Here is a 144,179-nt window from a genome sequence, read left to right on the forward strand (position 1 = left end):
AGGAGATAAACTAAAAGAAGAATTGCTAAATGTGAGAAGCCATTATTTGATGGTTTTGAAAATCTTCACCATCTCTAGATGGCAAACAAACCTAAAATAAAGTCATGGCTTCCCAGCAAAAATCAAATTCAGGGCACTGATGGAAAGATATGTTCCAGAGATGAAGATGAGAGTGTGGCTGTACAATATTTTGTTTACAATCTCAGAAAGATGTAAGATGGTGCCTCTGAGAACCACTCAGTGAAACAACAGAGCTTTGAACAAGCTTAAGGGTATTGTCTTTCCACAGTTCAGCAGAAGCCCAAAGTAGAGAAGAACTTTCCTTGAAAATGTTTTGGGGTATGACTTTTGTCTAATGAAGTGAGCTTGAATAAGGTTCGTAGGGGATTCAGCAAGTTTCTAAAAATAATGATATTGACAGAAATACCATCAGCTTAGACTGAAGGGAACAGAGATAAGGCACAATGAAAGGAGGCATTTGAAATTCCAAAGTTTTCCTGAGAAAACTGCACAGCTCCAAAACAGTCTACCTTTCAAGGGGAAGGACAGATTAATCAGAGGAGGGAACCAGTAAACCAAAGGGTACAGCCAAGAGCCATGGAGAACCATTCCTGGGAAGTTCCTTGAGTTAGAATCAAGAAACATTGAACATGTGCCTGGGTGGATTTCAGAATTGCTATGGACCAGTGATTGCTTTAGGCTTCCCACTTTTCCACTCTTTGAATAGGATTGTCTACAGTTATCTTACGCATGTTGAATGAGTATGTGGGTAACTTGTCTCTTAAACCCACAGGACTTGAGTTAAAAGGAACTGTACTCAAGGAGCTGCACTTAAAAAACAACACTAGAGAAGCCGCATTCACATTTAGGTCTGATTAAGATGGCAAATTTCTAGACTTTTAGCTGATGCTGTAAAAGATTAAGACTTGGCTCTGGGAGTTGGTATGGAAGAGGGTGAATATATTTTCCATATATGAAGAATGTAAATAACTTGTAGCCAGAGGACAAAGAGGAATAGTTTTAAAATATGTCCACAGATTATTCAACACCTCTGCCCCCAAAAACCGAAGCCTAATTTGCCACCTCTTGAGCTTAGACTGGATTTGGGGATTTAGTGCTAATTAATAGAATGTTGTAGAAATGATATTGTGTGACTTCTGAGACTAGGTCATAAACGGTATTGCAGCTTTATTTATTTTTAATTAGTTTTTAAACTACAAATAAAAATTATATATATTTACCGTGTGCAATGTTTTTAAATATGTATATATTGTAGAATGACTAAATTAAGCTAATTAACATATGCATTACCTCACATACTTATTATTTTTTTGTGGTGGCAGCATATATCTTTCTCTCTCTTACATAACTTTCTCTGCAAGAAGTCAGTTGCCATGGCATAAGGATGCTCAGTTAGCCCTATGGAGAGGTCCATGTTGTAAGGGACTAAGGTCCTCTGCCAACAGACATGTGAGTGTAAATATAGGAATATACTATTCTGTTGCACTCCTCCTTCCCTTTTATGTGATTACAAACAACACTGCAGCAAACCTCTCTCTCTCTCTCCCTAAAGAGAAAACATATCATTATGTTTTCTGTAAGATATTATTTCCCATGATATTATTTCTGTAAGATAAATTCTTTTTTTTTTTTTTTTTTTTGAGATGGAGTCTCGCTCTGTCGCCCAGGCTGGAGTGCAGTGGCCGGATCTCAGCTCACTGCAAGCTCCGCCTCCTGGGTTCACGCCATTCTCCTGCCTCAGCCTCCCAAGTAGCTGGGACTACAGGCGCCCGCCACCTCGCCCGGCTAATTTTTTGTATTTTTTAGTAGAGACGGGGTTTCACCGTGTTAGCCAGCATGGTCTCGATCTCCTGACCTCGTGATCCGCCCATCTCGGCCTCCCAAAGTGCTGGGATTACAGGCTTGAGCCACCGCGCCCGGCCTAGATAAATTCTTAGAATTGCTGGCTATGCACATTTTAAATTTAGATAAATATTTTCAAATTACTCAAATATTGCCAAAAATAATGTAATAATTTACATACCTCCAAACAGTAGATGACAGTATGCCTATATCTTTGCCAATTTTAAATGTTACTAGTCTTTCTAATTTTTTGCAATCCTATGAGAGAAAGTATCTTATAATTTTATTAATTTATATTTTTTAACTATTGTTGACAGTGAACATCTTTTGGTATGTTCTTGGTTTGGAAAAAGTACTATAATTATTTAGATGGAATTCTCTTTGCATGCTCCTAACCCTTGATCTTTCTTCTTCCACAATGCCCAGAATATGGTTAATGTTACATAAATATGCAGTTTTGAATAAATGAATGAGTGAATATATAAATTTCAGACATGCCGAAAGTCTTCACTTAATCCCCTAGTTTTGACTTTCATTTGGGCAAAAATACTTTAGCAAGCAATTAATGTAATTATCTTTTCACTTCCCCTTTATCACTGTTCAATATATACCAGTCAAGTGTCTTCTGGGTAAGCTCTTTATCGTTACAACTTGTTCTGGCTAATTTGTTTCTAAAAGCATCCATATACTTTTTCTCTCTGAATATTTTTTAAAGCAACATAATAGTTATATAATAAATAATAGCAATAACAATAATGATGCTACATGATAGGTGTGTTATATACATAACTGACCTAATTTAATCTTTACTACAGTCCTATAAGTATTGCTATTCCCCACTATAGAAACGAGGGAACTAATTTTTGATTAGGGCAAGTAAGCTAGCCATAGTCATTTAGCTAGTAAAAGGCAGATTTGGGATTCAAATTCTTGTTGTCTGAAGGCAAAGTCCATATTCTTTCTACAATGCTCAGCTGGATTTCTTAGAAATAAATCATTTGTAGAGTTGTTTTCTCATATTGTATGTTCAAAAAAAAGGAAGATTCAAGAAAATAAGAAAATTCACAATTTTAAAAGATGTACAATGAAATTAAATATTTTTCCTGCCTGGAGGGCTTACTGCTATTGATTCTTTTTTCAATCACTACTGGAATGAAAAAGATTAACTAAGATGAAAGAACATTTTCCTTTCCTTCATGGTTTACAAACTTAATTCAGCTATCAACAGGCAAATGACTGATACCCACTTAAAATGAGAAAATGCAATTGAAACATTTAATCATGAAAAGAGAAAAAAAGGAAATGTGGTTTCTTCTCACAATGATTAGTCTCTATCATCTGAGGATTTATGTCAAGGTGAGGAATTTCTCCCAGTCAGTTCAGAAATAGGACTGCATAGTGGATTTTAACACCACACTGTGATAATGAGACTGATGCCTTCTTTACAAAGCAATTTACACACTTTCAGAGATAATCTGAGTTTCTGGGTGTTGAGGTCGCCGCAGTCTGAAGATAGGTATACTTTTCAGGTGACATTCTGAAATGTTCCAAAAGAATGATGTAAATTTACTCTTTAGAGAAGATAACTCCCCTAAATTATCAAAAGTTGTTTTCTAACAAGGCTTATATAAAATCATTGCACGTCAAAGTGCAACCATATGGGGAATAAATGGTACTGTATGTGAGGACATTATGAACTAGGTTTCATGTGTAAGCAACTGAGACATGTCTAAGAGTTTTATAATCTTAGTCTGGGAAAAGGAAAAGAGAAAATTGTTGTTGTTATTTTCTACTGTATGTGGCAAGCTCATGTTCCTCAGATGTGTCCTAAAATAATGTTTTATAATAGGTATTACCACATATATTCAACAGCAGCAGCAACAATGCTAACATGCTTTATACCACAAACAAAAACAAAAAAGGCATAATGGTGGCAACATGATGAGTGGTCTTACAGCACAAACCTAAGTAATGAGGATACTGAGAGTCATTTTTCTTCAGTCTGCATGTTGTTCCACCTGATCACTGAAGGCTGACACTAAAATGGATGAAACATTGGTATCTCTCTAAAACAGGTGCCACAGTCTCAAGATAATGACAGAATGTTTATTTATTAATATTTGTTTAAAGTATTTGCTTATGTATTTCTAGCTCAGTTTTATTCAGCCAACTGCATATTAACATTGTTTATAGGGTAACCAGAAAACATGACACTCAGAGATATACAGAAAGTAATTCTCAATTCATGGAAGTCATTACAGTAAAATTAAATAATAACAACAAAAATAACAGTTGAATTTCCTAATACAAAATTCTTATTCTAAATGTATTTTAAAGACATGTTCTCTTATTTTTATAAGTGGCTATGTTGTATTCTTTAACTTTTCTCTAATATCACTATTTATAACAAATGGAATCGGATCTTGAATCATTATTTAACCCATTCATAATTTTCCCCTTTTTGTTTCCAAAAATAAAGAGCTGAGGAAACTTAAAAGATGTTTATAGATAATGAAATTTTTTTTTTAATTAAATAATGTAAAAAGGACTTCCATTTCTGGTAGCATGTTTGATTAGATACTCGGAAAAATCTAACTGAAACAAGTAAAACATTATAAAAATGTAAATATCTTACTGAGTTGGAGTGAAATAATAGAATCAATAGATTTCATAACCTAAGTTATGTGAGAAGTAAGAAGAACCCCCACAAGGGAGTGAATGCTAAAAGAAACTTCTGCTCTGAGTGTTTCTGCTTACACTGTGGTGGCTACATGCAGAAGGATAATAATAGGACAGGGCCCAAGACCAGCCCAGGTGAGGATTCCAACAAACTTCTGCATAAAACTGGGATTCCAAAAGGTTACCTTCACTATAAAAGTAAATAAGATCAGGCACAGTGGCTCACACCTGTAATCCCAAATCTTTGGGAGGCTGAGGCAGAATGATTCACTTGAACTCAGGAGTTCAAGACCAGCGTGGTCATCACAGAGAGACCTGTCTCAACAGAAGAGAAACAAAATCAGCTGAGCATGGTGGCATATGCCTGTGGTCTCAGCTACTCAGGAGGCTGAGGTGGGAGGATTGCCTGAGCCCAGGAGGTCAAGACTGCAGTGAGCTGAGATCATGCCACTGTACTCCAGCCTGGGCAATAGACCAAGACCCTGTCTCAAAAAAAAGTGAATGAGGCACAAATAGTGAACCTTAGTGTATGCAAATTTAAAAAAATATTCAGGAGGCCAGGAGATCCCAAAAGAGAATGGAGAATGTGACAAAACATCCTAACTGTGTTACAGATTTGTAAAGCAACCTCACTAAACGAGGAAGATGGAGAAGGTACTGATTTAAGTAACTTTGGAAATGAGTCAAATCTATTGAGGCTAAAGGCAGCATTTACTATATATATGCACTGTACTTTAATTGATAATGTCCTTTTCCATATGGTACAGGTTAACAATTCTGATACTGTTATACACCTATACTGCATTTGTGCAGTTAAGTAAATGGATGGCGGATGATGGGAAGCCACTTTTTTAGCATTGGAGCAGGAATTTACAGGTAAGTAAGGGGAAGAAGCTAGAATGATCTGTGTAACAGAGTTGGAGATAACAGTGTGAACTCATGTTTAGCTTAGATAAACTCACGGTTGTTTAGATATAAATGGCTACATATAGAAATACTTAGAGTTATTTATATATACAAGGGTCAGTATTACATAAATATATTTCCTTGTTCTGTCAGCTGAGAGGGTTTAGGAACAAGAACAATCAAGCAGCAAGGAGCATTCCTAGTGCCCAGATACTGGTTTCTAATTCATTGTTAATAAGTGCTCCCTGAAGAAAGAGCTGATTGCCGGAGCAGGATATACAAGATGACACTGGGACATCTTATAATGATAGAAAGTAATGAAGTTCTCAAAAACAAAAATTCCACAGTGATGAGAGTATGTCAAAGGAACATAGGAGCCAACTGGAAGGGCTCCCAATGACCACAGCTGGAATAATTTGAGAAACTCAATTTTTTTATTTTCTCAAGCAAAGTAACTTTGGATTATAATTCAAAGTATACAATAAATATCCATGAGTCCATACTGATATAAATAAATGGGGGAGATAGACAGATCTTCCATGCAGAATTCCAAATGGTTGATATATGTACTTTACCCTTTGGAAGGCAGAGCATAACTCCCTACTCCTGAAGTGTGTGCTGCACACAATGACTTCCATTCAAAAAGGAAGTGAGGGAAACAGTAACTTTACAGTGGAGAGAACTGACAAACACCATCTCAACCTGATGATCAAGGTCAACATCAACAGTCATAATAAATCAAGTTGATAGTATGTGCCCTTGATACAATGTGATGAAAATGGCAGTTAATTTCTGTGAGTTTCCTTCCAATCTAATCATGAGAAAAACTGCAGACAAATTTCAATTAAGGGACATTCCATAAAATATCTAACCAGCACTCTTCAAAACTGCCAAGATCATTAAAAAAAACTCTTGAAAACTGTCACAGCCAAAATGTGCCTAAGGAGACATGACCACTATTTAGTGTGGTGTCCTGCAACTGAAAGGACATTAGGTAAAATCCAAGAAAATCTGAATAAAGTATGGATTCTGGTTAATCTTATCAGTATCAGTTTATTAATTGTAACAAATAGGCCAGACTAATGTAAGATGTTAATAATAGAGGCTACTGGATGTGGGGTAGATGGGAGCCCTCTGTACTATGCTAATAATTTTATATAAATCTAAAACTGTTCTAAAATAAAAACCTGATTTTTTAAAAAAAAGGCAGAAATATTGAACAGTAGAAAACATGCCTATTTTGACTTTGGCACTGGGTGAAGAAAAACTAAGAAAAGGAAAAACAAGTTTTGGAAATTTGTATCATAAGCTGATTCTAACACTAATTTTTCATTCATCATATTACCTGTTTTGTCTAGAAAACCTCCTGTAAAAAAATTAATGTAAAGCAGTTTGGAGTTTGTCATGACCCCAGACAATTCTCAAAAGAAAATTCAAAATCAAAAGATTCAGCCTCCATCCTGGCCTCAAAGATGTCCCAGAAATAAAGCTCCCCCTCAAAAGTATCTCATAGTCAAAAATTATAAACCCACACAAGAAAACAAGGCAACATGGGTAAGAGCTAGCAGTAATCGATCCAAAATATTTTAGAGACTGGGATCATAACGTGCAAAATAAAATAGAAAATTATTATTAATATGCTTTAAAAGTTGAAACAAAAAATAAAATAGAAGCTTGAACATTTTGGCAAATAAATGGAAATTATATAAGATGACAGAGATTACCTGCGAAATCAACAAATTAATTTTTTAAAATTTCAAATTCAACAAATACTTTTTGAGTTCTCCCTATGTGCCAGGGCATATATTAAATACTTGCACATATATTATCCATTTTTACTTTCATAACAACAAATAATTTTGTTAATAAGTATCAAAGTTATAAAAACCTTCATACTAAAATATTTTATTATTTTTATTTTCTCTACAATCTGGATACTTTCTTCTGTTTTCCAGTTCACAAGTTATCCCATCACCTGTACCAAATCTATCATTATTCATATCTGTTGTGTTCTTATTTTTGGTTATTAGTAATTATTTTCTAGTTTTGGAATTTCTATTTTTTCTTTTTGTTCTGGCCTTTGTATTTGAGAAGTTATTTTTAGGAAAATTTCTGCTTGCTTCTTCCAGGTATCTTAATCTACCAGTCTAGTACCACCCTATTCTGAGTTCAAAGATGGAGGTTGTCCCAAATTACAGATGATTGCAAGCTGGCTGCAAGTCAGTAGGAGTACTGATTTATTTCTGCTTCACCATTTTCATGAGGGCAAAGTCCTCTGAAGCCCCAGCTTAAAGACAGGGGGTGTTTATTTATTTATTGAGCCCAGGCTTTGCCTTCTGCCCCTTTTTTTCACAAAACTATCAAACAGCTGCTCAGTTTTGCACCTGTTCCTTCCAGAGCAACAAATGCCTTCAAAAGCAGCCTTAAGTGCTGGGCTCACTTCTCTAGGTTCATGTCTTTTCCTTGATTTTGACCTAGTAATTTCTCACTATCATATTAGCTAGTGACCTGAAAGGTTTCTGCTTTCAGGTCTGAGTTGAGCTCAGAGAAGAAGTTGACCCAAGTGAAAAGAGGCCATTAAGCAGGCAGGCCCAACTTTCCTCTCTGGTTACAAATTTGTTTTTCCCATTAGGACCCTTTCACTTCAACATTGTCCTAGCCATGACTGGCTCCAGGAAGTAAGTACTACATCTTTAAAACTTTAGCTCACGACTATACAAAAATCTTTCTCCTTTAGTTCCCCTTAACATCCGAAAGAGGATGACATTTTCAAAACCACAGTGTCGAAACACTAAAGTCCATAAAAAGTAAAAGTAGAGAATTTTAAAAATCATGATAGCCATTTTTCAAAGAATTTGGCTTTGTTTTCTGATCCTGAAGTGAAAGCTGGTGCTTCTAAATTCCCATCAGGAGGAGAAGCAGCCCTGATAGTGATGATTGACAGGCCTAGCAGGCATGACACAATGAAAGGCCTCATGCTGCCTGGTTAAGGGCTCAAATTTATGCCTTTCTCTTCAGATGTCTAATGCCTATCCCAGCCCAGAGCAGGTTGGTAAGGGTGCTGAGGCAGGACACTTTCAAAATCTCTCTCAAATCACACCCAAATAATTAAGAATCTCTCTCTTTGCATGGCCCTTCACACTTTAATGAAGGGCTTTAGGACATTGACCAAGCACCCATATTCTCCAGCTTCCCTGTCCAGCATAATAGCCACCAGTCATGTGTGACTATGAAACACCTACATGTGGCTAGAATGAACTGATTGAGCTTTAAGTAAAAACTATGCATCAGATTTTGAAGACTTAGTATGAAAAAATATATAAAATATCTCAATAATTTTTATATTGACTAGGTGTTAAAATGATATTTTAGTATTTTAGATATATTAGATGAAATATATTTCATCTGTTTTTTACTTTTTAAAATTTGACTACTAGAATATTTAAAATTATACAAGTGACTTGCATTACATTTCCATCGGACAGTGCTGCTCTAGGTGATCTTAGTTCTAAATAGTGAATCTCTTCCTGCTGAATGGTTATTTTCTCAACTAGAATGTGTATTAAGCATCTCCAGAAAATTCCTTTGAAAATGTTTGCCATTAACTACCAATGAAACTAATCAAATAATTATAACTCTTTGGATCTGAGTTTCTTCACATCCAAAATGAAGAGGTTAGACCAGCAGTCTCCAACCATTTTGGCACCAGAGGGTATGGTTTCAGGATGACACTGTTCCATGCCAGATCATCAGGCATTAGATTTTCATAAGGAGTGCACAACCTAGATCCCTGGCATGTGCAGTTCACAATAGGATTCATGCTTCTATGAGAATCTAATGCCGCCACTGATCCAACAGGAGGTGAAGCTCAGGCCGTAATGCTTGCCCGCTGCTTGCCCACTCCTGCTGTGTGGCCAAGTTCCTAACAGGCCACTGACCAGTACCAGTATGCAGCCCACGGGTTGGGGACCCCTGGGTTAGACTGTATCTCCTCTATAGTTTCTTCAGTTCTATGATTATTTCATTATAATTGTTTTAAAAAAATTTTTTAAGTATGCTCTATGCATAAGGATATACTTAGTTTTTAAAATTATAATGTATATATGTAATTTTAAAACTTTTTTAAAACATAAAAATAATATTTCCTTGTTGATATAAAGACAGACATGAAGTTATTTTATATAGCCACGCATATGTTAAAGTTGCACATTCATTTACTATATTGCTATTATAAATTTTCCCATGAAATGATTTTGTTATGAAGGTTTTTATTTTTTAAAGGTTTAGCCTATTGCTTCATTATTTATTCCCTATAATTGGTCCTTTAGCTTTTCTTCCATAGGTCATCCTTATTCTTCATCTATTTATGCCCCCTATATTCTCCTTTGACCATTTCTGGTTACATTTTATCTTATCCTTACTTTGCCATGTCCTCCGATTTTCTTTCATGACTAAGCTCTCTTGTCACTTCTCACTAACCCTGTTTAGGAAGATTTCCACCCTGGCCACACGCTTCCTATCCTTTAGACTGGGGCCTTCCTGGTCTCATCCCTTTCAAAACAAACTTACCTGAAAATATCTAATAATAAGGACATTTCAAGGTGAATTCAGGTCTTTACTGTTACTTCTTCCTAGCAGGGTAGGGGACAGGTATTTGCATTTTAAATCTTAACTCTCATCCTGAAATGAAAACCTTTATTTGTATTAAATTGAATGGGATGTTCCTATTCTATATTTAAATTTTCCTAAAATCCACTATAGTATGTGTCTTCTCACATGTTTTTGCAAGCATTCCCCTGCACCTATTCTTCCATGTGAAAACATGAAACCTACAGTTTGCTAAGGAAGATCCTGACTGCTAAAGAAACCAACTCAAGCTTAATGTTTGGAGAACACTGGATTTGGAGTAAGATGATCTAGGTTTATATCTTGAGGTATCATCCATTTCAAGTGCAAATAGATGGACAAATCCATGGACACATCCTTCATTCTCTCTAAGCCTGGGTTTCCTAATCTTCTGAAAGGAGCTATAAATAACACCTGATACACTTGCTGAGTGTATTTCTGAGCCTCTAAAGAAATAATGAGCATGGAAGTACTTACCAATGTTACATAGCCTTAGTGATCTTGGGCATTCTGAGATTTCATTAAATTTCGTTGCTAGTGCCATTTTCCGTTCCTTGGGTTAGAAAAAAAATACATTGACCCATTCAATTCAGACAAGAATAACTAAGAGTTTTCAGAATAATGAAAAGTTTCAAGTTAAGATAACACAGTCACCCTCTTCATGCAAACATGAGAGCTATGAAACACTTATTAGAACTAATATCCCAGGTGACTATATACAATTCATCTATGAAGCTCAATTTGTCAAGAAACAGCATAATGGTTTTATAAAATTCAGTTGGAACCTGGACGGAGGGATGTAGATGCGCATTAAATTCATGGAATATTGAAGTAGCAAATTAGCGTTAAAGTGATGAAAGTAAAGTGCAAATAAAAGACTTTAAGAATTAAGTAGTCGCCTCCATGTATTAGGAAGGAATTCTTTGGTTAAAATAAATCAAACACAAAATTCAAGTGCTTAAAACAAATCACTCGAGATGTCAGTTGGAAAATATATATTCTTTCCTATTATTTCCTCTATGAAATGAAGAGAGACAGAAATTCTGTCATCAATGACTCTTGGAATTTGGTGGAAAAAGGAAAGAATCCGGAGTCAGTCCCATTGAGTTTCGTTCCAGCTTCTTTTAGAAGCTCTTCCCTTCTCCCTGAAGGGAGGCAACACTGTCCGCTCGCCTGACTAGCAGTTTTTTAAGGACCCATCGCGCTTGGAAAGCCAGGTACAAGCAGATGCTGTTAGAGCTTGAAATCCAGCTCCTCCCATCTGGAAGACACTAGGGTGCACAGAGAGAAAAGCAGTTCTTTTTACCCCAAGTTTATTTCTTTCTCATACCACTTCAAATTTGAGTAAGAGGAAAGAGGGCCAAGGGGATTTAAAGAACCTGGATGATGAACTCCCAGCTGTTTACAGTTCCTTCGTGATCTCTTTGGTTCATTCATTCAACCAGTATTTCCGGGCTGCAGCTTGAGTGCCGGGCCCTGAGGTAGGGCAGTGGGACTACAAAGAGGAAAGGACCCAGAATAGAGGGGGCACTGGACGCATAACTGCGGGATAGCGAGGTCGCGCTCGCGCAGGGCGAGGTTGAAGGCAGCCGAGGAACCCCCACAGGGCAGCGCCTACCGCCGCCGCGCCCATCCCCCACTCCGACGGCCACCAGTTCGGGCCGCGACGTCCCCATGGCAACAAGCGGCGGCGCTGAGCGCTGGGAGGGAGAGGCCCAACTGCCTGGTTGGTCGCGCGGCAGGAGGGCCCAGGCGGCGGGAGCGCAGAGGCGGGTGGCGAGGCCCCTTGGGGCGGGCCTGGCCAGGTGGGAGGTGACCTACGCGGTCCTGCGCCCCCGGCCTCAGACCTCTCGGGCGAGCGCCGCGCAGCGCAGGTAATGGCTCTTGGCCTTCCCGGCCCCGCCTGGCCCCTGACTCTCACCCAAAGGCCAGGCTGTCCCCCGGGCTGGCGCGGGTCCTTGAGCGGGACAGGGGGATCCCAAAGGTGCGGCCGCTCTGCGGGAAGCTGGGCTTGAACCGAGCGCGGGTCCTGGAGGGGCGCGTGGCGCGGGGACAGAGGCTGGGAGGGGAGGCCCACCCATGCATATCCAGAGCAGAGCTGCGCCCTAAGTTAGAAGGCCTGGGCTTTAGTCGTGTGGCCTTGGGCAAGCCACTTAGCTTGTCTGTGCCTCAGTTTCCCTGACGTTTAAGTGAGAGATTTGAGAATCTACAAAACCATTTATAGGTCTGCGCGTTCTGGTCACGTTTTCCTTCACCATCCCTTGCTCCTCTCTGCTCTGTCCCACACACAGTTCCAGGGTCTCTCCTAAACTCTTCGGTTTGGAAGTGATGTGAGCTCGAATCTTCCTCCTCTTTCTACCTCCTTGAATGCTCTTTAATTGACTTTTATTCAGTGATTCGGAGGAGTTGAAGTCCTTCTCAATACTTTCTCCAGTTATCGTCATAGATTATTTTTTAACTATAATTTTGTTACTGAGAAAAACATTTTTTTTTTTACTTTAGGCAAATACTAACGTCCCTATTTTGTCAAGAGGTGAGCCAGTGCCCATAGAGCCATTGAAGAATTTCAAGATTTCTTTTTAAAGGCATTCGTAGCCTTTTTGTCTTAAATCTCATAGTTATATTCATCCTAACAAAACCCAGAGAGGGCCAAAGAAAGAATGTACTCAAATAAAAGCACACCTTTATTGGATCCACAAGAATAGAAAGTTTGAGAACATCTGGCTAGAATTTCTCTTTTAATGGGAATTCTGTTTTACTCATTCTCATGTACTGAGTCCTTTGCAGACAATATAGTACCAAGCTATTATTCAATAAGTAGTAAATGGATGCTCATTTTAGTCAGTACCACATATTTCAATTCATCACTAAGTCAATATCATAAATGCATAGGGGTCGCTAAACAAAAAAACTCAAGTTTGGGAGGCCAAGGTGGGCAGATCACGAGGTCAGGAGTCTGAGACCAGCCTGATCAATATGCTGAAACCCCATCCCTACTAAAAATACAAAACTTAGCCGGGCGTGGTGGCAATTGCCTGTCCCAGCTACTCAGGAGGCTGAGGCAGGAGAATCGCTAGAACCCGGGAGGCAGAGGTTGCAGTGAGCTGAGAGCGTACCACTGCACTCCAGCCTGGGCGACAGAGCGAGACTCCGTCTCAAAAAACAAACAAAAAACCAAAACAGAAAACTCAAGTTTCTATATTTTGTAGGATCAAGAGCTACTACACAGAAAAACTCATACTAAGTGGGTTTTGCCAGTAGCTAAATTTTCCTGTTTTATAGGTTAATGAATGTAAACATTTTAGGAATTTGGATCATTTTCCCCCTAACAGATTAAAAATCAAGAAATATAAACCAGATGTAGCAGTTTCTTGACATGGAGAACCAAGCCCATAATACAATGGGGTAAGTGCTGAGAAATTTCTGTTTTATAAGTATGTACTTAACTATGCCAAAAACTTCCTGAGAACGCATGAATTTTGAAATTTACTATTAAGAGAAGGATATGCCAATTATTTTTGGTGAGGCAGATGAGAGGAAATATCAAGTGACTGTAATTAAGAATTATAATATGAGAGTTTCTGATTTTGACACTACAGATCTGCACTCAAAAAATCACTGTTTTCCAACTCTTAGTGACTGTCCAATATCTAAGGGTGATGGATGCTGAGGCAGGCCTCATGTGCTCTTCTATTACCACAATGCAACCTCTCTTCGACAGCTTGCTCCTTTTTTGCTGCATTATCTCAAGCTTCCCTCTACTCTTGCCCCTTAAGGCTGAACTCAACACTTAAACATAGGCTGAGAATAGATCCAACTCCGTAAAAATATCATCAAGAACTAGATATTTTACCAAAAGTTTCATGAAGAGATAAAAATAAAATTTGTATAGCATTTGTCATTGTAGAAATCAAATTCCTGTTTACAAATATCTGTCCTAACTCTTTACCTGCTACCAGCATCACAGAGTTTTGTCTTCCAATCACTAGCCAACTGACCACTGGCTGAACACAGTGTTTGGGGAATGAGGGGGTAAAGGGGTGGTTGTATAGTGCCTAATCTTGATTGCAGCTGACTTTGGCACTAGTCACACCACTTCAGTTGTCTCACTTTCAGAAATTCTGCCCAGACCATAACTTTAATGTCAGGCTGAAAGAAAGCTGCACAAGTTTGAATAATAATCATAGCTATCACTTTTTAGCTGCTACTGCATACTCCTTCTTACAACAGCCCTGCTAGGTATTATTCTCGTTTTACAACTAAGAAAAGTAAATATATTACAGTACAGTCTAAGCTCTTATAACAAAGAGACTCCAAAAACAGCAGCTTAAGTAAGATTGAAGATTATTTCTGTTTCATATACTTGTCACAGGTGCTATGCTCGCCCAATATGCGCAGACCAGGATTGGTTTGGCAACTCTGCCATCTTCACTAACGATTTCTATCTCTAGGACCAAAGTGGTTGTTTCAGCTCCTACCATCATAAGTGTGCTCTGTCATCATGACTGTGCTCCTTCCATAGGGAAGGAGAAGGGCAAGAGGAGAGAGTGAGACATTTTCTTTTAGGAGTATAACATGGAAATGGCAGGTCTCACTTCTGTTCATTTTCCATTGGCCAGAACTTAATCCCAGAGTTACAACTAACAGCAAGAAAGGCTGGGAAATATGGTCTGTAACTAGGCAACCGTATGATCAGATGAAGCTTAGAAGTTCTAGAACAAAGGAGGAAGAATGGATATTGGTGAAAAACTAGCATCCTCTACCACATTCAGCCTCAGAAAGGTAGAAAGACCAAAAAAAGCAGGAGCTCATCCTAGAATATACACCAGGTTAGTAAAGAAAGTAGCATTTGAATTCAGGTATGCCTGGCTCCAATCCCTGTGTTCCTTTCTGCGTTGGAAATGGGTGGCAATGAGATGCAGGGAGCAGCCTGCCTGGTATCCATAGTAGAGCCAAGTTAGGATTCTGGGTTGAGTATGTGTTGGGTCCGTGGTGTGATGATAGCACTAAGAGTTAAGATGCAGATTGAAGATGTTGAACCTAAGGTTGGGTACCAGCTATCACTTCACTCCTGCAAATCCAAGGCTATGGAGTCATTTAAGAAAGAGACCTTGTCCTTAAAGAACTTAGAATTTAGTAAGGAACAGTAGAATTTGTTTGGGTATGGTGTAATTACAACCCCCCAAGTTAATGAGAGTTATTAGAGGTTTTCCTGAGGTATTGTTCCACTGATCACAGTAGACATGGGGCCAGACACTGCCTACCATGGTGTCCAAACCATGGAGACGCCAGGTTGGCACTGCCTCAGTCCCACATGCTATTGAGAAGTATGTATGAATCCAGATCATGAATACAATAAAACTTCATCATCAGGGGCTTGTTATGTAGCTTATTAAACCATGTCACCTACCTATACAGTAATGTTTTGTGGAACAGCCTACATTTAACAGATACTTATTTAGAGTCTACTGTCAGCTACTTACTGGTCTAGGCACCAGGAAGGTAGCAGTGAACAAAATAGACAACTGTTTCTCAAGGGGCTTATACCATAGTGGAAGAGACAGATAATAAACATAAAATTTGTATCATATGGTGATATGAAGAAAAATAAAGCAGTCTAAGGGTGGGAAAAGTAGAGAGTGTGAATGGAGTGGTCAAAGATGCTATGGTAAGGCAGCATTTGGGCAGAGAATATATCTGGGGGAAAAGATTACACAGAGCAGGAGCAGAAAGTGGCAAGGCCTACAGTGGGAGCTTTCCCACAGAACATTTTCAGTGTGAGTGAATCAATATTCTCGGATATCATGGTTATAACCCGGTTTGATGTTAATTTATCCATGATTTCTCCCAATTATAGGTGTTTGTATTTGTGCCATAATAATCTAAACTGCTTGTAATTGAAACTCAATTTTATGTTTGTTCTTTTTGTTTTTAAAGTGCGTTTCCAGAACATAATTATGGAATGAATAAGTGATCCCTTTTATTGGCCTTTTTAAGAAAACCTTCTCTAGATTTTGCTTTGTTTTTGTTTTGTTATTCATGAATTTCTACTTACCAGTTTGCCCTTTTATGGTTTATTTTATTTTGTTCCCATGGGTTGAAAAATTTGCTTCAGTTATTTTCATGATTTCTGAATTTCATTATTTCTTTAAATAATAAAAAGCATGTAACTTTCCTCCTGAGCACAACTTTGCTGCCTGCCATAGGATTAGTGTTCTCACCATCATTTTCTAAATAATCTGTCATTTCAAATTTGATATCTTCTTTGACTCAAGAGATATTTAGAAAATGTAATTTCAAGGGGCATTTAGTTATCTTTTTATTACTACTTTTTAATCTTTCTACTACTATAGTCATAGGATATGGACTGTATGATTTTGGCTCTGTCAGTTTCACTAAGATTATTCTTGTAGTCTGTTGCAGGATCAACTTTTATTAATGTCCTTTGGGTATTTGAAAACACATGTACGTTCTCTTTTGGTTGAGTAAAAAGGCTAAAAAAGTTATATAATCAAACATTTTAATTGTTGTTATGTTTAACTTGTGCTTTTTAAGTACAGTTACATTAATTTTTGGTTATTTGATCTGTCAAATTCTAAGGAAGATCTTCATTATAATTGTAGTTTGTTTAATCCTTCTGGTATTACTAACAATTTTTGCTGTACATACTTCAGTGTTCTGTTGCTTAATGTGTCAAGATTTATGGGTATATCTTCTCAGCATATTATGTGATTAACATCATAAAATATAGCACAAGTATAAACTGATGTTTTCTATTTTAATCCTACTTTGCCTGATATTAATATTACCATCCCTGCTTTCTTTTTAATATACTTTAATCAATAATATCTTTGTTCATCACCTTGTTTTCAACCTTTTTTTATGTCATATCAAGTTTATCTCCACATATAAATAGAATATGGTTAGATTAACAAATAGAGGCCAGGCGCAGTGGCTCACGCCTATAATCCCAGCACTTTGGGAAGCCAAGGCAAGCAGATCACCTGAGGTTGGGAGCTCAAGACCAGCCTGACGAACATGGAGAAACCCCATCTCTACTAAAAATACAAAATTAGCCTGGTGTGGTGGTGCATGCCTATAATACCAGCTACTGAGGAGGCTGAGGCAGAAGAATCATTTGAACCCGGGAGGCAGAAATTGCGGGGAGCCGAGATTGTGCCATTACACTCCAGCCTGGGCAACGAGAGCAAAACTCCATCTCAAACAAAAACAAAAACAAAAACAAAACCCAAAAAACAAATAGACAGGAAGCATGGCTGGGGAGACCTCAGGAAACTTACAATCATGGCAGAAGGCAAAGAGGAAGGAGGCACATTTTGTGTGGCCAGAGCAGGAGGGAGAGAGGGGGAGTTGCATCTCCTGAGAACTCACTATCACAAGAACAACAAGGGGGAAGTTTGCTCTCATGATTCAGTCACCTCTCACCAGGTCCCTCCTCCAACACTGGGGATTACAAGTCGATAAGAGATTTGGTTAGGGACACAGAGCCAAACCATGTCAGTGGGCTTATTGACAGTGGTCTTTACTCCATAGTCATCAGGCTAGGGAGTTTCCTTGCAGGACCCCAGGTCCCTCTCTTTCAGCCTTTGTCTCAGGCTAATCAGATTCCAGAGAATTCTAATTTCTTACCTGGAGAGTATACCAGCATTCTGGGAGCTGAAAAGGAGGAGGGAACTGAATTCAGACTTACATTGTTGACCTTAACCCCCCAGTTTCTAGTACGGTGGTCCTGGCATCTACTGTACCTGGTGTTTCCCAACCCCAGTCCAAAGCCTGTCTGTTTTAGCTTCTCCAGAGAATATGCCTGGATTCTAATGCCAGTGAGGAGATCTAGGAGTCAACCCCTTCTTAGCTATTCCTCCTGTTTTCAGGCTGACACTCACTTGCTACTTCCAGATGCATCTAGTTGGTTTGCTGCTTGGCTTTGTCTGCTGCTAGTTCCTGTTATTTTTATCCTTGTAGGTTTGACCTTCTAGGTTAAAAATATCCCTTTACTTTGTGTTAGTAGGATTTGGGGAGGGAATAAAACGTGTGCATACATCTTCAATCAAATTCTCATTTTTCTCTACTGAATCTTTTACTGTACTTTTTATTCTGTGACTTTTATCTTAGCCATTGATCTCATTCATAGAATCTTGTCAAATGCTTCCTAAACATCTAGGCACTGCTATGTGACCCACCAGATTCTTCTTATCTGCTATGGAAGTCATTATTTTCAAAGAACCAAGTCATTATTTTCAAAGAACCAAGGTAGATGAATATTAAATCATAACTTCTTGCATCTGATTCAAAAGGTCCTTTAAAACTATGCTTTTCTACGTGTGCATCTTTCTTACCCCTTAAAGTGTTATTTCCTTCTGAGATATATTAATCATCTTTACTTTACTTACCAGGTTCTCAACTTTATGAGTCATAACTTCACTTACCAGGTTCTTGATGAGTTAAACACAGTTTTAATCACAGTTTGTAAAATAAAATTTGATTTTTCTGATGTAAGTCAACATATTGGTACCTTAATAAATTATAGTAACATATTATTTTTGCACATTGAAAATTCTTTTTAAATTTGGTTAATTCCCTTCCTTTCTGGTTAGCCCAGACTATACCCCCTTACTCTCCCTCTCTTCATACTTTATTCACCTTCCTCCCATATACACATATATTCCTCCCCAGAGTAATCAAACTGGACAAGTTCTTCTAGTTTCTTGTATCTCTGAAGAAGAAACAAAGTACATCGGGTTTAAAATCCTGATATGTCAAACTTGAGGGTAGACTCTGAAATGTTAGCAATGCTAAGTGACTGTAGGAATTAAATGCATGATTTTGAAAGGAAGGAAAGTTATTAGGAAGGAGAGAGAGGGAGGAAGGAAGGAAATAAGGAAAGAAAGGGAAGATTTCTACAAGAGACCTAATCAAGCTGCTAGTAAGTTTAAGGAAAGATGAAAAAGTACCACAGTGTAGGATAAATTTACACATACTTTTTACAGGAAAATGTTTACAAAAGATTAGTTACAACTGGGGGTGGAGCAAGATGGCCAAATAGGAATAGCTCCAGTCTCCAGCTCCCAGTGCGAGTGACACAGAAGATGGATGATTTCTGCATTTTCAACTGAGGTACTGGGTTCATCTCACTAAGGAATGCCGGACAATTGGTGCTGGTCAGCTGCTGCAGCCCGAATGGAGAGCTGAAACAGGGCGACGCATCGCCTTACCTGGGAAGCACAAGGGCGAAGGGGATCCCTTTTCCTAGCCAGGGAAACTGAGACACACAACACCTGGAAAATCGGGTAACTCCCACCCCAATACTGCGCTTTACCAAGGGTCTTAGCAAATGGCACACCAGGAGATTATATCCCACACCTGGCCGGGAGGGTCCCACATGCACAGAGCCTCCCTCATTACTAGCACAGCAATCTGCGATCTAAGGGCAAGGCAGCAGCAAGGCTGGGGGAGAGGCACCCGCCATTGCTGAGGCTTAAGTAGGTAAACAAAGCCTCTGGGAAGCTTAAACTGGGTGGAGCCCACAGCAGCTCAAGGAGGCCTGCCTGTCTCTGTAGACTCCACCTCTGGGGACAGGGAACAGCTAAACAAAACAAAACAAAAAAAGCAGCAGAAACCTCTGCAGACACAAGACCCTGTCTAACAGCTTTGAAGAGAGCAGTGGATCTCCCAACACGGAGTTTGAGATCTGAGAACAGACAGACTGCCTGCTCAAGTGGGTCCCTGATCCCTGAGTAGCCTAACTGGGAGACATCCCCCACTAGGGGCAGACCGACACCCCACACCTCACATGGCAGGGTACACCCCTGAGACGAAGCTTCCAAAGCAAGAATCAGACAGGTACACTCGCTGTTCAGCAATATTCTATCTTCTGCAGCCTCTGCTGCTGATACCCAGGCAAACAGCGTCTGGAGTGGACCTCAAGCAATCTCCAACAGATATACAGCTGAGGGTCCTGACTGTTAGAAGGAAAACTAACAAACAGGAAGGACACCCACACCAAAACCCCATCAGAACGTCACTATCATCAAAGACCAACAGCAGATAAAACCACAAAGATGGGGAAAAAGCAGGGCAGAAAAGCTGGAAATTCAAAAAATAAGAGCGCATCTCCCCCTCCAAAGGAACACAGCTCATCGCCAGCAACAGATCAAAGCTGGATGGAGAATAACTTTGACGAGTTAAGAGAAGAAGGCTTCAGTCCATCAAACTTCTCAGAGCTAAAGGAGGAATTACATACCCAGTGCAAAGAAAATTAAAAATCTTGAAAAAAGAATGGAAGAGTGGATAACTAGAATAATCAATGCAGAGAAGGCCATAAACGAACTGACAGACATAAAAACCATGACACGAGAAATACGTGACAAATGCACAAGCTTCAGTAACCAACTCGATCAACTGGAAGAAAGAGTATCAGCGATTGAAGATCAAATGAATGAAATGAAGCGAGAAGAGAAGTCTAAAGAAAAAAGAGGAAAAAGAAATGAACAAAGCCTTCAAGAAGTATGGGATTATGTGAAAAGACCAAATCTACGTCTTATTGGGCTGCCTGAAAGTGAGGGGGAAAATGGACCCAAGTTGGAAAACACTCTTCAGGATATCATCCAGGAGAACTTCCCCAACCTAGTAAGGCAGGCCAACATTCAAATTCAGGAAATACAGAGAACACCACAAAGATACTCCTCGAGAAGAGCAACTCCAAGACACATAATTATCAGATTCACCAAAGTTGAAATGAAGGAAAAACTGTTAAGGGCAGCCAGAGAGAAAGGTCGGGTTACCCACAAAGGGAAGCCCATCAGACTAACAGCAGATCCCTCGGCAGAAACTCTACAAGCCAGAAGAGAGTGGGGGCCGATATTCAACATTCTTAAAGAAAAGAATTTTCAACCCAGAATTTCATATCCAGCCAAACTAAGTTTCATAAGTGAAGGAGAAATAAAATCATTTACAGATAAGCAAATGCTTAGAGATTTTGTCACCACCAGGCCTGCCTTACAAGAGACCCTGAAGGAAGCACTAAACATGGATAGGAACAACCGGTACCAGCCATTGCAAAAACATGCCAAAATATAAAGACCATCAATGCTACAAAAAAAACTGCATCAACTAACGAACAAAATAACCAGGTAATATCATAATGACAGGATCAAGTTCACACATAACAATATTAACCTTAAATGTAAATGGACTAAATGCTCCAATTAAAAGACACAGACTGGCAAATTGGATAAAGAGTCAAGACCCATCAGTTTGCTGTATTCAGGAGACCCATCTCACATGCAGAGACACACATAGGCTCGAAATAAAGGGATGGAGGAAGATCTACCAAGCAAATGGAGAACCAAAAAAAGCAGGAGTTGCAATCCTAGTCTCTGATAAAACAGACTTTAAACCATCAAAGATCAAAAGAGACAAAGAAGGCCATTACATAATGGTAAAGGGATCAATTCAACAGGAAGAGCTAACTATCCTAAATATATATGCACCCAATACAGGATCACCCAGATTCATAAGGCAAGTCCTTAGAGACTTACAAAGAGACTTAGACTCCCATACAATAATAATGGGAGACTTCAACACCCCACTGTCAATATTAGACAGATCAATGAGACAGAAAGTTAACAAGGATATCCAGGAATTGAACTCATCTCTGCACCAAGCAGACCTAATAGACATCTACAAAACTCTCCACCCCAGATCAACAGAATATACATTCTTCTCAGCACCACATCACAGTTATTCCAAAATTGACCACATAATTGGAAGTAAAGCACTCCTCAGCAAATGTACAAGAACAGAAATTATAACAAACTGTCTCTCAGACCACAGTGCAATCAAACTAGAACTCAGGACTAAGAAACTCAATCAAAACCGCTCAACTACATGGAAACTGAACAACCTGCTCCTGAATGACTACTGGGTACATAACGAAATGAAGGCAGAAATAAACATGTTCTTTGAAACCAATGAGAACAAACATACGACATACCAGAATCTCTGGGACACATTTAAAGCAGTGTGTAGAGGGAAATTTATAACACTAAATGCCCACAAGAGAAAGCTAGAAAGATCTAAAACTGACACTCTAACATCACAATTAAAAGAACTAGAGAAGCAAGAGCAGAAGCTAGCAGAAGGCAAGAAATAACTAAGATCAGAGCAGAACTGAAGGAGATAGAGACACAAAAATCCCTCCAAAAAAATCAATGAATCCAGGAGTTGGTTTTTTGAAAAGATCAATAAAATTAATAGACGGCTAGCAAGACTAATAAAGAAGAAAAGAGAGAAGAATCAAATAGACTCAATAAAAAATGATAAAGGGGATATCACCACCGACCCCACAGAAATACAAACTACCATCAGAGAATACTATAAACACCTCTATGCAAATAAACTAGAAGACCTAGAAGAAATGGATAATTTCCTGGACACTTACACTCTCCCAAGACTAAATCAGGAAGAAGTTGAATCTCTGAATAGACCAATAGCAGGCTCTGAAATTGAGGCAATAATTAATAGCCTACCAACCAAAAAAAGTCCAGGACCAGATGGATTCACAGCTGAATTCTCCAGAGGTACAAGGAGGAGCTGGTACCATTCCTTCTGAAACTATTCCAATCAATAGAAAAAGAGGGAATCCTTCCTAACTCATTTTATGAGGCCAACATCATCCTGATACTAAAGCCTGGCAGAGACACAACAAAAAAAGAGAATTTTACACCAATATCCCTGATGAACATCAGTACAAAAATCCTCAATAAAATATTGGCAAACCAAATCCAGCAGCACATCAAAAAGCTCATCCACCATGATCAAGTGGGCTTCATCCCTGGGATGCAAGGCTGGTTCAACATACACAAATCAATAAACGTAATCCAGCATATGAACAGAACCAAAGACAAAAACCACATGATTATATCAATAGATGCAGAAAAGGCCTTTGACAAAATTCAACAACCCTTCATGCTAAAAACTCTCAATACATTCGGTATTGATGGAATGTATTTCAAAATAATAAGAGTATTTATGGCAAACCCACAGCCCATATCATAATGAATGGGCAAAAACTGGAAAAATTCCCTTTGAAAACTGTCACAAGACAGGGATGCCCTCTCTCACCACTCCTATTCAACATAGTGTTGGAAGTTCTGGCCAGGGCAATCAGGCAAGAGAAAGAAATAAAGGGTATTCAATTAGGAAAAGAAGAAGTCAAATTGTCCCTCTTTGCAGATGATATGATTCTATATTTAGAAAACCCCATCATCTCAGCCCAAAATCTCCTTAAGCTGATAAGCAACTTCAGCAAAGTCTCAGGATACAAAATTAATGTGCAAAAATCACAAGCATTCTTATACACCAGTAACAGACAAACAGAGAGCCAAATCATGAATGAACTTCCATTCACAATTGCTTCAAAGAGAATAAAATACCTAGGAATCCAACTTACAAGGGATGTAAAGGACCTCTTCAAGGAGATCTACAAACCACTGCTCAGTGAAATAAAAGAGGACACAAACAAATGGAAGAATATTCCATGCTCATGGATAGGAAGAATCAATATCGTGAAAATGGCCATACTGCCCAAGGTAATTTATAGATTCAATGCCATCCCCATCAAGCTACCAATGAGTTTCTTCACAGAATTGGAAAAAACTGCTTTAAAGTTCCAAAAGAGCGCACATTGCCAAGACAATCCTAAGTTAAAAGAACAAAGCTGGCGGCATCACGCTGACTTCAAACTATACTACAAGGCTACAGTAACCAAAACAGCATGGTACTGGTACCAAAACAGAGATATAGACCAATGGAACAGAACAGAGTCCTCAGAAATAATACCACATATCTACAGCCAGCTGATCTTTGACAAACCTGAGAAAAACAAGAAATGGGGAAAAGATTCCCTATTTAATAAATGGTGCTGGGAAAATTGGCTAGCCATAAGTAGAAAGCTGAAACTGGATCCTTTCCTTACTCCTTATACGAAAATTAATTCAAGATGGATTAGAGACTTAAATATTAGACCTAATACCATAAAAACCCTAGAAGAAAACCTAGGTAATACCATTCAGGACATAGGCATGGGCAAGGACTTCATGTCTAAAACACCAAAAGCAACGGCAGCAAAAGCCAAAATTGACAAATGGGATCTAATTAAACTAAAGAGCTTCTGCACAGCAAAAGAAACTACCATCAGAGTGAACAGGCAACCTACAGAATGGGAGAAAATTTTTGCAATCTACTAATCTGACAAAGGGCTAATATCCAGAAACTACAAAGAACTCAAACAAATTTACAAGAAAAAAACAAACAACCCCATCAAAAAGTGGGCAAGGGATATGAACAGACATTTCTCAAAGGAAGACATGCATACAGCCAACAGACACATGAAAAAATGCTCGTTATTACTGGCCATCAGAGAAATGCAAATCAAAACCACAATGAGATACGATCTCACACCAGTTAGAATGGCAATCATTAAAAAGTCAGGAAACAACAGGTGCTGGAGAGGATGTGGAGAAATAGGAACATTTTTACACTGTTGGTGGGATTGTAAACTAGTTCAACTGTTATGGAAAACAGTATGGCGATTCCTCAAGGATCTAGAACTAGAAGTACCATATGACCCAGCCATCCCATCACTGGGTATATACCCAAAGAATTATAAATCATGCTGCTATAAAGACACATGCATACATATGTTCATTGCGGCACTATTCACAATAGCAAAGACTTGGAATCAACCCAAATGTCCATCAGTGACAGACTGGATTAAGAAAATGTGGCACATATACACCGTGGAATACTATGCTGCCATAAAAAAGGATGAGTTCGTGTCCTTTTTAGGGACACGGATGCAGCTGGAAACCATCATTCTCAGCAAACTATCACAAGAACAGAAAACCAAACACCGCATGTTCTCACTCATAGGTGGGAACTGAACAATGAGATCACTTGGACTTGGGAAGGGGAACATCACACACCAGGGCCTATTATGGGGAGCAGGGAGCGGGGAGGGATTGCATTGGGAGTTATACCTGATGTAAATGAGGAGTTGATGGGTGCTGACGAGTTGATGGGTACAGCACACCAACATGGCACAAGTATACATATGTAACAAACCTGTACATTATGCACATGTACCCTAGAACTTAAAGTATTAAAAAAAAAAAAAAAGATTAGTTACAACTTACATTTTCTTAAAAATCTGATATGTGTGAATGTAGATATGTACATCAGGTGCATACCCACCTAACCTTATCTGGTGGTCTGTAGTGCTTAGTTGTATGGCACCTTGGAACCACCTGGAACTTTGTGAGCTTCTACTCAGAGAAGTGCTAAAAACCTGAATATTACAGATATGTTATGAGTGCATTGGTTCTCTCCCCAAAAGAAAGAAGCAGTCTCATGGGACAGCAGTTAGTATAAAAGTTGTACACTCCTTGAACTCAAGAAGCAGAAAGAAAAGGAGAAATAGAGACAAAAATAGAAAAGCTGGCAAGAGAAGTAGCAACACAAGTATCAGTGGTAATAAGAACATTAAGAAGTTAGTCCTATAACACTGTAGGCCAGCGTATTCCAGGGGCCCCAGCTCTGTTCAGCAATGTTTTGTCTTCTCTTCTGTCACACCACAGGGACAAGCACAGTGCCTGACATAGGGTAATTATGCAGTCAGCTTTTTTGTTGTTGTTGAGACAAGGTCTAGCTCTGTCACCCAGGCTGGAGTGCAGTGGTGTGATCTTGGCTCCCTGCAATGTCAGACTCCCGGGCTCAAGCAGTCTTCCACCTCGGCCTCCTGAGTAGCTGGGAGGTGCATACCACCACAACTGAGAATTTTTTTGTTTTGTTTTTTGTAGTGATAGGGTCTCACTATGGTGCCTAAGCTGGTTTTGAACTCCTGGACTCAAGCAGTCCTCCCACTTTGGCCTCCCAACATGCTAGAATTACAGGCATGAACCACTGCTCCCAGCTCAGTCAACATTTGTTGAATGAATGAGTGAACCAAAAGAATGACAGCCTATTAAAGGCAATAAACTGTAAAACAACAGGGAAATAAAATATAAATACCAATTTCAAAAGACTAGAGAAGAGTTGAATCAAGAGTTCAGAATTAGGTAGAAATGAGGCTGTATAAAAGCAGGGTGTGAAAAAATGAAGAGAATCCAGGACAATTTTCATAGACACACTTGAGGTATTGAGGACTTGTCTTTTTAATTGGAGAATGTATGGGGAGTAGTTATGTAGGAATGGCTCCAGCCAGAAACAGAACAGACCCATGTGCTTTCATGGACTCTCTGAGGGTAACATACTAAGACTCACAGTTTTCATTCTTAAATGTTATTTAAGTTAGGTTGTGTCTTGAAATCAGAAGATACATTTGGCTATTATTCCCTTTTACCTCTTAAAGCAATTATTAAGTTATTGTTGCTTCTTATAATAGAAAGTGTTATAGAATGACAGAAATATGTTTCACATGTTGCCATTTGAAAGCACAAACACATATGGCATAGCCATTTATGGGGAAATCCACTGGCCAACCCATAGTGCTGTGGAGTAACTACACCTGTAATCTGTACAAATGCTAGAGTACAAGATGAGCAGCACAGAGCTAGGTGCACTATAGAATCCATGCCATGAAATGGTTTCCAAATTTTCTCTAAAAAGGAGAAAGGGGAAAATGCAAATACTTTATGCTAATCTTACAAATCTTCAAGTTATATACTACTAAAAATGGTTCAAGAATAGGGGAAAAAAAAGATGAATCAACAAAGGACAGCTAGTCAAATTACCCATAGAGGCTGTCCATTTATATTAGAAGCAGGTGGCATATGAGGCATAATTGGTGCAATGGCCCAGGGACTCAGGAATATCCAAATCTTGCCTCAAATCACCAACAACCCCAAGGGAGACTTACCATAGCAAAGGAAAGCAAGACACTTTGGTAATGATAACGAGGGAACCCACCTCACACAGTGTTGGAGGAGGTAAGAGTAATGAGGCATCCCTACCCCTTCCAGCCAAGGTAGTATTAGCACAGAACTACTAGGGGCCTGAACTGTCACCCCCACCCAACAGTAATGAGGAGTTCCTCCCTCCCAGTGGCAACAGAGGCTGAGTCAAGAACCTGAACTTCTACCACTGTCTGACAGTAATAAGGTGGCATTCTATTCCCCTGCTGGATTATTGTCAGAAGAGGTCTTCTAAAACACAAAATTGAAATAAAAATCAGAAGCTTGTAATATAATACCCAAGCAAATTAGGGTTCCTATTTTTCAGGAGGTGGGAAGTTTAGAGCTGATACTATGGCTCTGCAATGGTATCAGAGACCTCACTGGAGCTTATAATCAAGTGGAGGGAAACAGATTATAGCAAACAAATAAATCAATATTATGTTGGGGGGTGGTAATAATCACTATGCAGAAAAAGTAAGCAGATTATGAGAATAGAGAGTTACAGAATAAATCTGGTTTGGTGACATTTGAAGAAAGACCTAAAAAACGTGAGAGACATAGATATCTGGATATCTGGGGGAATGGCGTTCCAGGGAGAGGAATCAGCAAAAGCAAAGCTTCTCTTTCTCCGTAATTCCTCCCTCCTTCCCTTCTTTCTCTCCATGATGGCTTTCATATTTGTCTTTTAAACCCCTCTCCCATGCTCCAGACCTATTTCTATTTTAGACATCTCATGTATTCCAAACTGAATTCACTCCTTTGTTTAAATGTAGTATTTAATTACTTATTTTTAGTATAATTTTTCTCATGCTGTGTTTATTTTTCAAATTGTCCAAATTTTTTTATGGCTTAAATATTTTAGAAAATGTGCCCATTGATTTGGGAGCTGATAAAACACTTCTGAAAATTATAATGGCATGTCTTGCCAATGTGAAAATGGACGTAATAAAAATATCCCCAAATCCTATAGTTTTCTTTTTTTAACTTTTTTTTTTAAGTTTAAAGGTGCATGTTGAGGTTTGTTATCTAGGTAAACTTGTGTCATGGGGGTTTGTTTTACAGATTATTTCATCACCCACACACTAAGCCTGGGACCCATTAGTTATTTTTCTTGATGCTTTCCCTCCTCCCATCCTCCATCTTCTGATAGGCCTGAGTGTCTGTTGTTCCCCTCTATGTATCCATGTGTTCTCATCATTCAGCTCCCACTTTTAAGTAAGAACATGTGACATTTGGTTTTCTGTTCCTTTGTTGATCCACTAAGGATAATGGCCTCCAGCTCTATCCATGCTGCTGTGAAGGACATGATCTTGTCCTTTTTATGGCTGCATAGTATTTCATGGTATATATGAACCACATTTTCTTTATTCCATCTACCATTGATGGGCAATTAGGTTGATTCCATGTCTTTGCTATTGTGAATAGTGCTGCAGTGAACATAACATGTGCATGTGTCTTTATGATAGAACAGTTTGTATTCCTTTGGTATATACCCAGCAGTGGGATTGCTGAGTTGAATGGTATTTCTGTTTTTAGGTCTTTGAGGAATCACCACACTGTCTTGCACAATGGTCAAACTAATTTCCACTCCCACAAACAGTGTATAAAATGTTTCTTTTTCTGCACAACCTGGCCAGATTCTGTTATTTTTTGACTTTTTAATAATACCCATTCTGACTGGTGTGAGATGGCATCTCATTATGGTGTTAATTTACATTTCTCTAACAATCAGTAACGTTGAGCCTTTTTTCATATGTTTGTTAGCTGCATGTATGTCTTCTTTTGAGAAGTGTCTGTTCTTTGACCATTTTTTAAATGGGGTTGTTTGCTTTTTTCTTGTAAATTTAAGTTCCTTATAGATGCTGGATATATTAGACCTTTGTCAGATGCATGGTTTGCAAATATTTTCTCCCCTTCTGTAGGTTGTCTGTTTACCTCTGTTGATAGTTTCTTTTGCTGTGAAGAAGCTTTTTAATTAATTAGATCCCATTTGTTAATTTTTGCTTTTGTTGCTATTGCTTTTGGTGTCTTTGTTATGAAATTTTGGCCTATTCCTATGTCTGGAATAGTGTTGCCTAGGTTGTCTTCCAGGGTTTTTACAGTTTGGGGTTGTACATTAAAGTCTTTAATCCAGCTTGAGTTAATTTTTGTATATGGTATAATGAAGGGATCCAGTTTCAGTCTTCTGCATATGGCTAGTCAGTTCTCCCAGCACCATTTATTGAATAAGGAGTTTTTTCCCCATCTCTTGTTTTGTCAGGTTTGTTGAAGATCAGATGGTTGTAGGTGTGTGGCCTTATTTCTGGATTCTCTGTTGTGTTCCATTGGTCTATGTGTCTGTTCTTGTTACCCATACCATGCTGTTTTAATTCTTGCAGCCCTGTAGTATAGTTTGAATTCAGGGCACAATCTCGGCTCACTGCAGCCTCCGCCTCCCAGGCTCGAGTGATCCTCCCACCTCAACCTCCCCAGTAGCTGGGACTACAGGTGCACACAACCATGCCCAGCTAATTTTTTGTATTTTTTTGGTAAAGATGGAGTTTCATCATGTTGCCCAGACTGGTTTCGAACTCCTGAACTCAAGTGATCTGCCCACCTTGGCCTCTCAAAGTATTGGGATTACAGGTATAAGCCACTGCACCTAGATTTTCATAGGAATTTTTAAAGTAGTTTTTTCTGGTTTTTTTCTAGTTCTTTGAGGAATGTCATAGGTAGCTTAATAGAAATAACACTGAATCTATAAATTGTTGTGGGCAGTATGGCCGTTTTAGTGATACTGTTTCTTCCTAACCATGAGCATGGAATATTTTTCCATTTGTTTGTATCATCTCTGGTTTCTTTGAGCAGCGTTTTGTAATTCTCATTGTAGAGATCTTGCAGTTCCCTGGTGAGCTGTATTCCTAAGTATTTTAGTCTTTTTGTGGCAGTTGTGAATGAGATTGCGTTCCTGATTTGGCTCTCGGCTTAACTGTTGTTGGTGTATAGGAATGCTAGTGATTTTTGCACACTGATTTTGTGTCCTGAGATTTTGCTGAAGTTGTTTACCAGCTTAAGGAGTTTTCGGGCCAAGACTATGGGGTTTCTAGATATAGGAACATGTCAAGGATAGTTTGACTTCCTCTCTTCCTATTTGGATGCTCTTTATTTCTTTCCCTTGCCTGATTGGCCTGGCCAGGACTTCCAATACTATGTTGAATAGGAGTGGTGGGAGAGGGCATCCTTGTCTTGTGTCTGTTTTCAAGGGGAATGCTTCCAGCCTTTGCCCATTCAGTATGATGTTGGCTGTGGGTTTGTCATAGATGGCTCTTATTATTTTGATGTATGTTTCTTTGGAACCTAATTTATTGAGAGTTTTTAACATGATGCTGAATTTTATTGAAAGCCTTTTCTTCATCTACTGAGATAATCATGTGGTTTTTGTCTTTAGTTCTGTTTATGTGATGAATCACATTTATTGACTTGCATATGTTGAATCACCCTTGCATCACAGGGACAAAGCCTACTTGTGTATGGTGGATAAACTTTTTGATGTGCTGCTGGATTCCATTTACCAGTATTTTGTTGAGGATTTTTGCATCCATGTTCATCAAGGATATTAGCCTGAGGTTTTCTTTTTTTGTTGTGTCTCTGCCGGGTTTTGGTCAGGATGATGATGGCCTCATAGAAGGAGTTTGGGAACAGTCTGTCCTCCTCAGTTTTTTGGAATAGTTTCAGTAGGAATGGTACCAGCTCTTCTTTGTGCATCTGGTAGAATTCAGCTGTGAATCTTTCTGGTCCTGGGCTGTTTTTGGTTGTTAGGCTATTTATTACTGATTCAATTTCAGAGCCCATTGTTGGTCTGTTCAGAGATCAGTTTTTTTGTTTGTTTTTTTGACAGAGTCTCACTCTGTCTCCCAGGCTGGAGTGCAGTGGCACGATCTCGGCTCACTGCAAGCTCTGCCTCCCAGATTCACACCATTCTCCTGCCTCAGCCTCCCAAGTAGCTGGGACTACAGGTGTGTGCCACCATGCCTGGCTAATATTTTTGTATTTTTAGTAGAGACAGGGTTTCACCGTGTTAGCCAGGATGGTCTCGATCTCATGAACTCGTGATCCGCCCACCTTAGTCTCCCAACGCGCTGGGATTACAGGCATGAGCCACTGCACCCAGTTCAGAAATTCAGTTTTTTCCTGGCTCAGTTTTAGGAGTGTGTGTGTGTCCAGAAATTTATCCATTTCTCCTAGATTTTCTAGTTTATGTGCATAGAGGTATGTATAATATTCTCTAATGATTATTTGTATTTCTGTGGAGTCAGTGGTAATTTCCCCTTTGTCATTTCTAATTGTGTTTATTTGGATCTTCTCTCTTTTCTTCTTTATTTGTCTAGCTAGCTGTCTATCTATTTTATTCATTTTTTTCAAAAAACCAACTCCTGGATTCATTGATCTTTTGAATTATTTTTTATGTCTCTGTCTCCTTCAATTCAGCTCTGATTTTGTTTATTTCTTGTCTTCTGCTAGCTTTGGGGTTGGTTTTCTCTTGATTATCTAGTTATTTTGTTAAGTTGTTAAATTGAGATCTGACTTTTTGATGTGGGCATTTAGTGCTGTAAAATTTTCCTCTTAACACTGCCTTAGCTGTGTCCCAGAGAATATGGCATGTTGTGTCTTTGTTCTCATTAGTTTCAAAGAACTTCTTGACTTCTGCCTTAATTTCATTATTTACCAAAAAGTTATTCAGAAGCAAGTTATTCAGTTTCTATGTAATTATATGGTTTCTAGCAAATTTCTTAGTCTTGATTTCAAATTTGACTTTTTCCCCCACAACTTGTCTCTGCACCTCTGTTTTCCCATTGGTAATGGGTAGGCTAATCCTGAATCCCAGTTTGTCCAGAATAGTAACTGTTTATACCTTGTGTGTGCTGGCATAATTATTATTAGTGCTCCTGTCACTTTCAAAATTGTCCTGGTTTGGCTAACAAGTCATATGATCATTATAGCAATGTATCTGATGAAGGTTGGTCCTTTTTTTCTTTTAAAAAAACTTTTATTAGTTAATGTTCAAGTATTTTTATCCAATTTTTATTTTAGGTTCATGTCTGCCCTTTTAGGAGCTAGCATATAAGGCTGGGCATGGTGGCTCATGCCTATAATCTCAATAATTTGGGAGGCTGAGGTGGAAGGATCACTTGAGGCCAGGAATTCAGGACTAGCCTGGACAACATAGGAAGTCCCTGTCTCTATAAAAAATTTCAAATATTAGCTGAGCATGGTGGTGTACACCTATGGTCCTAGTGACTCATGAGACTGAGGCAGGAGGATCACTTGAGACCAGAGGAGGGAGCTATGATTGTGCCAACTGCACTCCAGCCTGGGTGACAGAGTGAGACTCTGTATCAAAAAAAAAAAAAGAAAAAAGAAAAAAGAAAAAAAGTTGAGAGGAAGAACTAGCACATAAGCCCTATGTTAAAGGGCTTTGGGGTATGAGCCCACTAGCCCAAAATTGCTCTGGGCCACCTTCATATATGTCCATATATCTTACCCTGGCTGTTTTTACTCTGAATGTGACTTTTTCTTCCATTCCCCTGCCCTCTTTAGTATACTTGCCACTATTTAGTTTTCTATTTTGCCCCCTCTTCACCTCCAAACTCGGTATCTTGATACTTTGATTATAGGCTCTAGAAGGGCATGTCACCCTGGAATTCTGTGTGCCCCCTCTCTTCTGCCTTAATGAATTGAAGGATTAATGCAGAAAAATCTGGCCTGACTGCAGGACCTTCCTTTGTGAATTGCTCCCAAGATACACTTTATAGTAAGGAATAGAGTTTTGCATGTCTTAAGTAGTGTATTAGACACAATTCACCTAGTTTCCAAAGCTGGAAGACTCACGGGACTTTTTTTTTCTTTTTTAACCACTCACTCAACTTTTCTAAAATTGGATAATAATACCTATGTTATGGGGATATTGTGAGGATCCATGAAAGGAGGTTCAAGAAGATACTTAGCATAGTGTTAGTTAGCGTTTGACTAAAGGAAGTAATGGAAATATAGTAAAGAATGCCAATGCCCAGCTACATTAAGGAGGCTACACTGAGCCTTTTTAAAAATCGTATTTTAAAGTTCACTAGATTTACGAGTAATTATCTGAAAAGCTGAAGAACAGAAAATATACTAGAAGACTGAACAATTGAATTTCAAAAGGGAATATTAAGTTTGATAAAAAGCTGAGTTTGATGTAAAATTGAGTTTGACTAAATCTTAGGTAAGACTCTGGAAGAGGGATAAGCAGGGTTTGTGGGCCTTAGAAGAGGAAGTAATGGCCACCAGGACTCACCAGGGATACCCCAACTCCTTGCTTACTAGACCAGCCTCGCCTCACAAGGTTAGCCTGCTGGTGCAGCAGAGAAACAGCATAGACTTGTATTTGGGCTCTGGCATGATATTTTTGTGGGAAAGAAAGAAAAAACTGTAAGGCTAATTAAATGGATTACTGTCTGATCATAATTTTTAAAAATAAACAACAGATCACTGTCACCCTGAAGGGCTTGGTAGGGAGTGCTACAAGGGTCTATCTTCCACTTTGTCCTTTATGGCATTTTATACAATGACTTGTGTATATATAAAAACCGCATGTATATATATAAATATGTACGTATGTATTTTTTATATTCTGTATATTATATATGTATAATACACATTTTATATGTACCTGTTTCATTTATATACTGAATACATATAAGCCATATATGTGTGTGTGTGTGTGTACAGGATATGTATACAGGATGAAACGTATATATACACACACACAGCAGGTAATGCTTATCAAGTCTGCAGCTCACACAAAGCTGGGAGATATGGAGAATATATTCTCTGATAGAAATGATCCCAAATATAAGCTCAGATGTTACCTCATTTAGGAAGACCTCTGTGATAACCCACCCTCTGCAAGTCTGTATTCAGCACCCCTCCTTTTTGAGAGCCTGAATATATTCATCAGTCTTTTATTCTGCCTGCCTGCCTTGCAAGTCTCTCTATTCACAGGCAATTGCTCTTGTGTCTCTGTTTTCCCAGTACCTTACACAGTGCTTAATGAATGTTTGCTGAAAGAACTAGTGATGATGACCCACAATGAAAGACTGAAACTATCAAGCAGAAATTTAATAAGGATAAATACACAGCCCTATCATTGGACCCCTCCTCTCAAAAAACTAAACAAGCACAAGATAGTGAATAGGTGGCTTACTCATAGCATGCATAAAAAAGAAATAAGATTTTTAGATAAGAATAAACCCACCTTGAAACAATGTGATATCACTGCTTTACTCTTTCCTCTCCCAAATTCAACTAATGTGATCTCCATCTGGTTAAATAAAAGTATATGGCACGTAAAACAAAGGATCTGTGAGACCCCCTCTGACCTGATTAGACCATGCCTGTCGTATTATCTTAAAGTTCCAAATGGTACATTTCAAGGATGAAATTGACAAAAAAAAAATTGTTCAAAGAAGAGCTAGAATTATGAAGGGTCTGAAAATCTTACCGTAGTCATTCTTTTTTTTTCATTCAGCAAATGTGTACTAAGCATCTAGTATTTTTCAGGCAGTATACTGGATACTGAGTACAGAGTGGTGAAGAAAAAAGTCTCTAGGAGCAATAGAAGGAAATAAAAATATTTGTGGAAATAAATAAAGATCACCCAAATGAAAACAACTGAAGGTATTTATTTATTCAGAGCTTGCTATATCAAGGGAATCACCCACTATCACTTGCATTTGGCAGAGACTCAAAGGGAGGCAGAGGAGTGGGAAAGCTTTAAGGTAAAAAAAAGGGAGAAGGGATCAGGTGTGCCCTCATTGGAGGGAGCTGGCATGTAGAGGCTGGAGACAGAATAACTAAAAGTGGGGATTGTTTTGAGGAGTATATTTGACTTTCTCTGGTTTGATCTGAGTTGGAAGTGGGGACAGAAATTATGGAAGATGGCAGTCAGTGATCAAGCCCTGACCATTATGGGACAAATGCTGCAGATTTTGTGGCTTGGCTTTCTGGACTGGTTGTGTTGTTGCAGAAATTATGGGTCAGAGTCTACTGTCATATGGTCTGATTATTGTCCATTCATATATTCAGTCTCTAATATTGAACACTGACAAAAGAAGACTAGAAGTGCACTCAAAACTGTATTTGACACACTGATGACTGTATTCAAGTACTTTAAAGTCTACTGTGTTGAAAAGGCATTTGTCCTGAATGGTCTCAGTGGAATCACTGAGATCAAATTAGGACCAATGGATGGAAAACTTCTTCAATATAAAAAAGATCTGTCTAAAACACATTGTCTAGCTACAATCTCAGACAGTGGTTACCTCTTAAGGGAAGAATTCAGACCTAGGCTGGGTAACTTCTTAGCAGTGATATTGAAAAACAGGTCACAAACTTTGGAATTCACCAGAATCACTTGATGCTTTTGTAACTGATGCAGAATCTTAGGGTCTGTCCTAGACCTGCTGATTCTGATCAGTAGTGTATGATAGATGATTCAGTTAAGAAATATTTGTAGAGGGGCCAGGTGCGGTGGCTCACGCCTGTAACCCCAGCACTTTGGGAGGCCAAAGCGGGCAGATCACCTGAGGTCAGAAGTTTGAGACCAGCCTGGCCAACATGATGAAACCCTGTCTCTACTAAAAATACAAAAAAAAAAAATCACCCAGATGTGGTGGCACGTGCATGTAGTCCCAGCTACTTGGAAGGCTGAGGCCAGAGAATCGTTTGAACCTGGGAGGCAGAGGTGCTAGTGAGCCAAGATTGTGCCATTGCACTCGAGCCTGGGCAACAGAGCGAGACTGCATCTCAAAAAAAATTATATATAATCATATTTAATAATTTTTAATATAAAATACATATTCTTACATAATATATTTTGCATATTATATATACATATATAAATATATAATATATACATGTATAAATATGTATATATATTTGTAGAGGAATGCAAACACTGGATGGGTAGTTGGGGTAGTTGGACTAGTTGACTTGTAAGAGTTTTTCCATCCTGAGAGTCTAACATTCTAACTTTTGCATAGCATAACCATAACCAGGAAATAAACCATTCACTCAACAATATTGATTGAGTAGATTACATTATGTCCAGACTCTACTGTAGGCCTATATTTTAACTTTCTTAGCATGGTACATTCTTACATGCCAAAAGTTAGCAATTAAAGGAACTCATTCATTCTTCAGAGATTTATTGAGCATCTACTGTGTGCTACAGTAATATACTAGGCTCTGGTGAGATGGTGATGAACCAGACTGATATAGTTCTGTTTTCCTAGAGCTTACATTGACATAGTCCTTTTTCTTCAGAGTGGAAAAAATAGACAAAATCTATTTACAGTACAGGGTGGTACATGTTGTCATGAAAAAGAAAAACGGTGTGAAACCACCAGGCCATAGTTCTATTCTTTTCCTCTATATTATAATTCCAATTAAAATTCAATCTTAAAATTTAATCAAGTTATTTATAGAGGAATTAGTATACATCCTTTTGTCAGATTTATTTTAGGTTTTAAGTAAAAATTGAAAGCCTCTGGGCCTCACATTCCTCCAGGAATGCTAGGAGAAGACTTCAGAATGGCACTTTGTACTTAAAACCTCTCTGATGTCAAAACTGGTAAATATCATATTGAATAAACCAAAGGAACATCTTCTGTTTGGGTTGATTCTGGATATCTTAGAAAATGATTCTGGAAATTCTCAATTCTTTGGATTTTAATACCTGTTTCTAACCTTATTGCAATGGAGCGAATTTGTACTGTATTTTTCAAGCATGTTCTTATTCAAAACACTGTGTCTTTTGCTGTGTGGTATACAGGAAGATACATTAAATGGGAAGCAGCTGCCTAGGATCTAGTTCTGGCTCTTCCATTAATTCGCTGTGTGACCTTGGGCCTCTCTGAGCCTGAGTTTTATCAAAATGCTAAATGATCCTTAATTAGCTCTAAAATTCTGATTTAGTGAAACTAAATGGAGGAAATGCTGTCATGTTGCACCTGCCTGTCCCTCCTGTCTTCCTCCCAGCTACACAAATACATTGGAAGCCTCATTACCACCATTGAAATGGATGCTGAAATAACTCGCTTTTCTAATCTGGACATTTGTATGTTCCTTAGGCTGAAGTGTAAGGCCTCAATACCTACCTGCTAATCCAGTCTGAGTGACTGGACTCATGCCAGCTCCCTGGAGAATGCTTAAGCTTCTTTGAAAAAGAACTCTGTAGTGAGAGCACTTACCAATCTGTCTTCTCAACAACAGTAGCTATAATCCTAGCTGTTATACTAAGCATTTTGTTTGATACTCAATAAACCCTCCTAGACCCCAGATATTACTATGTATATGAGTAATAGTAACCTCACTGTCTAAAGACTTACAGTATCTCTCCAAACCTGCCGGCCTTAGTTTGTTTTCATGCTGCTGATAAAGATGTACCTGAGACTGAGAAGAAAAAGAGATTTAATTGAAATTACAGTTCTATATAGCTGGGGAGGCCTCAGATTCATGGCAAGAGGTGGAAGGCACTTCTTACATGGTGGAGGCAAGAGAAAATGAGGAAGAAGCAAAAGCAGAAACCCCTGATAAACCCATCAGGTTTTGTGAGACTTATTCGCTGTCAGGAGAATGGCATGAGAAAGACTGGCCCCCATGATTCAGTTACCTCCCCCTGGGTCTCTTCCACAACACATGGGAATTCTGGGAGATACAATTCAAGTTGAGAGCCAAACCCTATCATTCCAACCCTGGCCCCTCCAAATCTCATGTCCTCACATTTCAAAACCAATCAAGTTCCCAACAGTCCCCCAAAGATTTAACTCATTTCATCATTAACCCAAAAATCCACAGTCCAAAGTCTCATCTGAGACAAGGCAAGTCCCTTCTACCTATGAGCCTGTAAGATCAAAGGAAGCTAGTTACTTCATAGATATAATGGGGGTACAGGTATTGGGTAAATACAGCCATTCCAAACGGGAGAAACTGGCCAAAACAGGAGTTACAGGCCCCATGCATGTTTGAAATTCAGCAGGGCAGTCAAATCTTAAAGCTCCAAAATGATCTCCTTTGACTTCAGGTCTCACATCCAGGTCATGCTGATGCAAAAGGTGGGTTCCCATGGTCTTGGGGAGCTCTGCCCCCATGGCTTTGTAGGGCACAGCCTCCCACGAGGCTGCTTTCACAGACTGGCATTGAGTGTCTGTGGCTTTTCCAGGTGCACAGTGCAAGTTGTCGTTGGATCTACCATTCTGGGGTTTGGAAGACAGTGGCCCTCTTCTCACAGCTCCAATAGGCAGTGCCTCAGTAGGGACTCTGTGTGGGTGCTCCCATCCCACATTTCCCTTCTGCCCTGCCCTAGCAGAGGTTCTCCATGAGGGCCCCACCCCTGAAGCAAACTTCTGCCTGGGCATCCAGGCATTTCCATATATCTTCTGAAATCTAGGCGGAGGTTCCCAAACCTCAATTCTTGACTTCTGTGCACCTGAAGGTTCAACACCATGTGAAAGCTGCCAATGCTTGGGGCTTCTACCCTCTGAAGCCACAGCCCAAGCTCTACATTGGCCCCTTTCAGCCATGGCTGGAGCAGTTGGGACACAGGACACCAAGTCCCTAGGCGGCACACAGCACAGGAGCCCTGGGCCTGGCCCATGAAACCACTTTTTCCTCCTGGGCCTCTGGGCCTGTGATGGGGGGGTGCTGCTGTGAAGGTTTCTGACAAGTCCTGGGGACATTTTCCCCATGGTTTGGGAGATTAACATCAGGCTCCTTGCTACTTATGCAAATTTCTGCAGCTGATTTGAATTTCTCCTCAAAAAATGGGTTTTTCTTTTCTACTGCATCATCAGGCAGCAAATTTTCTGAACTTTTATGCTCTGTTTCACTTTTAAAACTGAATGCCTTTAACAGCACCCAAGTCACCTCTTGAATGCTGCTTAGAAATTTCTTCTGCCAGATACCCTAAATCATTTCTCTCAAGTTCAAAGTTCCACAAATCTCTAGGTCAGAGGCAAAATGCCTCCAGTCTCTTTGATAAAACATAACAAGAGTCGCCTTCACTCCAGTTCCCAAAAAGCTCCTTATCTCCATCTGGGACCACCTCAGTCTGGACCTTATTGTTCATATCACTATCAGCATTTTTGTCAAAGCCATTCAACAAGTCTCTAGGAGGTTCCAAAATTTCCCACATTTATCTGTCTTCTTCTGAGCCCTCTGAACTGTTCCAACCTCTGCCTGTTACCCAGTTCCAAAGTTGCTTCCACATTTTCAGTTATCTTTTCAGCAACTCCCCACTCTACTGGTATCAATTTACTGCATTAGTCTGTTTTCACACTGCTAATAAAGACATACCCGAGACTGGGAAGAAAAAGAGGTTTAATTGGACTTTCAGTTCCATGTGGCTTGGGAGGCCTCAGAATCATAGTGGGAGCCGAAAAGCACTTCTTACATGATGGAGGCAAGAGAAAATGAGGAAGAAGCAAAAGCAGAAACCCCTGATAAATTCATCAGATCTCATGAGACTTAGTCACTATCACGAGAATAGCACAAGAAAGACCGGCCCCATGATCCAATTACCTTCCCCTGGGTTCCTCCCATAACACATGGGAATTCTGGGAGATACAATTCAAGTTGAGATTTTGGTGGGTAAACAGCCAAACCATATCACTGCCTGATCAAATTCCTTAGAAACAGACACCAGCCATATCATGCCAAATTCCTCTCCTTGAGGAGCCACAATATAGCCCAGTTGGTACCCTTGAATCTGGTCCTACCTAGCCCAGGCTTGCTCTTCTATCCTTAACAGACACGAATGATATCCCAGTCTGCCTCTGTCAAACCTTCTGAAGTTATGACAGATATAGGTACATGTATGCCTATATGGAAGAGCATTGATCCTGAAGCTAAGTCTTATAATTTTTCCTAATTAGCATATTCCTTAGAATTAGCCTACTCTAAAAAATGTTATTTTAAAAAATTAAGTATATATACACTGTTAGCTCTGAAATTCGCTTTATTAATTTTAAAATTTAACCTTCAGCTTTTGAACTTATTCCCATTTAAATAATTGAACAATTTCAGGAAATAATGATCAAGCTATGCAGAGCAATGTAATAATTTTTCTTGCCCTCACATTTTACTACTTTAAAATGTATTTTACTTTCCTACAATTGCCAGAACTTCTCCTTGTGAGGCTGAGCTTCAGGAATTAATGGAACAAATTGACATCATGGTAAGCAACAAAAAAATGGATTGGGAAAGAAAGATGCGAGCTTTGGAGACACGATTAGATCTTCGGGATCAAGAATTGGCAAATGCACAAACTTGTTTGGATCAGAAAGGTCAAGAGGTACTGAATACATATGTTAACAAATTGCTAATTCATCAGATTGTTATACATAGTATTCTATCAGAATATATTTTTATTATACATACTTTTTATCAGGCATCAGCAAGAGCCTTTATTGCTTAAAATTCTGTCAGCAAATTATAGGCTAAATGTATTATATCAAATAAGTGACAATCAGAACCTAAATCCATAGATATTTGCTGATAGAGACAGATATGTAGTGTCAATGCCATCTGTAAAAGTAAGCAAATATTTAACATATATGTAAAATATTGTTTGCAAGTAAAGATGTAAGTACTTTTGCTGCTGCAGAAACAAAGAAGTAGTCATCAAAACTGTGGACAAGGCAGAGTTCAGTAACATTTGCTTCTTTGAATATGCTGGAAAAAATAGAAGTAAGATGTCAAAAATTGATTATAGGACAAAGGAGAAAAGAGTTTGGTAAAGGGGTGTGTGTTTATACCTGGGACATCCACTTAAGAGGAGTTTCCTCAGTCCCTCTAGGCTGCTCACTGCCAAGCTGGTGGTCATAAAAGAATATATGAGTGCTCTCAGGGCTGTGAAGGAGTTCAGGAAAACCATACGCTTTATCTAATGTGGACTTTGTGTCTGTGAATTTTTCTTTTGGAAAAAGAAATGTTTAAGAGAAATGTTTGCTAGTTATATACTGTAACAAAAACATCATTAGTTAACTTGTTCATCAGCCATTTTTCTACCTTTATTGACTTCTCAGTGGAACCTAGTTTTTTGGCATAGTTAACTATATTATTGTTTGGCATAGGTAACTTAGTTACTGGCATCTAGTTTTCCTTCACAGTAGAGGTAGGTCATCAGACATGGCATATGCATTCTTCTTCTTCTAGCTTTTATATATATACTGACACAGATATGTAAGCAAGTGCCTCATCTGCCTTTTAAACAGACAAATTATATAAGCCAAATCCTTAGGAACTGCTCTTAGACAATTTTCTTTTTCTTTTTAACATATTACTTGTTACAAAAATGTAACAATTATTTCATAATACCACTAAAACAGAGATCCTCTTGAAGGTAATGGAGAAAACACAAAAGCTGAATTATATTGGTAGAGGTTTTGCCTGAGTAATGATGACATAGCCTCCCAAAAGGATAATGCAAAGTAAATTCTAACCCTGAATTTTAAATGTGATGATGATAAGAATCTTTTGTTAAACATCCGTACTGTCCTAATGTGTACCTTGTGGAATAGTGCTAGCAATGTTTGTTTTTTGTGAATTTAATTATTGATAGCTATTTTAAGAAGTGCAGTACAAATATTTACTCTTGGTTTGGTAAAGCCATTTTATTTGAATTGTTCTTCTCTTTTGCACATTTTCTGATTTTGTCAGGCAAAATTTAGAAAAAGTAAAATTAAATTTTATTCTTCATGCAGGTAGGGTTGCTTCGACAGAAATTGGACAGTCTGGAAAAATGTAATTTAGCAATGACTCAGAATTATGAAGGACAACTACAAAGCCTAAAGGCTCAAGTAAGAAAACTTATTATAATTTAATATCACACATTTTGATATATTTTTGACCTATAGAGTTGTGTTAATTTTATTTAAACTAATTGTTTTTAGTATAAATAAATGTTCTTGTGTTTTAATTCTAAGCTTAGTCATGTCTTTCCCTGTTTTATATGCATTGATTTTGTCTCTTACTAGATTGTTGGCTTGCTATACCTTCTGTACCTCTGTTAGCACAGTATTTGACAAATGGCTTTCTGTTTCTCAAGAGACTTGTTGATTAATTAAATGACAATTAGCTCACAAAAAAAAATTTTGTGAGCAACAACAAAAAAACAATTATCTTTCGTGGTTATTCCTATCTAATAAAGATGTTCTCAATTCTGTGATAATTTAAAATATGGAAGTTTGCGATTATGAAATAGACAATTGAAAGAATAAAACTGGTCTTTATTACCTTATTACTGGTAGCACTGTTTCTTACATGATAGTGCTTCTTCATATGTATTGAGGATACAGATTTCTTTTTCACTTATCCCTGTATCTTCACACAAAGAAGGCAACCAAAATGCCTTCTTTACCACAGATAGCACATAGGGTAGTAATCATTTGAGTATGTCAAATGTAGTAGATGCTATATCTTTGCTTAACTTAGTGAATGAATCAATGGGAAATATGGTTTGATTATGAAATTTTACTTTACAACCAACTTTTTTTAGAGTACAAATATTTCACATATGATAATTTAGTTAAAGGAGCTTAAAGTAGTTAATGATCCTTTTAAAATACCTTTTAGGGAGGTAATTAAGCCATTAAGATTGGAATATGAAACATTCGATGCCACTTAACAGATGATTTTACAAGACTAGTTCTTAGTCTACCTAGACATTTTGCCTACAGTTCAAGTAACTGCCACTATATGGTAGCTTGAGTTATGAAATTATATATGGTTTTTACTAGCTTAGACTCTGAGCATTTAGCATGTAAGTCAACTCAACCTTTATTTTTCTATGAAGATAAGGCTCTAAAACAACAACATAAACATTAAATCATTACATATTGGTCAATATAAATAAAGAGATCACAATCTGTAGTAGGTTTGAAAACAATACAGAAATCTAGAAATAAGTTAGGTGTCATCTCTAAGTTGTGTTTAACCAGTTCAGTCACTGCTTTCCAAATCTTTCATTTCTGTTTGGGTATGTTTTCCTCTTGTTAAAAAGTTCTTGGCTTTGTTTACAGGTGCCAAGCAGTCATTTAATATATGAATCCTTGCCATTTGATGCTTTGCAGTTCTATTTTATTATTTGGCTGATGGCTGGTTTTCAGTGCTAACCAAAAAATATCTTTATGGTAACTTCATAAAAATTTGTTCTGTGGAAAACACTGTGAGTTTAGGAAATGCTGTTTAAGCTAATGCTGGCCAAGTTAAGACTCCTCCCCTCCTGGAGATTAAGGGTACACATTAGCATATTACAGGCCATAAGAAGTCCTGCCTTAAACAAACTGATTTAGCCTTTCCATTCCATCATGTTCCAAAGATATTGGACAATGGAGCTCTCTTTTATTTATTTATTTAAGCTAAAACCTTCTAATACTACTGTAAACAGGGGTTTCATGGAATACACTAGGAGTGCTACATTATTGTTGAGAGCCACCTGTTTTCACTGCAGTTTTCTGCTTCTCTTTTTCTCTAGTTAAAAGGAGGAAGAAAGGGAAGGAGAGCAAAGGAGAAGGAAGAGGAAAGTAGGGAACAAGAGAGAAAAAGAAAAGTACTATGTACTTGATTTGGTTTGCATAAAGCTAGTAATATGCTGTTTTTCTAAGCAGAAAATGGTATCTTGTGGCTAACACGCTTTTGTTGCTGCCAGCTCACTCTACAGGTTCCTCCTTTGAAATTTCTGTTTTATTTACAATTTCATTTTCCTGAAACATCTTAAGTATACACTTTACCACACTGTGCCTTGAATAACTCAACTCTGTCAAAGCTTCCTTTTAGAAATTGCTTTCCTTTTAAAAAGGAGTTATTTTTTTCCTTCTAACCATTATAAAACTGTAATTTTAAATACATATATTTGAGGCTTTTGCTTCTGGAATAGATATACTCTTCCCTATCCTCCCACTAAATTAGACATCATTTATAAAATAAGATTCTGAGAAGTGGAGAGAAGAGAGAGATTGGCTAAGGACCTTAGGACTCAAAGAATGTCACAATAGTGAGTTCCCTAGGATTTGTTTTTGCCTCATATATCTCAGACTGAGTAACACAAAAGCAGGCAACCCAGTTATGCCAATGGGTGCAAACAAACAAAAAGAGCCCCAAGGAAAGTCTGCTGTCTCCATCCAAAAGTCCAGAAGAGAGACAGCCTAGCAAGATAATACATTTTTAGATAACAACCTCTCTACTCCAGCCTCATAAAACAGAGAAAGAAAGAAAGAAAGAAAGAAAGAAAGAAAGAAAGAAAGAAAGAAAGAAAGAAAGAAAGAAAGAAAGAAAGGAAGGAAGGAAAGAGAGAGAGAGAGAGAGAGAGAGAGAAAACTACAGGCCCACTGCCACCTACAAAGGCTTAGTGAAAAAACTTAGATTTCTGCCTTCACTAAGCTGTAACAAGGTAACCCTGGCCCTCTTTCCTGGGTAGTATCTGGGAAGACTGAATGGAGAACCAGGACTTTCATCCTTACTAGATATTAACAAGGCCCTCATCAACCCGTGGTGATAGTGGAGAGCTTGGACTTCTACACCTACCTGGTGGTAAGGAGGCACCCCTCCCTCTCCAGTCTCAGGTGTTATTATAGGAAGGCTGTTGAGGAGTCACCACTGCTTAGTGGTGACAAGTTCACCCACTCCCACTATAGTATCACTGAAGGCCATGTGAGAATAGTTACAAGGCACCCATGACCCTTCAATCAAAGTGTATCAGTGAAAGACTAGTGGGGAGCCTGAACTCCCACTTCGAATCAGCAGTAATAAGGAGCACCTCCCACTGGATACCAACTGAAGCCAAGTGAAGACCTGGACATCCACTATCCCCTGGCAGTAATGGAGTGGCACTCCATTTTTCCCTTCCAGAAATTGTCAGAGGAGGACTGCTAAAACACAGTATTTGAATAAAATCCAGAGTCTCAAAACACAATACACAAAAATGTCCAAGTATCAATAAAAATCATTCATTATAGAAAGAACCAAGAAGATCTCAACTTGAATAAGAAAAGACACTCAACAGATGCCGAGGCCAAGATGACACACATTAGAATTATCTAATTTTAAAGCAGCTGTTATAAAAATACTTCAATGAATTATTACAAATATGGCTTGAAATAAATGAAAAATTATAAAGCTTTGGCAAATAAATAATATAAATAACCAATTAGAAATTTTATAACTGAAAAGTATAATAACCAAATTTAAAAACTCAATGGATGGACTTAAAAGCAGAATGAAGAGGACAGAAGGAAAAGAATCAGCTCAAAGATAATACAATAGAAACTACCCAATCTGAACAACAGAGAGAAAGAGTAAAAGAAAATGAACCTTGGGAACATGTAGTATGGCAACAAGCAATTTAAAATTTACATCATCAGAGAACCCAGAAGGAGAGGAGAAAGATGAGGAGGGTGAAAAAGCATTCAGAGAAATAATGGTTGAAAAGTTATAAAACTTAGCCCCCCTCCAAAAAAAAAAAAATGTAAACCTACAGATTGAAAAGCTGAGTGAACTTCAAACAGGATAAATCAAAAGACAGCTGTGTTAAGACACATCATAGTCAAAGTTCTGAAAACCAAAAGACAAAACAATCTTGGAAGCAGCAAGAAAGAAATGAAACCTTACCTATAAGGGAAACCAATTCTGATAATGGTGGCCTTCTCTCTGGAAATGATGGAGGCTTTCAAGTGCCGAAAGAACAGAGCTTTCAACCCAGAATTCTAGGTCTGGCAAAAATACCCTTCAGGAATGAAGAGGAAATTAAAACATTCTCAAAGGAAGGAAAACTAAAAGCATTTGTTGCTGGCAGACCTACCCTAAAAGAATGGCTAAAGGAAGGTCTCGTAACAGAAAAGAAATGATAAACAAGGAATCTTAAGACATCAGCGAAGAAGTAAAAACACCAAAAAGAGTAAAAAACATGAGGGGAAATGCAATAGACTCTCCTTATCCTCTTGTATTTTCTAAATTTTTGATAGCAAAAAATTATAACCATGTCTAATATGGTTTTCAGTATACCTATAGGAAACACTAAGATAATGGTGTTATAAATGGAACAGAGTAAAAGAACATAAAGGAAAGTAAGATTTCTACACTTGAACTGGAAAGATGTCAAACACCAATAGACTGTGATTAATTATGTAAATACAGTGTAATGCCTAGAGCAACCACTAAAAAAGATCTACAAAGAGATATACTCAAAAACACTATAGATAAAATGGATTCTAAAATAATGCTTATGTAATTCACAAGAAGACAAGAAAGTGAAAATAGAGAAACCAAAAGCTAGAGAACAAACAGGAAACAAAAAAAGGCTTAAGCCATGACATATCAATAATTACATTAAATAGAAATGGTCTAAATACACCAACTGAAAGACAGAGATTGACAATAAATAAAAAAAATTACAAACTCACTTCAAATATAACTGTATAGGCAAGTTGAAATTAAAAAGATGGAGAAATATACCATGCAAATATTAATAGAAAGAAAGCAGAAGCGGTGCCAAGATAATTCAATACAGAAAGATTAGTCTCTTCTACAAATGGTGCAATGACAAGAGGATATCCTTATGCAAAGGAACTAAGTTGGACCCCTACCTTAAACCATAGACAAAAATTAACTCAAAATGGATCAAAGATCCAAATGTAAAACCTAAATCTAAAAAGCTCTTAGAAGAAAACATAGGAGTAAATCTTCATAACCTTGGATTAGGCAATGGTTTCTTAGATATGGCACCAAAAGCACAAGCAACAAAAAGTTAGATAAATTTGATGTCATTAAAATTTTAAAACTTTTTTGCTTCGAAGGACACCATCAAGAAACTAAAAAGACACCCATCAATGGGGAGAAAATATTTGCAAACCATATATTTGATAAGGGACTGGTATCTAGAATATATGAATAACTTACTAATTGATAATAAAAGACAGATGACCAAATTTTAAAATGGATAAATATTTGAATAGATATTTATCCAAAGCAGATATACGAATGGCCAATAAGCACATAAAAATGCTTAACATCATTAGTCATTAGGTATATGGAAACCAAAACCACAATATCCATTCACATCCACTAGGATGGTTATAATAAAAAGGATAGAAAACAACAAGTGTTGGTGAGGATATGGAGACATTGGAACCCAATGCATTGTGAATGGGAATGGAAAATGGTACAGCCATTTTGGAAGACAATTTGGCTGTTCTTCAAAAAGTTAAAGTTACCATAAGATCCAACAATTCCACTCCTAGGTATATACCCAAGAGAAAGTAAAACATATATCTACACAAAAACTTCTATGTAAGTGTTCACAGCAGCATTATTTATAATATCTCAAAGTGGAAAAACCCCACATTTCTATCAGTTGATGAATGGATAAACAAAATGTAGTGTATTTATGCAATGGAATATTATTCAGGTGAATTTTATAGTAGGTGAATTATATCTCAATTTAAAATTATGAGGAAAAAAGCAGAAGTGGCTACTTTAATATCTGATAAAGTAGACATCATTGTTCATAGTGTTATTTACAGTAGGCAAAAACTGGAAAAAATCAAAATGTCTCAGTATATGAATGGTTAAACAAACTGACACATTTATACCATGGAATACGATTCAGCACTGAAAAGGAATCCACTATTGATTTATGCATGGATCTCACATTAAGCTGAGTGAAAAAAATACAATCTCAAAAGTTAATGTGCTGTATGATTTGTTTTTATAACATTCTCAAAATTATGGAGATGGAAAACAAATTAGTGGTTTTCGGTGATTAGGGGTTGGGGGATGAGGGGATTAAGTGTGATTCTAAAGGGATAGCATGAGGGAGATCTTTGTGGTGACAGAATAGTTTTATATCTTGATTGTGGTTGTAGTCAGATAAATCTACATATGTGATAAAATGGCAGAGAACTATATACATATATTGATCCAATTTCAGTTTCCTGGGTTTGATGTACTGTAGTTCAATAAGATGTAAATATTGGGGGAAACTGGGTGAAGAGAATCTGGGACCTCAGTAATAACTTTGGAACTTCCTGTAAACCTGTAATTATTTTAAAATAAAATGTGTAAATAAGACACATTTGAAAGCAGATACATGAGTATAGAAGTTTCCTCACAAATATTCATAAACTATGCTATTTTGAATCTATAATTTGAATGTAGAACAGGAAATGGAAAAAATAATACAAAGTTGTAAAAAGAATTATCAGTAAGAAAAATATTAGATCAATTTTGATATTAAAATTTATTTAAATGTATCCACATGAATAAGTGGTTTATGTTACTTATGCCTTTTAAATTAATATATATTCTGTTTTCTTAAGTAAGGTATAAGCTAGTTATTTTGTAGATTGAGTTACTGGATTTAAAATTGTCAACACAAGATGGCACTAACTAAAAGTAAGAAAAAACTTGCTTTTTAAAAAAATTGTCAGCTTTACTGCGTATGATTAAAACAAAATTGAACAAGCCATTTATCAAGTGAATCATTGTTTAACTGTGCAGTTAATGAAGTCTCAAGTTTACATGAAAGCTGAATTGTGTTCAGCTTCAATAATTTAGTTTTAATAACTGGTTCTGTCTTCACTAATTGAAACATTTAAGCTTTACTGCACTTTCTAATCATGACTTAAATTTTCAAAGAGGCACACAGGAAAAGAGATAGCGAAATCAGGTTAGAAATAATTGCTAATAGTAAAATGTTAACATTTTCTGTGATTTACAGTTTTCCAAACTAACAAATAGCTTTGAAAAACTGAGATTACATCAGATGAAACAAAACAAAGTTCCACGAAAAGAATTACCACACTTTAAAGAAGAATTACCCTTTGAACTGAGCAATTTGAACCAGAAATTAGAGGTGAGATATATTATCTTAGATTCTTTATGTGTATTAAAGATTGATTCCTGTTGTTGTGGGCTATTTGTCTGTAGTGTCCACAATGGTGTCTTCAGTTGTGGTAATAAACACTATTACAAACTAACTTCTCATTGAATATATTTTCTTAGTGCACCTTCCCTTCAGGCACTTAGTGAATTAAAACATCACTTTGATGTATACATCTTTACTATATAACAGCATTTTGGGAGAGAAAAAAAAGCCAAAAAGTCAAATGAAACTGCAGCTGTTGAGTAAAATTGAAGGACACCCATGGGGTCAGTTAAAGTGAATATCTAATAAATCTTTTAATGGCCATTTAGCTGTTAGGTACTTAAATCCCAATGAAGCCTCATCACAGTTTTTAAAACAGGGCTTGAAGTTTCATGGTTTTTTTCCTTAAAGACAGAGTGTCACTCCAATTCAATTGCCCGATAGCACTCAGAATTTCTAAAATTTTGGTCTCTCAAAAAAATTCACTATGTCCTCATAACTGTATATATCTACTATGTACCCATAAAAATTAAAAACAAAAAACTTTAAAAATTCACTATGTCATTGATGCACTTACTCTTATCTTCTTCGTTTCCCAACCTTGGAAAAAACAAACCAGCTATTTTTCTTCCCTGTGTTCTTGAGCATTCCTCCTACAAGTCATGGAACAGCAGAAAGATTACACTATAAATTCCTATCATCTACTTTTACCTGGATTCCGAGTACTGCTCAATTGTTATTTTTTTAATTGACTTCAAGTTGACCCTTACGTTATCCCACTTAATTTCTTCCATTTTTTCTCAAGCCGTAAACCCCAGCATCCCTCCCCTTGCCAGCACTTTTTCATCTTATTCTTTAATTAACAAGTCCTTCTACTTTAAAATATCTTAAAGAGAATTAAATCCGGGATCACAGCCCTAAAATCGGCTTATTATAAGAACTTTGTAGGAAGTCCTAAATTTTAATCTTTAAAAGTCCAGCACATTTTAAATGCTTCTGAATAATACATAGTTTTTTTTAAAAACAAACTTACCATCACTAAGTAAGTTGGCCCTCCAGGAAAATGCACTGTGTTGTACTCCCAGGCTCTTACAGTGGTATAACCAGTAGGGCTTCAGAAATATCCTGATCTCATGGAAGATGCTGATAGATGTGCACTGTAATATACATGTGCTTTCACTGAAAATGAAGACATTGAGTCATTAATTATCCATTTGACTGACTTTTCATGGGCTTTTGTGGCAGAACTACATTAATAAAAATTGTTCAGACAAAAAAAAACCCCTTAAGTTATTAACAGATACCTTGTGTATGCACATTTTACATTTAGGAAACTAAATATTTACATTATATATATGTAATGAAATTACAGTGGAAATTAGTAGCAAAATGTTTTGCTATGTTTGTACTTACACAAAAGTTTTTAAGGACTCTATGCAGATATACAGTTTAACTTGAAATAATTATAAAAACACTTCATGTACCTGTTTTTACTTATAGCCATCTGATAAATTAATGTGTAAGAGATAGGCTCGTCCAGTTTTAGTCTGCAGGTAAACCTGTTTTTCCTTTGAGGCATTTAATAGCAGTATAGTAATAGCAGTGCACTACATGTAGTAGTTGAAGAACATGATCACTGATAACTGAAAACAGGCCTTACCTGACTCATGTGTTTGCCCTGTGACCTATAGGCAAGTTGTTTGCCTCACCAAGATTCCATGTTGTCATCAGTAAATGGGGTTTAAAATACCTTATGTGTAATGTTGTTGTTATGGTGAAAAAACTTTAGATGCACACTGAAGCATTTAGGGATGAAAACACATGAGGTCTAGAAGTTGCCTTAAAATATACCAACAAAAAAAGGGTGGAGAGATAGGAGAAGTAAAGATGGACTAAGTTGATGGTAGTTACTCTGGGTGAAGGGTACATGGAGGTTTGTTTTACTCTCTATGTATGAAAATCTTCATAATAAAAAGTTAAAACTGTTTTACAGGTAAAGGTCTCCAACATATAGTAATCACTAAAGATCATCTCTAATATTTATTAGAGGGCTTTTTAAAACATCTAATACAGCTATCAAGAGAAACTAATTTTAATGACCCTGATCCACTCTCAAACTTAAAGATCCAGAAAAACTTTTCCAGCCATGAATAACTTACTATTGGAGGTCCAGGCAAGTCTACAGACCCTCTGAAGCCTACTGTGACAACTCCTGTCTCTATAAAAACCCTTATGAAGCTCTCTAGGTCCCTGCGTGGTTCCACACTATTGCATATATTGCACTGACTTGCTAGTTGTGAAACCAGTACATCTGACAATAAGGAAGCCAGGATTGTCATAAGCACCTGCTGATGTTTGTGACACACATTTCTAGCTATTCTTGGCCTCACTTCTACCTGTTGTAGTATTTATAAGAAGTTGAGGTTAATGCTTCTGCCTCTAAAACATCCTGGGGAATATTTACTTTCAAGATTATTTGAGGTTAATGGGTAAGAAATACTAAATATTTGTATTATCTAAAACATATGAACAGCTTAAGTCAACCTTACAAAATTTGACTTCTAAATCCAAAGATTCCCTTTTAAATTAAAAGTAAACAGAAATTTTTAAAATCTAGATTGCATTAATTTGATATGTTAGCTATTTTCTACTAGAGCCTAGTTTTATAAATTTGTCATTATTGCTGAAGACCATGTTTTTATGTACCTAATTTTTGTATGTTGAATGTCAGAATCAAAGTCAATAACTTTAAATGGACTATCTCCATTTATCATAGTAAATATAGTCTGTTTATCATGGGCTATTGTTATATATGGAGGGTCTTTCCATACTTCATCAACCTTAATACTATCACTTAATATCAGGTCACCCACCTTTCATTACCGTAAAAACTTCCTAATTTAGAGCCTTCCTTCACTGATTGTTTAGGTACTTATGGATTTTAAAAACTAAAATTTCCTTAAATGTACTTTAAAATTATTTCTGTATAGAAAATATGGAATGCCATGTTCTTCTCATTTTAACAAAATAAAGCTTTCATTCTCTAAATTAGCATTTGTTTTCCAGCATTGCCAATCCAGTCATTTCAGCCATCTTCAAAACAATAGTAACCACTCTGACTATAATGAACTGTTCCGATTTGATATATTATGGGAAATAGCCAAGATAATCTTAATATCATCTGCGTGGCTTTTATGTGTCAGCATTATTGTACTTAACATACTGACATAATTGTAAAATTATTTGTTTGTGTGTACATTTCTCTATTAGATATTCCTTGATGTTTTTCTTTCAAAAAATTTTTTAAAATTATGAAATAGTTCCAGATTTTCTTCTTTCCACAGAACCTGGTGGACATTAACTGCTCAATAAATATTAATGAATTGAGGGTTGAAAACATCACTACATCTTGCTGTGTTTCTATATGCAATGATATATAGTCATTGATTTAATAGCTATGGAGTTTGTTTTCAACCATGTTGTTTTCTTTACAAAATTTTTTGAGAAGGTTTAATTTCTAGGAAATGCTAATACTGTACCATGTTTTTGTTTGTACATTCATGTTGTGTAAATGGCACCTGGTACTTTGTCAGGCACTGTGAATGTTACAAAAGTAATAAACAGCCGTTACCCTCAAGTTGTTTAAAGACTAGACAGAAAGATAGGATATAGTCAGCCCTAGGCAAAATGGAGAAGCAGCAATGTCTTCTTTGGCATCCCCAGAGCTATATCCTTTGCTTATGTTATTAAGATGTGAACAGATAATCATGCTGTATAATTGCACTACTTGAGCAAAAACTTAAAGAACTGATCCTGCTTTATCAATCTTCTTCTACCATTTCTTTCCCAGGTATACCAGTTGGTACTGCCTAAATGAGGCCTGGCCATGGCCACAAGAGGCAAAGTCACTGTCTTAGTTAGTTCAGGCTGCTATAACTAAATACCATAAACTGGGTGGCTTAAACAACAGACATTTATTTTTCACAGTTCTGGAGGTTGGTAGTCCAAAATCAGAGTGCCTGTGTATTAATCCATTCTCACACAGCTATAATGAACTACCTAAGACTGGGTAATTTATGAAGAAAAACGGTTTAATTGACTCACAGTTCCACAGGCTGTACAGGAGGCATGGTTGGGGAGGCCTTGGGAAACTTATAATCATGGTGGAAGGCAAAGGGGAAGCAAGGCATGTCTTAATGTGGCCAGGAGGAGAGAGAGGGAGAGAGAAAAGCAGGAAGTGCTACACACTTACACAGCCAGATCTCATGAGAACTCTGTCAAGAGACAGCACTAGGGGGATGGTACTAAACTACTAGAAACCACCAGGCCAGGCACAGTGGCTCACGCCTGTAGTCCCAGCACTTTGGGAGGCTGAAGCAGGCGGATCACGAGGTCAGGAGTTTGAGACCAGCCTGACCAACATGGTGAAATGCTGTTTCTACTAAAAATTACAAAAAATTATCCGGGCGTGGTGGCATGTGACTGTAATCCCAGCTACTCAGGAGGCTGAGGCAGGAGAATCGCTTGAACCTGGGAGGTAGAGGTTGCAGTGAGCCGAGATCGTGCCACTGCACTCCAGCATGGGCGACAGAACAAGACTCCATCTCAAAACAAAAAAAAAAAAAGAAAAAGAAACTACCCCCATGCCCGCCAGGCCCCTGCTAACACACACACACACTCGGGATCGCAGTTCAATGTGAGATTTGGATGGAGGAGACACAGAGCCAAACCATATCACCCAGCATAATCAGATTCTGGTAAGGGCCCTTCTCCTGGTTCGCAGACAGCTGTCTGCTCTTTGTATCCTCAGATGGCAGGGAGAAAGAAAGAGAGAGGAAACAAAATCTCTCATAGCTCTTCTTACAAGGGCACTCATCCTGTTCATAAGAGCTTCACTCTCATGACTTAATTACCTCCCAAAGGCCCCACTTCATAATGCCGTCACATTGGGGTTTAGGCTTGACGTATGCATTTGTTGCGGGGGACACATTCAGTCCTTAACAGTCACTAAATAAGTCCAAGCCCCACCCTCTAAAAAAAACAAGAGAACAAATTTGGCAACTGAATGAATGAAGGAAAAAATATTTCGTGTCAACAAATAGAAAGTACTGGCTACTGCAAAAAAAAAAAAAAAAAAAAAAAAAAGTTGTTTGAAATTCCCTTATTAGTAATAAGTATTTGTTATAAGAGAGACTTTTTATATTTTTAACAATAAGTGACAAATTCTGTATTTTCCTAGCAAAAATTAGAGATGGTAAAAAAATCCAACATGAATGATTTGACACCTTTTTTTTTGTTTGTTTTCCCTAATAGGTAAAGAATGGATTTACTTTTTTTTTTTCTCAGAATGAAGATGTACAAATGAAAGAAGCCCTATTCGTTGTACTTTAAAATGAATAATATTTTTCAATATGTTTGTCTCCCCACTTTTTAAAAGGAATTTAGAGCGAAGTCAAGAGAATGGGACAAGCAAGAGATACTATATCAGACTCATCTGATTTCTTTAGATGCTCAACAAAAATTATTATCTGAGAAGTGTAATCAGTTTCAGGTAAGTTATCTAATACTATTCTCTAAATCAAAAGTAGAAGTTAAATATTGGTATCTTTACCATTCAGCATATAATCTATTTACAAATAGAAATGCCAACTAAGAAAAAAATCACCAGAGTAGGTCCAAAGGTGGGTACGGTCATAAGTGCATAGAATATCTGTTAATGGTGAATTTAGTCTACATGTCTCAAAGGATGGAGCTATTTAAAAATCCATTGTTATTGTGTCATTAAATACCATATGTTTTTGTATGCCTACAGGCAAGGCACTCAGAGAGTTTAAGATTGCTTGCTTTACTTCGTATTTCCTTGGCTACTTATAAGACGGAGCATCTCCTCATATACTTTTTAGCCTTTCTCAGGTCTTTCTGTGAATTGCCTATTCATAAACTTTGCCCATTTTTCTTTTGTGTTGTTTGCCTTTTCTTATTGAAGTGTAGAAGTGTTTGTACATTAGGAATTATTAACTCTGTTACATGCACTGACAACTGTTCCCCTACAATCAAATTGTTTGTATTTATTTTTGGTTATAGACTTTTTCAACCATTGTATAATTGAATTCATAATTTTCTTTTTACACCTTCTAGATTTTTTTTTCTTGCTTGATATGGCTTGTAGACCACTAACCTCCTTCTCTACTCTACATCTTTGCTCTGAGGTTATACAAATATATTTTCTCTTTATGCCATCTGAAATTGAAATTTTAAAACAAATATAAGACTGAATTACAAAGACCCAACTTTCATTATCTAGTAACATATTTAAAGATATTCCTACTAATTATTTTCTATCATTCTTGAACTTCATGTAAGCTTAAATATGACATTCTTCATTTGAGTTACACAGTTTTTATGTTTTTCAGAAACAGGCACAAAGTTACCAAACTCAACTAAATGGTAAAAAACAGTGCTTAGAAGACAGCAGCTCTGAAATTCCTCGTTTGATATGTGACCCAGATCCCAATTGTGAAATCGGTGAAAGAGATGAGTTCATTATTGAAAAACTAAAATCAGCTGTAAGTGAGATAGCACTAAGCAGGAATAAATTACAAGATGAAAATCAGAAGCTCTTGCAAGAACTGAAAATGTACCAAAGACAGTGCCAGGTGAAGATTAATTTTTTGTTTTTCAACTAATATTGTCCATGACTTGTGTAAATCGTAACTCAACAGATATAGGGATTAGAATGGTAGTTTTCTATTATTAATATATGTGAAGATTCTGTTAATATTTCCTCTTAGTAATTTGCACTTGATGCGTAGATTCAATAATCCCATAAGTATGTTACCACACTTAGAGTGCACTTTAGTTCAGCAGTGGCGTAATAATAATGTATTACAAGTGCAATGTAACAGTGGTCACTTACAAACCTCTATGCCTTTAGCCATGTACTACCCTCTTCCCGCACTATTTTCTGTTACCCTGTGTCTCTTTGACTCAGAAGAATCCTTGGTTAAAGATACAGGAAATCATGAAGGGTTCAACAATCTAGTAACCTCAGTGAGAGCTATGGAGGTGACTCCAGTGATTTATCACTGGTAATGTTATCATAATCATTTATCAAACAGTAACCTAGAATTTATTTTTAGGTAACTTTCACATTGACAAATATGATTGATGATTTAACAAGCATTAATTTTTTTCTCAACTCAGTAATGTTTTCTTCTTTTTGTCTATTTCTTGCAATCATTAGGAAGGTTATACAGCACTCATCAAAATTACCCATTTCTTTACAGAATATATATTTCTTATTCATTAGTACTTGAGACATTCTTTTATCTCCCATTTTAGGTTTTTTCTCCCACCTCCAAATATTCAGCCTCTTTCTACCACTTCCTACATGACAGTTGGCCCATATCTTTTCCCCACTCTATTCCCTGCTCTACCTAACATACGTGACTGAGGTAAGGTCACTGCCTGAGAACTTCCATTTCATCTCCTTGAGATATACCACCCCAAGATCTGTTGCCACTTAAACTCCCAGGGTCATTTCTTAGTCTTGGGCCAACTCCTCATTCCCCCACCTTGCCACATTATATTTGAGATTATATAGGGAGTTAGTCCTTTAACTTCTTTCTCTGCCAGCATCTACTGTTCTATGTTCCTCTTTCCCTATGTTTGGTAAGGGACAGAATTCAAGGCTCCCAGTCTCCCCCATTCAGAGGTGGTTATAAGACATACATATACCCCACCTCAAACTCCAGCTTTAAGGAGGGAGGTCTTATTCTAATACAAGTTAGGATACAGATGTAAACCAGTAAAGAAAGCTGAACCACAAATACTAAACGCAGAGGAAGCCAGAAATTGTCTCAAAATAGCAAAGGCATTGATGGTGTTTTCTCTGGCTTCATTCTAATATAAATGAGGTTAGCACTCTTTCTTCTGCTCTAGAGGGTGCCTAGGGGCTTCTAAGTGCTTAGCATCAGCCCACCTCTAACTATCTGAGCTGTGTTTGCATGACTGCGGGTCATGCAGTGATGGGGTCTTTCCTTCTGAGAGGCTGCTGCCTTTTGCTTCCCTAAGTATATGACAAGTGGTCATGCCTTCTATTTAAAGGCAACCTAAACTTACATTTTGCAGCTGTCTTTGTACTGCTGGAATCTGCATCAGAATCACATTCAGTAAATAAGAAAATTGTTGTTCTTGGTACTTCCCAAGTATTCTCCTTTAGGCTTTGGGTCATCCAGTGCCAACCAAAGCATTCTCTGCTTTTTCCCTTCTTCTTTTGGCAGGGGAACAGGTGGTGGTGGTTGGTTACATGAATAAGTTCTTTATTGGTGATTTCTGAGATTTTGACACACCCATCACCTGAACGGTATACACTGTACCCAATTTGTAGTCTTTTATCCCTCACCCCCCACCACCCTTTCCCCTGAGTTCCCCAACATCATTCTTATGCCTTTGTAGCCTAATAGCTTAGCTCTTACTTATGAATGAGAACATAAGTAGGAGCAATAACCAAATGATGTTTCGTTTTCCATTCCTGAGTTACTTGACTTAAAATAATGGTCTTTAATTCCATCCAGGTTGCTGCAAATGCCATTATTTTGTTTCTTTCTGTGGCTGTGTAGTACTCATATATATATATATCACATTTTCTTTATCCACTCATTGATTGACAGGCATTTCGGCTGGTTCCGTATTTTTGCAATTGCAAATTGTGCTGCTATAAACATGTGCGAAAGTATCTTTTTCATGTAATGATTTCTTTTCCTCTGGGTAAATACCTAGTAGTAAGATTGCTGGATCAAATGGTAGATCTACTTTGAGTTCTTTAAGGAATCTCCACATTGTTTTCCATAGTGGTTGTACTAGTTTACATTCCCACCAGCAGGGTAAAAGTGTTCCCTTTTCACCACACCCATACTAACATCTATTATTTTTTTTGATTTTTTGATTATGGCCATTCTTGCAGGAGTAAGGTGGTATTGCACTGTGGTTTTGATTTGCATTTCCATGATCATTAGTGACGTTGAGAATTTTTTTCATATGTTTGTTGGCCATTTGTATACCTTCTTTTGAGAATTGTCATTCATGTCCTTAGCCCACTTTTTGATGGGATTGTTTGTTCTTTTCTTCCTGATTTGTTTGAGTTCCTTATCAATCCCGGATATTAATCCTTTGTCAGATGCATAGTTAGTGAAGATTTTCTCCCACTCTGTGGGTTATGTGTTTACTGATTACTTATTTTGCTGTGTAGAAGCTCTTTAGTTTAATTAGGTCCCATCTATTTATCTTTGTTTTTGTTGCGTTTGCTTTTGGGTTCTCGGTCACGAAGTCTTTGCCTATGCCAATGTCTAGAAGGGATTTTCCAATGTAAATCTTCTAGAATCTTTATGGTTTCAGGTCTTAGATTTAAGTCTTTGATCCATCTTGAGTTGATTTTTGTATAAGGTGAGAGATAAGAATCCAACTTCATTCTTCTCCATGTGGCTTGCCAATTATTCTACCACCATTTGTTGAACAGGGTGTTCTTTTCAGACTTTTTGTTTTTGTTTGCTTTGTCGACGATCAGTTGGCAGTAAGTATTTGGGTTTATTTCTGGGTTCTCTATTGTGTTCCATTGGTTTCTGTGCCTATTTTTATACCAGTATCATGCTGTATTGGTGACTATGGCCTTATAATATAGGGTATTTGGTAATCTGATGCCTCCAGATTTGTTCTTTTTGCTTAGTCTTGCTTTAGCTATGCAGGGTCCTTTTTTGGTTCCATATGAATTCTAAGATTTTTTTCTAATTCAGTGACGAATTGTGGTGGTATTTTTATGGGAATTTCATTGAATTTGAAGATTGATTTTGGGAGTATGGTCATTTTCACAATATTGATTCTACCCATCCATGAGCATGGGATGTGTTTCCATTTGTTTGTGTCATCTGTGATGTTTTTCAGCAGCATTTTGTAGTTTTCCTTGTAGAGGTCTTTCACCTCCTTGGGTAGGTATATTCCTAAGGATTTCTTTCTTTCTTTTTTTTTTTTTTACAGCTATTGTAAAAGAGGTTGAGTCTTTATTTGATTTTCAGCGTGGTCACTGTTGGTGTATAGCAATGCTACTGATTTGTGTACATTGATTTTGTATCCTGAAACTTTACTGAATTCATTTATCAGTTCTAGGAGCTTTTTGGATGAATCTTTAGAGTTTTCTAGACATATGATCATGTCATCAGTCAACAGACATAGTTTGACTTCCTTTTTACTGATTTGTATGCCCTTTATTTCTTTCTCTTGTCTGATTGCTCTGGCTAGGACTTTCAGTACTATGTTGAATAGAAGTGCTGAGAGTGGGCATCCTTGTCTTCTTCCAGTTCTCAGGGAGAATGCTTTCAACTTTTCCCCATTCGGTATGATGTTGGCTGTGGGTTTGTTGTAGATGGCTTTTATTACCTTAAGGTATGTCCTTTCCATGCCAATTTTGCAGAGGGTTTTAATCATAAAAGGATACTGGATTTTGTCAAATTATTTTTTAGTGTCTATTGAGATGATCGTGTGATTTTTGTTTTTAATTCTGTTTATGTGGTGTATTGTGTTTATTGACTTGCATATGTTAAACCATCCCTGCATCCCTCATATGAAACCCACTTGATCATGGTGGATTATCTTTATGATATGCTGTTGGATTCAGTTAGCTAGTATTTTGTTCAGGGTTTTTGCATCTATGTTCATCAGGGATATTGGTCTGTAGTTTTCTTTTTCTCTTATATCCTTTCCTGGTTTTGATATTGGGGTAATACTGGCTTCATAGAATGATTGAAAGGAGGATTCCCTCTTTCTCTATCTTTTAGAATAGTGTCAGTAAGATTGGTACCAATTCTTCTTTGAATGTTTGATAGAATTTAGCTGTGAATCTGTCTGGTCCTGGACTTCTTTTGTTGGCAATTTTCGTATTACTGTTCCTTTTTTTTTTTTTTTTAAGAGTGTCTTGCTCTGTTCCCCAGGCTGGAGTGCAGTGGCGCAATTTTGGCTCACTGCACCCTCTGCCTCCCAGGTTCAAGCAATTCTTCTACCTCAGCCTCCTGAGAGCTGGGATTACAGGTGCCTACCACCACACCCAGGTAATTTTTGTATTTTTTAGTGTAGGCCAGGCTGGTCTTGAACTCCTGAGCTCAAATGATCTGCCCACCTTGGCCTGCCAAAGCACTGGCATTACAGTTGTGAGCCACCACACCCGGCCTGTATTACTATTTCAATCTCCCTGCTTGCTATTGTTCTGTTCAGAGTTTCTGTTTCTTCTAGGAGTTTAATCTAGGAGGGTTTACTCTAGGAGGGTTGTATATTTCCAGGAATTTATCCATCTTTTGTAGGTTTTCTACTTTGTGCATGTAAAGGTGTTCATACTAGCTTTGAATGATCTTTTGCATTTCAGTAGTATCAGTTGGAATATCTCCTATTTCATTTCTAATTGAGCTTATTTGGATCTTCTTTCTTCTTGGTTAATCTTGCTAATGGTCTATTGATTTCATTCACCTTTTCAAAGAACCAGCTTTTTGTTTCATTATTTGTTGAATTTTTTTTTGTTTCAATTTCATTTAGTTCTGCTCTGATCTTTGTTTCTTTTTTTTTTTTATTGGGTTTGGGGTTGGTTTGTTCATGTTTCTCTGGTTCCTTGAAGTATGATCTTAGGTTGGCTATTTGAGGTCTTTCAGACTTTTTGATGTAGACATTCAATGCTATGAACTTTCCTCTTAGTACTGTTTTTGCTGTATCCCAGAGGTTTTGATAGGTTGTGTCACTAATATTGTTCAGTTCAAAGAATTTTTTAATTTCCATCTTGATTTCATTGTTGACCCAACCATCATTCAGGAGCAGGTTACTTAATTTCCATGTATTTGCATGGTTTTGAGAATTCCTTTTGGAGTTGATTTCCAATATTATCCCACTGTGGTCTGAGAGAGTACTTGCTATAATTTCAGTTTTCTTAAATATGTTGAGACTTGTTTTGTAGCCTATCATATGTTCTTTCTTGTGTAATGTTCCATGTGCTGATGAATAGAATATATATTTGCAGTTCTTGCATAGACTGTAAATATCTGTTAGCTCCATTTGTTCTAGGGTATCATTAAAGTCCATTGTTTATTGGTTGACTTTCTGTCTTGATAACCTGTCTAGTGCTGTCAGTGGAGTATTGAAGTCCCACACTATTACTGTGTTGCTGCCTATCTCATTTCTTAGGTCTAGTGGTAATTGTTTTATAAATTTGGGAGCTCCAGTGTTAGGTGCATATATATTTAGGATTGTGATATTTTCCTGTTGGGCTAGTCCTTTCATCATTATATAATGTCCCTCTTTGCCTTTTTTAACTGTTGGTGCTTTGAAGTCTATTTTATCTGATATAATAGCTGCCCCTGCTTGCTTTTGGTATCCATTTGCATGGAATATCTTTGTCTGCCCCTTTACCTTAAGTTTGTGTGAGTCCTTATGTGTCAGGTGAATCTCTTGAAGACAGCAGTTACGTGGTTGGTGAATTCTTATCCATTCTGCCATTTTGTATCTGTTAAGTGGAGCATTTAGGCCATTTATATTCAACGTTAGTATTGAGAAGTGAGGTACTATTATATTCGTCATGCTAGTTGTTGCCTGAATACTTATTTTTTCATTGTGTTATGGTTTTATAGGTCTTGTGAGATGTATATTTCAAGGAGGTTCTATATTGGTATATTTTGAGGATTTCTTTCAAGATTTAGAGCTCCTTTTAATGCTGGCTTGGTAGTGGTGAATTCTTTCAGCATTTGTTTGTCTGAAAAAGACTGTATCTTTCCTTCGTTTATGAAGCTTAGTTTCACTAGATACAAAATTCTTAGCTGATAATTGTTTCATTTAAGGAGGCTAAAGATAGGATACCAATCCCTTTTAGCTTGTAGAATTTCTGCTGAGAAATCTGCTGTTAATCTGATGGGGTTTTTTTAATAGGTTACCTGATGCTTTTGCCTCACAGCTCTTAAGATTCTTTCCTTTATCTTGACTTTAGATCACCGGAGGACTATGTGCCTAGCCAGTGATCTTTTTATGATTATTTCCCAGGTGTTCTTTGAGCTTCTTGTATTTGGACGTCTAGATCTCTAGCAAGGACAGGAAAGTTTTCCTCAATTATTCCCTCAAATATGTTTTCCAAACATTTAGATTTCTCTTCTTCCTCAGGAACACTAATATTCTTAGGTTTTGTTGCTTAACATAATCCCAAACTTCTTGGAGGCTTTGTTCATTTTTTAAATTATTTTTTGTCTTTGTCAGAGTGGGTTAATTTGAAAACCTTGTTTTCAAGCTCTGAAGTTCTTTCTTCTGCTTGTCCAATTCTATTACTGAGGCTTTCCAGTGTATTTTTGAATTTCTCTAAGTGTGTCCTTCATTTCCAGAAGTTGTGATTGTTTTTTTATTTATGCTATTTCTCTGGAGATTTTCCCATCCATGTCCTGTATCATTTTTTTTTTAATTTCTTAAAGTTGATATTCACCTTTCTCTGGTGCCTCCTTTAGTAGGTTAATAATTGACCTTCTGAATTCTTTTTCTGGCAATTCAGAGATTTCTTCTCGTTTTAGATCCATTGCTGGTGAGCTAATGTGATCTTTTGGGGCTGATGAAGAACCTTCTTTTGTCATATTACCAGAATTGTTTTTCGGGTTCCTTCTCTTTTGGGTATACTATGTCAGATGGAAGATCTGGGGCTCAAGGGCTGTTGCTCAGACTCTTTTGTCCCATGGGGTGCTCCCCTGATGTGGTGCTCTCCCACTTTCCCTAGCGATGGATTCTCTTGGCCCTCCTGGTGTGTTCCTACAATAGTTCTTGGAGCAAAAGTTCATGATGTGTGTCTCTACTGCTGTGTCTGTCCGAGTGGGAGCTGCAAGTTAGTCCTGCCTCCCATCTGCCATTTTCCCCTGCTTTGTCTCTTCTTTAAGTCTTTTAGGATTTGATCCATACAAATCAATGTTCTGCTCAGGCTTATTTTGTTCTGTTCTATTTAGTTTGCCTGAAACATATTTCACTAGTAGGCCCAGTTATAAAGTCTGGTTCTACCCTTCAGTGAGATTCACCTTCTTCACTAACATCAGTTTCTTTTAATATCCCCAAAAATAATTATATTTGGGCCTATTTACAGGATCTGAGAGCATCTTCTTTTTCGGGCTGAGAGTCAGCTTTTGTCTTTGGCTCACTTGTGGGATAGAAGTGGCTACTTTTACACCTGTATTCTTTGGGGAAAAAAAAGATCCTCTGTACCTCTCTTGGCAGTATGACTGACTCTGTCTATAATGCTTTCCTTGATGAACTCCACCTTTCTTCTCCTCAGAACTTTATTGTTTATATTTTTCCAAGAAGTAGAATGGAGAATCTTGTTAAAAGAAAAAAATGCTGCAAACAGGGCAAGAGTGTACATTGAGGAACATTATTATAACATTCCTAGCTAGGATCACCATCTCTACTCTCCCTCCAAATAAATGCCTTTAAGCCTATGCTTCTCACACTTAATCACAATGACACACTCCTGGTGGCAAGGAGAGGGAGAATGCATGCAACTTGGGAGTCAATGTGTAGCAGGAAGTAAGAAGAATCAAACCAGCTGCTGGCCAAGGTGGCCCTATCATTTACTGATATCATTTAATTAACTTACCCTTCCCACCCAAGTTCAACAGGATGTAACTTACCACACTTCTTCCTTATTCCTCAAAGATTTCTACAAACTTCTAGGGGCTTACATGCACACCTGAGAAGGCTCTGTGGGTTGCCTGGGCTAAGGAAAGTCCATGTTACCTATTTTTATTTTTCCTTATGGTATTTATATATTAATGTACTTAATAATTTATTAATGTTTCTGAATATAACTAACAAAATTAAAATCCAGCTACTCATAGAAGTCAATATAATTGTGAAGTCTTTTTACTTATACTAAAAGTTGCAAAAGAGCAGTACCCATTGCCTAATTTTTATGACTTTCATTTAAATTAGTGGCTCTATATTGGGGTAATTTTTCCTCCCACATGATATTTGGCAATGCCTGGATACATTTTTGGTTACCACAACAAGGAAAGGAGTGTGACCAGCATCTAATGAGTAGAGACCAGAGATGGTGTTAAACACCCTACAGTGCACAAGACAACCCTACAACAGAGAATCGCCCAGTCCCAAATGCCAATAGTGCTAAAATTGATCAACCCTTTTTAAAATTTTGAAATAAGTCATTTTTCTCATATTCTTCACTAGTAATTCTCTAACTTCATTTTGTGATGTTTTCCATAGCTAATAACAACTACCTGTGTGGTCTGCATTTGTGGCTCACATTATTTTTAATGGATAGCACTTGATTGAGAAATTTCATCCTGCTCTGTTGTTGTTGTTGTTGTTGTTTTGTTTTTTGGTTTGGTTTGGTTTTGCTTTTGAGACAGAGTCTGGCTCTGTCACCCAGACTGGAGTGCAGTGGCGCAATCTCGGCTCACTGCAAGCTCCGCCTCCCAGGTTCACGCCATTCTCCTGCCTCAGCCTCCCTAGTAGCTGGGACTACAGGCGCCTGCCACCACACCTGGCTATTTTTTGTATTTTTAGTAGAGACAGGGTTTCACCGTGTTAGCCAGGATGGTCTCGATCTCCTGACCTCATGATCTGCCCTCCTTAGCCTCCCAAAGTGCTGGGATTACAGGCATGAGTCACCGCGCCTGGCCAGTTAATAACAACTTTTAATGTGACTGATATCTATACTGATTTCTATGAGGAAGTTTACCAATTTTTTTTTTACAAATATTTGTTCATTTAAAAAACAATTTAATTATCCTTGGATCTAGGACCATTATTAAATTTGAACTAAGAATCTCCATTTTATATTTTACAAAAGAATCACGTGTATTAAAAATCAAACCAAATTATTCTGGACCATGTTTTATGAAAAACAAAATCTGTTGTAGAACTAATGAAACGATTTTGAAAAGAAATTTGGTTCAAAAACTTTAAGATGTCTAAAAGATTTCTACTCTCAGGAAAACACTATTTTTCATCCATTTAGGAAAAAATCCTGAATATATTGCATTAATTTAGCTTTTCCTCTGTTTCATTTCCAAATTTTACTCACGTTTCATTCTTTTCTTTAGGATAAATCTAAATGAAAATACATCAATTATTTATATATGATAGTTGATTTGAAGGTTTACAATCACCGCTCCTCTCAAACCATTAGGCAAACCTCTAACTAAACAGATGGGCTTTAAACATGTTTTACAAAATTTATATTTTACTAAATGGGAATAACTGGAGGTAACTGATACTATAACCGATATATGTATTTGGAAAGAAGTTTCTCTTCCCTTTTCACAAAACTGTCACGACAGAGTGTTCCACATCATACACATAAATGCAAAAAGACAACCATTTCCATCTGAATTACTGTCATTTCTTGTATGTAAAATTCTCTTTGTTTACAGCACACTTTAATGCCAGATGCATCTCAATTTTCACATGAATCACATCCCATTTGTCTTTCCACAACCTTGAAATGTATCAGTATACTTCTTAATTTCATTGCATATATTTATTCATTATGTTACACTCTACATGTTTTTTAAATGTGCAGTATTTTTCATGGGAAGTTAATGACAAAAATAGATGGCTCTGCATTTTTCTAATATCTATGACAGAAAAGTTAACCTTTTTTTGTTTGCTTGTTAATGTATCATTAAGGTGCTAGAGCAACATTGTCCAGTAGTAATATAATGTAAGCCACAAATATAATTTAAATTTTCCTACTAGCCGAATTAAAAGAAGTCAAGAAAAATGAGTGAAACTAACATATCATAGCAATATATTTTATTCAATCCACTATATATCCAAAATATTATCATTCTAAAATGTAATCAACATATAAAAAGTTACTGAGTTTTTTACTTTTTTTCATACTAAGTCTTCAAAATCTGGTGTGTATTTTATACTTCCAACATATCTCATATTACATGCTAAGTATTCATCTGAAGTACCTGATCTGTATTTAGATCCCATACAATTTTACAGTTTAAAAAGTTGATTTACATACTTAAGTTGTTCCAAACAAACTTGAAAATGTTCCATTACTGAGTCAAGTACCAAAGAATCATTTTCCTCAATTTTTGCACCCACATTCACAAACAATTGATTTGATTTTCATGCAGAAGCATACTAATTTTAAAACTACATCTCAGTTAAATCAATTCACTAATTCTTGTGTTAATTCGGTATTAACCTTGAATTCAAGGTCAAAAAACAATTTTAGATTTATCAGTATCAAGAAAGCCTTCAAATTTTTCTTGTACTTTTGCAAGGAATTTACATGCTGTCATTTATAAGTAAAATACTTTGTATATTCATTGACATGTCAAATCATTATTACTGATTTGTATTATGAAAAGTTTGAATTTTAACATATATGCTTGTACCTGTGTAGTTAGGTCATGAATAAGCTTTTTTCCTCTCAATGATGTCTCCAAATTTCACTCTTACAGATATTATTTTCTAATAACAGTAAACAAATATATTGTATTATTACCATATTTTACAGAGTTTCTGCTAACCCTAGCTTGTGGCAACACTATATATATATATATATTTTTTTTTTTTTTTTTTTTTTTTTATTTTTTTTGAGACGGAATCTCGCTCTGTCGCCCAGGCTGGAGTGCAGTGGCAGGATCTCAGCTCACTGCAAGCTCCACCTCCCGGGTTTACGCCATTCTCCTGCCTCAGCCTCCCGAGTAGCTGGGACTACAGGCGCCCGCCACCTCGCCCGGCTGGTTTTTTTTTTTTTTTTTTTTTGGTTTTTTTTTTAGTAGAGACGGCATTTCACCGTGTTAGCCAGGATGGTCTCCATCTCCTGACGCTGTGATCCGCCCGTCTCGGCCTCCCAAAGTGCTGGGATTACAGGCTTAAGCCACGGCGCGTGGCCGCAACACTACATTTTATAGGCCTAAGGTTAGAACTTTTTGTGGACTCCCCTTCCCCGAATGAAAGCAGATGCACTTTTCTACATACAGCTTCATATTTGATGGCTCCCTAGTGGCAAATTTGCAAACCAGGGAGCCCACGTAATGCCTTTCTCAACTGGGCAAAGTTATGGGCGACATTCACATTAACTCAGTTTGTGTTTCTGATTGGTAATCTATTGTTTTGCAGTTCTTTTATTATTGAAATGTTTAATCTTGTCTGAAAAATCTCCACTGTTCAAAACGGAGGCTTTATCCAAACAAGTCTTTATCCAAACAAGTCCATTAAATCACCAATTTCAATCTTTTTATATTTATTTCCAAGTGGTCAGGAAGTTCTGGGGCTAAAATAATGCTACTAGGCCCCTCACTGAACACAGGCCTCCTGGAAAACAGCATATATTTAAGGCTTGGTAAAAATAAATTATCTGGGAACTCATTATATCCTATACCTTCTATACAATTATTCTTCCAGGCTTTGTGAACTTCTGGATAAGAATTAATAAATAAAGCATATGTCCACATAAGAGCTTATACATTAATTTTCGTAACAGCATTATTTGTAATAGCCGAAAAGTAGAAACAACCCAAATGTCCATCAACTGATGAATAGATAAACAAAATGTGGTATATCCACATAGTGGAACATTATTCAGCCATAAGCAGGAATCAACCGCTGATACATGCTACAACATGGATGAACCTTGAAAGCATTATGCTACATTAAAGAAGCCAGTCACAAAAGGCCACATAGTGTATGATACCATTTGTATGAAACATCTAGAATAGGCAATTCCCTAGAGATATAACATAGATTAGTGGTTGCCAGGAGCTGGAGGAAGGGGAAAATGGGGAGTGACTGTTAATGAGTATGAGGTTTCCTTTGGGGATGATGAAAATGCTCTGGAATAAAGTAATGGTGATGTTCAACTTTGTGACTAAATTAAAAAGTGCTGGATTGTACACTTTAAATGGGCATATTTATGGTATGTGGATTATATTTCGATGAATATTATTAATAATTCAATAATGATTATTTTTCAATGAATATTAAGTATATCTATATATTAAGAATTATTTAACAAATGATTTTTTAAAATATAGTATTTTCTATAGCCTTTACTAGCAGAGAAGTCCCTTGCCCTAAGAACCTCCCATCCTGTCTTTACCAATACATTAGAGTTCTATTTAACTTATTTTGAGTGGAAGGAATTATTTTTTCATCCTGAGTGTACTAACTGGACTAGGAGTCAAAAGACCTGGATTTTCCTGTTCCAAAATCTGGTAGTTATGAGTTACGTAACTTTGGATCAAGTCTGGCGTTCAGTTTCCTCATCTGTAAAAATGGCAATGGATTTGATGACATAAGTCAGGCACTTTTTAAAAAACATTAACTGCCTTGTATAATTGTGTGAAAGTGACCTGATGATATTGAAAGGCTCTTCCATACCTCTCTCCTAGAGAACAGCCAAGTACTGCTGCAGAAAATCCCTCAGCAGGCCATGGTCCCCAACCTCAAATGGGCACTCAACACTGCCCAGCAATCCAGCTTTTTTCTCCAAGTAGCTAATTCTTTCATTGCCATTGTAAGTCATTTAAACTCTTCACCACTCTCAAAAATCACTCCTATACCCTGCACTTCTCCTTCTACTGTTAGTACATGATGTTACTTTTTACTTCACAGAGAAAATAGAAGCCAAGAGATAGCCAGCTCTTAATATCCCCTTAGCTAAATGCATAAACTTGTCTGCATTCCATCTTCCTTCCTTCCTGTTACAGAGAGGAGGGCCTTACTTTTGCTTTAGGTAATTCTCCCAGTGTGCTTTGAGGCTCATCCTTTCCACCTTCTTAGGAACCTGACACCACTCATTTTACCTCTACTCTCTTCTGATAGATCCTTCCCAACAACTGCTAACCTAGTTCAAGCTTCTTTTATTAACAAAATGAAACATTGAACCCAGAGGATTGCTGGTATTTCCAGTTACTGACTAAAGTATAGCTGCCATTGGGCAAAGGTTGAATCACAGTTTATAATTCATTTTGTTAGCCAGCTTTGCCATTAGGTTATTCTTGATTATTATCTTTTTACAATTTGAAAGCATTTGTATTAATTAAAATTTTATGCATTGTACTTTATTCATACTTTTATGTTACATTCTTTCAAATTCACACTCATTGTGATATTTGTGTGATGATTTGATTATTCTTTGTCTTTGCCACTAGATTGTAAGCTCACTGAGAACAGATTCTGTGTCTGTATCCCCAGAGCACATAATAAAAACTCAGTAAATATTTGTTAGAAAAAATGAATGAAGGAGGCCGGGCACGGTGGCTCATGCCTGTAATCCCAGCACTTTGGGAAGCCAAGGCCGGTGAATCACGAGGTCAGGAGTTCGAGACCAGCCTGACCAACATGATGAAACCCCATTTCTACTAAAATACAAAAATTAGCCAGGCATGGTGGCAGGAGCCTGTAATCCCAGCTACTCAGGAGGTTGAGGCAGGAGAATTGGTTGAACCTGGGAGGCAGTTGCAGTGAGCCAAGATCGCACCACTGCACTCCAGCCTGGGCAACAGAGTGAGACTCCGTCTCAAAAAAAAGAAAAGAAAAAATGAAGGAATGGAATTCTATGAGACAGAACAAGCAAAGGAGTAAATATCAGTTTGTTTAAAATTAGGCTGGTTTATAGATGTTAAATATTTTTAAATGCATTGTATATTATGATAACCAAAAATGAGCATTGAAATTTTTTGATGTTTTTATTTAGGCCATGGAAGCAGGTCTCTCAGAGGTAAAAAGTGAGTTACAGTCACGTGATGATCTCTTGAGAATTATAGAAATGGAACGATTGCAATTACACAGAGAATTATTAAAAATAGGAGAGTGCCAGAATGCTCAAGGAAATAAAAAAAGGTATAATCTTTATATTTGACAATCTGATAGAACTGTTCAAAACATGATGTTTGAATGTTTTTAAGAGTTTTATATTTGAAATGAGAATAAAAAGTCTATTTTGTATTAACATGTTTAATTAGTGGGTAATATTAAATATTAAAAATAAAATTTATGGTTATTTTATATTCAAAATTAACATCTTTACTTACCTAGAAAATTATATCATGTTCTGATTTATGGATATTTCTGTCACTCTGAGTCAGACGTGGTGGCTCCCAGCACTTTGAAGGCCGAGGTGGGAGGACCACTTGAGCCCAGGATTTCAAGACAAGTCTAGGCAACATAGTGAGACTCTGACTCTTCCAAAAACATTTTTAAATTACCTGGGCATGGGGGCACACACCTGTAGTCCCATCTGCTTGGGAGGCTAAGCTGGGAGGGTCGCTTGAGCCTGGGAGGTCAAGGGTGCAGTGAGCTGTGATCGTGCCACTGTACTCCAGCCTGGGCAACAGAGTGAGATCCTATCTCAAAAAAAAAAAAAAAAAAAAAAAAAAAAGGTACTATACAAAAATAGTATAGAACTGGTATTCAATTATGTATATACTCAGAGAAATAAGATTTATTCCATATTTTTAAATGCCTTTGTTTTGATTGCCTATACCTGATGTCAACCTTTTTACTTGTACATATTGTATTTATTTTGGCTACCACACTCGCCATCTTGTCAGTTCCATTGAGGGTTCTTCTTAAAACAAATTTTTTTCCTCGTTTAAAATCAGACAGATACTGTATATTCCATAAACACAAAGGAAATCAGACAGATATTATATATTCCATAAACACAAAAGAAATGGGACTGCTGAGGATTGTTAAATGTTTATGCTTGTGAATAGACAGTTTGTCTGCTTTAGTAGTTCACTGATGCTCTTATTCTCGTAGAACTTGAATCTTTCTCAAAATCAGAAAGCTAATGCCAGATCAATGATAGGATTCTAAAAATTGAATAGCCAAATGGTGAGGGATGCTTTATTGAAAGATTGTTATATTGTTTTAAAGGCAATAATTATTTCTTCAAAGTTGTGAGACAGTCAGAGTTGTGAGACCTGCTAGCATTTCTTTGAGGTCTGTGCTTAATAACAAATGGCAAGTTAAGATCCCTAAAATGACCTATTTGTGTGTCTCACCATGGATAGTGACAGAATGCCTATTAGCCAATCTGCATTGTCAAATGCTCTGCATACAAAACGTATATTATCATCACTGATTACTAATCAATCTGTTAGATATTTATTACATGTAGTGCTGTTCCAGTATGGTGAGTAATGTCTTCATATGAAGAAAATATATTCCTAAAAACATAAGACATTTCACAGAAGAGCACACCAGTCAACCCATGTCTAGCTCTGGCTTTGTGAAGAGCATTGTAGGTACTTCTTATGCTGCTCTTAAGACCCATGCTGAATTCCAAACAGTGCTAGCTGCCCTTCAATACACTATTTAATCTAAAATCTTTCACTTATTTATATATTTGGCCAGTAAAAACATTTTTGTTCTGACTGTTTACCATCCTCTATTTAACTTGGCATTTATTTTGGTCTCTAAACTACATCTTTCTTATCCTAGAATTCAGTTCTAGAATTCTGAGATTTGATGAAAAGGTATAAGTTTAACTTTTCACAGCTTCCATTGTATTTTAGAATTCTCAGCCTTCATCTTTTCCACTAAGAGTCTAATTTTTTTAGTTTGTCCTCATATGAATGCTGTTCTATCAGCTTTGTTGTTTTGGTTTATTTTATTTAGACTGTTGCTTCTTTGTAGTTGTATCAAAGTGAAGCACCCCAGACTACTGATAATAGATGCATAGTAGTTTTATAAAAGTAGCATGGTAATGTTCTTATTCATTTTCAGAAACTTTCTAAATAATGCTAAGATTTTGTTAGCTTTATCCATTTTTTTTTTTTTTTAGTTGTAGAAGCACCCTGGGTTGATATGTTCTGAGAGTTATTAAACTAATTTCATACTCTTGTTCTACATGACAAATAATAGTTCCCTTATATGTGTACATTAGCATTTTATATTATCATGATTACAGTTTTCTTCTATGCACTCATCCACATCGGAGTTTGACATTGGTTTCATTTAATTACTGAACTTTGCAAGATCACCATGAGGATTTTAGCATTCAATTCAGCATTCTACTTCCTGAAATTGCTTAGGAAGAATTGAAAAATAGGGAATTTTTTCACTCATTTCAAATTATAGGAAATAATGAAAACTTAAGACTGATCCTGAAATAATATTTTAGGAGAATATTGGATAAAATGGAAAATGCTCACAATATATTACTAAGTGGGAAACAAAAGACTGAAAAATAATGTGTATAGTATATTCCAATTGTATGGGAAGTATATATATCTTTATATGCATAGGGAAAAATATATTTACCACACATAAAAATGCTAAAGATGGTTTTTCCTGAATGTTAACATTACAGCAGTATATTATACTCTGATATCCTTTGTTATCCACAGTTAAGATATATATTTGACAATCACCAAAAAAGCAATCTAGTCTAGATACATGTAGCTCAGGGATATCACTACCAACTTATACCTTTTATAATAGATCCTCTATTTAATCTTTAAATTAGTAATTTCTTTATCATTACTCAGATTTGGGGTTTTTATTTGTGTGGTTGAAGTTTCTGAAGGTGTAGAATCTTCTCACAAGTTCTCTGAAAACCTAAAATTGTACTCACAAGTGGATACGTTCCTCAAAACAACAGACTCCTCCAGAATAGTCAAGCCTGACTTCCAGTAGAAAGCATGCTGCTTCCCCCACCTGATTATCTTTGCTTTTGTGTTTTTGTGATTTTTATTTCACTGGTTTGTCTCATATGAAAGTGAACATTATCCACTTAGACATCTTCAAACCTCCTGTGGGTATTATACTATTTATACTAGTTTCTGCTTTTCCCCTCTAGTATTAATATGTGGTTGCAATTCCACTTTATAAATTGAGCAGCCAAAGAGTAGATGTATTTGAGTACTCTCTGGTTAGACTGTCAGAGTTAATGATATTTTATCTCTTTTATAGAACAGTTGCTCCCCTTAGACTTCTCATGACATAGTTCCTTTCCATAATACATTAGCAAGTTGGGTGTATTTCCTTTTTTCAAATGGGTTACCAATCTATTTTATTATAGGAAACAGTTTTTTCTTTTTATCCCAAAATCTTATCTACATATGCAATCCCAGTATTCTGCCAATTTTTAATGTATAATTGAAATTCCTTATTAATTGCTTCCTTTCTTCCATTAAAACCATTTGCACTTACAAGATGTAAATACTTATGGGATCTGAATGTATTAGAACTTGCAATTTCTGTAACTAAAAATGTTTCCAACAAAGTAATGATCTATCTCTGCAGCCTGTAATGGTCTAAATTAACAATATAATCGTAACAATTTATCACGTTAAGCTTAATTTTAATCATTACTTTATGTTTAATTTGTAGACTTGAATCATCTCATTTGCCTTCTATTAAAGAACCAGAAAGGAAAAGAAAAGAGCTGTTTTCAGTGATGCAAGATCAACCAAATCATGAAAAAGAATTGAACAAGGTATGAAGAATAATGAGCTCAATTTTTCCAGGTAGATGTGAACTCTTTACATACAAAGGGAGTTTAAAAAAATCTTTCTTCTCACTCTGTTTGTTTTCCTTCTGTATTTTTTTGTAAGGTGATAATCTACCAAGCTGCTAATTCTGACATTTTTCTGTGTGAGACTACAAAAAACACAAAACTTAAGTTATCATTCTGCAACTAGGAGACTTCCCACGAAACGTTGAGGGTAGAGGGCCAGAGGCTCCATGATAGGTGGCTTACAGCAAGAAAGTTGAGAGCACAGACTCTGGTGCTCAACCATACACATAAGCTTGCAGAAGTTTCCTGTGCAAGATACTGAGGAGCCTCATTTCTAAGATGGAAATAATTGGTACCTACCTCATAAGTTTGTGATGAGGATTAAATGAGTTAATAATAACTGCTACTTAAATAGCAGTTATCATGTGCCAGGAACTGTTGTAAGGACTTAAGAAATCCTACTTCATTTATTCCTCACAACCATCTAATACAGTAGGTCCTAATATTACCCTCTTTTTACATTTGAGGAAACTAAGGCACCGAGAAAAAGTAACTTCCTTCAAAATTACACAGCTATTAAGTGGCAGAGGCCATATTTGAATCTAGGCAATCTGGCTCCAGTATCCACCCTCTTACCCTAAGTTAAAATCCATGAGATAATGCACTTAAAGTGCTTAAAATAGGATCTAGCTCAGAGGAAGCATCTAGTAAATATTGGCTCAATAGTTTTTTATTGCACCCACATTTTTCCACTGAGCACCTAACATGTGCCAGGAACTCTCCTGGAGCTAGAAATACAAGGATGAGTAAGTCGTGGGCACTGTCCTTAAATAGCTTGTAGTTCTTTACTCTCCTACAAAGGGTATTATTCTCTCCTCCCTCTAGTACAATCTGGTAATGGCCTTCTTTCTATGAATTTATCATAGCTACTCTCCACCTCTCTGGTCTTTAGGTTTGAGGATCAGGCAGAATATTTAATGCTATAAAATCTAAACAATTAAAAGTTAAATAAACCTGGGTGTGGCTTTGAATTATCAATTAGTGCAGTGCATAGTGCTTGACACACAGTAAATGAAAATAAATACTTAGAGAATGAGTTAGTTAATATTAAGGTTAAATTTTCTCATAAATATATAGGGTCATAAATTCAGTTGTTTGTACAAATTTAACAAACATTTATTGAGTATCTAGGAGAACTATAGCTATTCTGCTAATTTCTATAGGAAATACAATAATATGAAAGACAGGTACTGTCTGCCCAAGAGTTGACTGTCAGAGAACTAATAGAGGTTAAGTAGAGAAAAGGTGTTATGAATCAATGATCATTTTTCATACATTTTGAACACTTTAATGCCATATAATCTTACAAAATTTATTTTACTGACTTGAAAATGTAACTTTAAAAAACTCTTTTTCACTGGTGTCCCCAGTAAATGATAAAAGATTGGTTAAAGCCACCTATAGTTACATGATTCTTAACCTCGTAGATTTAGATAAAGTAATAAAACTTTGAGAAATATAAAGAATCTTCTGATTTTGCACAGTTTTGATATGGTGGGAGAGAATATGAGGCACAAAATTCTTTATAGGCTCTTGGAAGCCACTAGATACCAGAATGCTGTGCAAAAAAAGGTAACAAATGAATTTTATATAAATAGCTTCCAAGTGGCCGGGCACAATGGCTCATGCCTGTAATCCCAGCACTTTGGGAGGCTGAGGTGGGCAGATCACGAAGTCAGGAGTTTGAGACCAGCTTGACCAACATGGTGAAACCCCATCTCTACTAAAAATACAAAAATTAGCTGGGTGTGGTGGCGCACACCTGTAATCCCAGCTACTCAGGAGGCTGAGGCAGGAGAATTGCTTGAACTCGGAAGGCGGAGGTTACAGTGAGCCGAGATTGCGCCACAGCACTCCAGCCTGGGCGACAGAGCAAGACTCTGTCTTAAAAAAAAAAAAAAAAAAAGTTTCCAAGTGTTTCTGGAGAGCATTTTCATTCTCTTGTAATAAAACTAACAAGAGCTCTATATTATGAATCTTGCAAGCATTTTATTTCTTTTCCTTTTTTCCAGTATAGAACTGTTTTAGCCATTTATTTTATGATAACATTCACATTTTCAATAAACTAAAAGTCATTTGGAATTCAGGTAAATTAGTTTCTTCTTTCATTAAGAAAGAAGCTTTGCAGTATAGCATGTTGTCTTAACATCTAAATATTGTGAAAATAATAAAAATAGTTTAGTCCTTTTTCACAGTAGTATGTTCATGTTTTTACATTTTAAAAGTTCCATTTTGGCCAGGTGCGGTGGCTCACACCTGTAATCCCAGCACTTTGGGAGGCTGAGGCGGGCGGATCACGAGGTCGGGAGTTCGAGACCATCCTGGCCAATATGGTGAAACCCCATCTCTACTAAAAATACAAAAATTAGCTGGGCATGGGCACTCGCCTGTAGTCCCAGCTACTCGGGAGGCTGAGTCAGGAGAATCGCTTGAACCCGGGAGGTAGTGGTGCAGTGAGCCGAGATCGTGCCACTGCACTCCAGCCTGGGTGACAAAGCAAGATGTTGTCTCAAAAAAAAAAAAAAAAAAAAGTTCCATTTTAAGTGGAACATGTTAAACTATGCCAAAGGGATATGCCAAAATCCATACTGGGACAAACTATAGACTGACCATGTCATTTCATCAAATAAATTGGAAGGTAAAAACTTGGAGACAGAAGAGATTAAAAGAGACTTGTAATATTGTCCTCCGGGTTAGGATACTTAGGCTCGTACCTCTTAGTCTCTGCCTCGTTCTCGTTCCTGTGAGTCTTTTTAAAAAAAATCTGTTAAATGATGAGGTTCAATCATGTGATTTCTAAAGTCATATCCAACTCTGAAATTCTAAATATGTTGGTAATATGAATAGAATCAGATGAAGGAAGGGTTGGTGGCATAAAGCCTGATGGTGGATCACATTTGGCTCTGGGCATGTGTACTTTCCATGTTAGGTCACCCCACTCTAAGTGCCATCCCCTGAAACACAGCTTTTTCTAATCTCACTCTAGGTGTCATCCCCTAAAACCCAGATTTTTCCAATCTCTCTGTAGGTGTCAACCCCTAAAACTCAGGTTTTTCCAAATGTGAACCACTTTCCATACCTTCCAGGACCCTTCCCACAGAGGTTGCAGAGCACAACAGTTCACAGGTCCTGGAATTAGACTGCCTTTCACAAGAAATGTGATGTGAAAAGTTATGCACCTTAATTTTCTAATCTTCTAAATAGAGTAGTCTGCAAAATAGAGAGATATTGTGGGGATTAAATGAGATGATGCATGTAAAGTACTTAGAACACACAAAAAGAGAGGCTATAGAAAGATATGAACCAGTCCCAATGAATGGATCATATTTAGATCCTAATTCAATTAAACTTAAACAACATTTATTATATTTTTGAGACAAGCTTAAATTTGCATACTGCCTAGATACTTGATGAAATTGAGGAATTGTTACTTTTTACAGACATTGTAATAACATTCTGGCTACATTTTAAAAAAGAGAGAGAGCCTTGTTCTTTTAAAGATATATACTGAAATGTTTAAAAGTGAAATGAAAAAAAAAATCCATTTTAAAAAAGTGCCCTGGAGAAAATTCGTATGTTTATTTTGTGACTAGCCTCTACTTAACTCTCCAGCCTTATTTCTCAGAGCAGCTAACTCCTAGGTACCCCAGACTCCTTTTAGTTCACTCAGTGTGTCATTGTTCTGTTTCACTCCCATGCTTACACTCACTGAGCTCTTTGCATGGGAGCCCTCTTCCTCCTCCTCCTTTTTCTTCTTCCTCCTCCCCCTCCTCCTCCTCCTCCTCCACTTCCTTCTCCTCCTTTTTTTTTTTTGAGACAGGATCCTGCTGTGTCATTCAGGCTGAAATACAGTGGCACAATCGGGGCCCACTACAACCTGGACCTCCTAGGCTCAAGGGATCCTCCCACCGCACTGTCCCTTCCACCCGAGTAACTGAGACTGAACACACATGCCACCACACCTAGCTAATGTTTTTACTTTTCGTAGAGCATGTCTATGTTCTATTTTTTTCTATACCCTTTTTTTCTTTTCTTTTTTTTTTTTTTTTGAGACAGGGTTTTGAGACAGGGTCTTGCTCTGTCGCCCAGGCTGGAGTGCAGTGGCGTGATCTCAGCCGACTGTACTGCAACGGCTGCCTCCCGGGTTCCAGGCATCCTTCCCACCTCAGCTTGCCACACACTACCACGCCCCACTAGAGCATCTCTATCTTCTAACTGGCATTCATTCATCCTTCAGTTTTGGGTCTGATGATCCTTCCTCTGGGAATCCTATCCTGACATCCCTAGGCTGGGTTACACACACTGCCACTACATACTGCTGACACTGATTGCTACACTGTGCTGTAATTGTCTATTTTTCTATTTCCTCCAATGGACTATGATTTTTTTTAGATGGATGATTATGTACTTTAAGTCTCAAGGATTGGAAACAGTAAGTGGTTTCTAGAAAGATACTAAAAGGCTGGACCAAGACAGCAGTTGTAGGAATGGAGAGCAGAGGCAAGATTTAAAAGAGGTTGAAATAGAATGGAGAGAATTCATTGCCTGACCAGGTTTGGGAGGACAAGGGTGGAGAGGAGTCAGAGACAATCCAGAGGTGTCTAACATGGAAACGTAGCCAAGATTCAGAAAATAGGAGGCTTAAGCAAGGGAAGTGATGAGTTTTCATGAAGACATTGTTTGAAATTTACTGTAATGTGATTCAGAGAAACAAATGTTTAGTTATAAACAGTACAGCCTGTTTTAGTTTTTAAAAAGCACTGAATTTAAAGCCAAGAATGCTAGATTCCAGTCCTAGCTTTGCCAGTTATTAGCTTTATGACTTTGAGCAAATCACATAACCATTTTAAAGCCAATTTTTTTCTCCATGAAAATGCTTGATAATACTTTCTTCACCTTCCTCTCAAAGTGGTTATCAAAGTAGTATCAGTCATAGGTGATGATTTGTATACAAAAGAAAATAGAAGTGAGAAATGAAATGTTGGAATTGGAAGGAATAAAGGTAATGAGTCATTATTATAAGTATCTGTTTTTAATTTAGCATTGATCAGAAAAGGAGGGTAAAGTGGGCCCTGACAAAGTTTTAGAATAGGAGGGCTGAACATGGCCAGTAAAAGTTTTAAGCTATTCTATAAATAAAAGGATTCAATAATATTTCCAGTCTCTATCTGCTGCAGATAAGAAGCCAACTCCAACAGGAGGAAGAGTACCATAACTCTGAGCAGGAAAGAATGAGGAATGAAATCTCTGACCTAACAGAAGAGCTTCATCAGAAGGAGATCACTATAGCAACTGTCACGAAGAAAGCTGCCCTTCTGGAAAAACAGTTAAAAATGGAATTAGAAATAAAAGAAAAAATGTTAGCAAAAGAACAGGTATGCAAACAGGCAGAACAGTGCTTGTCTAGGGCACACTCTTGCTCAGTGCCAACTGGAGCCTTCATTATTGACTAATGAAAACATTGCATTTCTTGGTATTATTTCTGAGACTAGCTTCACAGAAATGCTTTGTGGTGTTACATAAATAAAACCTTTGAGAGATAACACGAAGTGTCACCAACAAAAAGCACTAGGGCAATGACAGTGCAAGACAATTTCATTCAATCTCTTCTTTCCATTTTCTTGTAACCTATATTCTGATCACCTCCCACAGTACACTCTAATCAAATATTTCTTTCTGAGTATTTTTTTTCTGTATTTCTCTTCCATTAACATTTTTATCTTTAAAAAGAAGTCTCTATTCCATCTCTTCTTCAACACTTCCCACCCCTCCCCCACATTTCATGTATTTCTTTTAGGCTTTTTACAAATGGATGTTGAAACATGAAAATTAGTTCATATTACTGAACATGCAAATGCACAGCATGGTGCATGGGGAAAAACAGCAATTGTAACATTCTTCTGTTGAAATACAAGTAATGTCTACATCCTTCCTTTCCTTCCTGCCTATTTATTTTTTAAATTCCCTCCATCCCTTACTCATGATCAAATGGATGGCCTACTATTGAAAGCACAGGGTTTATCTGCCTTTTTACCCCAAATCTAAAGGTTTTGACAGCATCATTTAATAATTTTCTAGGCATATGAGGGTCACTTCACAAATAGCACGCCTAAAATTGTGTGAATTATGAAAACCGAAAAGATTTAGCCTTTGCCCAGTTGTAAGCCTTAAACCGCGATTTATTGGTGCAGTACACAGGAAAACAGCACAGATGGGAAAATCGCTTTGGTTGTACCTGTAGAGGGAGGGATGTTTTACAGGTGTTAACAGTGATGTGGGTAGTTGGATTATGAATAATTTTTATTTTCACCTTTATATTTTTGTACATTCTCTAGGTTTTGCCAATGAGCAAATAATTAGTAAGTGACAAAAGTAAATCTTTTTAAGGCAGGTGTTTTATACAGAAATGAGTCCTGGAGAAATCAAAGGACAGATACTATATCCAAGTCTTGTCAAGTAGAATAAATCAGGGAAAGATAAAATAAATTGAGAGACAAAATGAAGTAGTCATTTAAAAAGATGGAACTTTGGCAGAAATATCAGAAAGAACAAAATTAAACATGAAAGTTATGTATTGCCTATTGTAAAAATTAATCAGTTGTTGAATAAATTTAATGGACAGTTATTCAAACATGTTTTTAACATGTGCTTTTTCTGGTGACAATTTGCATACAATAGAAAATAGAAACCAGAAATTGAATTTTGGGATTAGAAGACAAAAGTAAATGAATCATTACTGAAAGTATATGTTTGTAGTTTAGCATTGATCAGAAAAAGACATAAAGTGGTGCCTGCCAAAGATATAAGAACTAAATCAGAATACTTGAATGTTATTGATTATACTGAATAAGTATTTCCCTTCATTACACTTAGAAAATATTTGTATTCGCAAAACAAAATTTTAATAGAATTATGAGTTTTTATTACGAATTTTACATTTACCTTTTATCTACTAATTTCAGGTCTCAGATATGAAATATAAAGCTGTCAGAACTGAAAACACACATCTAAAAGGAATGATGGGAGATTTAGACCCTGGACGATACATGGTAATATGCTGACATCATTCAATAAATTGAACAAAGAGATTACTGAATTGGCCACAATTAACTCAGACATCATTTATTGAGCACTTGCTATGTGTTAGACACGAAGGAGTTGGATGGTAAATTATCTTGCACTTCAGCTGAGGTTACTTTTATCCTCAGGCTAGAACATTGGAATGTCTGATTTTCTCCCTTGTTCTTTGGTTGGATTGGGCTCAAGTCTGATCATTTCCCTCAAAGATGCCAAGCATGCTATTTCCTTGCTTTTGTTCTTGCTGTTGCCTTTGAAATCCTACATCCTACATGGCCTGATTCAAGTGCCAATCTTCCCCCAACGAAGCCACCCCTGAAACCCCAGTCAGAATGAATACCACATTTAGTTTGTATTTTGTTCTGGCTTGTTTTGTTGCTTGTCACTTTCCCAGTGGATGGCAAGCAGGGAACCATGTCTTATTGGTGTTTGTTTCACCAGTACCTCACATCTTCAGGCATAAAGTAAGTGTTCAATGAGTGTTGGTTGATTTAAAAGAGGGAGAAATGAATGAATTACTGAGGATAAGGACTTCTGGTTTTAACCAATGGCTCTATAGGTTTACACAAAGGAACTTAAACAGTCTCTGTTTATCTCCTTTTTTTTTTTGAGATGGAATCTCGCTCTGATGCCCAGGCCAGAGTGCAATGGCGCAATCTCGGCTCACTGCAAACTCCGCCTCCTGGGTTCACGCCATTCTCCTGCCTCAGCCTCCTTAGTAGCTGGTACCACAGGCGCCCACCATCACACCTGGCTAATTTTTTTTTCTGTATTTTTAGTAGAGACGGGGTTTCACCGCATTAGCCAAGATGGTCTCAATCTCCCGACCTTGTGATCCACTCGCCTTGGCCTCCCAAAGTGCTGGGATTACAGGCCTGAGCCACCGCGCCGGGCTTCTGCATCTCCTTTCAATTGTTTAATGTAACAATAGAAAGTTGATCTTTATACGAGAATTTTTATTTATTGAATGAATGAAATATTGTTAACTTGTTATCATTTATTTGCTCTGAGGAAATTCTAAGATAATTTTCTACCATAGGAGGAATGGAAAGGATAAGAGATGAAAATGGTCATTACTTAATCAGGCCTCAGTTTCCTCAGCTATAAAATGAGGGAATTGAATTAAGCATTCTCCATTGGCCCTCCTTAAGCTATCATACTATATTTCTGTGATATTATGTACTTATTTTCATAATGGTCCATATTCTAGCATCGAAATAGTAGAAACGTTCTGGAAGCATTCTGTCTTCTTCTTTGGGCATGGTTAATGAATCCTGTGATTGGAGTACAGATGAATAAAAAGTAAGGCATAAGTGATTTTCCTATTTGTTACGTTGAAAAAACTGTGTGTCACCTATGACACTTTTGTTTCTAAATGCTGAACACACAAAAAGTTAAATCAGATCCTGACTCCATGAGTGCCTTTTTCACTCACAAAATGGTATTTGTGTTTTTTTTTTTTTTACATTTCAGTCTGAATGTTTTTAAAGTGTAAATTCTGGGTTATCACAGCCCCCACTGAGCGTGCCTAATTCTGGCTCCTTTAGGAGTTTGACTTTGTTCACCTTTTTGTGTTTTTAAGAAATAGCAGACACAGAGATGTATAAAGAAGCTTATGACCCACAATCCTATCCCAATCCAAAGATACCCAGTGCTAACGAATTAGTGTTTGTGGTAGCATTCTGTAACTTTTTCCTTGCATATGCACACATAAGGAGGAGATGGGTTGAATGTTCTTTTACAGAAATAAATGTACAATATATACATTATTCCAAAACTGCATTTTGACAGTCCATGAACATCTCTACAAATCAGTAAACATCCTTTTATTTTTCTAATTTCTTAGAAAAAATGTATATTCATATAAGATATACGTAATTTTTTACAAATTTAATCGTAACTTACATAAGTGCAATTTTAGTGTAGTCATTTTGTTGTTGCTGCTTGCTTTACTCCTCCCTCTTTCCTCCAAACATCTACCCACATTATACGCCCTCCTCTAGATGATACATGTTAACTACTTGGTATGTATTATTTTAAACTTTTTCATACATATACACATATAGTCATATAGTACCTATTTGGGGATTTTATCATCTTTTTAAAGTTGAATCATAACACATACTTCTCTGTCTTGTTTTTGTTCACTCAACAGTATCCCTTGGAATCTTTCCAAGTTAACTAATTTAAGTCTATTTTATTTTTATAATAGCTTGATAATATTCCATGGTGTGTATCAAAATTTATTAAATGATTTTTATAGTTATTTCAGGGATAATTTATTCAACTCTGTTTCCAGAGTTTTGCCTGATGAACAATACTGTAAGAAAAATCCTTATACATACACCTTGGAATAGCCTTCCTAGGAGTAAAATTGCTGATTCAAAGGATATGTTTGTTTTAATTTTAATAGCTATTGTTAAATCATATGTCTACCATCTCTGTATGAGAGTACCTTTTAAAATTTCATTCTTGTAGGCAATAGGTGTTATTGGTCTTTTTAATTTTTGTCATTCTGATGGTTATAAAGTAATTTCTCAATAGGTCTTTAATTTGCATTTCCCTGACTTACCAGGTGAACATATTTTTGTATATTTATTGACAATGTGTACCAATATGAATTAGAAATATCCTTTGCCCATTTTTCTGTTGGCTTATTTGTCTTTTTTGTGTCACCTTTTTATTTTTATTTTTTATTTTTTGAGTTGGAGTCTCACTCTGTCACCCAGGCTGGAGTGCAGTGGTGCAATCTTGGCTCACTGCAGCCTCCACCTCCTGGGTTCAAGCAATTCTCCTGCCTCAGCCTCCCAAGTAGCTGGGATTACAGGCACATACCACCATGCCCAGCTCACTTTTATATATTTTCAGTAGAGACGGGGTGGCCAGGTTGGTCTCAAACTCCTGACCTCAAGTGATCTGCCAGCCTTGGCCTCCCGAAGTGCTGGGATTACAGGTGCGAGCCACTGCGCCCACCCTCATGTCAATTTTTAACAATGCTTTTCCAAATCTGTTGTTTGTAACTTTATGACTTTTTTTGGCCATGCAAAATGCTTTAAACTTCTACTTGATCTCTTTGTTTATAGCTTCTTAGTTTCCTTCTTTGACTAACAGTTCTCCCTTCTAGATATATATAGCGTCAGTTTTTTTTCAAAGATTATTATATCTGTCATCCAAGTCTTTAATCCATTTATTTTGCATGGGATATAAAACGGAAACCAAATTTAAATTTTTATGTAACCATTAAGCTCAATTTATTTAGTTTATCCTGGTAATTTCGTGTTGGATCCTATTTGGAATTGAATTAAGTTTATAGGTTAACTTTGATTTGGCATTTTCATTATAGTAAATTTTTCCATCCGAGAATGGCTTTCCATTTCTTCATATTTTATGTTTTTCAATAAGATCTTACCATTTTCTTTGTATAGGTTATGTCCTTTTCTTTTAAAATGTATTTCTAGGTGTTTTTTAAAGATGAGTTTGCTGTTAAAATAAAAAAATAAAATAAATAACAAAATTTATTCCCAAGTGTTTTGCAATTTTTAGCACTGTTATGAATAAAATATTTTCCTTTTTCAATATCTTGTAACTTATTGTTAATATAGAAAAATACGAATTATCTTATTAATTTAAGTAGACTTTTTACTAGAAGTTTCTTAGGGTTTTCTGAGATACAAAATCATATCAACAAAAATAGTCGTATCTCTTTTCCACTGCCAATAGTAGGTTTTTTCTTTTTGATCATATACCATTTGCTAAAACCTCCAAGAAAATGTTAAATAATTATAGTGCTTGATGGAAATTTTTCTAGTTTTTGATTTTAAGTGATGTGGTTTTAGAGTTTTGCTGTTTCATATATTTGTTCTTAATTTATGGTCTTAGTTATATCTTTTTCTATTTTACTTAGAGTTGTTATTAAGAATTGCTGCTGGTTTTATCAAATGCCTTTTTAGGAAATATGACATTATATGGGTTTTGTTTTTTAATTTATTGATGTGTAATAGACTATGGTTAACAGATTCCCCAATATTGATCCACCTTTGAATTTTTGGAATAAACCTTTTTAGTCATTGTCTTAGTTTGATAGGGCTATTGTAACAAAGTACCAAAAGCTGGCTGGCTTGAAACAACAGAAATTTATTGTCTCACAGTTCTAGAGGCTTGAAGTCCAAATTCAAGGTGTCAGCAGGACTTTGCTCCCTCTGAAACCTGTAGAAGAGAATGCTTCATTACCTCTTCCTGAATTCTGGTAGTTTGCCAACGATCGTTGGCATTCCTTGACTTGTAGATACATGAGCCCAATCCTCTGTCTTCATATGGCATTCTTCCTGTACCTCTGTCTTCACATGGGCATCTTCTTCCTGTGCTTCTTCCCATCATCCTCTCTCCTTTTGTGTCTGTTTCTGTGCCCAAATTTTCCCATTTTATAGGATGCTAGTCCTATTGGATTGGGGCCCACCCTAGTAACCTCATTTTTTCTCTGTAAAGACCCTGTTTTCAAATAAGGTCACATTCTGAGGTACCGAGGGTTAGGATTTCAACATGTCTTTTTGGGAGTAGCACAACTAAACTTATAATAGCCATATCTTAGCAATTTTGATATACTATCGGATTCTATGTGATAATATTTTATTTAGAAATGAAGATCTGCAGACCTCCAGTTTCAAAACGGTGGCATAAAAGTAAACTGGCTTAATTCCCTCCACAGAATACCAAAAACAAATATGTAAATAAAGGCTATATATGACAAGTGTACAGCTAACATCACACTAAATGGGGAAGAATTGAAACCCTTTCCTCTAAGATCTGGAACAAGATAAGGATGCCCACTTTCACCACTTTTATTCAGCATAATACTCAAGTCCTGACCAGAGCAATTAGGCAAGAGAAAGACACAAAAGGGCATCCAAATTGGAAAGGAAGAAGTCAAATGAACTCTGTTCACAGATGATATGATCTTATGCTTAGAAAACCCTAAAGACTCCACCAAAAAAACTGTTAGAATTGATAAACAAATTCAGTAAAGTTTCAGGATATAAAAACATACCAAAATAAGTAACATTTTTATACGTCAATAGTGAATAATCTGAAAAAGAAGTCAAGAAAGCAATCTCACTTACAATAATTACAAAGAATATGAAATACCTAAGAATCAAAAGAAGTGAAAGATATATACAAGGAAAACTATATATTTCTGATGAAAGAAATTGAAGAGGACAAAAAAATGGAAAGATATTCCATTCTCGTGTATTGGAAGATTTAATATTATTAAAATGATAATACTACCCACAGCAATGTACAGATTCAGTGTGATCCCTTCAAAATGCCAATGACATTCTTCAAAGAAACAGAAAAAAAACTATCCTAAAATTTATATGCAAAAACAGAAGACCCTGAATAGCCAAAGAAACCCTAAGTAGAAAGAACAAAGATGGAGACAGTATACTACCTGACTTCAAAATATACTACAAAGCTATAGTAACCAAATCAACATGGTACTGGCATAAAAACAGACACATAGACAAATGGAACAGAATAGAGGACCCAGATGTAAACCCATGCATTTAGAGCCAACGAATCTTCGATAACCACAGTGAGATACCACTTCACACCCACTAGAATGACTAAAATTCGATATATTGAAATAATGTATTTTCAAGAATATACAATAGGGAAAGGGTAGCCTCTTCAATAAATAGTGCTAGAAAAACTGGTAATTACATGTAGAAGAATAAAACTAGACTCCTATCTCTCACCAAACAAAAATCAAATAAAAATTGATTAAAGACTTAAATCTAAGACCTGAAACTATGAAACTAATAAAAGAAAACATTAGGAAAATACTCCATGACTTTAGTTTGAGCAAAGATTTTTTTGTGTAAGATCTAAAAATACAGGCAATCAAAGGAAAAATAGGTAAGTGGGATAATATCAAGCTGAAAAGCTTCTGCACAGCAAAGAAAAGAATCAACAAAGTGAAAAGATGACCCACAGAATGCAAGAAAATATTTGCAAACTATCCATATGACAAGGAATTAATAGCCAAAAAATATGAGGAGCTCAAACAACTCAATAGTTAAAAAATAATAATAATAATTTGATTTAATAATGTTCAAAAGATCTGAATAGACATTTCTCAAAAGAATACATACAAATGGCCAACAGATATATGAAAAAAAAGTTCAGTATCACTAATCATCAGAGAAATGCAAATCAAAACCACAATCAGATATCATCATATCCCAGTTAAAATGACTTTTATTTAAAAAGACAGATAATAGTGGATGCTGGCAAGGATCTCGACGAAGGGCAACCCTCATACACTGTTGGTGGGAATGTAAATTAGTATAGCACCTATGGATAACAGTATAAAGTTTTCTCAAAAAACTAAAACTAGAACTATGATATGGTCCAGTAATTCCACTACTGGGTATATATCCAAAAGAAAGGAATCAATATATCAAAAAGATACCTGCACTCCTATGTTTATTACAGCATTATTTTCAATAGCCAAAATGTAGAATCAACCTAAGTGCTTATCAGTGGACGAATGGATAAAGAAATGTGGTATATATACACAGTGGAATATTATTCAGCCAGAAAAAAAAGAATGAAATCCTGTCATTTGTAGCAACGTGGATGAAACTGCTGGAGGTCATTATGTTAAGTGAAATAAGCCAAGCACAGAAAGACAAATATTCCATGTTCTTACTCATATGTGGGAGCTGAAAACGTGGATCTCATGAAGACAGCAAGTAAATTGGTGGTTACTAGAAGCTAGGAAGGATAGGAGGAAGGGAGAATGAAGACAAGTTGGTTAATGGGTACAAGTATACTGTTTGGAAATGTTACCTATTGTTCAGCACTAGGTAATATATATGTGTACATATATGTATGACCTATTATACATTTTGAAATAGCCAAAAGAGAATAATTTTGTTTCTAGCATAAAGAAAAGACAAATATTTAAGGTGATGATACCTCAAGTACGCTGATTTGATCTCTACAAATTATTTAAATGTACTAATTTATCCTATGTACTCTGAAAATACATCTATTGTGGATCAATAAAAGAAGAATTTAAAATCTGTGTGTATAAATGAGATTTGTATATGGTTCTTTTTCTACTTGTTTTAAGGTTATATTGTATTTATAATATAAGCTGAAAACTTTATGAGTTGTTTAGAATAGTTTAATATTGGAAGTACCAGTTCTTTAAAGGTTAGAAAGAATTTAGCTGTGAAACTGGACCTGGTAAATCTTCAATTATTTTTCCACTCTCTTTTCGAGCACTTGGTATATCCAAGTTTCACTACTACTTCTCAGTAATACTTCTTAGGTTATTTTGGTAATTTGTATTTTTCTAGGAAATCAATTTCAACTTGTTTTATTATTACAAAAGGTAGTAATGTCCTATAATTTTTTTATCTCTTCTATATTCTGTTTATAATTCCCTTCTTATTCCTAAGCTTGTATAGTTTAGCATGCTCTCTATTTTTTGTTTTAACTCTGACTCTCAAGTGATTTTTTTTTTAGTATTTAAAAATACTGACTTTTGGATTTATTATTTTCATACATTTTTCTTAATTTTATTGTTTTTAGTTTTATAAATTAATTTTCTCTTCCTGCTGTTTTATTTGGTTATACTTTCTTAATGAAGAAAATTTCTTGAAATGAAGAAAACTTTATCATATCTATATATATTAAAATTTCATAATTAGGAAAAAATCCATAATCAGTTAATTCTTTCTGAAATAATTGGAATGCATAAATATAGAATTAAATAATTGGTGCTGAAATTTTGCCTCAGGATATTTACATCCTTATTTTTGTCTTCTAAAATATGTGCTATTTGGGAAATATTAAAATAATAACTTTTTCCTTTCTACAAGGAAATTACTGATCTTCGGGTTGGTTATTTCTAACCAAATATAGCTTTGAGAATCTTTCTGCTTGACAATCTATGAAGCTCCCTGCTCATTTCCACTTAGGGAATGAAAGTTTACCACAGGCAGTCGCCCAGATCTAGGAATGCAGATCCCATTTGGGGAATGTACTGATGGGACTAACTACCTGGTATCTAAGGTTTCCTGGGTCTCAGTGAGGAATGTAGAATAGTGGAGAAAAGTGAAGGGTTTTCTCTTATTCTACTCTTGGGTAGCTAACAAATAATCAAGCTTATTGTGGTAGGTTTTTTAATGCCTTATTTACTTAGTCCTATAATTGTATTATTGTTTCCTTTTATTTAAGAAAGTTATAATAAAATCATATTTAATTAGAACTCAGAATCTGTGGTAATTTTTAAGAAGACTAATTTGCGGCCGGAAGTGGTGGCTCAAGCCTGTAATCCCAGCACTTTGAGAGGCCGAGGCGGGCGGATCACAAGGTCAGGAGATCAAGACCATCCTGGCTAACACGGTGAAACCCCGTCTCTGCTAAAAAATACAAAAAATTAGTCGGGCGTGGTGGCGGGCGCCAGTAGTCCCAGCTACTCGGGAGGCTGAGGCAGGAGAACGGCGTGAACCCGGGAGGCAGAGCTTGCAGTGAATGGAGATCCGGCCACTGCACTCCAGCCTGGGAGACAGAGCTAGACTCCATCTCAAAAAAAAAAAAAAAAAAAGACTAATTTGCTGTTCACTATCTGTAAAGTTTTCTACATAAAATAGTAACATAAAAAATTAGTACCCTTACAATGATTAAAACATCCATTCATGTACTGAAATTAACATGCTAACTACAAAACATCATTAAAGCCAGTCTTTGTCAAAATGCTTTGTTAGCCTAATTGTTGCTGTTAAATATACAAAAGTGAAAAAAAAAAAAAACTATACATGCAAAGTATTATTTAGGCACTTCAGTAATTCAGCCAGCCTCATCCTAATCTGTTGAAGTAAATGAGCATCAGGAGGTTTTGCCATTTCAATAATAAATTGATTCAAATTATCAAACTCTAAAATTTTGAAAGAAACAAAAGTTGAGTAACAGATGGATAAAAAGAATCCATCAGAAACACAAGGGGGGGGGGGTGGATATATTCCTGAAATCATTAGAAATGCATTTAAGAAAAACATTAAATTAAATTAAATGGCTCCGAAAGAGGGTTTTGTGAGGGAAAATGTACTCTTAAATGTAAAACATGCAAATACATTACCTGTGTAATTCTTTTAGTTCATGCTCACAACACTTATTTAATTGTGGTACATTTAGGAAATCGTAGGGTTTTAAAAATCGTTATTATTATTCTTAATTACTTTAAACCAACATTGGATCAAAAATAATCACAGATTAAATCTAATTTTATAGGAAATGCTTAAACAAAATTTTAACTGATCAGCGGACCATCAAGAATTCTATACTTTGGTACATATCTTATTAAGAGTCAAATTATGAGTCTTATTCTCAACGCTTTTCAATCAGGTCTGCCCATATGATTTTTTTTTCCTTATGGAGAGAAAAAATTTATAAGACCCCGCCTCCTTTGTTTTTATCACAGATCTACTCTAATTTTAGAATAAGCATTCTTTCCTCTTCTAAAGCAAGAGACTACAGATTGCTCTTTTCTCTGCATTTGTATCTCTCAAAAAGAATAAATGTTGAGAAATCCTAAAGGCAGAGCTTAATAAGCAGAGAAATACCTTCAATGGCCTTCCTTTTTCAAAGAGCACCTGAGTCAGTAGCTTTAGAAGCATATAACTTTTCCTGTATTGATTTGTGGAAAAGTCTGCCCTCCTGAAGCATTTTCTTCCATTAAAAAATGAGACTTTGCTACATATTTACTAAACTTCTATAATAGGTAGTAAGTGGAAAATGTAGTAAGCAGATTTGGCCTTTGAAGCAAAAAAAGAAATACATAAACATTTTTAATACCTAATATGTATGTATTTCTGCACTTATGTATTACTCTTGATACTAATATGATAGGATGTAAATAATTCTCAACGTGCAATTAGTCAAAAATTTTAGAAAACTTAGGATGATTTTATGGGATGCCTTTATGAAAGGCACTCAGAGCTTTAAGCTTAGGAACTTAGTTCTAAGCTGTAATTATTTATCGTCTTATAGACTTTGAACCATAGATATTTGGAGCTTCAAAAAAGATGTTTTACTCAAGTTATTTTTGTATGCTAAAATGTTACGCTTTTGAAAACATAGAACTATTGTTTAAACAGCAGCTACACAACCCATGCATATTTGAATCTGAGGACTAGAAAGAACTGTGTAAAATAATTTAGAGCATTTTTCATGAGTTTTTATTGTGAGAATATATCCTATTTTTAAAAATTTTGTGAAAAGTTTAGATACTCCCTAGGAAACTTCTTATGTTTAATTGAAATGGCGTCAGCAATCTTTATTCTTACTCTAAACCTCTCATTTTGTAATTTAGACATACTTCATATCCTATTCTGAGAACACACTAAAATTGGGTGTCTCCTACCAGATAGTGAAACTTTGTAAGGAAGATACATTGCTCAGAATTGTGTAGAACTGGCACAATCTCGACTGTAAAAGCAGTAAGATAGAATGATCCGGAATCAGACCCCAATCTATATTTAGTATATAACTTGCTGAATCATCCAACAGTGGAGAATAGATGTTTTAATCAATGTGTGATTAGAATAATTACAATAATTATTAATTTTTAGTCTTTTCTCATTTTGTACAAAATTAATCCCAAATAACTAAATAATTAAATGTAAAATAATGAAATTATAAAACAAATAGAAGAAAATACAAGTGAATATTTATAGCTTTTAGAATGAAAAGAAAAAATATAAAAGCAAAGAAGAAGTCACAAGGGAAAAAGACTGACAGATTTCATTAAATAAAAATTTAAAAAACTTTCTATATAAAATATATCATGCACTAAAATTAAAACTTAAAATCACATGGAAAACATATTTTCAACTAACTTAAGAAACAGTAACTTAGGATTAGTACACCTAATGTTAAAAAAAAAAAAAAAAAAATTCCTTCAAATTAGTAAGAAAAACACAGACACCCTAATGAAAAAATAAGCTAAGGACACAAATAACACAGACACCCTAATGAAAAAAGAAGCTAAGGACACAAATAGACAATTGACAAAAGATAGAGTAAAATTTGCCAGGAAGCGTATATATTCTACTTCACTAATAGCTAAATAAAAGTTACTATTTTTATCTATCAAGTTGGCAGATTTAACCAAATGGTAATATTGAATGGTTGGGAGTGTAGTAAGACAGGCTCCTTAATACATTAGTGGTGGGAATTTATGAGATGGAAATTTATGAGATTTATAGGGGAGGGGGATAGACACTTTTTAATCAAGGTCTTCAACAACATTCACACAATTTAACCCAGTGGTCCCACTCCTTGGACTACAGCTAGAGAAATATAGACCAAGATTTGTATATAAGGAAATCAACACAGTGTTAATTATTTTGAAAAGAAAAAAAAAAAAACTAAATTCAACAATAGAAGAATGGCTAAATGAATTTATTTGTACCTCTACCGATGCAGTCATTAAAAATCTTATTTTTTAAGAATATACAATGTTAAAGGGAAAATACAGTTTCTAAAACTTTACTGCATTTTATACATTACAGTTTTGTAACTATAGTTACAATGTTGTAAGTATGCATATATTTTATACTGACTATATTATATTTCATATTGATATTTATACAGTCTTGTACTCCATAGCAATGTTTTAGTCAACAATGGACTGCATATTAGGACAGTGATCCCAAAAGATTATAATATTTCTACGTTTAGGTATGTTCAGATACACAAATACTTATACAGGTTTGTAACCTAGAAACAATAGGCTTTACCTTACAGCCTAGGTTTGTAGTGGGCTATACCGTCTAGGTTTGTGTAGGCACACTGTATGATCACATGATGAAATCAGCTAATGTTGCATTTGTCAGAATGTATCCCCATCATTAAACAACACATGACTGTATATTGATAATATTTTTCTAAGTAGCCATACGTTATAATTATATTGATAGTTTATGTTGACATTGTATTTTCCATTGGTAGAAAAAAGACTAGAAAGATATAAATATAAATGTTAATAGCAGTTATCACTGAATGTTGGTAGTATGGAATATTTATTTTCTTCTTAATACCTTGTATTTTCTATAATGACATGATTTTATGTGCCCGTATATTAATGCATGCCTCATTTTAATCAGAAAAAAATTTAAAATTTAATGCATGTTATTTCTAGTTCCATTATTAATCAACACTAGAAGGTAGAGTCTATGAACACAAAAGAACTTGAAATCTAGCTAATTTGTTCTATTAGGCTGGTGCAAAAGTAATTGTGGTTTTGCCATTGAACGTAATGGCAAAAACCACAATTACTTTTGCACCAACCTAAATAGATACAGAGAGTAATAATGCATAGAGTAAACCTTTTCTGTTTTGGAGCATGGGCAATATTGTATTGCCCATCCAACAGTGGGGATGATGCAATACATACACATTGCAAATGTGTTCCGCGGCAGCTACCCCTGGGTATCTGCTTGTTGTGAGGAGATGAGGAGGTGGAAAGGAGCATTTAGAAAGTGAGCAAGAGTAGAGTCACATCACTCGGCTCAGATGAAAGGGCCTTTCCAGCACAAGTCTCCAAACACACAGAAAATATGCATTACTTATAAGGGACAGTTTATTCAATGATAGTTTATTTTATTCTCTAGAGTATGGACTTCACTAACAGGGAACATTCAAGGCATACATCTATTAATAAACTGGAATATGAGAATGAAAGGCTCCGAAATGATCTTGCGAAACTTCGCGTCAACGGAAAATCAACACGGACTAATCAAAACACCTATGAAGAAACAGGAAGATATGCCTATCAAAGCCAAATAAAAGTGGAAAAAAATGAAGAGAGGTATGCTGGCTCCGTTATATAAGGGCATAAGTTTAAAAACATGTAATTAAAATTTATTTTTAAAGAATTCAAATTATAACTTTATATACTTTCTCTTCTGTGGTTTAAAATTTATTTTATAATGATAATGCAATAGACTAGATACATTGCTTTATAAGAAATTGTGTCGATTTGAAATGCGTGGAGTATTACAGTGGACTTTACTTTGTTAGTCATCTCAGATCATTTTTGGAAGCTGAGGTGGTATACAAAACATACAGATAAGTCATTTTACTTTTGATGTCATGGGAACAGAGAAAACTAGATTTTAATATGTTAGGTATATTGTTCAAACAAAATAGAAAATATAGGAACATGTCCTTTCTCACCTACCTTCAATAATAGATACACTTTCTGTTTTTGTTGTTTTTGGCTTTTGGGGTTTGTTTGTTTTGAGACGGAGTCTTGCTCTGTCACCCAGGCTGGAGGGCAGTGGTGTGATCTTGGCTTGCTACAACCTCTGCCTCCCGGGTTCAAGTAATTCTTATGCCTCAGCCTCCCAAGTAACTGGGACTACAGGCCCCTGCCACCACCCAGATAATTTTCGTATTTTTAGTAGAGACAAAGGTTTCACCATGTTGGCCAGGCTGGTCTTGAACTCCTGACCTCAAGTGATTCACCCACCTCAGCCTCCCAAAGTGCTGGGATTACAGGCGTGAGCCACCGCACCTGGCCAACAGATACACTTTCTATTGACATTCTAGCAGTGGCAACAAATTATTGGCGATTTTGTAGGGAAGGAATCTATGAATGTATAGGTTTTCTCCAAATGAAGAGAAGTGTATGGAAAATCATTATCTGCTGTCCACATTATTCCCATACTCTGTAAAAGGTCTTATTAAAAATTCAAATATATCAACCATAAAAATAGGCTAATTTATTCAATTTTAATAAAAGATTTATGGAGTCATAACTGTCTCTGAAAGCCTTTTACTGCTTTCCCAAACTTGGAAAATGCTGAATGAAATAAGCAAGTTTCTTTTATACAATATTTCTCAGAGCCATTAATATGTTAACTTACACTGTGAGTGTCCAACAAGGGATATGGTATGCAGCACTCCCCAGACATATTTGATGTCAATTTATTATTTAATTTCATAGTGCCAAGAAATGGTGGATTAGTAGGTCCAGACCCAACTTCATTGCAACATTTGCTCATAAGCTCATAATATTTAGCGTGAAAAACCTTATATTTTGTTGTTATACAACAGAATTAATATTTACAGCTCTGGAAAATTTTCTTAACCTTTATCACCCTCGATTTTCTATCTGACAAGATTAATAATTGTAGGATTTTCGTGAAGATTATAGGAGAAAAACTGCATACAACTTATAGTTCCATAAATGTTAACCATTATTACTAACAAAATTGTTAGTATTTATAATAATATTAATACTTCTCCCACAGCTTATGGTACCTAAAAAGTATATTTTGGCAAGTAGACAAATGGCTGAATCTGACATAGCCTCAAAGATACTTCTGTTGGGGAGAGGTGGTGCCAGACTCATCTGTTTAAGTAAGCATACTCAGCTCTGCAGGTAGATAAATCCATAAGTCCATGAGATATATTTAAAAAATATATGTTCAACATAAAACAGATGTTCAACATTCTTGTGGGTATAGTACAGTTCCCCCCTACTTTCAGCACCTCAGCCACGTATATATTAGAAGGATATATTGTAGCCCTATACAGGAAACAGTAACCATTCAAAAGCACCAAATGAATAACCCCTTTTCAGGTAAAGAAGCAAATGAAGGAGGACTGACTGCCACCCCTGGAAAGCATCATGGTGGGGTGCTGTGGTGGGGTGTTGGTAGTGGCAGCAGCAGCAGGATAAAAGCAGTGTAGGAAGGATGAAAGAGGTCACTGGGCATGGCCATGGACCAGTTCTCTGGTGAATGTGTCCATGTGAAGATCTGTCCAAAGGAGTGTAATCTTGATTTTGGTGTAAGAATATATGTTCTAATATGGAATAAATAAACTTTACAGAGTATTATGGATTCATTCTCCATTGGTCAAATTATGACTCCCATGTACTGTATATAGTTGCCTCATTGCGAGAGAAAAGCAAGCCCATAAAGACACTATAAAGGGTCACTTGGGTATGTTAGTCACTGATCTGTATTGAGCACCCATTGGGTACAGAACACTATTTCCTACTCATGCTAGTTGGAAATAACTGAAAGCTTTAGATGGAGATACCAGGTGTTGTTATTTAAACAAAAAGACAGTTACTCTGCCTTTTATTACTTTTAGAAGGTATTTTTATTGTTTGGGTTGCCCCCTTTTTTCTCTTTGTCAGGCAGTACAGAATGTGTTAAAAGTGTCTAACAAAAACAAGACAGTAGGGGACACAAAAAGCAACATAAGAGGTAAAATGCTCAGCGGGAGATTATCTTAATAAGCAGTTTAGGCTGCTATTCCTGCTGCAAAGCCTTGTGTCCTGCCAGTTTCATTTGTTGAAAGTTTCATTAAATTTGTTTTAATGCCTTGTCTGATTTCAGTGTTCTCCAGTGACCTGTTTTTTAAAAGAAACAGCATTTCAAATGTTCTGAATAAATTATTACCATGTAAAACCTACTATGGGGAAGAGTTGTTAAGATACAAGGACATTGTGAATTCACCAGTGAAGAACTGCAAAGCAGATATCTCTCTGTTAATGTTACCAACTGAAAAATGAAATCATCTTGCTTGCCCTCACAGCACAGCTCAGTGAAGTGAAATAGTAAAAACCTATATATGTATATTTGTTAGGCATAAATTAACAAAAACATACAAATTATCTTTACATATCAATGGCTAATGCAGTAAGGTCTTATTGAAGTATTTGAGGAAGGAAAAAGCTTTTAGATAAAAGTACATGAAGAAAATGTTCCACAAAATGTTAAGATCCATAGTCTAATTTTAAGGCAATTCTTGTTTTTAACTGAGGAAGATTTGTATAATACATTCTTAAAATAATATTTGATTCACTCTGAAGCAACTCGGTTTTGTTGTTTTTCACTCCTGTTCAAAGTGATACATTTTTAATGTTCACTCACCTAAAATGTGAAGCGTTTTAGGATCTTCTAAAGCATTTGCTTTCCAATAAGACAGGTACTTAGCACTTTCTTAAAAAAATGAGTGAGAAGTGATTGAATTTGGTGTGGATGTTTTAAATATTGTTTTTAAAAGTTAGAGTTTTGAAGTTTCAGGATAATTTACAAGCTAATTTGGAGTAGTGGTATCCAGAGCTATTAATATGTAACTAATTTTAATGACAAATCAATTTGGTAATAAATGGAGTTTTATCTCTATATAAGACACATGTTTAAAAATGAATTTATGGTTTTAAAAGTTGTATCATGTACTAGACAGATTTTAGCAGTCAAACATTAATCATTAAAACAGCTTCAAGTCTAGCTAATAAATTAAGAGTTTCAATACTAAAAAACCACAGTCAGCAGGTTTGTAATAACCACTCACAAGATCTCTTGTCAAGGAATGAATAGCCATCTAGAAGCCTAAAGTTGAGAATGTTTGTACCGTGGTTTTGCTCAATAAGTAGCAAAACGCAGGTTGACAGTTCTAGGCCAGGAAACAATGAGCAGTTCACGGAATAGGGAGTTTAGTGGAGTGTTGGAAGGTGAGGCTGGAAAAAGGTAAAGAAGGAATCTTGCTCCATGCTAAGAACATTATCCTATGGCCAAGGAGAATATTAATGGAGGGACAGGACTGGATGTACATGTCCAACAAAGCTGAAAATTGTGAAGCATTGACTCAAGTCTCAAGTGGACAGAGTTCTGCTCCCCAGCAAAGCAACTGGGGCCTGCTGTCCTGGGGAAACCATGCAGCAGCCTTGTGATAGGCCTGTGGAAAAGATCATTGAACAGATCAGCTTGTGAAAGGATATTAAAAGCCTTCCGCAATCATTTTTAAGATAGCTTTTAAATTGATATGTATAGCACTTTATGCAAGGTGGTTTTATGAAGTATTTGAATAGCTGTATTCTTGAAGAAGAACTTGTCAGATATAAAGATGATTTAAAACAAAAGTACTTTACTTCATAATGTCATCTTTCCTTTCAGTCTCTACATTTTATTGATCTTATACTAAAAAGAATGTCCCTATATAAATGTTAGTAATTAACACCATAAAACTGTATCTGTACATCCAAAGCAAAATGGATAATTAAGATAATTATTTAGATAATTTAGCACAAATAATACTTTGCTGAAATCTCTGTGAGATAACAGAGAGATATCTATTTCTTGAATCGCTACTAATTGTTTTCACCATGCTTTGAAGTATAGATAGTAACCTCACTCAAATTAAAAGGTTCAGCTAAAGATTATATGCAGATGTACTATGCAAATGTTATAATTCTACTTGAATTGTGAGATGTTTCATCTTATTGTGCACATCATAAACCATGTTATTTCAGTTTAATTTGCTGTTCTGTTTCCATGGTAATTATAGTTTGGGAGAATGAGTAAAAAAAAAAGATATATCTCAAGATAAGCAAAAATGGAAAACATGTTGTGTTTGTTTCTGTGTACTAATTTACAGATGCCTCACTTAACTTTTATTGCTATTTGTATGCATAGCTTTGAAAATGTTTGTATAATAAGAAACAAGTCTATATAAATTAGACAGTCTTTGGATAAGACTGGAGAAAAATAATGTGAAAATTTTTTTAAACTCTGTTAAACTATGAAGCCTTTGAAAAGGGCTAATCAATACCTGTGGAGAATTTGAACCATTAGTAAAAATAAATAATTTCAAATTGAAGAGATTTTCGTTTTGATGGTCTTTGATTTTTTTTTTTTTTTGAGACAGAGTCTCACTCTGTTGCCCAGGCTGGAGTGTAGTGGCGCAATCTCGGCTCACTGCAAGTTCCATCTCCCAGGTTCACACCATTCTCCTGCCTCAGCCTCCCAAGTAGCTGGGAATACAGGCACCCACAACCACACCAGGCTAATTTTTTTGTATTTTTAGTAGAGATGGGGTTTCACCATGTTAGCCAGGATGGTCTCGATCTCCTGACCTCAGGATCTGCCTGCCTCAGCCTCTCAGAGTGCTGGGACTACAGGTGTGAGCCACCGTGCCTGACCTCTTTGATGATTTTATTACATCTAAACCCCAGTTTCATGAAATATATTTAATCCCAAACAGCCCATACCATTAGGACCTTTTTTGTAAAACTTTAGGATAAATTGGTTATATGTTTTATTATTCATTTGCTTAGTCATCAAACCAAAATTCAAAATCTCAATGTTATTGTTTTCACTCTCATTTTCTAACCTATTTTTTAGCACAAACTAATTCCATGCTATATGACTTTCATTGAAATAGTGGGGTTTTTAAGTCAAGAAAATCTGGATTTGAGTCCAAAATCTAAAGACATCACTTCCTAGCAATTTATTCTGATTTAAAAAGTAAATAATTAGACGAATAATTGAACTTTTAAATCTTAGTCTCCTCATCTGTGGATAGTATCCGCCATATTAGGGTTATTTTGAAGATCAGATTAGTTTAATAATAATACCTAATCTTTACTAAACATTTACTATGTGCCAGGCATTGTTTTCTAAGTGTTTTACATATATTAATCATTCAACTCTCATAATAACCCTTTTTTAAGTGAGAAAATTAAAGTCACAGAGAGATAAAGTTACCCGCTCAAGATCACACAGCTAGTAACCGGAGGAGCTTAGGAGATGATGTAAATTGAAAGCATGTTTTAAATTATCAAAATGTATAGAAATTAGAGTTATTCAGAGATTTGTTGGCTGGGTGCAGTGACTCATGCCTGTAATCCCAGCACTTTGGGAGGTCTAGGTAGGTGAATCACAAGGTCAGGAGATCGAGACCATCCTGGCTAACACGGTGGAGCCCCGTCTCTATTAAAAATACAGAAAATTAGCCTGGCGTGGTGGCGGGCACCTGTAGTCCCAGCTACTTGGGAGGCTGAGACAGGAGAGTCTCTTGAACCTGGGAGGCGGAGGTTGCAGTGAGCTGAGATCGTGCCGCTGCATTCTAACCTGGGTGACAGAGCAAGACTCTGTCTCAAAATAAATAAATAAATAAAATAAAATACTTGTTTAGCATAAAAAAATAGTATAATTCTGTTAAGAAAGCCAGTGAGATTAAGTGTAAAAGAGAATAGAAAAAGAGTATCTACTTAGAACTGTCAAGGGCAGCAGTCTAATTAGCTGTTTGGAGATTTTTCTCAAACTGCTTTACGTTATTAAAATAAATGACAAAGACATACAAAAGTATAGCACAGAAAGGGAAGCAATATAGGCAATAAGGATCACAAAATACTTTTAACAACTGTTAAGTTTTCCGCTTCATTTTTAATCATCCTAAGTCCTTTAAATGAAATAGAAATTATTCATCAGGAAAGTCATATTCAAAGAAATGGCCAGGTAACAAGCCCAAACATTTTGTTGTGTTTTCCCCCTATTTAGACATCTGAGAGATTAAAATCCTTAGCGACATAAATAAACGTGTCCTTGATAGCAACAACAACCATTTCTTCTCTTTTAGACTTAGTCATGATTGTGAGCCAAATAGAAGTACGTCTCCCTTGCCACCTTTGACATTTCAAACCAAAGAAATGACAAGTCCTTTGGTTAGTGATGATGATGTATTCCCACTGGTGAGTTGCTGGTTGTGGGCTTTTTTTTTTTTTTTTCTTTAATGGGTTATTGCTTTACTCTTACACTGATGTCAATAAACTGATGTACATAGTACTTTGTTTTTAACCTCACTCCTTGAATAGGACTCCAAGATGGGTCTGTAAGTCATTTGGCCATACCTATCTATGGAAGGAAAAGATATCCATAATATTTCATAAAGTGTTTCAGTCAATGGTTACTAACCTCTAATGCAGGCCAGAATTACTGGAGATGGTTTTTTTAAAAAAATGCAAGTGTTTGGGACTCACCCTTCGATATTTCATGAGTCCTCAAGGATCTGTACATTTTAAAGAGCTACAGTGATCTTTTGGACTGATTTAAAACATCTTTTCTATTGACTCTGCCATACGCGCAGACACATGTACAAATCATAAATGGACAACTTGATGAGTTATCACAAAAGGAAGGTAACTACCACCCAAGTAATGAGCAGAACATCCCCAGCACTCCAGAACCGCAACTCATGTTCCCTTCCAGTGTCTACTTCTGCTTGCCCCCAACATAACCACTATCCTGACTTTTAGCATTATCGATTTGTTTTGCCAACTTGCCAATTTTACATAAACGATATCATATGGTATATGTTATTTTGTTTCTGGCTTCTTTTTCTCAACCTTGTTTTTTAGATTCATCATCACCCATATTGTTTTACACAGCTGTGGTTTATTTTTGTTTCTCTATAGTAATCTATGGGATATAAACACCACATTCAATGACAATAACATTTGTTTATTCATTCTACTACGGATAGACATTTGAGTCATTTCCAATTTGGGGCTATTACAAATAATGCTGCCAAAAAATTCTTTTATTAGTCTTTTGGTGCATGTATATATACATTTCCACTGGGTATATATACCTAAAATGGAATACCTAGGTCAGAGGGTATGAATACGGTCAGCTTTAGTAGGTACCGCCAAACTGTTTTCCTGTAGGAGCCAATGAATATCCCAAGTAGTGTGTAAGAGTTGTCCTTGCTCTACAGTCTAACACATGGTAATATAAGCCTTTTTAAATTTAGCCATTATGGTCAGTATGTAGTAAGATCCTTTTGTATGGTTTTAATTCATGTTTCTCTGGTGAATAATGAGACTGAGCAACATTTATTGGCCATTTTGATATCCTTTATACAATATCTGTTCAATTTCCTCACTTAATTTTCTGGTGGATTGTCTTTATTGTTACTGATTTATGGGTATCCTTTCTATTCTTGATATAAGCCCTTTGTTGCTTATGTGTTGGTTTTGATTTGTAATAGTAGAGACTAGAAGTAAAAGTTAAGCTATTTTGGTAGAAGAATGCTTAAAACCATTAGCTTTTGAAGTATTAGAGATCTCTAAAGCCCTGAAATGCTCTTTTGTGTTCATCTCAACATAAAATGCCAATGTTATTTGAACAGACTAAAATCCATGCCAATAATGTAAACTAAATAAAATTCCTCATTTAAGTTATGAGAAATTCTAAGGGGACTTTGCAAATTCTGCATCAATAAAACTTTGATCATTAAGGACTTAAGCACATATTTCAGTCAAGCAATGGAAAAAGTTGCTAAATACTCCACTGTGCTAATATCAGATGATTTCAGGATTTTTAGGATCACAATTACTGACTGCTCAAATATCACCTTATCAGATATGCCTAAGCAACCAGTCTGCAATAGTGCCTCCCTCTTCACTCCCTGCCCCTCATCTTACCTTTTCTCATAGCACTTCACTATGAGACATTTTGTTGCTTGGCCTCCCTCCATTAGAATGTATGCTCCATGAAAGCAGGGGGTGTCTTCTATTTTTGTTCTTGTGGTAACCCAACACCTAAAATAGGCTCGGCACTAGTAGGCACATAAAAGACATGCAGAAGTATCTGTTGATTTGATTTAATAACACGGGGCTTCCTTCTATCTCTAAAATTCTACATTAATCTTTTGAGGAATTCCTAACCTCCAGAGTAACCAGGAAAGAAAATTCTCAACTCTTCTAAGAACTGGGCCTGGGGAACTTAATCTGTGATGGAGGCCTTAAAATCCTATGGGAAACCACTGTTCTAGGTGTAGTGGTTTCCATCTACTACTGCATTTTGACATCCACATCACTACCATTCCTATCAAGACCACTGCTGATCTTCTAGTTGCAAATTAAATGCACATTTTGAAGTATTCATCTTTCTTAATCTTTTTGTCTTGAGACTCTTATGTTCTCTGGCTTCTATGACACTATACTCCACTGATTCTCGTCACCCTCTGACTACTGTTTCCCAGCCTGTTTCTGGGGTTCTCCCTCCTATTTCTGTCCCTTAAATATTAGTGTTATTTATTCATAAAATAAAATAAACATGTATTGAATACCAACTATATGGCAGCTCCTGTTCTAAACATGTCTTTGAATAAGATAGATACATAAGTAGTATGGTGAAAAAATAGACGAAACTTCATCAATGGATGAATGGATAATCAGATTGTGGTATATACATACAATGGAATATTATTCAGCCATTAAAAGCAGCTATGCCAAAAAAGGCCAAAAATTACTACAATGTGGATGAGCCTCAAAAACATGCTAAGTGAAAGAAGCCAAATGCAGAAGGTATTGTGTAATTCCATGTATATTAAATAGCCAGAATACGTAAATGAAATCCGTAGAAACAATGCAGATTGGTGGTTACCAGGGGCGGTGGGGAGGGAGAAACAAGGAGCAGTGGCTTAAGGAGCACAGAGTTTTCTTTATGGATAATGAAACTATTTTGGAACTAGATAGAAATGGTGGCTGCAAAACATTGTGAATGTACTAAGTGCCACTGAACCGCTCATTTTAAAATGGTTAATTTTATGTGAATTTTATCTCAAAAACAAGAGGAGAAAAATTAATGATCGGAAATAAATGAACAAATAAGAAAATATCAAGACCAGGCACCGTGGTTCACGCCTATAATCCCAGCACTTTGGGAGGCCGAGGCGGTCAGATCACCTGAGGTCAGGAGTTCAAGACCAGCCTGGCCAACATGGTGAAGCACCGTCTCTACTAAAAATACAAAAATTAGCTGGGCATGGTGGCGCATGCCTCTAGTCCCAGCTCCTCCAGAAGCTGAGGCAAGAGAATCACTTGAACCTGGGAAGCAGAGGTTGCAGTGAGCCGAGATAGGATCACTGCATTCCAGCCTGGGCAACAGAGCAAAATGCTATCCACCCCGTCCAAAAAAAAAGAAAAAGAAAATATCAAATAGTAATAAATGCTGTGATGAAAAGAAAAGCAGGTAATGTGATAGGGAGTGATGAAAGTATGGGGGATTATTTTAGGTTGAGTAGCCAGGAAAATTATCATTGAGAAAGGAAAATTTAAGGTGAAACCCAAACAATAACAAATCCAGTCTTGCAAAGATCTGGTAGAAGAGAGTTTCAAGTAAGGGAACTATAAGGCAGGAATGAGTTTGGCAGGTATGAGAACCAGAAAGACTGGGGGGCCTTCTGGAGCTTAGAAGGGAAGAGGGAGACTGGAACAAAAGGGAACAGAGAAGTCGTCAGGGGAAGTCCAGTATATGAGGACACTAAGTCATGGAAAGGAGTTTGGATTTTATTTTAAAACAATGGGAAGCCATTGTAAAGTTTCAATTAGGAAAATACTGGTCTGTTTACTCCATTCAAAATTATTTTACTCTATTTAATAATAAACAGACATGTTTAAATTTTTAAAAAGATCCTTTTTACTGCTAAATAAAGAATAAATTATAGAGGGGCAAGGGTAGAAGAGGAGACAACTATCATAAGACTATTGCAGTAGCCTAGGCAAGAGATAATGCCGGCTTGGTAGCAGTGAGGTAGAGCAACATATTAGATCCAGGAAATATTCTGGTGTGTAGACCAGACTTGACAATGAATTGTATATGGGAAGTGGGAGAAAAGAGTGATCAAAGACGACTCCTAGGATTTCAACCTGAGCATTGAGTAGACGCTAACACCACTTTCTGACATGGGAAGACCAGGGAAGAAATAGGGTTAGAGGAGAAATCTTGATTTCTAGGTTGGATATATAAGTTTAAAATGTTTACTAGACACCCAAACATAGACATTAAATAGTCAATATGTGATATGTGAATCTGATATCAAGGGTGAGATCACAGCTGGAAATATAAATATGGGAATAATCAGCATGTGATTGGTATTTAAGTCTGTAGAACTGGATGAAAATATTTAAGTATAAAGAAGAAATCATTCCAATACAAAGCCTTGGGTCATAATATTGAGTGACCTAATAGGAATCCCGAAGGAAAGGAGGAAAGTTTGATAATGAAGAGGATGGGGCTCAAGGAGGGTCCTCTTTCATTTGCAGAAACAAAGTCACTGAGAGGTAAGAAGAAATAGGATCCACAGTATAGGAGGAAGGATGAGTTTCTGAAACAGGAGGATGGCCTAAAATTCAGCTACAGATACAAATGGATGTGAAATAATGAGAGAGCTCCCCTGTGACCCCTGGGAGGAGGCCAGGTCACAAGGTAATGAGTAAGAAAGTGAACATACCAGGGAGTGCAATAGAATCGCCTCGTAGTGTTCACTGACCACATGGTACTTATGGTCATGAATTTAAAGTGAAACTAGTCCATGCAGTAATTTACCCCCAACCTGTTGGCCCCAGCATTCAGCTGCTCAGGTGTAGGCATGACCCAGGCAGATGGGTCAACTTAATTAAGGGTGGGTTTTACTGGGTTATTAGGATAGAGACAAGATACAGGGAGGGACAAGTTGCTGAATGGTTATGAGATGGATGGGAATAAGCAGAGTCACAAGAGAAGAGAGAGTATGAGGAAGATGATGGATAGTGAAAAGGAAAGAGTCTAAATGAGGTCAGAGAACTTCTGATGTGGGAGTACTAGATTAAGCATGCTGGAAGGATGATGGATAGGTTGCTTTAAATCTCAATTAGTAAATAATGCAGTTCTCATTGATGATAGTGTCAAGGACATGCTATGTGGGTGGATGCCTGAGATGAAGGATTCCCCAGGGCTCCATCTTTTAACTTCTTTTTTTCCTTTTACTTGCCTATCTTGGATAATTTCAATCTTATGGCCTGTCATCTATAACTTCCAAGTCTGTCTCTCTGATTCAGATCTGTATTCTGAGTCCTAGACTGACATATCTCACTGTTTGCTTGAGTCTTTTTAAGTCTCATGTCACCTCAAACTCATTATTATTCAAAATTGAATCCATTTTCTTCACTCATAAACTAACTAAAAAATTTTATTGAAAACACACTGACCCAGAATCTGTGCTAGAACCTGGTGAATCAGAAATAAATAAGAGGCTAGGAGCTGTGGCTCACACCTATAATCTCAGGCCAAGGCAGGAGGGATTGCTTGAGCCCAAGAGTTCAAGACCAGTCCGGGCAACAGAGCCAGGCTCCGTTTCTACAAAAACTTTTTTTAAAAAAAGCCGGGTGTGGTGGTGTGTCCCTGTAGTCCCAACTACTGGGGAAGCTGAAGTGGGAGGATCACTTGAGCCCAGGAATTGGAAGTTAAGAGTTAGCTGTAGTTGTACCACTGTGTTCCATCCTGGGCAATAGAGCAAGACACTGTCTCAAAATAAATAAATAAATAAAAGAAGGAAGATCTTACTCTTAATGGCTTCTTTTACCTTTTTCTCTTTCTCAGTAAATGGCATGAGTGTCACTAATCACTCAGGCCAGAACCTAGGAAGTCATCTGTCTGAGATCAGGTTTTCTAGAACCTAAGATGAGATTCTTGTGAAAGTGACTTACTGAGGGAGTATTTTAGTGTTTTCAGGGGGAGAGTGAAGGAGACAGGCTATGGGGGGGGGGGAGAAAAATTAAGCAAAGATGTGGTCTCAGCTACAAACTAGTATAGCCTGGTGTCCCAGGAAGCTTGGCACCTAAATTGCACCACAGCATTGGTTCTCACCGAACAACAAGTCTGGTATTTTATGCCCCTGTGTCCATCAATCAATCATTGCCTCAGAGAGGGTAGCAGAGGAGGGACTGCAGCTTCCCAAGTGAGGCAGGAGCCTCCAGTTCAGTGGAGGGCAGTTCCCCAAAGGAGCCAGTTGTGAGCTGTTAGTAGCCAACACCCACCCAGCTGGAGGAGAGATGCATCAGCCTGGGAAGGGGATCCAGGTAGGGCACCAACCACCATGGTTGCACCACTCAGAACCAGCTTCTTCCATAGCTTCCATTCAGGCATAGCTTCTTTATGATTCTTACTGGTCATAATTTCTGAAAAAACTGTTTAGAGGAAAGTTAGTGAGATAAGCCACAGCCCCTGATGCTGCAATTGGTCGCTGACACCTATCATTGCCTCACCCCTTCTAGATTCCTCTCCCCATCAGCTAACTCTTCGGTTGATCCAGGTGGCTTTTCTTTTGAGGTGAGCCCCTAATGTCCATGCCCTTATTAGGATATGGTTTCTGTATTTGCCAATTAAAATTAAAACTGGGCATGAGAGTAACAAAAAGATGCCTCAGAGGATCATCAGAGTACCAAACACATTCCTCACTGCCTCTGTTACGCAGTAGCATTCTTACCTCTTCAGGATGACTTACGGTCAGCTACCTCTGCCAGTATAGGAACACCACTCTGTGTATCTGATATGTTGGCATGAGGAGCCTAAAGTGACCACATGGGAGCCAAAGCTCTAAGTTTGGTGGGACTCTTACAGGTCTTTTGGTAGAAGCATTCTGCCTCTAAGACCCAGGACCTGTAGAACAACAAAGCCTAAAGATACATAGACAGAAAGCACAGATTATCCAAGTCGGTTAACAGAAGTGATAGAGAGTGGAGCCATTCCTGCTTCCTCCCTTTTGTTCCCAGATCCATGTATTCTACCCGTTGGAAACACAGAACCATAAAACAGCCATTGGTTTAAAGTGTATACCATATCCTGAAGAATGGCACCCCAACCTCACAGGATATAATCTCCAAGATGGTGCCTCAGCTTTGCCATCAAGAGGCCATCCCAAAGCTCTATCATGCTAGCATCCTCTGGATAGTGCTGTGTGTGGTTAGGACCAGTGGATACCATGGTCATGCCCGTACTGCCATACTCTTTTGCTATAAAGTAGGTATCTCTACTATTAAGCAGGGTCTCTCTCATGTCTGCAGGTAAGTGATTCTGTGAGCCCTAAGATAGTGGTGCAGCCAGGAAAGGCAAACATGCAGAATTCATATCCATTCTGATAAGGATACAGCATGGCCATTTCCAAGGTACTAGGGACCTAATGCAGTCAAGTTGCCACCAAGAGGCTAGCTGGTCTCCTTGAGGGATGATGCCATATCAAGAGCTCAGCTTTAGTTTCTGTTGCAAGCAGGTCAGACATTCAACAGCAATGGTCGCTGGATTACCCTTAGTGAAAGGGGAAACCATGGTATTGGTATGATGCATAATTCCCACTGAGGTAGCCAAAGACAGAGGATGGATCAAATCATCCTACTTGCTGGATGCTCTGTCTCAACCAGGACTCAACAGCATGACGAGAATTGTCTTGCAAATAGTATATAGGTTTCGGCTACAGATGGCATAGTCTTGTTCCAAAATCTTAAGGGTCTGTGATACAGCTTTCCCACTGAAACTTTCCAGAGGCTCCACAACGCATTTTCCTCTACCAGAGATTCTTCCAGTATGGGATCTACCAAGTCATTTGACCAAAGTAGCAGGACTGCTTGTACCCTATCCTGAACCTACTACACAGCTCTTTCTTTCTAGAGTTCTGGGCTTGCTCAAAAAAAATTCTTTTCTGTGTTGCCCAGTAAATGAATCTGATTATTCAATTATTTGATCCAAGGGTGGAACATTTTCAAGGTGCATTAATTTTTGCTTTACCTAGGATGTTCTGACATGCCCCATAGCAGCAGACACCTAAAAACAACGTGTCAAGCCCCAATCTTTTACAGGGTTTATCTTTCACCCTCTGGCATACTTGCATCTTTCCATCCCTTTAATATACTTGCTACTTCTTGCTCATCAAGTCTCATTAACATGATGTTAGTGTTAATATATGATGTTCCATGTGATAGTCTTTGGAATGTCCAGATGGGCTAGGCCCCTTCAGAATTTATTGTGACAGCTTCATTAATATAACATTGGGGCAAAACCATGGATAAATACTGTTGGCCACCCCATGTGAATGCTAACTGCTTCCTATCCTCCTTTTTATTAGATATTAAAAAGAATGCATTTGCTGATATTAAAAAGAAACCATTTGCCAAATCAATAGTAGCATACCATCTACCTCAGGCTGTGACAGTCTTCTCTAGCAGAGATACTATCCCTGACACAGCAGCTACAGTTGGGGGCTACTAGTTGGAAAAGTGTGCAGTACTCCATCATTTGCATGATCCCTAGTTTTGGCAGGGGCCAGATTGGTAAACAAAATCCACCTATAACAAGGTTCACATGTATACAGATTGTCAACTCCCCAAACACTACATAAAGTCCCATTCTTCCTACCAAAATGAAAGTCAAAGAAGAATATAGTAACCACAGAACTGGAAAATTAAAGTACAAATTTCCCCAACTAAAAAAAAAATCACTTAATTTTTGTATGTGGCTTTTTAAAATGAAGAATTGTCAAATTATCTGATGTTGTCCTTTATTCCTTAGCTACAGATTTTCATTTTTACTTTTTGTAAATAAGCACTAAACAGGTCACAAACAGTTAAATAGCATTTTCATGTCACCATGAAGGCTGGAATTGGGGCACTCGTCCCTGATACTTTCTTCTCTATGATAAGACAAACAATATACATGCCAGCATCACAGCCCTCCCTACTAGGGAGCCACCTCCACCCCAAGACACATCATGCAGCCAGCCTTCTCACCTGGCTAACTCCAAGCATTGATTCGCCCTGTCAAAGCCAATCCTTATTTTCTATATAAACCTTCTGGTGCAATTCCACTATAATCTTTACTTTAACTTTTTGGAGTTGCCTATTTTCAAATGAAAATCACTGGCTTTGCAAATGATTGCAGCATGTTTTAGGCAGGTTCCATGGTGAGTGCATTGTCCCTGCATTTGCGGTTGGACAATATAATACTCATTTCTAGAGCTTTTTAATGTAATGGTGCTGTGATGTCTTACTTAGTTCCTTGAAGATTTCATTACTGGTAACTGAATTACACTAGTAGTAGGAATTCAGCCCAAGATGTGTTCTTTAATTAAGAGCTGCAGTGTTTGACAGTATGTCAGGGATGAAGCATGCCTGGAAATGTGAAGATGTTTAAAAGCTCTGTATTCCTCATTCACTTTTCTTTCTTTCTCTCTTTAGTCTCCCCCAGATATGTCCTTCCCAGCATCTTTGGCTGCACAGCATTTCCTTCTGGAAGAAGAGAAACGAGCAAAAGAACTTGAAAAACTTCTAAATACACATATTGATGAACTGCAAAGACACACAGAATTTACTCTTAATAAATACTCCAAGCTAAAACAAAATAGACACATATGAGCTTTTAAACTTTTTTATTTGCTTCCCCCCCACCAAGAAAAAAAGCTGTGGCAAAATATTTACAAAGCTGATTAATGAAATCAAGAAATTCTGTTCTGTTTCCTTGAGTAAATAATTTTGGTAAGGCAGCTAGAAAATAGTAAGTATTTTGTTCGATAAAGCTGTTTGCATTTCTGCATTAACATGCTAAATTGTCCTGCTGTAGAGTTACTATAAAATAAACATGACTATTCCAAAAGAGATTTTTTTTTTCCAGTCTAAGGAATATGTTGAAATTAAATATGCAGTATTTTCCCCACTTGAATCATGTATACTGAAAACCCATTTCCTCAGCAACTACACAAAATAAGGGAAAGGGAAGTGCTATATTCCAGATACAAATGACTCAAAGACAGCTCAGTTGTACTGGTTTTGAAAACTCAAGGATTTTATAAATAAAAATATTTAAGTATTTCCAGTTATGTAAACACTCTAAAATTCTACAATTTTTTGAAAAAAAAAAAAAGCTATAGCTTTACTGTTTTTACATTCACCTTTATAATGTCTGTCTGTTTCAACACAATGAAGGTACATGGAATGTGCAATTTACAAACCTAAACTATATGTGCCAAAAATTAAAGCTTTTTTGTTAATACTAATTACTTCACGGACACGAACAAGATAAAGGAAGTATGAAGCATTACTGTTGCTACATTTTTCTTTGTAATCACCTGTTTTTAATGCAATGAAGGAATGTAAAATTCAATGGACTTGAAGCATAAATGCTAAATCTGTATAGAACAGTAATAGCATGGCTGTGAACAATAAAATAGGTTACAAATATACAGCAATAATAGAATATACTTTAAGAGTTTCTCGTGTGTGTGTGTGTATATATATATATATATGAAGAGAGATTATGAAAGAAGGTAAGTCCTACTATAGCTTTTATGGTTTTCTATTTCCCTTTAAAGAAACAATCTCAACATACTGAAAGATAAACCAAAATGCCATTAGGTAACAAGTGTCATTTTCACGTGAAAAATACAGAGCATTGTAGACTTCAGATGACATGACCACATGTATTTGTATAGCTCTGGATGTTGGAAGAAAAAGAAAAGATGTATTCGTATAGCTTTTGATGTTTGTCTTAGCTTAGCCTGCTATAACAGAAATACTACAGACTGGGTGACTTAAACAACAAACATTTATCTCTCACAGTTCAGAAGGCTGGGAAGTCCAAGATCAAGGTGCCAGCTAATCTGGTGTCTGGCGAGGGCCCACTTCCAGGCTTGTTGACAGCCACCTTCTTGATGTATCTTCACATGGCAGAGAGGAAGTATCTCTCTCGTTTCTTCTTCTTTTTTTTTTTTTAATTATACTTGAAGTTCTAGGGTACATGTGCACAACGTGCAGGTTTGTTACGTAGGTATACATGTGCCATTTTGTTTTGCTGCACCCATCAACTCATCATTTACATTAGGTATTTCTCCTAATATTATTATCCCTCCCCCAGCCCCCCACCCCTCAACAGGCCCTGGTGTGTGATGTTCCTCGCCGTGTGTCCATGTGTTCTCATTATTCAGCTCCCACTTATGAGTGAGAACATGCAGTGTTTCCTTTTCTGTCCTTGTGATAGTTTGCTGAGAATGATGGTTTCCAGCTTGATCCACGTCCATGCAAAGGACATGAACTCATCCTTTTTTAAGGCTCCATGGTGTATATCTGCCACATTTTGTTTATCCAGTCTATCATTGATGAACATTTCGGTTCGTTCCAAATCTTTGCTATTGTGAATAGTGCCGCAGTAAACATAAATGTGCATGTGTCTTTATAGTACCATGATTTATATTCCTTTGGGTATATACCCAGTAATGGGATCACTGGGTCAAATGGTATTTCTAGCTCTAGATCCTTGAGGAATTGCCACGTTGTCATCCACAATGGTTGAACTAATTTACACTCCCACCAACAGTGTAAAAGCATTCCTATTTCTCCATATCCTCTCCATCATCTGTTTTTCCTGACTTTTTAATGATTGCCATTCTAACTGGTGTGAGATAGTATCTCATTATGGTTTTGATATGCATTTCTCTGATGACCAGTGATGATGACCTTTTTTTTTTCATATGTCTGTTGGCTGCATAAATGTCTTCTTTTGAGAAGTGTCTGTTCATAACCTTTGACCACTTTTTGATGGGGTTGTTTGTTCTTTTCTTGTAAATTTGTTTAAGTTCTTTGTAGATTCTGGATATTAGCCCTTTGTTAAATGGGTACATTGCAAAAATGTTCTCCTGTTCTGTAGGTTGCCTGTTCACTCTGATGACAGTTTCTTTTGCTGTGCAGAAGCTGTTTAGTTTAATTAGATCCCATTTGTCTATTTTGGCTTTTGTTGCCATTGCTTTTGGCGTCTTTGCCCATGCCTGTGTCCTGAATGGTATTGCCTAGGTTTTCTTCTAGGGTTTTTATGTCTAACATTTAAGTCTTTAATCCACTTTGAGTTAATTTCTGTACGGGGTGTAAGGAAGGGATCCAGTTTCAGCTTTGTACATATGGCTAGCCAGTTTTCCCAGTACCATTTATTAAATAGGGAATCCTTTCACCATTGCATGTTTTTGTCAGGTTTGTCAAAGATCAGATGGTTGTAGATGTGTGGTGTTATTTCTGAGGACTCTGTTCTGTTTCATTGGTCTATATCTCTGTTTTGGTACCAGTACTATGCTGTTTTGGTTACTGTAGCCTTGTAGTGAAGTTTGAAGTCAGGTAGCGTGATACCTCCAGCTTTGTTCTTTTGGCTTAGGATTGTCTTGGCAATGCGGGCTCTTTTGGGGTTCCATATGAACTTTAAAGTAGTTTTTTCCAATTCTGGAAGAAAGTAGCTTGATAGGGATGGCATTGAATCTATAAATTACCTTGGGCAGTATGGCCATTTTCACGATATTGATTCTTTGGAGTGTTCTTCCATTTGTTTGTGTCCTCTTTTATTTTGTTGAGGAGTGGTTTGTAGTTCTTCTCGAAGAGGTCCTTCACATCCCTTGTAAGTTGTATTCCTAGGTATTTTATTCTCCTTGAAGCAATTGTGAATGGGAGTCACTCATGATTTGGCTGTTTGTCTGTTATTGGTGTATAGGAATGCTTGTGATTTTTGCACATTGATTTTGTATCCTGAAACTTTGCTGAAGTTGCTTACCAGCTTAAGGAGATTTTGGGCTGAGACAATGAGGTTTCCTAAATATACAATCATGTCATCTGCAAACAGGGACAATTTGACTTCCTCTTTTCCTAATTGAACACCCTTTATTTCTTTCTCTTGCCTGATTGCCCTGGCCAGAACTTCCAACACTATGTTGAATAGGAGTGGTGAGAGAGGGCATCCTTGTCTCATGGTGGTTTTCATAGGGAATGCTTCCAGTTTTTGCCCATTCAGTATGATATTGGCTGTGGGTTTGTCATTAATAGCTCTAATTATTTTGAGATATGTTCCATCAATACCAAGTTTATTGAGAGTTTTTAGCATTGAAGGTCTGTTGAATTTTGTCAAAGGCGTTTTCTGCATCTATTGAGATAATCATGTGGTTTTTGTCATTGATTCTGTTTATGTGATGGATTACGTTTATTGATTTTCATATGTTGAACCAGCCTTGCATCCCAGGGATGAAGCTGACTTGATCGTGGTGGATAAGCTTTTTGATGTGCTGCTGGATTTAGTTTGTCAGTATTTTACTGAGGATTTTCACATCGCTGTTCATCAGGGATATTGGCCTAAAATTTTCTTTTTTTTGTTGTGTCTCTGCCAGGCTGTGGTATCAGGATAATGCTGGCCTCATAAAATGAGTTAGGGAGGATTCTCTCTTTTTCTATTGATTGGAATAGTTTCAGAAGGAATAGTACCAGCTCCTCTTTATACCTCTGATAGAATTTGGCTGTGAATCCATCTGGTCCTGGACTTTTTTTGATTGGTAGGCTATTAATTATTGCCTCAATTTCAGAACCTGTTATCAGTCTATTCAGAGATTCAACTTCTTCCTGGTTTAGTCTTGGGAAGGTGTATGTGTCTAGGAATTTATTCATTTCTTCTAGATTTTCTAGTTTATTTGTGTATTGGGGTTTATATTATTCTCTGGTGGCAGTTTGTATTTCTGTGGGATCGGTGGTGGTATCCCCTTTATCATTTTTTATTGTGTCTATTTGATTCTTCTCTCTTTTCTTCTTTATTAGTCTTGCTAGTGGTCTATTTTGTTGATTTTTTTCAAAAAACCAGCTCCTGGATTCAATGATTTTTTGAAGGCTTTTCTGTGTCTCTCTCTTTCAGTTTTGCTCTGATCTTAGTTATTTCTTGCCTTCTGCTAGCTTTTAAATTTATTTGCTCTTGCTTCTCTAGTTCTTTTAATTGTGATGTTAGGGTGTCAATTTTAGATCTTTCCTGCTTTCTCTTGTGGGCATTTAGTGCTATAAATTTCCCTCTACATACTGCTTAAATGTGTCCCAGAGATTCTGGTACATTGTGTCTTTGTTCTCATTGGTTTCAAAGAACATCTTTATTTCTGCCATCATTTTGTTATTTACTCAGTAGTCATTCAGGAGCAGGTTGTTCGGTTCCCATGTAGTTGTGCGGTTTTGACTGAGTTTCTTAATCCTGAGTTCTAATTTGATTGCACTGTGGTCTGAGAGACAGTTTGTTGTGATATCTGTTCTTTTGCATTTGCTGAGGAGTATTTTACTTCCAATTATGTGGTCAATTTTAGAATAAGTGTGATGTGGTGCTGAGAATGTATATTCTGTTGATTTGGGGTGGAGAGTTCTATAGATGTGTATTAGGTCTGCTTGGTCCAGAGCTGAGTTCAAATCCTAGATATCCTTGTTAATTTTCTGTCTCATTGATCTGTCCAATATTGACAGTGGGGTGTTAAGGTCTCCCATTATTACTGTGTGGGAGTGTAAGTCTCTTTGTAGGTCTCTAAGGACTTGCTTTATGAATCTGGGTGCTCCTGTATTGGGTGCATATATATTTAGGGTAGTTAGCTTTTCTTGTTGAATTGATCACTTTACCATTACATAGTGGCCTTCTTTGTCTCTTTTGATCTTTGTTGGTTTAAACTATGTTTTATCAGAGACTAGCATTGCAACCCTTGCTTTTTTGTTTTCCATTTGCTTTGTAGATCTTCCTCTATCCCTTTATTTTGAGCCTATGTGTGTCTTTGCATGTGAGATGGGTCTCCTGAATACAGTACGTTGATGAGTCTTGACTCTTTATCCAATTTGCCGGTCTGTGTCTTTTAATTGGGGCATTTGGCCCATTTACATTTAAGGTTAATATTGTTATGTGTGAATTTGATCCTGTCATTATGATGTTCGCTGGTTACTTTGTCTGTTAATTGATGCAGTTTCTTCATAGCATCGACGGTCTTTACAATTTAGCCTGTTTTTGCAGTGGTTGGTGCTGGTTGTTTCTTTTCATGTTTAGTGCTTCCTTCAGGAGCTCTTGTAACGCAGGCCTGGTGGTGACAAAATCTCTCAGTAGTTGCTTGTCTGTAAAGGATTTTATTTCTTTTTTATTTATGAAGCTTAGTTTGGCTGGATATGAAATTTGGGGTTGAAAAGTCTTTTCTTTAAGAATGTTGAATATTGGCCCCCACTCTCTTCTGGCTTCCAGAGTTTCTGCCGAGAGATCCACTGTTAGTCTGATGGGCTTCCCTTTGTAGGTAACCCAACCTTTCTCTCTGGCTGCCCTTAACATTTTTTCCTTCGTTTCAACCTTGGTGAATCTGACAATTATGTGTCTTGGGGGTTGCTCTTCTCGAAGAGTATCTTTGTAGTGTTCTCTGTATTTCCTGAATTTGAATGTTTGCCTGCCTTGCTAGGTTGGGGAAGTTCTCCTGGATAATATCCTGAAGAGTGTTTTCTAACTTGGATCCATTCTCCCTGTCACTTTCAGGAACACCAATCAAATGTAGATTTGGTCTTTTCACATAGTCCCATATTTCCTGGAGGCTTTGTTCATTTCTTTTCACTCTTTTTTTTCTAATCCTGTCGTCTCACTTTATTTCATTAATTTGACCTTCAATCACTGATATCCTTTCTTCCACTCGATCAAATTGGCTATTAAAGCTTGTGCATGCCTCATGAAGTTCTTGTGCTGTGGTTTTCAGCTCCATCGGGTCATTTAAGGTCTTCTTTACACTGTTTATTCTAGTTAGTCATTCATCTAGCCTTTTTTCAAGGTTTTTAGCTTCCTTTTAGCAATGGGTTAGAACACGCTCCTTTAGCCTGGAGAAGTTTGTTATTACCGACCTTCTGAAGCCTACTTTGGTCAACTTGTCAAACTCATTCTTCGTCCAGTTTTGTTCCTTTGCTGGCAAGAAGCTGTGATCCTTTGGAGGAGAAGAGGTGCTCCAGGTTTTGGAATTTTCAGCTTTTCTGCTCTGATTTCTGCCCATCTTTGTGGTTTTATCTACCTGCGGTCCTTGATGTTGGTGACCTACAGACGGGGTTTTGGTGTGGATGTGCTTTTTGTTGATGTTGATACTATTCCTTTCTGTTTGTTAGTTTTCCTTCTAACAGGCCCCTCAGCTGCAGGTCTGTTGGATTTTGCTGGAGGTCCACTCCAGACCCTGTTTGCCTGGGTATCAGCAGCGGAGGCCGCAGAACAGCAAATATTGCTGGATATTGCTGCCTGATCCTTCCTCTAGAAGCTTCATCCCAGAGGGGCACCTGCCTATATGGGGTGTCTGTCGGCCCCAGCTGGGAGGTGTTTCCCAGTCAGGCTACATGGGGGTCAGGGACCCGCTTGAGGAGGCAGTCTGTGCATTCTCAGAGATCAAACACCATACTGAGAGAACCACTGCTCTCTTCAGAGCTATCAGACAGGGACATTTAGGTCAGCTGAGGCTGTCGGCTGCCTTTGTTCTGATATGCCCTGCCCATAGAGGTGGAATCTAGAGAAGAAGTAGGCCTTGCTGAGCTGCGGTGGGCTCCACCAAGTTCAAGCTTCCCAGCCTCTTTGTTTACACTGTGAGCACAAAACCGCCTACTCAAGCCTCGTCAATGGCGGACACCCCTCCCCACACCAAGCTGCAGCATCGCAGGTCTATCTCAGACTGCTGTGATAGCAGTGAGCAATGCTCCATGGGCGTGGGAGCTGCCGAGCCAGGCAGGGGAGGGAATTTCTTGGTCTGCCAGTTGCGAAGACTGTGGGAAAGCACACTATTTGGGCAGGAGTTTACCGTTCCACCAGGTACAGTCACTCATAGCTTCCCTTGGTTAGGAAAGGGAAATCCCCCAAGTAGAGTAAAATATGGAATTATAATATTATGGGAACACCATCATATGTTAGGTTCATTGAAATATTATTATGCAGTGCATGACTCTATAAATTTTGGGCAGGCACAAACATTCTATCCACAACACCTTCCCATAGGATTATTCATTTAAACTCAAATGAGCCTGTGAGGTCAGCAAGCCTGATATCCTTGTCCCTGGGAATCAGAGCTGTTAAGAAACTTACTCAAAATCAAGGTAAACGAGAGAGTCAGAAAGGAAACCCCTGGACTTCTGATTCCTGGCTCTAGCTCTTATTACTTCCCAGTATCACTTCTTGTAAACAAGCAGCTGGTGAACAAAGCTGCACCCGCAGAAGCCAGGTTTGATGACAAAACATCAGAAGGTCCAAAGCCATTCGTGTACTCACAAAATCTCCATGTGGAAAAATAATAAAAGTTATGATACTTTCAAATTGTTTAGTAATTGCTAGCCTACACATGAGGAAAATATTTTTCAGTGTTATCTTTAGAAAATAGGAAGAAGTATATTTAGGAAAAAGGCATTCCATAAACAAATTTGAAAACTTTAATATCCCTAATACAAACAATGAAAAAGTTTAAATATACATATCTTGATAATCTCCTAAGTCGGAATGACATTTCATTCTTTTCAGGGTAAAGATACAATTGAAAATTGTTGAAATAAACATCTAGGCTACAATAGTCTCAGAACTTGGCAGAGTCAAGACAGCATGAGTTTGGACTATGTCCAGAACTAACGGTGAATTTGCCCCTATGGACTATTAGTACTTAAGTCCCTACACAGACTTCTTTTAAATTACTAGTTCAGCATTCCACTTGGTACTAACTTTCTTAAAATTGTGGTTTTCAATATGTTTTGCTTAAGAACAGGATTTAGGCCGGGCGCGGTGGCTCAAGCCTGTAATCCCAGCACTTTGGGAGGCCGAGACGGGCGGATCACAAGGTCAGGAGATCGAGACCATCCTGGCTAACACGGCGAAACCCCGTCTCTACTAAAAACACAAAAAATTAGCCGGGCGAGGTGGCGGCGCCTGTGGTCCCAGCTACTCGGGAGGCTGAGGCAGGAGAATAGCGGGAACCCGGGAGGCGGAGCTTGCAGTGAGCTGAGATCTGGCCACTGCACTCCAGCCTGGGCGACAGAGCGAGACTCCGTCTCAAAAAAAAAAAAAAAAGAACAGGATTTAGTGTTCAAAAGGAATCATATGCTGAAGTCCAACATCGATATACTGTAATCAAGATAAAAGGCAAGCAGTCCTGGTTGAATGTTGAAAGGAGATAGTGAGGCCAACCTTCCCTCTCTACTCCCCAACTCTATTCCCCTCTCTTCCCCTTCTGCTCACCATAGGCCAAAAGCATGGCCATGGAGCAGCTTCCCTAGATGTTGTGGAAGGGGCCTGAAGGAAAGGCAGATTTGCTTGGTTATTACCTTAGCACAGAATACATTTTCCTGCAGAAACTGTTTCATGGATACTGGTTATAACCTCCACACCAAAAGCAGGATTTCAAACATAGAAGCCTTCAGCAGGTCCAAGCATAGAACTAAGGAGATCCTCAGAGCTACCTCACTGACCCCAGGACCGGACTAGAAATGTTTAGGTCTTAAAGGTGCTCCGTACAACAGGACAAGTTAGACCTGTTGGAGACAAGGTTCTCCATGCCTTGGCGCAGTGACCTTAACAAAGCTTCCATTTCCTTATCTATAGAACAGGCATAATAATACTACCTACCTCAGATGATTGTTGTGAGGATTAGCGGATGTAATGTACATAATGTGGTTAGCATGGAGCGTGGCACAGTCAGTACTCAGTACATGCTAGCTGTTAGCATTTGCCATCCTTGCCCTCTGAGGCATTACGTCTGAGCTCAGAAGACAAAGCACATCCTCAAAGAACAATACTATCATTTTTGAGAACCATGTGACAGCCACCATACATAAGTTAAACTCAATCATTAACAGTTTTCTTAAAAATAATTACACACCATAAAATTCACCCATTTAAAAGGTATATTTCAATGATTTTTACTAAGTTTACAGAGTTGTGTAGCCATTGCCACAACCCAGTTTAGAACATTGCCTTCACTCCAAAAAGATCCCTAATGCCTGTTTTTAGTCACTCCCTGTTTCTATGCCCAACCCCAGGCAGCTACTACTTTCTGTCTCTACAGACTTACCTGGACATTTTACATAAATGAATTCATATGTGGGTTTTTTTAAATCTTAGCATAATGTTCTCAAGATTTGTATTGTAGCATATATGAGTATCTTGTTCTTTTTTATTGCTCAGTAGTATTCTGTTGTATGAACCACGTTTCATTTATCCATTTCACCAGTTGATGGACATTTGAATTGCTTCCAATTTAGGGCTATTATGAATAAAGCTCTTATGAATACACAAGTCTCCATGGGGACATATGTTTTCATATCTATTGAATCATTTTCTAGGAGTGGAATTTCTGAGTTACATGGTATATTTATGTTTAACTTTGAAAAGAAATTTTCTATGGGTATAAAAGAATATTTCATTCTGGTTTTAATTTGCATTTTTCTAGTAGCTAATGATGTTGAGCATCATTTTGTGTGCTTACTGACCATCCACATCTATTCTTCAGTGAAATGTCTATATAAATCTTTTGCCAATTTTATAATTAGGTTACTTCTCTTGTTGAGTTATAAAAATTATTTATATATTAGATATTAATCCTTTATCAGATATAAGATTTGCATATGTTTTCTCCCGGTCTGTGACTTGTCATTTTCTTAATGGTGTCTTTTGAAGCAAATAAGTTTTAAATTTTGATAAAGCAGAGTTCGTTAGTTTTTTTATTTTACAAACTATGCTTTTAGCATCATATCTAAGAAATATTTGCCCAATCCAAGTCACAAAGTTATCCTTTATATTTTCTTCTAAAATTGTTATAGTTTTAAGTTTTACATTAGATCTACAGTCCATTTTGAGTTAACATTTTTGTATGGTGATAGGGTCCAGATTCATCTTTTTACATGTGGATATCTAATTGTCCCCGCACCATACATTTAAAAAAACTATTCTTTTTCCCCTTTAAATTGTCTTGGCACCTTTGTTGAAAAATCAATTGGCTATAAACATAAGGGTTTATTTCTGGACTCTTAATTCTCTTCCATTGACCTATATGTTATTCCTTAGCCAGTACCACACAATCATACTTATTGTAGCTTTGCCAGAAGTTTTGATATCGGGAAGTGTAAATCCTCCAACTTTCAAAATGATTTTGGCTATTTTGGGTCCTTTGCATTTCCATGTAAGTTTTAGGATCAGCTTGTCAGCTTGTCAATTTTTGTAAAAACACAGAACAAAACAATAATAATAGTAAGCCTGCTGAGATTTCTGTGGAGATTAAGATGGCAGTCCTCTCCAAAATGACCTATATTGAATCTCCGTTTAGGCAGTACTGCCATCTTAATAATATTGAGTCTTCCAATTTGTAAACATGAAATTTCACATTTATTCCATTATTTAGATCTTCTTTAATTTCTCTTAGAAATGTTTTAGTTTTCAATGTATAATATTATGCTTCTTTTGTTAAATTTATTCCTAAATAGTTTATCTGATTTGATGCTGTTACAAATGAATTGTTTTCTTAATTTCATTATTGGATTGTTCATGGTTAGTATATAGAAACACAATAGATTTTTGTATACTGGTTTTGTATACTGTGACCCAGCTGGGCTCATTTATTCTAGTAGTAGTGTGTGTGTGTGTGTGTGTGTGTGTGTGTGTGTGTGTGTGCGCGCGCGCGCGCGCGCACATGCTCCTCGGAATTTTCTGCATACAGGGTCGTGTTGTCTTTACATAAAGACAGCTTTTTTACTTCTTCCTTTCCATTCTGGGTGCGTTTTCTTTCTTTTCCTTACCTGACTGCACTAGCTAGAAACTCCAGTACAATGTTAAATAGAAGTGGCGAGAGCAGACATGTTTGCCCTGTTCCTGATCTTAAGAGAAAGCTTTTAGTCTTTCATCGTTAATTATGATGTTAGCTATAGGTTTTTTGTAGATGCTTTTTATCAAGTTGCAGAAGTTCTCATATAGTCCTAGTTTGTTGAGAGTTTTTATGATTGGCCATTAGATTTTGTTAAATGCTTTTTCTGTGTCTGCTGAGATGATCATGGGTTTTTGTCCTTTACTAATATAGTATACTATATTAACTTTTAAAAGGGATAAACCAATCTTATATTTCTGGGATAAATCCTACTTGATCATGATGTATAATTCTTTTTATATATTGCTGGATTTGGTCTGCTTATATTTTGTTAAGAATTGTGTCTATATACATGAGGGATATTGGTCTCTAGTTTTCTTGTCATGTCTTTGTCTGGCTTCGGTATCAGGGTAATTTTTGCTTCACAGAGTGAATAGGGAAGTTTTCCCTACTCCTCTGTTTTCTGGAAGAGTTTGTATTATTTATTTAAATGCGAATGAAATTCACTAGTGAAGCTATCTGGTCTGGGCTTTTCTTTGTGGGAAAATTTTATATTACTTAATATCTTTCCTTGTTATAGGTCTGTTCAGATTTTCTATTTCTTCTTGAATCCATTTTGGTGATCTGTGCCTTTTAAACTTGATTTAACCTTTATAATAACCTTGAAAGTAAGAATTAGGCCTATTTTATTTTGAGACTTAAAAGACTGAGTGATAGTATTTCAAGATCAAGTATCTGGAAAATGGCCAGTCTGTGGAGTGCAAACATCCGTGCTGCTTCCAGCAGGCCACACTGCCTCTAGCAGACGTAGGGCTTCTTGAAGGAAAAGGTGACTCCTCCCTGCACCACCAAGGCTGCCACCAAAAACAACCTTCTGTTGCGGATGTCCTAGTTCGTTTTTTTTTTTTCCCCTCGATGACTTGTCCCTCCCGGGAGTTCCAAATGCTGGCAACAGGGAAGCTAACAAAGCCCAAGCCTGCTACTGCCCAAAGACCAGAGTTTTCCTCACTTGAAAGCCCCCTTGAGAATTGCTGCCTTAGGAGCCCCAGCCTCCTCGGAAATCACCCAATGATAAGGGCTGTACTTACTTCAGATGGACACGGTTTTCTCCCTTGCCTGCCAAGGAAAGGAAAAACAAAATGCCAAAGGACCAAGGTGTGGTGTGCAATGAACCACACTTGTTTTGATATTGACTGCTGACAACTGATGACCAAGACCTCTGCTAAATAAGAGGAGCTCAGATGCGCTGACTTCCCAAATGTTGTTTACTCACACAGAAATGAAACAGCTGTTCCCCCAACAGGAGGAACTCATCCAAGATCAAACTTACCGGTTTGTGGGTTTCACATAAAATGAAAAATTAGGGTGGGCGCAGTAGCTCATGCCTGTAATCCCAGCACTTGGGGAGGCCGAGGCAGGAGGATCACTAGGTCCAGAGATCGAGACCAGCCTGGCCAACAGGGTGAAGCCCCATCTCTATTAAAAATACAAAAATTAGCTGCACATGGTGGTGCACACCTGTAGGCCCAGCTACTCAGGAGACTGAGGCAGGAGAATTATTTGAACATGGGAGGCAGAGGTTGCAGTGAGTTGAGATCATGCCACTGCACTCCAGCCTGGCGACAGTGTGAGACTTCATCTCTAAATAACTAAATAAATAAATAAAATGAAGAATTAAGCTTTTCACTTATCTGATTGATGTTTCTTTTATCAGGTGTGGTGACCTGCTGCCTCAGTCTGTTAAGGCTGCTATAACAATACCTTAGAGTGAGTAATTTATAAACAGAAAATTGTTGCTCACAGTTCTAGAGGCTGGGAAGTCCAAGATCAAGGCACCAACAGATTTGGTGGAAGGGCCCTTCCTCATAGATGACACCTTCTAGCTATGTCTTCATGGCAGAAGGGACAAACAAGCTTCTTAAGGCCTCTTTTTATACGGTCACTAAGCGGTCCTCATGATCTAGTCACCTCCTAAAGGCCCCATCTCTTAATGATATTGTACTGGAGATTACATTTCAACATATGACTTTTGGGGTAACACAAACACTCACAGCATAGCACTTGCCTAAAAAAATTATTATGTAACATAGGACCAACAGGCTTTTTTGTACTTGAGGTATGCACAAAAGGTCTCCCTTCATTACAAAACTGTATACATTAAATTGATAAAATAGAAAAGAACTGAGCTATCATTCTTCCCATTTGGTATGATTTCTTTTGGTTTTTGTTTGTTTGGTTGGTTATAAAAACAACATTGCAGCTTGGAAATTCTTCCTTTTCATCAGCTTGAGGAAAATCTTCCAAAAGTCAGTGCTAATTGAGCTGAAACCTTTTCTAATCCTAAATATATCTCTTGGTCGTGATAAATTATTTCATGAATCATTACCAAGGAATTTTGATAGATAAAATTATGAGTAATCAAACTAAAACCATTCTTTGGCTTCAGATAAAATCTTTGCTATATATAAAGTTTACTTTATAACCAAAGTTTTTATATTAACAAGAGTTGCACCCAAGAATTTGGGGAGAATATATATCCATATGTGTGTGTGTATTCACTTATGTGCATATAAACATATATGCATAAATAACTATATATATACAAAACCCTGAAAATAATCAATAAAACATGAATCAAGAACAGCCACAGAATTTGGAAAACAAACACATATCATTCAGTCATTATTTTTAATATTGAAAATATGAGTACTTAAGGATAGGATTTAATGGCCAAACATAATAATTTTGGAGAAAATGCATTTATTTTATTGAAGATAATATGCTAAATGTATAAGGCACCCAAAGTTTGGGGGAGAATAAAACTTTAGATATATAAAGATTTAAAAATTCTCAGATGAGGGTGAGATTAACCCAGAAACTGGCTTTTGAGTTGGACCATAAAGGATGAGTTGGAAAAGAAGTGAAAGAAGAAGAAGATAAGTAAATGGATGCTCTCATGTGCTTGCTACCTGGCTCATTATTCGTTCCACAGACTTCATTGAGAACCCACCCAGGGTCAGGCTTTGGCCCAGATGCTAGATGATAGCCCACAATCCTGAATAAACATGGATAGTGTTTTCCAATGTTATGTTCATTGGTTAGTTTACCAGTCAACATAGCTGTTTTCTACTTAGATATTCACAAATAAGTTTTAAATACTTTTAAAGATGGTCTTAAGTTGTCAGCTTTACAGAGTTTGTAGCAACACTTTCATGTTGGATGGAGGTGGAGGAGATGAAGGAAGTGGGAACAGGTTAACCTCATTAATTTGCCATTTCTTTCACTTAGTTCAGCAGTCAGGTCAAAAAGCATTTCTTGACTGTCCATTGCAAGTCAGGCTGTGCTAGGTTTTAGAGGTATGAAGTTGAGTAAAAAACAATTCATGCTCTCAAAAAGCTCCCAAACGAGTGTCAGACACTCATTGCAGATCATTAAAAACAACATGCAATATTAAAGACATGTGCACAGCATGATGGAAGCTCAAAGGAAAATACCTAACCCAACTTAGTGGGGCAGGCGGCAGTGTATGTATTAGGAGAGGGTGGAAAATAGGAGTTACCCAAAAAACGCTCCCCCAGGAAGTGATGTCTAGCTGAGTTTTAGAGGCTCAATAGCAGTTAGCATCAAGGGATAGGAGGGGTCGACTTCACAGGCATGTGACACAGGGTCTTGTGCACACAAGGGCCCTTGTGTTCAGAAGGGCTTGGTTGAATGCTCTGCTCTTGACATCCTGAAGTTAATAATTTTCAAAGCCAGATCCCTGCATTTTTATTTTGCACTGGGCCCTGCAAATAGTGTACCTGCTCCCGAAGATAGGATGAGGAGGGGAAGCAGGCAGTGCTTTTGATTATGTTTGTCCCAGGGCTTCATAAAGCTGTGAACAGGCTATGGGACAAACATAATCAAAACTGTGGCATGGAACTCATGATACAAGTGCCTTTGTTTCATGTTTCTCTGTTCCATCTTAGGCCACATTTTCTCAAGTTGTATTTACCCCCACATACACACATACACTTATTCTTCCTGCTAAGTACAACTAAAATCTCTGGACTTATATATAAAATAAACACAAGATGACTGAAAGATAGAGAGAGAAGGAAGACTGGCTAGAACCCTCAGGAGCAAAGAAACAAGCTGGTGAGTTTCCTGGATTTTCTTTTTGCCTCATAATTATGGCTTGAATTGTGTTCTCCCAAAATTCATATGTTGCTATCTTAACCCCTAGTGCCTTAGAATGTGAACTTATGTGGAAGTTGGCCAGGATGATCTCAATCTCTTGACCTCATGATCAGCCCACCTCGGCTTCCCAGAGTGCTGGGATTACAGACCTTATTCCTGATCAGAAGTGGACCCACATAAGTATGCCTAACTGATTTTGACAAATGTACAGAAAGAATTAAATGGAAGAATGATAGCCATTCAATAAACTATGCTGAAGCAACTGGACATCCAAAGGCAAAAATATGAACCTTAGATCTCACACTTTCTATAAAAATTATCATTTTTTTGGTAACTAATAAATTATAAAATAAATTACACAAAAATGGATGATGAACTTAAATGTAAAACTATGAAACTTTTAGGGTAAACACATAGGATAAAAGCCGTGATTTTTTTGCCTAGCAAAGACTTCTTAGATGTGACAGGAAAAGCACAATCCATGAATGGAAAAATTAAATTGAAAGTCATAAAAACCAAATACTTTTTCTCTGATAAAAGGTCTGCGCTTTGGGTTCCAAGATGGCCAAATAGGAACAGCTCCGGTCTGCAGCTCCCAGCGTGATCAACAAGGAAGACGGGTGATTTCTGCATTTACAACTTAGGTACCTGGTACATCTCACTGGGAGTGGTTGGACAGTGGGTGCAGCCCACAGAAGGCAAGCTGACGCAGGATGGGGCATTGCCTCACCCGGGAAGCACAAGGGGTTGGGGAATTTCCCTGTCCTAGACAAGGGAAGCCGGAACAGACTACATGGAAAATCGGACACTCCTGCCCAAATGCTGTGCTTTTCCCAAGGTCTTAGCAACCAGCAGACAAGGCGATTCTCTCCCGTGCATGGCCTGGCGGCTCCCATGCCCACAGAGCCTTGCTCACTGCTAGTGCAGCAGCCTGAGATCGATCAGTGAGTCGGCAGCCTGGTGGGGGGAGGGGCGTCCACCATTGCTGAGGCTTGAGTAGGTAAACAAAGTGGCCAGGAAGCTCACCACAGCTCAACAAGGCCTACTGCCTCTAGACTCCACCTCTGTGGGCAGGGCAAAGCTGAACAAAAGGCAGCAGATGACTTCTGCAGACTTAAACGTCCCTGTCTGACAGCTCTGAAGAGAGCAGGGGTTCTCCCAGCAGGGCATTTGATCTCTGAGAATGCACAGACTGCCTCCTCAAGTGGGTCCCTGACCCCCGTGTAGCCTAACTGGGAAATACCTCCCAGTAGGAGCTGACAGACACCTCATATAGGCGGCTGCCCCTTAGGGATGAAGCTTCCAGAGGAAGGATCAGGCAGCAATATTTACTGTTCTGCAATACTTGCTGTTCTGCAGCCTCCACTGCTGATACACAAGCAAACAGGGTCTGGAGTGGAACTCCAGCAAACTCCAACAGACCAGCAGCTGAGGGACCTGACTGTTAGAAGGAAAACTAACAAACAGAAAGGAATAGCATCAACAACAACAAAAAGGTCATCTACACCAAAATCCCATCTGTAGGTCACCAACATCAAAGACCAAAGGTAGATAAAACCACAAAGATGGGGAGAAACCAGAGCAGAAAAGCTGAAAACTCTAAAAAATCAGAGTGCCTCTTCTACTCCAAAGGATTGCAACTCCTCACCAGCAACAGAACAAAGATGGATGGAGAATGACTTTAACAAGTTGACAGAAGTAGGCTTCAGAAGGTCAGTAATAACAAACCTCTCTGAGTTAAAAAAGGATGTTTGAACCCATTGCAAAGAAATTATAAATGTTGAAAAAAGATAAGATGAATGGCTAACTAGAATAAACAGTGTAGAGAAGACCTTAAATAACCTGATGAAGCTGAAAACCAAGGCATGAGAACTTCCTGACGCATGCACAAGCTTCAGTAGCTGATTCGATCAAGTGAAAGAAAGGGTATCAGTGATTGAAGATCAAATTAATGAAATAAAGCAAGAAGACAAGGTTAGAGGAAAAAGAGTACAAAGAAATGAACGAAGCCTCCAAGAAATATGGAACTATATGAAAAGACCAAATCTACATTTGATTGGTGTACCTGAAAGTGATGGGAAGAATGGAACCAACTTGGAAAACACTCTTCAGGATATTATCCAGGAGAACTTCCCCAACCTAGAAAGACAGGCCAACATTCAAATTCAGGAAATACAGAGAACACCACAAAGATACTCCTTGAGAAGAGCAACCCCAAGACATGTAATTGTCAGATTCACCAATGTTGAAATGAAGGAAAAAATGAGGGCAGCCAGAGAGAAAGGTCGGGTTACCCACAGAGGGAAGCCCATCAGACTAACAGCGGATCTCTCGGCAGAAACTCTGGAAGCCAGAAGAGAGTGGGGGTCAATATTTCAACATTCTTAAAGAAAAGAATTTTCAACCCCAAATTTCATATCCAGTCAAACCAAGCTGCATAAATAAAGGTGAAATAAAATCATTTACAGACAAGCAAATGCTGAGAGATTTTGTCACCATCAGGCCTGCATTACAAGAGCTCCTGAAGGAAGCACTAAACATGAAAAGAAACAACCAGCACCAACCACTGCAAAAACAGGCTAAATTGTAAAGACCGTCGATGCTATGAAGAAACTGCATCAATTAACAGACAAAGTAACCAGCGAACATCATAATGACAGGATCAAATTCACACATAACAATATTAACCTTAAATGTAAATGGGCCAAATGCCCCAATTAAAAGACACAGACCGGCAAATTGGATAAAGAGTCAAGACTCATCAACGTACTGTATTCAGGAGACCCATCTCACATGCAAAGACACACATAGGCTCAAAATAAAGGGATAGAGGAAGATCTACAAAGCAAATGGAAAACAAAAAAGCAAGGGTTGCAATGCTAGTCTCTGATAAAACATAGTTTAAACCAACAAAGATCAAAAGAGACAAAGAAGGCCACTATGTAATGGTAAAGTGATCAATTCAACAAGAAAAGCTAACTACCCTAAATATATATGCACCCAATACAGGAGCACCCAGATTCATAAAGCAAGTTCTTAGACACTTACAAAGAGACTTAGACTCCCACACAATAATAATGGGAGATTTTAACACCCCAATGTCAACATTAGACAGATCAATGACACATAAGGTTAACAAGAATATCCAGGACCTGAACTCAGCTCTGCAATAAGCAGATATAATAGACATCTACAGAACTTTCCACCCCAAATCAACAGAATATACATTCTTCACAGCACCACATCACATTTATTCTAAAACTGACCACATAGTTGGAAGTAAAGCACTCCTCAGCAAATGTAAAAAAACAGAAATCACAAACTGTCTCTTAGACCACAGTGCAATCAAATTAGAACTCAGGATTAAGAAACTCACTCAAAACCACACAACTACATGGAACCTGAACAACTTGCTCCTGAATGACTACTGAGTAAATAATGAAATGAAGGCAAAAATAAAGACTTTTTTGAAACCAGTGAGAACAAAGACACAACATACCAGAATCTCTGGGACACATTTAAAGCAGTGTGTAGAAGGAAATTTATAGCACTAAATGCCCACAAGAGAAAGCTGGAAAGATCTAAAATTGACACCCTAACATCACAATTAAAAGAACTTGAGAAGCAAGAGCAAACCAATTTAAAAGCTAGCAGAAGGCAAGAAATAACTAAGATCAGAGCAAAACTGAAAGAGATAGAGACACAAAAAACCCTTCAGAAAAATCAATTAATCCAGGAGCCGGTTTTTTGAAAAGATCAACAAAACTGATAGACTGCTAGCAAGACTAATAAAGAAAAGAGAGAAGAATCAAATAGATGCAATAAAAATTGATAAAGGGGATATCACCACTGATCCCACAGAAATATAAACTACCATCAGAGATTACTATAAACACCTCTACACAAATAAATTAGAAAATTCTAGAAGAAATGAATAAATTCCTAGACACATACACCCTCCTAAGACTAAACTGGGAAGAAGTTGAATCTCTGAATAGACCAATAACAGGCTCTGAAATTGAAGCAATAATTAATAGCCTACCAACCAGAAAAAGTCCAGGACCAGACAGATTCACAGCCGAATTCTACCAGAGGTACAAAGAGGACCCGGTACCATTCTTTCTGAAACTATTCCAATCAATAGAAAAAAAAGGGAATCCTCTGTAACTCATTTTAGGAGGCCAGCATCATCCTGATACCAAAGCCTGGCAGAGACACAACAAAAAAAGAGAATTTTAGACCAATACCCCTAATGAACACCGATGTGAAAATCCTCAATAAAATACTGGGAAAGTGAATCCAGCAGCACATCAAAAAGCTTATCCACCACGATCAAGTTGGTTTCATCCCTCGGATGCAAGACTGGTTCAACACACACAAATCAATAAATGTAAACCATCACATAAACAGAACCAATGACAAAAATCACATGATTATCTCAATAGATGCAGAAAGGCCTTTGACAATATTCAACAGCCCTTCATGCTAAAAACCCTCAATAAACTTGGTATTGATGGAACATACCTCAAAATAATTAGAGCTATTAATGACAAACGCACAGCCAATATCATACTGAATGGGCAAAAACTGGAAGCATTCCCTTTGAAAACCAGCACAAGACAAGGATGCCCTCTCTCACCACTCCTATTCAACATAGTGCTGGAAGTTCTGGCCAGGGCAATCAGGCAACAGAAAGAAATAAAGAGTATTCCGTTAAGAAATGAGGAAGTCAAATTGTCCCTGTTTGCAGATGACATGATTGTATATTTAGAAAACCCCATTGTCTCAGCCCAAAATCTCCTTAAGCTGATAAACAACTTCAGCAAAGTTTCAGGATACAAAATCAATGTGCAATGTAAAGGACCTCTTCAAGGAGAACTACAAACCACTGCTCAACGAAATAAAAGAGGACACAAACAAATGGAAGAATAATCCATGCTCATGAATAGGAAGAATCAATATCATGAAAATGGCCATACTGTCCAAAGTAATTTATAGATTCAATGCAATCCCCATTAAGCTACCAATGACTTTCTTCACAGAATTGGAAAAAAACTACCTTAAAGTTCATATGGAACCAAAAAAGAGCCCACATTGCCAAGACAATCCTAAGCCAAAAGAACAAAGCTGGAGGCATCATGCTACCTGACTTCAAACTACACTACAAGGCTACAGTAACCAAAACAGCATGGTACTGGTACCAAAACAGAGATATAGACCAATGAAACAGAACAGAGTCCTGAGAAATAACACCACACATCTACAACCATCTGATCTTTGACAAACCTGACAAAAACATGCAATGGGGAAAGGATTCCCTATTTAATAAATGATGCTGGGAAAACTGGCTAGCCATATGTAGAAAGTTGAAACTGGATCTCTTCCTTACACCTTTTACAAAAATTAACTCAAGATGGATTAAAGACTTAAATGTTAGACATAAAAACCCTAGAAGAAAACCTAGGCAATACCATTCAGGACACAGGCATGGGCAAGGACTTCATGACTAAAACACCAAAAGCAATGGCAACAAAAGCCAAAATTGACAAGTGGGATCTAATTAAACTAAAGAGCTTCTGCCCAGCCAAAGAAACTACCATCAGAGTGAACAGGCAACCTATAGAATGGGAGAAAATAATTGCAATGTACCCATATGACAAAGAGCTAATATCCAGAATCTACAAGGAACTCAAATAAATTCACAAGAAAAAAACAAATAACCCCATTAAAATGTGGGCAAAGGATATGCACAGTTTTCAAAAGAAGACATCTATGCGGCCAACAGACACAGGAAAAAATGCTCATCATCACTGGTCATCAGAGAAATGCGAATCAAAACCACAATGAGATACCATCTCACGCCAGTTAGAATGGCAATCATTAAAAAGTCAGGAAACAACAGATGCTGGAGAGGATGTGGAGAAATAGAAATGCTTTTACACTGTTGGTGGGAGTGTAAATTAGTTCAATCATTGTGGAAGACAGTGTGGCAATTCCTCAAGGATCTAGAACTAGAAATACCATTTGACCCAACTATCCCATTATTGGGTATATACCCAAAGGATTATAAATCATGCTACCTACTATAAAGACACATGCACATGTATGTTTATTGCGGCACTATTCACAATAGCAAAGACTTTGAACCAACCCAAATATCCATCAATGATAGACTGGATAAAGAAAATGTGACACATATACATCATGGAATATATGCAGCCATAAAAAAGGATGAGTTCATGTCCTTTGCAGGGACATGGATGAAGGTGGAAACCATCATTCTCAGCAAACTATCACAAAGACAGAAAACCAAACACCGCATGTTCTCACTCATAGGTGGGAATTGAACAATGAGATTACTTGGACACAGGGTGGGGAACATCACACACCGGGGCATGTTTCGGGGTGGAGGGCTTGGGGAGGGATAGCATTAGGAGAAATACCCAACGTAAATGATGAGTTGATGAGTGCAGCAAACCAACATGGCACATGCATGCCTATGTATCAAACCTGCACGTTGTGCACATGTACCCTAGAACTTAAAGTATAATTAAAAAAAAAAAAAAACTTTTGCTAGTGGAGCCACAAATGAATTGAAGTAGGTAGCTTAAAAAAAAAAGTCTGTTCAGAGGGTGAAAAGAAAAGCTACTGGGAGAAAATATTTGCAGACTACATATCTAACAGGAGACTAACATCTAGAATGTATAAAGATCTCTTGAAACTGAACAGAAAAAAAATGAAGGATCCAATTAGAATATGGGGAAAAGACGTGAGATGCATTTCACTGAAGAGAGTAGATAGGTGGCCAGTAAGCTCATGAAAAGGTGTTCAACAGTATTAGCCATTACGGAAATGCAAATTAAGCCAAGTAAGTTATCACTACACACTTATCAAAGTAGTTAAAAATAAAAAATAGTGACAACCCTAAATACTGGCAAGAACACAGAGAAACTGATCACATTGCTGGTGGAATACACAGTGGTATCCCTCCTCTGGCAAATAATTGGGCAGTTTCTTAAAAAAACCAAACATGCAACTACCATACAACCCAGCATATGAACTCTTCAAAATTTATCCCAGAGAAGTAAATACTTACGTTTACCAAAAAACCTACATGTGAATGCTCAGAGCAGCTTTATTCATAATAGCCAAAAACTAGAAACAGCATAGATATCCTTCAACAGGTGAATGGTTTAAAAAAAAAAAAAAAAGTGGTACCTCTATACCACGGAATACTGCTCAGCAATAGAAAAAACACAAACCGATTGCTTCATGCAAAACCTGGAGGACTCTGCAGAGCATTATGCTGAGCAAAAACAGGTCAATCTCAAAAGGTTCCATTCTGTACTCTACCATTTATATGACATTCTTGAAATGACAAAATTATGGAAATAGAGACCAGATTAGTGGTTACCAGGGGCTACAGAGTGGGTGAGAGCATGAGGGCATAGGATGTGGCTATAAAAAGGGAAGCTGAGAGGACCCTGTGATGATCTGTTCTGCATCTTGGCTGCATCAATGTCAATGTGCTGATCATACTAAGATACTGTACTATAGGTTTGAAGAAGTTAATATTGGGTGGAGGGGACTAGGTAAAGGGTATACAGGATCTATCTGTATTATTGTCCACAACTGCATGTGAATCTACAGTTATTTCAAGAAGTTTAATTTTTTAAAATAACTATTCTTAGCTTTCCATCTGTTCAAAAGCAGGTGGCAGGCTGGATTTGGCCCACAGGCTGTAATATAGAGTTTAGTGCAAACACCAAGAAACACTGTATGTTCATTCAATGGTGTTTTAAATGCTAAAACTACAGAGATCCAAACAGAGAGGTCCTCAAATGTGTTTTCAGTCATTTGGTTCTTATAATTGCAATAGTGGTTTCTCTACAGGGACAATGTCCATCCCAATCCTAATTGGGAGGGGATAGGAGCAGTGGGTACGTAACCTCTAGATTTGGAATATTCAAAATCCTCTTTGTCTTGTTTTAATACCAGCACCGTGAGTTCACCTTCTCCAGTTATATGCTTCATGGAAGCTTGTGTGTTTTATTCAAACGTGTTGCAGTCCAGGTAAATATGATTGTTCTTTGAAAAGGAGTTCTGTTTGAATTGCTTACATTGGTTTTAACTTTCTCAGCCTTTCCATTCACAATCTGTTTTGGCCACTGTGCAGCAGAAAAACAAATTTTAAACCATATTTAAAACATGTATATTCACATTCACATTAGGAAGTTTATTTTGATCCAAACAGCAATCATTATTCAGTCATTCAGTATGGTCTCTGTTTCCTTTGCATCGCTATTTAATGTTTCCTTATGTTGGCTTCTGTCTTTTAAAAAATATATCATGATCCTTAGCCATCTGCTTGTATTTAAAAGCGGTACACTAAAAAGCTCTGTGCCCATGGGTGGGCTCAGTGGAATTTTACTAACCTGGAGGAGCTTTACTGGAATCCAAATAGATTTCTTTGGGTAGCCGTCAATGTTAGTGTCTTTAGGTCTCTTCTCTTGGATCTGTTACATTTCTCAAAGAGGCGGCTTCTACTTTTCTGTCTGAAGGGCATACTCTTCCTTGCCACATTCTGGGGGGCCAGGTGGGGAAAAAAAAGGTTGAAGATCTCAGCATTTGATATGTGCATTACTTGAGCACATATTTTTCATACAAGACTTATTCCTTCAACTGTACCTGGTGCCTTCAGCCAAGAGACTCTGTGTTCTACTCTCTCTTGAGAATGAATCACCTGCCTTCTGCCATGGTTAGGGAAAGAATCTGGCAGTTTAACGAGTTCTTAGACTGACTTTCTACCACCTTTTTTCTAGCTTTACCTTCATAGTCACTTCCAGAATAACCTGGATATACCCATTCCTGAGCTTTGTGGGGATCTGCAGTGCCAGTCGGGCTGCTTTTGAGATGCTCTCACTGCCAACCATAACTCATTGTTCTCAGGGCTGCTAAGGCAGTTACCACTCATCCCTTTGCTTTCCATTTTTCAAAATGGAGCTGCTCTTACCTCTGCTCCCTTTCTCTTTATGCTAGTGATAGGGACAGGAGACAGAAATTCTAGGCAAGAAAGGCCGGGTCCCTGGCAAAAACCCCACTCTCAAGCTGAAAAGCTGAAACCAGGTCCCAAAATGAGAACTTCTATCCCTGTTTTCCTGCTCGAATGTTGCTTTTTCCTGAACTACACAAGACCCCACCCCTCCCCATCCTGTGCCTATAAAGACCCCAGACTCAGCCAGCAGAGAAGTAGCTGGACGTCAGGACTACAGCTGGATGTCGGAGAGAAGCAGCTTGACTTTAGATGGACAGCTTAACGGCATAGCTTCAAAGAAGAATACAGCTGGAGACAGCCAGACTTCAGAGGAAGATTACCTTCCAACCCCGTTTTGGCTCCCCTTCTCACTGAGAGCCACTTTCATCAGCAATAAAATCCCCTACATTTACCATCCTTCAATTCGCCCATGCAACCTCATTTTTCCTGGGCACCGCACAAGAGCTCAGGAGCCACAAGTGCAGATACAAAAGGCTGTCACACTGGCCCTTTGCCCTTGCTGGTGAAGGGCAGCCACCTCATGTGATGAGGCAAAGGGCCCACTGAGCTGTTAACACTTAAGCCATCTGCAGATGGCACAGCTAAAAGAGCACTGTAACATGCCCTCTGGGGCTTTGGGGGTTACAGGTACTCCAACCTAGACACTGCCACAGGGCCTGCATGGAGTTCTCTCCTGCCGGCACCAAAGCAGCCAACCAATTCCAATATTCACACACTCCAGTTCCCACCTCATTTGCTCACGCGCTGCCTCCTGGGAGGAGTTTAGAGCGGCAGCCTGAGTAAACCAGGCACCCCTGTCATGAGTCTTGCGAAGGGGATAGGGAAATATTCTGCTTCACTAGGAATGTATGTCTTTTTTCCTTTTACTTTACTATGGCTTTACTTTTAGAAGGGAGCATGTATTCAACTCATCATCATTAACAGAAGTGTTTATTCAGCCTGAGCCAACACACAGGAATTGTGCTTGTAAGGGTCTAACATATCTGAGTTTGTCAGCATCTTTCTTTTTTTGAGACAAAGTCTCACTCTGTGGCCCAGACTGGAGTGCAGTGGTGCAATCTTGGTCCACTGCAGCCTCCGCTTCATGGGTTCAAGCAATTCTCCTGTCTCAGCCTCCCTGAGTTTGTCATCATTCTTATCCAGTTAAGAGCTGGGACATAGGCTCCTCTCCCATGCCTACTTCATGCACATGGACTCAAGTTATTCTGATTGTAGCTAGGATTAGTTCTTATCATTACTATAGGTAATGACAAAGACTCTAAGGCAGGGGCCAAATCCCAAGCCTAACTTGAAGGAGAAACTACAAGATATCCTTATTTGGATTATGAAATCATCAAAGATATCCTTATTTGGATATGGAATCTTCTTCAAAATCCATTTTATGTTATTTTGTTGTTTTAAATGTTAACAACAGTATTTGGGGCCTATCTTCTCCAGTTCTAGGCTCTCTTAATGCTAGATACTTAATCAGAATCTATCAGGATGCTCCAGGAAGTGGTAGGAGATCCAGCCAGTAAACTCTAAGAACCTTTCATGTCTAATGTTCTAAAATTCAAATAGGTTTTTTAAGATAGTCTGAAAATCTAACCATGAAATATGGACCTTAATTGCTATGTAAATATGGTTTGGGCTCCATGCAGCAAATTTACATATCAGCAGTAGACTAAATAAGAGCCTCAGGGAGATATTTCCTCGTGGTACAGCAGTACAGTGGGGCAGATGGGGACAATGATGGGCAACAGCAGCTAAGCAGAGCTCCTGGGACCCAGTTCAGGGTGGGTCAACCCATGTGGTGGGTCTATCCGGAGGACATGTCACCCTGCCTAGGTATAGGCCACTCACAAATCCAGGGGAAGTTAGGATGGGACATAACAAAATGTAATGCATTTCCTCACAGGCCATGGCTGACTTGGAAGTTTGCACAAGGGTAATGGGAATTGGGAGAACTCTTCATATTTATTCAGCTCAACATTTTGGAAAGTTGACAAATTATCTACGTATGCATTTATGTATGAAGCAAAGGATTTAGAGCACGCTGCTTTTTAAAAGCTTTGCCAATTTGATAGGTAAAATGGTATTCTATTGTTACTTGAACAGAAATTTTTTGTTTACAGAGTTGTACTTTTTTTTTTATGAGCATACTGGTCATTTGCATTTTTCTTTTGTGAATTATCTGCTCTTTCACTTTTTAAAAAACATTTGTTGATATTCTCTTTTAGCTTCTAGGAAAATGAGGTAAACAAGACAAATTCTTTTTGAATCTCATGGAGTTCAGGATTTAGAGGAGGTAAACATACATCAGGTAATTTTTTTTTCTTCTTGTTTTTGAGACAGTCTCACACTATCACCCAGGCGGGAGTGCAGTGCCATGATCTCAGCTCACTGCAACCTCTGCCTCCCAGGTTCACGCGATTCGCCTGCCTGACTCCCAAGTAGCTGAGATTACAGGCGCACACCACCACACCTGGCTAATTTTTTGTATTTTAGTAGAGAAAGGGTTTCACTATGTTGGCCAGGCTGGTCTTGAACTCCTGACCTCGTGATCCACGCACCTCAGTCTCCCAAAGTGCTGGGATTACAGATGTGAGCCACCACACCAGACCAGTAAATAATTTTCATAAATGTTTCTGAAACTTGAAAAAAAATACATAGCCTCTGTTTTTAGGAACAGAGTTTGATATGTATGAGTCAGATATATTTTTTGTCTTCTAAATCCTTATCTTTTATTTACTTGCTCCAACAGCAAGTGGTAGGAGATCCAGCCAGTAAACTCTAAGAAACTTTTCATGTCTAATGTTCTAAAATTCAAATAGGTTTTTTAAGATTGTCTGAAAATCTAACCATGAAATATATTTGCTCCAACAGCAAGTAAATAAAAGATATGGATTTAGAAGACTCAAAGTCTCCAATCACTAAAGTCTCCAATTACTAATACATTTCTGTCTATCACTTTTTGTATTTCCTGTAATGTCTGTTAAGTAAGATAAATTTGGTCATTTTGTACATATTCATAATTTCTAGATCTTCATTATAAATTATATACTTTACTTCACAAAGTGCCCTTTATCTCTTTTATGCTTTTTGCTCCCATTCAACTTTATTTAATAGTAAGGTTGTAACCACTGCTTCCTCTTTGTTTTCCTGACAATTTCCTGTTTGTAGATACATATTTAAAGCTATGAATTTTCCTCTGATCTCTGCTCTAATGGTATTACTTTTTTCTAGATGCATCACTGATATACTTTTGTCCATATTTTTACTTTCAACTGCTTTGAATCACTTTAAGGTATATCTTTTTTATAAGATGTGCATTAGGTTTTCCTTTATATTCCAATTTAAGTCTTTTTTCTTTGAATAAGTATATTCACACCATTTTCACACATATGACAGCTATGTTTGGTCTTGCTTCTGTCACATTTTACATTACACTATATCCATCAATGGTTCAAAATAACTTCCAATGTATATATAACTTTCAATATACCTAACTTCCAATGTATATAGAAGCTGTATAGCTTGTGTTTCCTTCACTCATGTGTGCTGTCATGATTTTATAAGTTTTTATTTTGTCTTAGTTTTTCCTAATGTTACCGGGGGGTCCTTGCTCCCAGAGTTCCCAAGATGGTGGCCGGCTGCTTCCAAAATGGTGGCGGGCCACTTCCAAGATGGTGGCAAGCCTCGTGTTCTCTGACCTGGGGTTCTTGGCCTCACGGATTCCAAGGAATGGAATCTTGGGCCATGCGGTAAGTGTTATAGCTCTATTAGAAGCCGTGGGTCACAGAAGAGAACTGTGGAACCCAGAGACTTGTGTTCAGCTTGATTAGTATGAACCCAGGCACTTAGCCATGCAGGAACAATGGCAAGCCTTTAGCCCGATCAGGAGCGGCAATGGGCGCCTTGCTGGATCAGGAGCACAGCAGACACCCTGCCAGATCCCGAGGGATGGAAGTCAGCAGCGGGTCTGTGACAGAGAGCAAAAGCTCAGCTCGAGCCATAACAAACACAGACCAGAAGATTGCAGTTACAAGATTTAATAGAGTGAAAACAGAGCTCCCATACAAAGGGAGAGAACCCAAAGCGTGTTGCCATTGCTGGTTCAAATGCCTGGGTTTATATCCCGGATCATTGTCCCTCCCACTGTGCTCTCAGGCAACAGATGATTGGCTATTTCTTTATCTCCTGATGTTGCCTAATTAGCATTTTAGTGAGCTCTTCTTATTATCTGATTGGTTGTGTGTGAGCTAAGTTGCAAGCCCCGTGTTTAAAGGTGGAAGTGGTCACCTTCTCAGCTTGGCTTAGGGATTCTTAGTTGGCCTAGGAAATCCAGCTAGTCCTGTCTCTCAGTCCCCCATCTCAACAGGAAAACTCAAGTGCTATTGGGGAGGTTGGCCAACTGCTCTAACTGCTTCCTGCTGAATTTGGGCATAGTAGGGGTGGTACAGTTGAGATTTTCTTGGGAGGGGTGGCTTCGATGTCATTAACATCAGAGCATGAGCTAGCAGGCCGGTCCAGGGGTCTGCAGTACATCTTAGTCATGGACTGCAGCTGGGGCTCCATTTGAATAATTTGTAGTTTTACAGCTTTGATTCTGGAAGAGACAAACTTAACAAGGAGGTTGAAGATATAGGGATTGAAATGTATGGCCTGCAGTGCAGTGGATTATTTCTTTGGCACACTTCACAGGGCCTGACTATCTGCTTGATAGTTTTGAAAAGGCCTGGTCCAGTAAATAATAATTTGGCCATCTGATGGGTGCTATCAATGCCTAAGTGAAAGGTTTGGTAAAGGGTTTTAAGTAATTTCCATTGGTTAGCTGCAGGCAAGCGTATCTTTCCTTCTTTGGTGGCTAGCTATCCTGAGAAGAGAAAACTATGTCCTCATGAGGTTCCCCATTCTATTTCTCCTGCTGAGTACTGGGGCTTGGTTTCCCAGAGGGGATTAGCCCATACTAGGGGTCCTTCTATAAGCATTTCTAATGGAGGGTCCTGCCTTGTGGCTCTTTGGGCTTCAATATCTGTTTGGCGGTTCCCTTCTATTTCCCTTTCCTTTCCTTTCTGATGGCGCTGGCAGTGTACGACTGCCACCTCTTTAGGTTTCTGTACAGACAATAATAATCTCTCAATGGCTTCCTGATGTTTGATTGGTGTTCCCTCGGAAGTTAGGAATTCCTTTTCTCTCCATATTGCTGCATGGGCATGGAGGACTAGGTAAGCATACTTAGAGTCTGTATACATATTTACCCTTTTTCCATCTCCTAATTCTAGTGCCTGAGTGAGGGCTATTAGTTCTCCCAGCCGAGCACTAGTTCCTGGAGTGAGGGATTACTTTCAAGTATTCCGTTATCACTGACCACTGCATACCCTGCTTTTCAAAGTCCTTTTTCTACAAAGGAACTTCCATCAGTATACAAGTGGAGGTCAGGATCAGTCAAGGGAACCTCTAATAGGTCCCCTTGAGCGGTGTAGGTTTGAGCAATTACTTGTTGACAGTTATGTTCTATCTTTTCTTCATTGTCTGGAAGAAATGTGGCGGGGTTAAGAGTTGCACAAGTACACAGTCGCAGCACCGGCCCTTCAAGTAATAGAGCCTGATATTTAAGTAAATTGTTGTCTGACAGCCACAAGTCTCCTTTAGTAGTGAGTATGCCATTCACATCATGGATGTCCACAGAGTAAGATCTCTTCCCTGTATTATTTTAACTGCTTCAGATACTAAGACTGCTACTGCTGCCACTACCCATAAACAATGAGGCCAACCCTTTGCCACTGCGTCAATTTCCTTACTCAGGTATGCCACGGGTTGCAAGCTCATCCCTCAGACCTTTGTAAGAACTCCTAGAGCTATTCCTGCTTTTTCCTGTGACATATAAAGAAAAGTCTTGCCCCGTTGGCAAGCTTAACACTGGGGCTTGGGTTAGGGCTTTCTTTAGGGCCTGGAAAGCCACTTCTGCTTCAGGTGTTCACCTTACTAAATGGGTATTGGCTTTCTGAGTTTCCTTAATTAGTGTATATAATGGTCTGGCTCTTTCACCATACCTGGGAATCCATATTCAGCAGAAACCTGTTATGCCAAGGAACCCTCTTAGTAGCTTTAGGGTTTTGGGATGAGGATAAGCCAGTATAGGCTGGATACATTCCTCACTGAGGGCCCTGGTGCCTTTGGATAATTTTAGCCCTAAGTATTTAACCTGCTGTGAGCAGAGCTGAGCCTTTGGTTTGGAAATCTTTTAGTCACAGGTAGCGAGGAAATGTAAGATCCCTTGGGTGGCTTGATGGTGCAAGGTTTCTAAATGGGTGGCTAAAAGTAAATCATCCATGTATCAAAGGACAAGAGTGTCGAGGTATGAGAATTGGCCCAAATCTTGGGCTAATGCCTGGCCAAATAGATGGGGGCTATCCCTGAACGCTTGGGGTAAAACAGATCAGGTGAGTTGAGACGTTGGGTTTGTAGGATCTTCAAAGGCAAACAAGAATTGAGAGTCAGGATATACAGGGATGCAGAAAAAGGCATCCTTAAGGTCCAGGACTGTAAACCACTCTGCTTCCTCTGTATTTGGGAAAGCAGAGTATAAGGGTTAGGTACAGCTGGGTATAGAGGAACAACAACCTCATTGATAATCCTGAGCTCTTGCGCTAACCTCCACTCTCCGTTGGGTTTATGTATTCCTAAATTTGGAGTATTGCAGGGGCTATTGCGTGGTTTTACTAGGCCTTGGGCTTTTAGGTCCTTAACAATCTTTTGGAGTCCTTGTTGGGCCTTGGGTCTAAGGGGGTACTGCCTTTGGTAGGGAAAGGAGGCAGAATCCTTTAGTTTAACTTGAACAGGACGGGCATCCTTTGCTCGTCCATATTGTCCTTCTGTTGCCCAGACTTCAGGATTAATTCCTTCCTCAAGCACAGGATAACAAATGGGTGTTCCTTCTCCTATGTTCAGGTGTATAATGGCCCCTGCCTTTGCTAGAATGTCTCTCCCTAACAAGGGAGTGGGGCTTTCAGGTATAATTAGAAAGGCATGTGAAAAGAGTAAAAGCTCCACAACTTAGTGGCTGGGAGAAGTATCTAGTGACTGGCTGTCCTAGGACCCCGTGGATAGTGGACCCCTTGGAAGACAGTTGTCCCGGACAGAAGAGTAAGACTGAGAAGGCTGAGCTAGTGTCCAGGAGACAGTTAACCTCCTGGCCCTCAATGGTCAAGCATACCTGGGGCTCTGTGAGAGTGATGGCATGGGCTGGCGCTTGCCCCGGGCACCCTCATTCCTGCTGCTGGATCATCTGGTTAGTGGCTTCTGATTCATCGGACCTTCATCCCCTGGGGCTGTGGGCCTTCCAGTGATTCCCTTGACATAAGCGGCATGGATGAGGGGGCAGCTTACTTCTACTTGGACAATCTTTTTTAAAATGTCCTTGTAGACAGCACTGGAAGCAAGCCCTATTAGGCATTCAATTTGCCCAACTTTTCCCTTTTCCAGAGCCTCCAAAGTCTGCTTGCCTGAGGGTGATGACTAAAGCGGTGGCCCTTTTTTAAACCCATTTGTCCCGTTCTGCCTGCTCCTCCTGATCTCTATTATTAAAAAACGAGGTTGCCAAGTTCAATAGGGTTTCTAAGTTTTGCTCTGGGCCTAAGGTGGACTTTTGAAGTTTTTTTCTAATGTCTGCAGCTGACTGAGTGATAAACTTATCCTTTAAGATTAGTTGGCCTTCAATAGAGTCAGGTGACAGAGAGGTATGCCTCCTCAATGCCTCCCTTAGTCTCTCCAGAAAGGCAGTAGGATTTTCTTCCCTTCCCTGTGTTATAGTGGACATCATTGAATAATTCATAGGCTTCTTCCTAGTTTTCCTTAGTCCTTCTAGCACGCAAGTTAGCAAATGTCTGTGGCACCAATCTCCATGTTCTGATTCTGTGTCCCAGTGAGGGTCTACGCTGCGAACTGCCTTCTGGCCTGTAGGGAATCGTTCTCTTTCCTCTCTTGTCATTCTATCATTGACCTGAGATACCAGAGATCGCCAAACTCTCGGGGTGCAGTTATGGCGGCACTTCTCTCATTTGGGGTTAGTGTCTGATTTAGCAGTAACATTAGATCTCTCCATGTCAGATCAAAGGATTGTCCTAACCCTTGTGAAACATCAGCATAGCCATCAGGGTTATCTGAGAATTTACCTAGGTCTATTTTAATTTGCTTTAAGTCTGAGAGAGAAAAAGGTATATGCACTCTGGCTGGGCCGAATTCCCCTCCTCCCACTGCTTGGAGGGGGCATAATCAGGGAATATTGACACTCTTTGGTTCACGGTTTACCCCTTTTTCTATCTCCTTTTGGACGGTTTGGGTTGAAGGGGGGGTCCTTATTAGTTGGGGAAGGAGTCAGGGGGACACTGGGGTAGGGAGGTAGACTGAGGGCATAAATCACACTTTTTACGTAACTGTGAGTTATTTCTTAACGAAAAGAAAGTTTGTACATATGGCACTTCACTACATTTGCCTTCTTCTCTACAAAGAGGTCTAGCTGTAAGATGGTGTTACAATTTATACTTCCCTCAAGAAGCCAGGTTTCTCCCCCTTGAGGAAGATATTGTGGCCCGGTGGTACTGCAGAAGAATATGTCTTTTCTTTCTTGGCACCTGAAGGTCATATTGGTCCTAATCCTCCAGAATACATCTTAGGGGCGTTTTTGCCTTCGGCGGGGAACGTTTCCCATCCGAAAAAATAACATAGGGATGCCAGCGCCCCTAGTCATTTTCCAATGAGCATCAGTCCTAGAGCATCCTCTATGGTCCTAACGCTTATTCCTTTTGAGGGTGAGTAACCACCCATGGACCTCTGCTTATTGGATTAGTTACGCTCACCGATGTAGCAGTCCTGCACCTGTTTTCCCGCCTCTCTTGACGACAAAGAAAGGGGTCCGGGCTGCTGGATTCTAGCGGTCTTTTATCAGTGTGCCCAACATTGCCTTTGCGCTCAGGGGTGAGTCCTAGACCTGGGCTGGGTTCCTGAGTATTTCATAACAACCCAGCTGCCCCATCAAGATGCATTCGCATAAACAACAGTTCTTATGCAAATTCATTTCAGAGAGCATGCAGTGAACCTTTGCAGTCATGACTGAGACAGTGTTTTGATTCTGTAAGTACTTTAAGGCCTGGCTGAGTGCAAACAGCTCGCATGTTTGAGGAGACCAATTATTAGGCAATTTTTCTAACTCTGCTTCCACAAGAGTCTCCTTACCAATTACTGAATCCCCATTGTGGTTTCTTCCTCAATCACCTAGGAGGAACCATCTATTTTCCTGTCCTGAAGGGACTTCCTCCTAGGTCTGGTCGGACCTTTGTATGGTAATTAAGATTTAAATTCCCTGTTGAGAAATCTGCTGGGTTAAGGGAATTATCAGTGGTTGGAGGTACATTACCCTTTTCTAACAGAATAGCCCCACACTTTAAGATTTTTGAGTTAGTAAGCTACCTTTTTGCTTTTTTGACTTAGAATAATTCTGAACTGGTGAGGTGTGCTCACAACAAACTTTCCTCTAAAAGTTATTTTTCTACTTTTAGCAAAGCAGTTGCCACTACTGACTGAATGCATTTGGCCCATCCTTGGGTTACTGGGTTAAGGATTTTTGATAGGAAAGCTACGGGTTGTCAGTGGCCTCAGTGCTTTAGGGCTACGCCCTTATTTACACTGACAACAAAGTGGCATTGGAGTGTTATAGGGTCACGGACAAGACCTTCAATTATCAATTACAGGTTTTAAATTTACCATGGGCCGGGCGCGGTGGCTCACGCCTGTAATCCCAGCACTTTGGGAGGCCGAGGCGGGCGGATCACGAGGTCAGGAGATCGAGACCATCCTGGCTAACATGGTGAAACCCCGTCTCTACTAAAAATGCAAAAAATTAGCCGGGCGAGGCGGCGGGCGCCTGTAGTCCCAGCTACTCGGGAGGCTGAGGCAGGAGAATGGCGTGAACCCGGGAGGCGGAGCTTGCAGTGAGCCGAGATCGCGCCACTGCACTCCAGCCTGGGCGACTAAGCCAGACTCTGTCTCAAAAAAAAA

General features: G+C 37.7%; 1 protein-coding gene across 1 annotated transcript; it reads left to right on the forward strand.

Moving 5' to 3' along the window:
- The first annotated feature begins 11,892 nt into the window (after nucleotides 1–11,892).
- On the forward strand, nucleotides 11,893–110,415 carry DEUP1 (deuterosome assembly protein 1). Its single transcript, XM_025357394.1, has 14 exons — nucleotides 11,893–11,948; nucleotides 13,407–13,479; nucleotides 40,245–40,416; nucleotides 41,828–41,923; nucleotides 48,838–48,972; nucleotides 54,422–54,535; nucleotides 55,398–55,640; nucleotides 69,722–69,867; nucleotides 73,366–73,471; nucleotides 78,730–78,927; nucleotides 80,515–80,601; nucleotides 93,313–93,509; nucleotides 100,082–100,193; nucleotides 109,494–110,415. The coding sequence occupies exons 2-14, from the start codon at nucleotides 13,451–13,453 to the stop codon at nucleotides 109,668–109,670; spliced, it is 1,812 nt and encodes a 603-aa protein (XP_025213179.1). The 5' UTR covers nucleotides 11,893–11,948; nucleotides 13,407–13,450; the 3' UTR covers nucleotides 109,671–110,415.
- The last annotated feature ends 33,764 nt before the right edge of the window (nucleotides 110,416–144,179 follow it).

This window comes from Theropithecus gelada, chromosome 14 (genome assembly GCF_003255815.1).
Source record: "Theropithecus gelada isolate Dixy chromosome 14, Tgel_1.0, whole genome shotgun sequence".
Taxonomy (NCBI): Eukaryota; Metazoa; Chordata; class Mammalia; order Primates; family Cercopithecidae; genus Theropithecus; species Theropithecus gelada.

Coding starts and splice junctions, on each gene's coding strand:
- DEUP1 (XM_025357394.1), top strand. CDS start 13,451: ATGGAGAACCAAGCCCATAATACAATGGG. Junction 73,472..78,729: donor ATGAAAAAGAATTGAACAAG/GTATGAAGAATA, acceptor TATCTGCTGCAG/ATAAGAAGCCAACTCCAACA. Junction 100,194..109,493: donor ATGATGATGTATTCCCACTG/GTGAGTTGCTGG, acceptor TTCTCTCTTTAG/TCTCCCCCAGATATGTCCTT.